The sequence below is a fragment of the Scyliorhinus canicula genome, chromosome 3, assembly GCF_902713615.1.
Source record: "Scyliorhinus canicula chromosome 3, sScyCan1.1, whole genome shotgun sequence".
NCBI classification, from domain to species: Eukaryota; Metazoa; Chordata; class Chondrichthyes; order Carcharhiniformes; family Scyliorhinidae; genus Scyliorhinus; species Scyliorhinus canicula.
Genome location: NC_052148.1, coordinates 141,962,617 through 142,106,795, shown reverse-complemented (window position 1 = coordinate 142,106,795; position 144,179 = coordinate 141,962,617).

The following is a 144,179-nucleotide window of genomic DNA, read 5'->3' as shown; positions in this document are numbered from 1 at the left end:
CAAATTGCCGGAAACACCCCCCCCCCCCAAATGCCGGAACACACCCCCCCCCCCCAAATGCCGGAAACACACCCCCCCCCCCCCCCCAAAAGGCCGGAACACCCCCCCCCCCCCCAAATGCCGGAACACACCACACCCCCCCCCCCACCACAAATGCCGGAACATACACACACACCCCCCCCCCCCCCCCCAAAATGCCGGAACACACACCCCCCCTGTCTCTCTCCTCCTTATCCTCCAAAAAACGCCGGGTCTCACCACTTCCGCAGCTGGAGAAACTGACGCGTATCGCGTCAGACAGCTGCTAGCCCCTCCGGGAACGGAGAATAGCGGCCTTAAAGAAGGCCCCTACGCCGGAGTCATTAACACCGATTTTTCTCGCAGGCAACCCGCGTTACGAAGGGCTACGGAGAATCCCGCCCCTGGTGTTTGTAATTATTGGGCAACCAATGGCCAAAGATTTTGGGTATTTTTCAAAGAATCATTGGTTAATTCAATTGTGTTCCAACGCCAGGTTAAGGCGGGCTGGAATTGACCGCACACTAGCCCAGAGTGTCATAACAATGGGGTGTCAATCAGGTGGGTCACTTTGTCCTGAATGGTGCCGAGAGTTTGGAGGGCTGTTGGTGTAGCACTCGTCCATTATACTTGTGCCTTGCAGATTGTGCACAGACTTTGTAGAGTCAAGAGGTGAGTTACTTGCCACAGAATTCCCAGCCTCTGGCTTGCTCTAGAAGCCACACTACATATCGAAAGTCTAGTTCAGTTTTCTTGACAATACTAAACCCCAAGATGTTGGGCACAATCCAATGGCCATGCTGTGCCCGAAAAACAGTTCCCACAGCGCAGTGTGGCCGATATAAGCCGGGGGACCCACCCAGCTTGCAATATCCAACGCGATCTTGCTAGATGTTGTGATGTAAATCCCGCCCATTGTGGATGGGATAATGTTTTGGCAAATTTGCACACTAAAGAGACAGCTAGTCTCATTTTAAAACGCGCAGATTCCCAAAGTACCTGAGGCTTTGGAATTCACCCCCTTTGCCTCGGAGACCTCGGACAAGTGGTGTTTGGTGCTGGTCTTTACAAATGGGCACCAGACAGAACAACGCTTGTGGGGGTATCCTAAGGGACCATAAGAGCCCAGCTATATGCCCTTTGGGCAGAGTGGTGCCCTGGTGCTTTTGATGCCACCTGGTCAGCTTGGCAGTACTAGCCTGGTACCTTGACAGAACCAACCATGGTGCCAGCCTGGTGCTGCCACTGTTCCCAGGTGGCACTTTCAGCTGGCAGGTGCCCTGCCACAGTGCCAGTTTGGCACTGCCAAGGTGACAAGCTGGCATTTTTTGCAGTCACGCAATCAGGCCAGGGATGCCTTGCGTGGTTGTTCGGGAGGGTCTCCCATAGTGTATTCAGGCTCGGGGGATGACTAATCTCTTGCTACACTGAGGAGATCTGGCGAGCGGAGCCTCGGCCGCGCATCCCCTGCTGAGACCCCTTATACAACGTGAGCCGTATTGTAATGCCATGTGTTTTTTGTTGCCGGGTAACATGCGGCTAAAAATGTGCTCGCTGGTGGCGCAATGGTTAGCACTGCTGCCTCACGGTGCCGAGATCCCAGGTTCGATCCCGGCCCTGGGTCACTGTCTGTGTGGAGTTTGCGCATTCTCGCCGTGTTTGTGTGGGTTTCGCTCCCACAAGATGTGCAGGGTAGGCGGATTGGCCATGCTAAATTGTCCCTTAATTGGAAAAAAATTAATTGGGCACTCTAAATTTATAAACAAAAATATGCTTGCTATGGGACTTTGTTCCCAATTAGTTGAATCGCGCCCGTTAATAGTGAGACATTCAGCAATTGTAATGCCGTTGAATGTCTAGGGAAGATGGTTAGATTCTCCCTTATTGGAGATGGAGATTTCCTGGCATTTTGTGGCATAAATGTTGCTGTTGCTTATCAGTCGAAGCCTGAATGTTATCCATGTCTTGTTACGTAAGAACACGGACTGTTTCAGTATCTGAGGAGTTGTGAATGCTACTACATGAGGACATTTCAGTTGAGTTCAGCTATTCTCACTTGACATCCACTTCAGTGATTTCTAGTAACAATTCCTGGATAGTGATCAGAAATTGGAAGCCTGCTTGTTTGCCCTTTATCCTAGTACCTGGCCAGTAAGGACAATTCAGTGTTCAGAGTTGCCTCAGCATCAATCAACGATCAAATTGAACATATTTTTGAGCTGTGCGGATCAATAATGCATCATTAGGAAAGACCATGAATATAGATGAAAATTAATCCATGTTTCAAAAATGGCATTAGAGGCTTATAGATATTGCAAAATAATAAAGCACTGTATGCACCAACATTTGATGCAAAGTCACAAGAGGTTTACTTTGACGATGAACAAATATTAGAGAGTTGTAATAGAAATCCATTTGCTGAAAAAAATGTCTGAATTCTTTCCATGGAAGGCTACATGCAATATTTAAATCAGAGGTATGCTGTACAACAGTGTTTAAGTATGTCTGATTAATTTAAAAAAACTCATGACATTGAGTCAAAGGAATAAATGGTTAAGAGAAGCATGAAGTCCCAAACTGAGGCAATTCCCTTCAGCTGATTTTGCTATACCATATGTTGAAACACAGCAGGTTTATGCTGAAATAGTAATCAGAAACGCTCCTCACCTTATGGTATAAGCTGACTTGAATCTGCAGGGAGGTGTCCTGATTTTATAGTATCCTTGCTGATGAGTACAAGTTCCGCTTTGCTCTTCAAATTTTGAATTTATTCTGCAGTGCGATAACTTTTGAGTATAATCATTGATTTACTGAGAATTTAACACTTAACATGGGATTCCATTCCACTACCAATATGTGATTTTCAAGTGGGAATCATTGTCTTGACTGCCTTCACACATATGCTGCAGAATAGTTTCCCTAAGTCAGTATTCCATTCCCAGTAAGTCTACCCAAGAAAGAACACATTTTTCAGGTCCAAATATCCCCTGTGACAAAACACGGTTTGTCAAAGATTCAGCGGGATGTTCATCTTTGACTTTCTGTCACTGCATACACAAGCTGGAAATTTCCTCAGGGGTTCTTTTGATTGATTGCTGTAACTTTTGTGGAAGATCATGAGAAACCCTGGATAGATGCATATAGATGCCCAGAGCGTCTGGTCAGTCGAGGCAGCCCACATTGCCCCTCCAGCAAAAATTTCAGCACTCCACCCTTTTTGCACACTTTCAGCCTAGACTTCAAAACTCAGCTGCAACATTGATGGGTCAGTCTACACATCCAAATAGAAGACCAGTATGTGTAGGAACAGACTGGTAAAGAGAGAATATTGCTGTCATATTCAAGAATGCTTTTAATGCTTGCAAGTCTTTCAGTGAGTTTGTGAGCTGATGAGAGAGTGGGAGTGTGGACATTGACCCATCAAAGTGCATTCCAAGCACTAACTGCATTTCAATCACTCTGGTATGTGATTTCACTCCACTTACCTCTCTTTGGTGTGGTCATTGTAAACATTGGGGTTTCACCACTTAGGCCACTGAACCATGAAGGGAGATGAATGAATCAAAACTGCAGATGGTTTGTAGAAGCTGTCAATGACAGACCACTACTAGAAAACTATGAATGGTTTGCAGCTATTGGAAATGTGGGGCCCAGGCACAGGTTACAGCTGCTCTCCTTCCAGCAATGGACATGTGGAGAGTTGTGGTTTAAGTGTTACAGCTGTAATTCTTCTCACTGCCCCTCTCTGGACTGCTCTCTAGCTTCCAGACAGGAGTATAATTCCTGTGTCCCTTTAGGCAGATAGCTCACCTATTGTAGGGATCCCTGTGGGTTGTGGGGGGGGGGGGTTGACCCTGATTACAGGGGTCCCTGTGGGGGTCACTTTGGTCAGGGAGTTTCTGAGGGGTGGTCCCCCATTGCAGGGAACCCGAGGGGCAGTCTTGATTCCAGGGGTTCTTGGGGAGGGTCTCCGTGTTACTGAATCAGTTACCCCCTTGGACCACTGTAAGGCCCACCATGTCAGGCCATGCTAGGTAAAGACCACAAGTGATCCCTGTCATGTGATTCCCAGCTGAGGGGACCGGAAATTCTCACAGGGCTGGAGCATCGGGTGCCAGGCCTGCCAAATGGATGCAAAAGGATCATTCAGATCCATTTGCATTCATTTACATGTTTCCGCTGTCACGCAGTTGTGGACCTTGATCCCTCCACTGGCAAGGGTATCGAAGCATCACGATCAGGTCGGCACCTGGTGTCAATCCTGATTTTGCACTCACACCCGATTCTCTGTCCCATCGGGGAATGTGATCTCGGCGTCACATGATGGAGAATCTAGTCCTGAACATTTAAAATATAGCCCTGAAAATCTTAGACTGTAATTCCGATGATAATGCTGGGATTACATCAGTTATACCCTCTGTTTCTGACTGCACTTGGGTCAGCAGGAGGGATATCATTCATAATGAGTTAAGATATGCATCTCTGGCACTCACCTTCCACAAGTAGTTAGAAAATCCTCTGTGTGACTGCCATGGGCAAGTTAAGGGGGAGACAATTCTTCCATCTTGAGATCACAGTCATCTTCCAATTGTCCCTTATTCCAATCTAATTAATAAACTAAGCTCTTTTACCAGAGTTTGAGAACATAGCCCATTCAAGTGGCCAAAATGCGTGCATCCTAATGCTGGTATGTCTTCTCTCACTCAGTAAAGCATTTACTAGTGCTATCTCAGATCAAAACTGAGCCAACAAAGTGAAACAACTCAACATAGGGAGTTTCCACCACAGGCCTGCCTTTGAAATAACCCCTGTGCATGTTTGAACTTGTAAAGGAGGTACCGTATACTCGCGTAACATGCGACTTTTGAGCACCTAATTTGAAGCCTAAATTTCGGGGGTCGCATGATACGCGAGGTACAAAAATCGCGGGTGTGAAATGCTGGCCAAGATAAGTCACATAGCATCCAGTAGTTAATGAAACTGTTATACAGGTATTTATTTTTGAACATAATGATATATGAAACAGGAAAACATTGGTTATTTAACATTTATTAAAATGTAAAAACATAATTAAAACAAACTAATGCAGGTGAACTAAAAACCTTTGAATTCGCTTTCATTGTCATCGTCATCGTCAAATAAAACTTGGAATTCTTCTTCATCGAGGCAGTCGTCATACTGATCATCTTCCAGGTCTTCAATATTTTCATCCTCTTCTCCTACATCTTCGAATAAAGCATCATCTTCACTTCCATCCAAAGCATTTGCTATTCCACATTTTCTTCTTAACACAAAGTCATGTCTTTTCATGAACCGCGTACACCATCCGGGACTTGCAGTAAACTCACGAATGCCCATGTTTCTAGCTTCTCGTAAAGCATAAAGTCTTATTTTAGATCGTGTTATTATGTAACCATTTGCCCGATTTTCAGACACCCACTTTGAGACTTCATCTTCTAACTGCGGCCAATGACATTTCGACCCGCGATTTGCGCATTTATAGGAAGGACTTGCCATCAATTGTTCTTTTTGCTTTCTCCAGTTTCGGACACAGCTTTCTCCGACACCAAACAGGTTTCCAGCTTTAACATTGTTGCTTTGTTCCGCTTCAGCAACAACTTGCAGTTTCAATTTGGCTGTATATTTCTTCGCTGATCTTGTCTCCATTTTTGCTAAGGGTCGATTGTGTCACCTGTTAGGTACCGTGACTGTTTATTATCGGGTTTAGTTCCGTGATTAGAAACAGCAAAACAGCTGTTTCTCATTCGGCAGTTTTAGGCGGAAAGCTTACCTGAGTGTCAGCTGTCATGTCAAAAAAGTGACTCGCATGATACATGAGGTATACTATAAAAGCATGTTTTTGGGCCGAAAATTTAGGGGTCGCATGATACGCGAGATCGAAGGATACGCGAGTATATACGGTAGATAGTTTCACCAGCTTGAGAGAAAAATCCTGGAATAGGTGCGGTGGACACAATGGAGTAAGAATGACTGAACTCCTGCTATAGTCACTTAGAGTTCAGAGGGCTCAATTTCTGCACCACCACCAAAATGGACCCCATCAGTCTCACGGCAGACACGGAGATATTCATCAGGCGATTGAGGCTCTGGGAATTCTTCCACAGGCCACACAAGGCCACCAGCGAACCCAATGAGTCAACCAATGAACCGGAACAGCAGACCGAAAGATCTGCGGTGCGGCAACCGAAGAGGAAAGAGTTGAATTGGACCCCTCCGGAAGGCCGCTGCCCTAGACTCGACATGTATGCTCAAGCTGTCAGGAGTCGCGTCAGTGCCAGATTCATCAGTCGCATTCACAAGACAGCCCCGAACGTCACCCAAGCACAACGCAATGCCATCCGCGCTCTCAAAACCAACCACAACATCATCATCAAACCAGCAGACAAAGGAGGGGCCACCGACCTACTGAACAGAACGGACTATTGCAAAGAAGTGTACCGACAACTCAACAACCAGGAACACTACAGACAGTTACCCGCAGATCTGACCAAGGAACAGACCCGCCAACTCAACAGACTGATCAAGACCTTGGACCAGACCTTCAGAGCACCCTACGTGCTCTCATCCCACGTAATGCCCGCATTGGAGATCTCTACTGCCTCCCGAAAATACACACGGCCAACACACCAGGCTGTCCTATCGTATCAGTCGATGGGACCCTGTGTGACAACCTCTCTGGCTACATTGAGGGCATCTTGAAACCCATCATACAAGGAACCCCCAGCTTCTGTCACGACACAATGGACTTCCTACAGAAACTCAGCACCCATGGACCAGTTGAACCAGGAACATTCCTCGTCACAATGGACGTCTCGGCACTCTACACCAGCCCCCATGACGACGGCATTGCTGCAACAGCCTCAGTCCTCAACACCGACAACTGCCAATCTCCAGACGCAATTCTGCAACTCATCCGCTTCATTCTAGATCACAACGTCTTCACCTTTGACAACAAGTTCTTCATCCAGATGCATGGAACAAGTTTGAACAAGACCTCATCACTGCACAGGACCTTCAACCGACGTTATACACCAGATACATCGATGAAATTTTTTTTCCTTTGGACCCATGGCGAAGAATCACTGAAACAGCTCCACAATTATATCAATAATTTCCAACCCACCATCAGACTCCCCATGTACTACTCTCCAAAATCGATTGCATTCTTGGACACACTCATCTCCATCAAGGACGGTCACCTCAGCACTTCGCTTTACCGCAAACCCACGGATAACCTCACAATGCTCCACTTCTCCAGCTTCCTCCCTAAACACATTAAAGAAGCCATCCCCGATGGACAAGCCCTCCATATACACAGGATCTGTTCAGGCAAGGAGGAGCGTAACAGACATCTACAGACGCTGAAAGATGCCCTCATACGAACGGGATATGGCGCTCGACTCATCAATCGACAGTTCCAACGCACTACAGCAAACAACCGCACCGACCTCCTCAGAAGACAAACACGGGACACAACCGACAGAGTACCCTTCATCGTCCAGTACTTCCCCGGAGCAGAGAAACTACGACATCTTCTTCGTAGCCTTCAACACATCATCGATGAAGATGGACATATTGCCAAGCTGATCCCCACACCCGCACCACTTGCCTTCAAACAACCGTGCAACCCCAATCAAACCATTGTTTGCAGCAAACTACCCAGCCTTCAGAACAATGACCATGACACCACATAACCCTGCCATGGCAATCTTTGCAAGACATGCCAGATCATCGACATGGGTACCATTACACATGAGAACAGCACCCACCAGGTACGCGGTACATATTCTTGCGACTCGGCTAATGTTGTCGACCTCATATGCTGCAGGAAAGGATGTCCCGATGCATGGTACATTGGCGAGACCATGCAGATGCTGTGACAATGGATGAACGGACATTGTGCGACAATTGCCAGGCAGGAATATTCCCTTCCAGTCGGGGAACAGCAGTCAAGGGCATTCAGCCTCTGATCTCCGGGTAAGCGTTCTCCAAGGTAGCTTTCAGGACGCGCTATAACGCAAAATCGCCGAGCAGAAACTTATAGCAAAGTTCCACACACATGAGTACGGTATCAACTGGGACCTTGGATTCATGTCGCACAACATTCATCCCCCACCATCTGGCCTGGGCTTGTGAAATCCTACCAACTGCCCTGGCTTGAGACAATTCACACATCCTTAACCTGAGGTTACCCCTATCTCTGGATCTGTAAAGACTTAATTACCTGCAAATGCTCGCATTCAAAGCATTGTCTTGCATCTTTGACTTTGTCTGTATCTATGTTTCTGGAACATACCTCTTCATTTACCTGAGGTAGGAGCAGTGCTCCGAAAGCTAGTGTTTGAAACAAACCTGTTGGACTTTAACCTGGTGTTGTAAGACTTCTTACTGTGCCCACCACGCCGGCATCTCCACGTTAAAATTACAAACACATTACACGTTTTTCAAACTTGTTAGGCCATCCAAATTAGCATCAGTTTCAGCTTGTGAAGTTGCAATGAAGCTATTCATAGTGGAGTTGGCTTCCAACAGATTGTAAGGATTAGGTCTCAAGAATGTTCAGGCTCGAGCTGTTAACCTCCAGAATATAAAATGATTGAAATGACACACAACTAAGCAGAGATATTCTGCAGCTAATACTAACTCAAGACAATACTGTTCGAAGTGTTGACTGCAATGATGTGTTGATGACAGGAATTTCCACTCCTGTTGCCTCAATGGACGCGATTCTCCGCAGCCCACAATGGGTCAGAGAATAGTGGGAGGGCCTTCCCGACAATTTTCACGGCCTCCCGCTAATCTCCACCCCCCCCCTCCGGCCGCCCCCCGACACGAATCGCTGCTCACCGTTTATTTACGGCGAACAGCGATTCTCCGCAGGCCGATGGGCCGAATACTGCGGAGTTTACGGCCGTTTTCACGGCCGTGATCACACCTGCTTTCAGCGTTCGTGAAAACGGCCGCAAAGTGCCCGTCCCGGTCAACCATGGCACCGATTGGCACGGCCGCACCACGGCCGTGCCAAGGGTGGCATGGGCCTGTGATCGGTGGGCACCGATCGCGGGCAGCGGGTCCGATACACACGCACTATTTGTTCTTCCGCCTCCACGTAGGATCAGTCCGCGGGGCGGCTGAGGGACATGCGGGGGTTTGACGCATCTGCGTGATGATGTCATCCGCGCATGCGCGGGTTGGAGCCATCCAACCCGTGCATGCGCGGCTGATGTCATCGTGCACGTCAGCCGCCGTGACTCTTGGCGGGTGGAGTTAGCGACTTTCGCTAACTCCGCGTCGCCGTGATTCCCCGGGCCCCGATACTAGCCCCGATACAGGTCCCGGGACGGAGCTCCGAGGCTGGCGTGAAACACGGCCAGTTTCACGCCAGCCTTCACGGCATGCCAGATTTGCGGAGAATCGCGCCCAATATTTTTTTTTTGATTATGAGAAAGAGGAGTGCATTGTCCACCATAATCATCCCAGTATACCTGATGTTCCTTTGGAGTAATTCAGATAAAATATTTTGATCTATTCTATCAATTTGTAAAAGTCTTTTGTTTAACTTTTGCTAATTGGGAATTTATGTTGTTTCTGATATCTTCTCTTGACATGCAAGTGAGGAATTACAATTTAAACCTACCAAAAATATTTTGGCTATATTTATCATTACTTTAATGACAAGAAATTAGTCCTAAAGGCTGCTTTCCTCTCACTGCACAGTCCAGTTCTTTTGGAACTGCTAATGCCTTCTTCATATTTTTACATTTCAAAAGCCTGAAGGATGCATGATAACGGCTGCCCTTTGCCAATGTGAATATATTATCATGCCATTTGTAGTAGTTTAAATTGTTCACGTGATTATCAAATGCTAAACCTATTATCATTTAAATGCAAAATGCACATAAATGTGTACTGTTGATCACATTCTCAAAAATTTACATTTTTATAGGATATTTTCACAAAAGAGCATTGGACAATGAGTAGGAAGCAAGGGAGGGGTTTAGGGCAAGTACGGTCAAAAAGGATTGTTTCAGGAAGGTTTCTGAAAGTAAAAAAGATGTTGCAATGTGAAGAGATGTGAGTTTATGTTTTGACAGTAGAAAATACAAGTTAATCCATCAATTTTACTGAAATAAAACAATTGGGTACATAAAGGGAATGCCTTTCACAAGACGTATATCAGGCCTGGAAAATAAATACTAGATACTGAAGTACTGATTCTGTAAAAATGCTGATGTGTTCAATGGTTTAATTGATCTGTGTTTTATTATGGTAATCGGTTGACTGATCTATGGCAAGGTAGATGGTATTCCAGAAAGATTTGTGAACCCTGTGCTTTGCACATGTGTGGAGATATCTTCTGATTGTGGAGGTATTTTAAAGTATTGCAAATAAACCCATTATCGACTTAAAATTAGTGGCATCTCCGTTTTACTCAGGGTAAATCAGATATATACAATATGCAACAAACTGGCAAATATACAACATGCATCTTGGAATATTTGTCGAACAGAGGAAGCTATTCAGCGTATCATGACTGTGTTGGCTCACTGTAAGATCAACTCTGTGAATCCCACTCCTCGTCTTTTCTGCGTAGGTCACCACTTTTTTTCTCTTCATATCAGAATACAACACCTTTTTGAAAATGATAATTGAATCCACCTCCACTACGGTTTCCAGCATTGCATTCTAAATCCTACCCATTCATTGCATTAAAATATTTTTCCTCATGATTCTTTTGATAACCATCTTAAATTGCTGTCCTCAGATTCTTCATCTTTCTGCCAAAAGGGAAGAGTTTTTCCCTACCTCCTCTGTCTAATCCTTCATGATTTTGAATGCCTCTATCAAATGTCCTGTCATACTTTTCTACTCAAAGCATTGTTGCCTCATAGCACCAGGGACCCGGGTTCAGTTCCGGCCTCGGTGACTGTCTGTGTGGAGTTTACAAGAGGCTGGTTTAGCACAGGGCTAAACAGCTGGCTTTGAAAGCAGACCAAGGCAGGCCAGCAGCACGGTTCAATTCCTGTACCAGCCTCCCCGAACAGGCGCCGGAATGTGGCGACTAGGGGCTTTTCACAGTAACTTCATTTGAAGCCTACTTGTGACAATAAGTGATTTTCATTTCATTTCACATGTTCTCCCCATGTTCAACGGTTAGGTGAGGTTATGGAGGAGTGGGCCAAGGTAAGGGTGTTCTTTCAGAGGGTCAATACAAACTTGATGGGCCGAATAGCCTCCTTCTGCACTGCAGATATTCTGTGTAAACAGATCCAACTTCTGCACTATATCCTCAGAACCAAAACAAATCATCCATAGAACCACAGAATCCCTACTGTGCAGACGGAGGCCATTAGGCCTATCAAGTGTGCACTGATCATCCAAAAGAGCACCCTCACACAGGCCCACTCCCCTACCCTATCCCTGTAACCCCACCTAACCTTTTAACATTAAGAGAAATTTTAGCATGGCCAATCCACCTAACCTGCACATCTTTGGACCGTAGAACACTACAGCGCAGTACGGGCCCTTCTGCCCTCGATGTTGCGCCGACCGTGGGAGGAAGCAGGAGCACCTGGAGTAAACCCATGTACACACGGGGAGAGCATGCAAACTGTACACACACAGTCACCCAAGGCCAGAATTGAATCAGGGTCCCTGGCGCTATGAGGCAACAGTGCTAACCTTTGTGCTACCCTGAAACTGTTCTCGTAAATCCAATCTGCATCCTTTCTAATGCCTTCATGTTCTTCCTAAAGTGTGGTGCCCAGAGTTCTAAATTAGAAATTCCTAAATTAGAAATTTAGTGCCATCTGCAAATTTTGACATTTTGCCCTCCAGGTCATTAGTATATATCGAGATAAACACTGGTCCTAATACAAAGCCCGGGGAACTCCATTATATGCCATCTCCAGTCTGAAGACAAAAAGCTGTTCATCACTGCTGTCAGTTTTCTGTTACTCAGCGTACTTTGTAACTATACTACACTGTCACTTTCGTTCCATGGCAATAACTTTACAGACAAGCCTGATATAATAATAATCTTCATTAGTGTCACAAGTAGGCTTACGTTAACACTGCAATGAAGTTACTTTGAAAATCCCCAAGTTGCCACACTCCAGCGCCTGTTCGGTACACTGAGGGAGAAGTCAGAATGTCCAAATTACCTAACAAGCACATCTTTCGGGACTTGTGGGAGGAAACCGGAGCACCCGGAGGAACCCCTCACACACACACAGGTAGAACATACAAACAACGCACAGAAGTGACTCAAGCTAGTAATTGAACCCAGGTCTCTGAAGCTGTGGAGCAACAGTGCTAACCACTGTGCTACCTTTCCACCGTGTTTTGTGGTACTTTATCCAATGTCTGTTGGAATAAGAGCATTTTTAACACTTTGTTCAAGTTATGTGTATACTGGTGTCCATTGCACACAATTATAGAATATTATGAGAATTATTGGAGATTCCTTCCATGAAAAAATATTGCAGTACAGCCTTGATTTGTAGAATTCCTGTACAAAACAGATACAAGATGATCTCCAAACAAAACATCTTCACTAAATGAAATCCCATCACCTTAAACTCTGCTGTCGTATCAAGGAATCTCCAACCTGGCAACTAGTGTGGCTTGAATACCTGAAATTTATGCATTTAAATTATTACATTTCTCTTTTGCTGCATGTTGCTAGCTTTCATCAATTCAACACATAGCTCCCAAAGTAGCATTTCCAACATAGAATCATAGAACTTACAGTGCGGAAGGAGGCCATTCGGCCCATCGAGTCTGCACTGTCTCTTGAAAGATCACCCTACCCAAGCCCACACCTCCACCCTATCCCCATAACCCAGTAACCCCACCCAACACTAAGGGCAATTTTGAACACTAAGGACAATTTGGCATGGCCAATCCACCTAACCCGCACATCTTTGGACTGTGGGAGGAAACCGGAGTACCCGGAGGAAACCCACGCACACACGGGGAGAACATGCAGACTCCGCACAGACAGTGACCCAAGTCGGGAATCGAACCTGGGACCCTGGAGCTGTGAAGCAATTGTGCGAACCACAATTCTACCGGTTCACTGCTACAGTTGCAATTAAAGATAGCTACATCATTTCATTGAGCATGCAGCTAACTAGATTTTTCATTCTTTCATGGGATGTAGCCATTACTTGCGAGTCCATCATTTATTACGCATCCGTAATTGCCCTTGGGAAGGTAGTACTGACCTATTTCCTTGAACCACCACAGTTGATATGGTGCAGATACACCCACAGCACTGTTAGGAATGGAGCTCCAGGATTTTTGACACAGTGACAGTAGACCATAAGACCATAAGACATAGGAGCAGAATTAAGCCACTCGGCCCATCGAGTCTGCTCCGCCATTCAATCATGGTTGATATTTTCTCACCCCATTCTCCCGCTTTCTCCCCAGCGAAGCAATGGTGATATAATTTCAAGTCAGAATGGTGTTTATCTTGGAGAGGAACTCACAGGTGGTGATGTTCCCATCTGCTGTTTTTGTCCTTCTACGTGGTAGAGGTCCTGGGTTTGGGAGGTGCTGTCAGGGAACTTTGGCAAGTTGCTGCAGTGCACTGTGTAAATGATACACAAGGGTGGGACACCATATTCGTAATTTTTCCAGAGGGAGCAACAGGGTGGGCCTTGCTCTTCCACAAAAGTGTAAGGCATTGTTGATGATGATACCAGAGTGTCAAAACAATCATCCTGTGCCACTGATGAATCAAAACTAATTGAATTTGATCAATAGGCAGCTAGCCAATGATCAAATTTGAATAATATAGGTAACTACAAGAGAGCAGCAGTCATGGTCCTTTCAGCTTGCAACAGTCAATAATGTCAACTCTGAAAGAGTAGGGGAAATGGAATAGTGACCATTGGTCTACCCTCTTCTAGCTTTGAGTGGGCAACTACTAGTCTCCCTCACCTTGGCATTCTTTCTCTGTTTAGAACACTTTTTTTTTCTCCCATTAGCAAAGGACTGAACATCAACGGTATTAGTCCCCTTCTGCCTTGCTTACTGAACATTTACTTTGTCTGGATAATCTCCTTCTGCTCAAAAATATCCATTTTCCTCAGAGCGACCTCCTTGAGTAAAATGTCCACACTCTTTTGATGAAACAAGTAATTCCCTGAGATTCCCCAGCAATTCAGTTCCATCAGTCAACTGCCAAAATAAATGATGCCTCCTCCTCTTAGCGTGCAGCAAACATTTAAAATTGATCATGCTTCGGATTACAAGGTCTTTCCCCTCCCCATGAGGACCGATGGTTTCCTGTACACAGAAGAATTGCGTGGGAAGTTTAAATGGTGATAATTAGAATGTGGAATCCAACAGGATTGCCCTTCCATTCATTCAACATTGGTTTGTTCAGATGCAATAACAGTGCAGACCATTGGCCAATTAGAAATAGGCCCTATAATTTTAAACAAGTTAAATATAGTTCCATCTGGTTCCAGAAAATTAAATTCTAATTTTGGAGCAAATTTGTAGTTATTGATGATGGACAATCAACATTCCCACAGTAGCAAGCCTGTGGATCAAGGTTGAATAATGATTTATTAATTTAGGATTTGCACATTGATTTTAGAGGCACTTGGTTGCACCACACAAAGACAGGCTAATAACTGATTCCACATGCACAAAGGCCAAATGATATCCATTCAAACAACAACTGCAGCACCTGTTCTCCGCCAATAACTGTTCACATGATTTACCCAAACAATCAAAAAATATTTGAGGAAGGATGTCCATAATTCAACTAATGTTTTTTTCCAGAAGCTACCTGACTTTAGCTCCCACTTTAAAGTATATTGCGTTCATCATTTTTATTTAATCTAGGGATCAATGAGATTATTATCACATAATATAGGTGGCCGGGGTTTTCTGGCCCTGCCCACCAGTGGGATTTGCCCACACCATCGAAGTTAATTGATTGGCTTGCTGCATCCACCACGGTGAGACCCACCATTATGGGCATGGAACATCCAGACCTCTGATACCACTTTTGGGTTTCGGGTTGAGGAACAGGTACATAGTTCATATGAATAACACATAACCTCACAACAGGAAATATTGATGAAGTCGCTATTCTGACTGCACTTGCCCACCATCAACAACGCCGACAAATTGTGAGACCTGCTCAGTCATGGACTGCAGGCCTCCTGCAGAGTGGTCCAGGCAGTGGAATTGCTATCCCAATGTGCCAATGGTTTGCTCTAATCATTCCTTGTGCCAGCAGGACTGCCATCAAATTAATTCTGCACCCGTGTTCAGGAGTTGCAAACTGGAGTCAATGGGCTAGACCATCAGTGGTTAACCCTAGTTACTCAGTAGTACTCTTTGATTTGATGTTGATGAGTTGGCAGCCGGCATAATAAATGCATCACAACTGCTGCCAGCATACTGGGCATTGACCTACATGATGTGCCGCCACCCATAGTTACCCACTAGCAGCAGCAGTTGGGTCCATGGTAAAGATGAGATGAGGCGAACACAGAGCAAAGCCTGTGGGCTCCCCTATGCAACAATGCTGTGAGTCTTGTTGCTTGATAGGCAAATGGCCTGGGAGGAGACAGATGCAAAAAAGTGGCAATGCCCTCATTACCCTGATCTGAGATTGCAGTTGTGGATAGAGTAGTTTGTAAATTTTGGTGATAACCTCCTGAGTGAGGCAGACACCTCAAATATTGGTTGATGTCATAATATGCACCCATGCACATCATGGGGTAAAAGCAGGCAGTGACAGTCACCCAGGTGAGCCAATCAACATACAGAACAGAACACAACCAATCACCAGACAGAACACCAGAGGGGGGCTTCCAACTATAAAACACACGAGGCATCAGCACTCCGCCTCTTTCCACTGGTGACAACTGTAGTGACAGTCAGGGTGTACAAATCATTCAACACCTTCTACACATGGATCAGAGCTAGCCTGGTCTAGATAGTTAATGTTAGTTTACTTAGAATAGTAGATAATCAACCCACAGGCAGCTGAGTGCTTCATTACTGAAGTTCAATAAATCTTATATTGAACCAACTCCTACGTTTGGTGTATGCTTGATCATTTAACTGCATCGTGTGCAGTCCATGTTACCCCAGGTGAACAACATGACAGTTTACATTGAGGTTTAAGGAAAGGAATTGGTCCCTGAATACCCTGGGTGGATATGAAAACCCAACATGTTTGCAAATCACATACCCGACCAATATGCGACTTCATGTACCATTTTTCTCTTTTTACACCAGGGTTGGATTCACAGTGCTGTTTGAAAGCTATCCTGGAGTGCATGAGAAGTGTGAGTATGTCCAATTTGGAGGCCCAATTTGGTTCTCCAGCACAATTTCCCAGCTTCCCAAAGTGATTAAATGCTCCCCAAACCTCATCCTTCACCTTATTCAACTCCCTCAACCTACAACCAATTCCCCTGTCACCCCATGCCACCTCTATGATTCCCATTTTTCCACCATGGCCCTCAGATCACCCCTGCCACCAATGCTATTATATCCTTCACATATCCTCCATAGCCACTCAGCCAATATGCACTATGTACAGTTTTCAGATTTCATGCAACATCACTGGAAAACATTAAATTCTTTGGGAGTAGAATGTAGAATAAACCTCTCGCTATCTAATAAAAGCTTCCACACCATTGACAATTGACACATACCTTTCATGTCTCAGTAGGAATCCTCAAAGCTAGTGTACTATTAATGGGCTTCCAAAGCTCCAAACTACCAGACGATAATGGTGTTTGGGAGGAATTCCAATTTTAGTCCCCAAGTTAGAAAGTGGAACGGGGGCGGGGGGGGGGGGGGGGGGGGGGGGGGGGGGGCGGGTATGCATTTTGCACACCAGGCATTCCCAACCCACGAAAAGGCCAAAAGAAATGGGGTGGCATTGGGAATGCAGAGGAAAATTGCATTTCCCCCAAAAAAATCTGTGGCCACCTGAGTACCCACATGTACCTCTGAATCCAGATGGAAATTCGGCCCATTGCCTCCTGCCACATATGGGGAGCTATTTTCGCTCTTCTCATCCTCCCTATTCTAACAGTTTCCCCTGATCCTGATGACTTTTTCTTAATCTCTGTAACAAATTTGATCTTGGCAGGAAGGAATCCTAGTGAAGCTATTTTTGCGAGCAATTGGTTTATCAGCAAAAGGGATCACATCAGTCTGTGTCAACTGCTGAAACTTGAAACAACCATGAAACATGGCAACAGTTGATAACATTGTAGCCATAGTCAAGAGAAATCAACTAGCAAATAACCTGGAAGGTAAAAATGCTGTAAAAAATGCAGCAAGCAAATCTCTGTGGAGCGAAACAGTTTCAGATAATCAGCCAAGCTCTTGATGTGGCTCAGTTTAGAAGCAGCATACATTCATTATTTTTTGAAAACAAAAGGGATATGTTCAAGCTTTGGGCCTGTTTTGAATTACCCAGAAGCTTGGGGAGCCAATAGTTCCTGGTTACTTTCTCCATGGCACTCCTCAGCCAATCAAAGCCAGATTGCCAACCAATTAGCACCCTTTTCCCCCTTTATGGTAAATTGTTGAGAGTGTTTGAAATTTGGCATTCTTGCATTTGTCCTGTGAGGTGAAAAGACAAAAAGATTTAGTAACATGCTTCTCATTTCAGCAATATTCAAGTTCTGTACTTCCAAGAGTCTGTTAACAATAGCGTTAATGCTTCATCACATATGCTGCCTGATCTGCTGAGCATTCCAAGCATTTTCTTTTGAGTGTTCCAGGATCCGGAGTGTTTTGCTTTTGAAATAGCATGTAACTAGTTGATGATCCATTTAAATAGCAGAGAGAAACAGCTCTTCCTGCTGCTTGATATCATGTTCAGCTGTACAAGTTTAAGAGAGGTGTTAGCTGGAACATAGAGCTCCAAAACGGCAGTACTGGCATCATTTCAACATTGCATGCTGATTAACATTATGATCTGCCTGCTCTTCACACTTCTGACGGATATGAAATCTGCATAAGCTAACTCTTTTTCCAATATGTTTGTGAAGTGTGCATCATAAGTGAGCACACACACTATGGGCCTTATTTTAGAACTGTACAGGACGCACAGTTCCCAACATTCTGACATTATGCCAAGCCCAAATTTTGCCTCCTGCATTTACAAACTGAAGGAAACTTATTCCTGTAGCAGTTCAAACTTCAGGAACATGCTTACATAGGAACAGGAGTAGACCATTTAGTCCCTCCAGCCTGTCTGTCATTCAGTGAGATTATAGTCAACCCGCGAACTAACTCCATATGCTCAACCTTGACCCATATCTGTTGATAACTTTGGTCAACAAGAATCGATCAATCTCTCAATCTCAGATTGACTGCCATTTGCAGAAGGAGTTTCTAAACTTCTACCGTCCTTTGCATGCAGAAGTGTTTCTTAATTTCACTACTGAAAGACAGGTCTCTAAACTTTAGGTCACTGACGTCCCCTATTCCAAGACTCAGCTTCCCGTGGAATTTGTTTTCCTTGTACCTACCCTACAAATTCCCTCAATATAATAAACATTTTGATTAAATCAATGTATCTTCTAAATTCTAGGGAACAAATCCTTAATTTGTGAAATCTCACCGCATGATTTATTTTATTCATTTGGATATTCGCTGGCAAGACCAGCGCACATTGCCCACCCCTATTTGCCTGTGTGAAGGTGGTGGTGAGCAACCTTACAGCAAAATATAGATAGATTGGAGAGTTGGGCAGAGAAATGGCAGATGGAGTTCAATCCAGGCAAATGTGAGGTGATGCAATTTGGAAGATCTAACTCAAGAGCGGACTATATGGTCAATGGAAGAGTCCTGGGGTAAATTGATGTACAGAGAGATCTGGGAGTTCAGGTCCATTGTACCCTGAAGGTGGCAACGCAAGTCGATAGAGTGGTCAAGAAGGCATACAGCATGCTTGCCTTCATCGGACGGGGTATTGAGTACAAGAGTCGGCAGGTCATGTTACAGTTGTATAGGGCTTTGGTTAGCCCACATTTGGAATACTGCGTGCAGTTCTGGTCGCCACACTACCAGAAGGATGTGTATGCTTTAGAGAGGGTGAAGAGGAGGTTCACCAGGATGTTGCCTGGTATGGAGGGTGCTAGCTATGAAGAAAGGTTGAGTAGATTAGGATTGTTTTCGTTGGAAAGACGGAGGTTGAGGGGGGACCTGATTGAGGTCTACAAAATTATGAGAGGTATGGACAGGGTGGATAGCAACAAGCTTTTTCCAAGAGTGGGGGTGTCAATTACAAGGGGTCACGATTTCAAGGTGAGAGGGGGAAAGTTTAAGGGAGATGTGCGTGGAATGTTTTTTAGGCAGAGGGTGGTGGGTGCCTGGAACGCTTTGCCAGCGGAGGTGGTAGAGGCGGTCACGATAGCATCATTTAAGATGCATCTGGACAGATATATGAACGGGCGGGGAACAGAGAGAAGTAGATCCTTGGAAAATAGGCAACAGGTTTAGATAAAGGATCTGGATCGGCACAGCCTGGGAGGGCCGAAGGGCCTGTTCCTGTGCTGTAATTTTCTTTGTCTTTTTTCTTTGTTTCTTGAACCCCTGCTATCCATGTGGGATAGGCACACCCACAGTGCTTTTAGGAAGGGGTTTGGTCTAGTAACAGTGAATAAACAGCAATATAGTTCAAAGTAAGGATGCTATCAATCGGGGACTTAATTGAGGCATACAAGATGATCAGAGGATTAGATAGGGTGGACATCGAGAGCCTTTTTCCTCGGATGGTGATGTCCAGCACGAGGGGACATAGCTTTAAATTGAGGGGAGATAGATATTGGACAGATGTCAGAGGTAGGTTCTTTACTCAGAGAGTAGTAAGGGCGTGGAATACCCTGCCTGCAACAGTAGTGGACTCGCCAATGCTAAACACATTCAAATGGTCATTGGATAGGCATATGGACGATAAGGGAATAGTGTAGAGGGACTTTAGAAGGGTTTAACAGGATGGTGCAACATCGTGGGCCGAAGGGCCTGAACTGCGCTGTAATGTTCTATGTTCTATGTTCTATGTTCTATGTGTTTGATCGGGAACTTCCAGGTGGTGGTATTCCCATGCGTCTGCTGCCCTTGGTCCTTCTAGGTGATAAAGATTGATGATTTGGAAGGAGTCTTGGTGGTTTGCGCCTTGCACATTTCTGCCAATGTATGTTGGTGGTGGAGGGAATTCATGTTTGAGGCGGCTGATGGGATGCTGATCAAGGTGGGTGATTTTTACAGGATGGTGTTGAGCTTCTTGTGTTGTTAGAGCAGCTATCATCCAGTCAAGTGAAGATTATTCAATCAGATTCCTGACTTCTGCTTTTTAATTAGTGCATAGGCTTTGGTGAGTCAGGAGGTGAGTTACTCACCACACAATTCTCAGCCTCGTACACGCAGTAGTAGCCACAGTATTTCTGCGACTGGTTCAGTTCAGATTCTGGTCAATAGTAGCCCACAGACATTCAACCATGGTGGATAACCCAACAGCTTTTACTACGTAAGTGGTGTCATAATATACATCTATGTATGTGATGGAGTGCAGACAGGCAGTGATTGACACACAGGATGACCAGTGAGCACACAGAACACAGCAGCCAATCCCAAGACAGGACACGACCACTATTAAGCCAGAGGGCACCAGTTTTCCCGCTCTCTTGGGATCCAGCCTCTGAGACAGTCAGAGCTCGTGAGCAGCAGCTACTACAAACACCATGTGGTCATCAGTTAGTCTGGTCAGGCTATCCTCAGGTCTCCAGTCAAGTCAGCATAGTGTCAACCCACAGTTGAACATGTAATATAGATGTTAAATAAAATCGTGTTGCATCTCATCAAGTGTTGGAAGCCTGTCTCTCTCGACACTGCATCAAATGCAGTCCACATAGACCCAGCTTACTCAACACATCATGGTACCAGATCTGGATGTTCAGAATTGACGGACTCACCTTGAGGTAATCAGCATTGACCAGCGATCAGCCATCCGGTAACATGGACAGCGTCCGCCCTCCTCCGCAGCTCCGCATCGCTGGCAACCTCGGTGCAAACTGGAAGATTTTCAAACAGAAGTTCCAGCTCTATCTTGAAGCATCAGATGCCAGGAAGATCGCACTATTCCTTTCTACAGTCGGTGACCACGCTATCCACATCTACAACTCCCTTACATTCGCTGAAGGTGAAGAGAAGACTAAATTTAAAACAGTTCTGCTGAAGTTCAACAGCCACTGCGACATTGAGGTGAATGAGAGCTTTGAACGGTTCGTTTTCCAGCAGAGGCTTCAGGGTAAGGATGAACCTTTTCAGTCCTTTTTCACCCGTCTCCACATCCTCGCGCAGTCATGTAACTATGACTCAACAACTGATTCCATGAACCGGGATCAAATCGTTTTCAGGGTCCAATCCGATTCCCTTCGCCTGCAGCTCCTGAAAGTTAAGCAGCTCACCCTCACCATCGGCATCAAAACATGCATTCTTCACGAGCATGCTAACAACCGGTACTCCCACATCAGGGTGGCAGAAACGGCAAAGCTAAACCCCCACGAGGCAGAACGGGTGCAGGCCATCAAACAAATGCAGGGCCTGAGTCTTGATGAGAGTGGCCATTCCGCGTGTTTTTCCCGGGCTCCAGCACATGCGCGCCACGACTGAGGCGACGGCGAGACGGACGACCAGCCTGCGCAGGTGCACACATCATTCGACTGCACTGCGCATGTGCGTTGGCGCACGGAACGCGCTGACGTTGGGGTTGTGACGTGTCTGAATTGTGGATCCGCCCATTTAAAGCGGCAATGTCCGGCAAAATCACGACGCTGTCTCCAGTGTCGCAAGCTTGGCCACTACTCAGCCCTTTGCACATCTGCTCCACTGCCCAACATCCAGCGATCCCAGCCACAGCGCAGCAGCGTCCATTTGGTACAGCAGGCTGTGACATACTCCAACACTGACAGCCCACCAAATCCTGACGCTGAGTGCCTCAAATCCCCATTCCGGGTGGGCATCATTACTAAGCACGCGCTGCCTCTCTCAACGATGGTGAAACACCTCCCAATCCTGAGCATTGATTCGGATGACGAGTGGTGCGCTGTCCTCACAGTTAACAAGGCTCGCATACGTTTCAAGCTGGACACCAGCGCTTCAGCGAACCTCATTTCAAAATCTGACCTTGACACCATCCGCGTCAGACCAAGCATTCTTCCACCGGCCTGCCAGCTCCTCGACTACAATGGCAATGCCATTGCTGCCAGTGGCTCATGCCAGCTTGGGATGTCCAATAGGTAATTGAAAGTGATGCTGCGATTTGAAATCGTAGGACCCGACAGAGCTTCCCTGCTCAGTGCTTGGGCCTGCAAACTCCAGAACCTAGTTCAATGAGTCCACATCATGTCATCATCACAGGCAACAGCCTCACCTGATGAAAACTTCCAGGCTCAAGTTGATGACATCATAGCGCAATACCATAGCGTGTTCGAAGGTATGGGCACAGTCCCATACCGATACAGAATCCTGCTGAAACCAAACGCCACCCCTGTGGTTCACTCACCGCGTCGGGTGCCGGCTCCCCTCAAGGACCGCCTCAAGCAGCAGCTGCAAGACCTCCAGGACCAGGGCATCATATCAAAGGTCATTGAACCCACTGACTGGGTAAGCTCCATGGTCTGCATCAAGAAGCCGTCAGGGGAGCTTCGAATCTGTATCGATCCCAAAGATTTAAACCGTAACATCATGAGGGAACATTACCCAATACCAAAAAGAGAAGAGTGAACCAGCGAGATGGCTCATGCCAAATTCTTCACGAAGCTGGACGCCTCCAAGGGGTTCTGGTAAATACAGCTGGATGCATCCAGTCGCAAGCTGTGCACATTCAATACCCTGTTCGATCGCTACTGCTACAACCAAATAACCTTTGGCATCATCTCTGCCTCAGAGGTATTTCACCGCATAATGGAACAAATGATGGAGGGCATCGAGGGTGTGCGAGTGTAAGTCAACGATGTCATAATCTGGTCCACAACTCCTCAAGAACACATCGATCGCCTCAAGCAGGTATTCCACAGGATCTACGAGCATGGCCTATGACTTAACAGAGCCAAATACTCATTCGGTTAATCAGAAATCAAATTCTTTGGCGACCACATTTCGCAGCAAGGTGTGCAGCCGGATGCTGACTCAACGCCATGAGGACCCCAGAGGACAAGAAGGTAGTCCTCCGCTTTCTAGGGATGGTCAACTTCCTTGGGAAGTTCATCCCCAACATGGCGTCACACACCACAGCCCTCCGCCATCTCGTTGGAAAAACGATGTATTTCTAGTGGCTACCCGCTCATGAGAAAGAGTGGCGTGAGCTGAGGGCGAAACTCAGCAAGGCCCCGGTGCTGGCATTTTTCGACCCCGCCAAGGCGAATAAAATCTCCACTGACGCAGGCCAGGATGGTATTGGGGCAGTGCTCCTCCAACAGGATGACTCCTCCTCCTGGGCCCCAGTTGCATATGCCTCTCGAGCCATGACGCCCACTGAGCAATGGTACGCTCAGATAGAGAAGGAATGGTTGGGCCTCCTTACAGGAATCAACAAGTTCCACGATTATGTATATGGCCTCCCCAAATTCACGGTTGAGACGGACCACAGGCCATTGGTTCACATCATCCAAAAAGACCTCAATGACATGACGCCATGGTTTCAACGCATCCTTCTCAAGCTACGCCGCAACGATTTTGACCTGGTTTACACCCCGGGCAAAGAGCTCATTGTTGCAGATGCACTCTCCAGGTCTACAACCACACCGCGTCAGCAGACTGACATTGTCTGTCAAATAGGTGCGCAGGTGCAATCCTGTGCCTCCAACTTCCCGGCCTCTGATGAGAGGGTCATTCAAATTCGTGAGGAGACGGCTAGGGATCCTCTGCTCCAGCGGGTGATGCAGCACCTCACGAATGGTTGGCAGAAGGGACAGTGTCCCCAGTTTTACAATGTCAAGGACGACTCTGATGGTGGTAGACAGCATCCTCATGAACCTTGACAGAATTGTGATCCCACAGAGCATGCGGGATTTGGTGCTCGGCCAAATCCACGCAGACCCGCACCGGCTGGCAGTGTCTCTTCAGTGCCGGCTGGCGTGGTGCCAAAGGCCTTCCACGCCGGCTGGCTGGGCACAAACCACTCCTGAACCGTCCTAGCCCCTGAAGGTGCAGAGGATTCCGCACCTTTGGGGTGGCCCGGCGTCAGAGTGGTTCCTGCCACTCCACTGCGCAGTGTCTGCCAGCCCCGCCAATCCCCAGAGACCCCCGCCCCTAGGTGCATCTGCCCGTACTTTGAGCAGAAAGTTAAATGGTGGAAAAATGGGAGATAACTCATTACTGCACCCGGACTCATATTCTGAACCCTCCTGCTCAATGCTGCACTTTCAATGGCCCTCAAAAAATGGGAATTTCAGGACTTTAAGATGTCACTTTATGTTATCATAAATGGAAGTCATTCCCATCAGCAAGGCATATCAGGGGCGCGATTCTCCACAACGGCCACCCCCCGGGGGGCTAGGAGCGGCATTGTGGGGAACTCGGCCGCCGGGCTTTGACGCTGGCGTCAAGGCGGCGCGCCGACAGTGAGGCGGCCGGCGGCGCCTTAGTGACGTCAGCCACGCATGCGCATGTTGGCCGGCGGCAACCCGCACATGCGCAGTTGCCGTCTTCCCCTCCGCTGCCCCGCAAGACGTGGCGGCTTGATCTTGCGGGGCGGCGGAGGGGAAAGTGTGCGTCTCTTAGAGACGCCGGCCCGACGATTGGTGGGCACCGATCGTGGGCCAGTCCCCTCCCGAGCACGGCCGTGGTGCTCGATCCCCACTCCGTCCCCCTCAGGTCCCAAACTTACCTTTTGCGCGATGTTCACGCCGGCAGCGACCAGGTGTGATTGCCGCTGGCATGAACAGGTCGGAAACGTGAGGCCGCTCGGCCCATCCGGGCCGGAGAATCGCGGGTCGCCGTGAAAAAGGGCGACCCGCGATTCTCCGAGCGGCGGGTCGCAAAACGCGACACGCCATTTTGGGGGGGGTGTGGGAGAATCGCGGGGGTGTGCCAGAGTGGCCCTCCCGCGATTCTCCCACCTGGCCTGGGGAGCGGAGAATCGCGCCCCAGGAATTTGGGCATGCGCTTAGCTGAATTTCCGATACATGTTGTCCCCAAACAAGATCTCCTGCCAGGAACACAGGATCAGAGAATAAAGGCCAGATTTTTACAGAGTTTTCCTTTTACCTCTTTAAAAATGGCGGGTGTAATGTGGATACGAAAGGCCTTCGCCCATTTCTGACATATCTAAGTTGTGCTGGTTGTGAGGGAAACCTGAACGCAGCAGGCCATTAGAACTCAGTGCTGAGTTCAAACAGACCTCATTTGGCTATTGCATGGGCCTGAACCCACTCTGCTTCTGGGTTTAGCAGGCCCAACCCCAAAGTGGAAATCCCGCATTTCGGGTACTTTTTATCCAGATAGGGCCAGTGAGCCTCGGTTTCCAAAATCAAGCTGTTTAGAATCGTATTATGAGTGAAAATAAGCATCACATCCTGTCTTCCTGTTCCTCATTAAGCACAAAAAGGTTCTGAGCTGTTCCCCAACTTATTCTTGGTCTCCCACGTGACTGACCCTTTCCTAAATTATTTGATGTAAGGTACCCAGCATTAATAGAATCGATAGTATCACTGGAAGAGCGGGCTGAACCTGAATTAGCTCTTTGCACATCGTGCTTAAGTACTTTCATTTTATCTCTGCTTCTTGAGTCGAACCATTAGGTGCAACACAGTGAGTGCCCCCTTTGTTCTTTATCTAGTTTTACAGTTTGCCATACATCCTTGCTGTTGTCTGAGACCTCTGCACACATTCTGATTTAATGCTGTTTGCTTTTATCTACTTTCAAAGGATATTGTGCTCAGGCTCTTTCTCACCTCACTCACCTGTGCCTTGTTGTGTGCCTATTAGAGTTACAGGGCTGATTTACAAACGGCTTCTTCAGCTTACAAGCTCATTTGGCTTTGCTGATTTATTCCAGAACAAGTCCATCCATCAAAATCAGAGATTGGATTTCATAAGCCTTTTATTGCACTGAGTTCCTGTGGGCACACGAGAAACTATTGTTTTATTCTTGTCACTATGTACAAAGGCTGCTTTGGTGTTCCCTGTGTTACGAACAAGGTGAGAGAGAGCTTCTAAAGTCCTTCTCCCCTTCTTAATGTCCCACAATCAGTGAATTTTTGAGGGGAAGATATTTGTGTGTTTTAAAAACAAAACTCCTGAGTGTGTGGATGATTTGCATTAACCAGCAGCAGGCTTTTCAAGGGTTGGAGCAAATAAGATAATTGGTTATTTAAGCATTCACCCCAAGATTGAACGCTGGGCATTCACTCACACAATCACAACGCTCAAGGAAAATATAGTTGGAGAGAATCATGCACTGTTATATAACAAAACGAATAGTTCATACTTCATGTGGGGAAGCTTGTTTTGGAAGCGGAGCATTGCATGTCTGATGGGCAGCCACCTTCACACCCAATGCAGTTGAGAGGAATTCAAAAGCTGAAGTCACATGCTGAAATCGTTTGAAGACTTTCCTCAAAGTGATGGATTTTTTTGTAGGTCACAAAGTCAGTTTCCTGTAATCTTGACGGGGGTGAGTTTGCAGCCATGGTGGACCCAAAATGGAACAGGCTCAGAGTCATGACAATGTTACCGCCTTCAGATCTTTCTCAGGCACAGATATTACTGCCCTTTCTGCTTCTCTGCAGAGGCCATTCCTTATTGAAGAAGTCAAAAGGACAAACATGGTTGTTCCGCAATGTGACTCCTCATTACCAAAAGTGGTTTCATTACCAAATATGGTACTGTTCTCAGATCGATCAGCCACACCCTGTTTTCTTGTTCCTGGATTATTATTCCATTGTTCCGAAGAATAGTCCTATTGGACTCGAAATGTTGACTCTGGTCCGATTTTGGGTCCCATTTGCCATGGGTGTAAATAGTGATGGTGCGCAAAATCTTGCAAGAGGTCGAAAACAAAACTCTCACTGGTGAGATCTCACAACACAATCGTCATCCCCCCCCCCCCCCCCCCCCACCACATTGACATAATGTAGTTCATAATCAGGGAGGTTGGGGACCTCATTTAAATACATTGCTGTATCATTAGCGAGCTATCCTATTATATCCTTCTATATCGCACATCTTGATTTCCCCGTCAGCGAGGTTTACAACAGGTGCCCTGACAGTGGCCTGGCACTCCCCCCTGCTGGCACTCCCCCCTGACTATCCCTACATACATCCTGGGGAGGTCCATGTGGGGTGATCTCTGCGTCCATGGGGTGGAGGGGGGGCGTACCCATACCCGTACCCGTGTCTGTGTGTTGGGGGGGGGGGTTCTCTATGTGCGTGGATGGAGGGGGGAGTTCCCTGTGTCCATGGGGGAGTTACCTGTGTTCTTGGGCGGGAGGAGGGTGGGGGGAGGGGGGGGGGGGGGGGGGGGAGTGATCTCAGTGTCCATGATGGGAATCTTTTCATTATCCCCGATCTCTGGAAGGCCGACTTTGCTGGTGGGACGGGCTCTTTCCCAATCTGATGGCATGGGACTTCCTGCCAGCGTTTCATTTCTCAAAGTGCTGGAAGATATGATAGAGAAAGCCAGCAGTGTAGCATATTATATAGCGCAGCTGTTACCAGACTCCTAAACAACCTTCTTATGGACTGACCTCATTAACACTACACCCCTGTGTGCTTCATCTGATGCCGGTGCTTATGTAGTTACATTGTGTTGCCCTATTATGTATTTTCTTTTATTTCCTTTTCTTTTCATGTACTTAATGATCTGTTGAGCTGCTCACAGAAAAATACTTTTCGCTGTAACTCGGTACACGTGACAATAAACCAATCCAATCCAATCCATCGGCACATCAGAGGCGAAGAATCACGGGTGGGCCCGCTAATGATATGCAAACGGTGTTTAAAGTACGCACGGCGTGAAATGCAATGACACCGTTCGCAAGGTGAAGGATCATCTCGATTTGGCATCAAACCGGCGCCTGCCGCAATTTTGGAATCCGGAACTATTCTCCACCCGATTGCACTCCCCGATTTCAGCGTTGGCTAATGGAGGAGCTCACCCTCTGTCTCTCCAGGAAAATTGAGTACAGACTGCAAAATAGGCGACCTGTTAGTATCGTATGTTTAACCTTGGATAATACAGGACCTTGCTGAGTCCAATTTCACATGTGTCCTGATGAAACCAGCAAAGTGTCAAGGAATGTCAAGGAATGTCAGCACCAAGACAATTTATTGGGATACTGGCGGTAGTGGCAGGTATTTTGGCAAGGGGAGTCGACTCATTGGGTCCATATTGGAGATTCGGGTGCCTGGCCTGTGTTGAAAAGTGTAGCTATCTGCTGCTAGCAGCAAGGACTATTGTTGCACTCTGGCAGAGGCGATTGGGGGTATTGGCTTATCTTCTCTTGGGAATCTAAACAATGGTTAATGGTAGGTTATTATTGCAAAGTTCTGCCCATAGACGTATTGGTGGAACATTTTACCGCCATAGCTTATGTCAAGTCCCCCTTTTTCAATTTGGCGTATTATTGTTCAACTTCTGAGATTGCCTTGGAGGCAAAGCCTGCTATTTTATGGGATAGAACCACCCCAATTCCATACGGTGATATATCACAAGTTACAATTGGTTTACCCGGGTCAAAATTAATTGCAAGACTTGTAGATTGTAAAGCTTGCATTACGTGGCGGAAAACATGCTCTTGTTTCTCCTTTCAGTGCCAATGCTGGTGCTTTCTCAATAATGGGTGTAGTGGCACCAATGTCGTGGTTAGGTTGGGGATGAACCTACCTTAATCATTCACCATCCCCAGGAAAGACTTCAGCTCGGCTATGTTACTGGGTGCCATGACCTCATGTATGATTCTAAGATTTGTTTCGAATGGGTGCAGACCTGTGGCATCCATTCTGAACCACAAGTAAGTGAATTCTTTAGCCTGGAAGATGCATTTCTCCCATTTAAGACATGCTCCCGCATCTCAGAATCTTTTTGGTATCTCTCCGAAGCTTGACATATGTTCTTTGTGTGTTTTTCCAGTTACTAGTCCATCATCGAAGTAGACCATCACTTCAGAGTGCCCTGAATCAGTTACTCCATGGTGCACTGAAGTGTAGCTGAGGAAATGCCGAAAGCTGTGGGCAGCACGGCAGCACGGTGGTTAGCACTGTTGCTTCACAGCGCCAGCGTCCCAGGTTCGATTACCGGCTTGGGTCACTGTCTGTGTGGAATCTGCACGTTCTCCCCGTATCTGCGTCGGTTTCCTCCGGGTGCTCCGGTTTCCTCCCACAAGTCCCGAAACACTTGCTGTGCTGTTAGGTGAATTGGTCATTCTGTAGACTCCCTCTGTGTACCCGAACAAGCGCCGGAATGTGGCGACTAGGGGATTTTCACAGTAATTTCATTGCAGTGTTAATGTAAGTCTACTTGTGACAATAAAGATTATTATTAATGTATTCGAATAAGCCTTTATGTGTGTTAATCTGGTGAAACTTTGGGACATTTTCTCTAATTGCAGCTGCAGGTATGCATGACTGAGGTCCAATTTGGAGTATGTAAGGTCTCCCATCAGTTTAGCACAGAGGTCCTCGATTCTGGGAATTGGGTACTTGTCTACCTGGGTTACTTCATTGATGGTCAATTTGTAGTCCTCACATAACCTCACTGATCGGCCTGGCTTCAGTACGGGGACTATGGGACTGCCGACTCGGAAAATTGCACAGAATAATTCCCAGTTCTCCAACTGTTTGAGTTTGGGTTTTATATTTTGATGCAGGGCGAAAGGGACTGGTCTTGCCCTGAAAGATTTGAGTTGAGTCTGGATCAACATAAATTTTTGCCTTCGCTTCCTTTTTCTCACCAAACTCATTGAGGAACACGTCCTCATATCTTCACAGAACAGCATGGAAACACCCCTTGAAGTCTTAAATATCTCCAGCCAGTTTAATTTAATTTACTGTCACCAGCCCATCCCATCAGGCTTGGTCTATACCCCTCTACGATGATCAAAGGCAGCTGGACCTTTTATTCCTTGTCAGACACCGGTGTACTGGTGGATCCCAGAATTTTCAGGGCTCCCCCTGTATAGGTCGACAACTTGACCATCGTACCGCACAAATTTAGGGACTGAATCCCTTCTCGAATGTAGTCAAATATCTACTCCCCCATAACCATGAGCGATTCCCCAATGTCGACCTTCATCTTCAAGAGTCTTCCATTCCCTTGCAGGATCATGTTGATTGAGGCTGGCTTGTTAACTTTGATGATATTTGAGTTTGAGAAGCTGCTCCCGCAGGGAGTCGGACTGGACCCCGAAAACGATCTGATCCCAGATCATGGAATCAGCCGTCGAGTCATAATTACATGACTGCGCTAGGATGCGGAGATGGGTCAAGAAGAACTGAAAAGGTTCATCCTTACCCTGAACCCTCTGCTGGAAGATGTACCGTTCAAAGCTCTCATTCACCTCAACTTCACAGTGGCTGTCGAATTTCAGCAGAACTGTCTTGAACTTTGTCTTGTCTTCGCCATCGGTAAACGTGAGCGAGTTAAAGATGTGTATGGTGTGATTCCCCGCAGCCGACGGGAACAGCACGATCTTCCTGGCATCCGATGCTGCCTCGAGGTTGGAAGCCTCGATATTACATAGAATTTACAGTGCAGAAGGAGGCCATTCGGCCCATCGAGTCTGCACCGGCTCCTGGAAAGAGCACCCTAACCAAGGTTAACACCTCCACCCTATCCCCATAACCCAGTAACCCCACCCAACACTAAGGTCAATTTTGGACACTAAGGGCAATTTATCATGGCCAATCCACCTAACCTGCACATCTTTGGACTGTGGAAGGAAACCGGAACACCCGGAGGAAACCCACGCACACACGGGGAGGATGTGCAGACTCCGCACAGACAGTGACCCAAGCCGGAATCGAACCTGGGACCCTGGAGCTGTGAAGCGATTGTGCTATCCACAATGCTACCATAGACTACAGGAGGAACTTCTGTTTGAAGACTTTCCAGTTGGCGCCGAGATTGCCGGAGATCCGGAGTTGCAGAGGAGGCTGGATCTTTTCCATGCCGTTGGATGGCTGCTTGCTGGTCGTTGCAGATTCACTTGAGGTAGGTTTGTTAGAATTAATAGTTCCCTGGTACCCTGATGTGTTATGTGAGTTGGTTCAACATTGACTGCAACTGGATGCAGTGAGGTTAGAAACAGGCTTCCGACACAGGAGATGGTCCAACTTTGTTTTATTGAACTTGCTGATTGCTGTACATAATCTGCTGTGGGTTGACACTCTATTAATCTAAACTGATAACCTCTGACTGGCTTGACCAGACTAGCTCTCTGTCACATGGAGATGGTGCTCACTGGCTTGTGCACTCTAACTATCTCGGTAGCTGTGTCCTGTGAGAAGTGGGAGAGTCTTAATGCCATGTGTGCTTTATAGAGGTGGTGTCCTGTCTGGTGATTGGTTGTTCTGTGTCGTGTGTGTTCATTGGTTATCCTGTGTGTCAATCACTGCCTATCTGCATCTCATTATATACATGAGTGGATATTATGACATGAAGGAGATGTAAAATAAGCTGCGTGCTCACACTATCAAGGTGACAGTTAATTTGGTACAAAAAAAATCGTGCCTTTTTTTTATTTTCACAGATGCTATGGCCACTAAGTGAGTTTTTTGCAGCAGCAGAACCTCCTGAAAGAATGTAACAGAGGAGGGCACGTCATGGCAGTGCATTACTGTCGCTACAGCAGAGGAGGCTGAAATTCAAACTTTGAAGTTGATGCTGATGGAAATCCAGTGGTAATGTTAAATGTAATAGTGCTTGAAGAAGGAGAGGCCTTGAGGATATGGCTGCTGTGTCGAGAGAGGGCACTCAGAAGCCTTCAGGAGGTGAGAAGCTGCAGTATTGGCAGCAAAATCTCTGTCACCTCCACAGCCACACAGGCAATATACAGCCAAGTATGTGGTTAACCCTTAACCTCATGTATCAGGATCTGTCACTGCGGGGTGAAAGTTGTGAGACCAATTCACAGCTTCAATACCAGCCTTAAATGATATAAAGACAGATGTTCGCCAGCATCCATCTGAGGTCCATACTCACCATATGCAGATTTTTCAGGAACACAACGAGCTTATGAGACAGAATAATGATTTCTTCAAGAAATTCTTTGGAGAATGGAAACATCTACAGCTGCACCTTCTGGTCAGGAACTGCCCAGTGCAGAGAAACCTGCTGCTGGGTATGCATCTGGGACACAGGAGGATACGTCACAGGGATAGGGATGGGGACAATGATGGGGACAGGAGTAGCGTATCAGGCATTAGGTCAGTGTTCTTCAAACTTTTTTTCCGGGGACACATTTTTACCAACCGGCCAACCTTCGGGACCCAACCCGGCCAACCTTCGTGACCCACGCCGGCCGACCTGTGCGACCCACTATTTTCTCTAACCTTGTTTGCTGCTGACAGAAATGGAGGAAATGGTTTTGGGTCCCTTTGACCCTCGTACACGCTCCTCCAATGGAACCTGTTGGATGAAAGGGAAGCCTTCCGGTGTCGGAAAGTATGGAGTCTCCATCTGTCCAAAATTCTGCATTTTTTCCCTGTAAAATTTAATCAAATAAAACCCCCCCGAACTTGTAAAAAAAAAATGAATAAAATAAATGAATTAAAGGAATAAATCCCCCCGAACTTGTAAAACTAAAAGCTGCGACCATTTTTTTAAAAAGCGGCCGCACTGCGCATGTGTACCCAATCATTGGCGCGCATGCGCATAGTTTTGCGCATGCAGTCGATGATCTGTTCGCATGAGCAGTGTGGCCGCTTTTTTTTTACATGCTCGCGGCCGTTCTGAAGGCCGCTTGCAGCCGGCGTTATTAACGGCCGGCTGCTGAGGCTGTTGCACGCAGATTTGCGCGATCGGGAGCGCCGCGACAGACGGCTCCGCGACCCTCCTGACACCCACCCGCGACCCACCCGCAGGTCATGCCCCCGAGTTTGACAATGCCTGCTGTAGAATGCACATGGGGGCATGTCAAAAGTAATAAACTCTGTAGCTCTTTGAAACAGCATTCTGCAAAATGTTACACATGTCACTGATACATGTTGAAAGCACCCAGACGCAAAGAAATCTCGTGTTGCCGTGCGTTTTATCTCCTTTGTGAAGGTAGTGCAGCATTTTGAATTTGGCTTCAGGCCTTCATTGAACATTTCACAGAGGCGTCCCATTGCGTCCTTACTGAAACATATTATCCTGACACACAGCTCCTCTCGCATCATTTCATATCACATCCTCTGCCTGTACACTCTCTGGGTTGGTAATCAATCTTCTTCCTCAGCAAGCGGGCTTGTTGCCTAACTCTCATCTCATGGTCCCTGCTTCTACGTCGAGCCTTCAACATAAGCAGCCCAGTTCCAAACTGCTAGGCAGAAACTAGTATGTGCCAGGGATTGAACATGACTCCAGGTCAAGTTTTCCATCCGCACTGGATTCTGGAATTCTTGTCAGAGAGATAATTCATATCAGCTTACCAGAGGCTTGCATCTGTCATTTTAAACATTAAACTTTTAGAAAGCATTTGAAATAAATGAATTATATAACGAGACTCGTGAAAATAAAAGCAAAACTAATTTTCACATATATCAAATTTACTATTTAAGAAGTTTTTAAAGATAAACATTGCAATCGAGACTAAAAACTGGAACACACCATAAATGCTTTATAAACATATTTTTCACAAAATTACTTTAACGGAAACATAATAGACACTTTTCTGAATTAAATCCATCTAGCTATAAACAAAAACACTTTTAAAGGAATAAACAGCAGAATTGCATGAAAAACCTGTAAAAATATTATAAAATTTCTATCTTACACTTTCTGCACAATACATAAAATCCATTAAACATAAAAATTGTTTTCACCCACCTTAGGAATTGCTCCAAAATGTCTTCTGCCTCTCTTCACTTCTGTTAGACCAAAAATGAAATGTGTAAAAAAAATCATGTAAATACGTATACCTCAGGATATCCAGGCGAAGTTTGTGCTGCCATAACAATTTAAATGGATGGGTATCAACATAACATGATCAGCTGCACAGTAACATATGTCTGGGGAAGAGATTTGAATGCAGCATGCCTTCCCCCCCCCCCCCCCCACCTGCCACACCGTCAGCCCAGTCTCCAGCCCAGCTCATCCCTCACACCCTTCAGACAGAGGACTGAGCCAGTTTGGAATGAAATCTTTGTTGAGATATATACATTGTGCCTTAGCCCCTATCCCTAACCAATATGCTTCACCCATGTTAACTTAACTGGTGTCTACCTTTCTAACCTTACGTGCCCGAACGCTCCTAGTTGGGCCCACAGATGGTGCATCAGAAGTGGAGGTGGCCTGCTGCCTATTCCGGCCTGCGATCTGGGTCCCCTTTGATGGTCATCCTCTGGAGCCGGGCCTGGATGGTCGTCCAGCAACTTCCCTGCGGGAGTCACTGGCACAAGCCCTATCTCCTCCTCACAATGGCCCCTGGGCTACTCCTTAGGACAAGGGCACAGCCAGAGCGAGCTCCAAGGGCTCCCCCGCTACCTGGTGCTGCCAGTTCTGGTGGCCCACGCTCATCGCGATCAAGGTTTCAATGCTCGCAGCCATATAGCACAGGGACTGTGCCACGTCCCTCTGGGACTCTATCATGTCACTCATGGATCAACTCGGATCAGCCTGCACCAGTCAATGCCCTCCACGCCTGCAGCCTTTTGTGAGTGGGCCAAGCTCTGGAGTGCTGCTGCAATGTCCATGCGGCCCTGAGACATGACGGCCTGTAACATGGCCACGTTATCCTATGCACCAGCCACCACCCGCACAGAGTGTCCCAGGCCTTGACATCTTGACCCATTACTGAAACCTCCGCACCCAAGCCCACCATCGCGAATGCCACCCATGCATTGTTGGCCTGGGTCGCACGTGGAGTCGGCACCGCCTCCTGCTTCTGCATGCGGTTGGACTCCTCCAACTGCAGCTGCAGGTGCTGAATGGTTGCTAACAGCCCTTCATGTAGCCCCCAGCTCTGCGCCTGAAACTTCAACATGGATGGGATCACCGTTTCCAGAAATGAGACTCGTCTGGATAACAGCAGTTCCTGGGGCCAGGCCACCCTCTGACCATCCGCTTCCTCAGCAGTTCCTACTTCCACCTGATGTATCGCTGCATCTGTGTGGTATGGATCAGATAGTGCCCTGGGAGCGTATTGAGTAAAATGCTCAACCGAGGTGAGTGTCTGTGGAATGGTGGAGGGTGGCAGTGCCAACAGTGACGAGAACTCGCTATCATCCATGGTGCTCTGGGGGGTTGTGGGGTTGTGGCTCGAGGCACGGGGCATCAGTAGATGCCACCTCATCGCTAGGCGAGTTGTGGATTTGCTGCTGGGGGGGCGATGGTCCCCAGATGGTTCCACCTTGTTTTCAGGTGATCCTGCAAGACAAAAGACAAGACACGTGGTTAGATCATGGGTAGGCGTGGTGTGGAGGGAGGGGAGGTGTGACACACGTGCAATAGGGTCATTGCAATTCATTGGGGGCTCACTTGTATCTCCGATGCCAACCTCCACTTCTGCAAATGCTCACTCTCCAACTCCACTGTGTAAGGGTTCGTTTAGGCCACAGGCGGTTGTCTCGGCTACCACTCTTGGACGTGTGTGTCTCTGTCCTGCAGGCGGTGGTAAACTGTGAAATTGTCACACTGGGACGACTTCGCCGGAGAGAGACAGAGTGGGTCACTGTTTATGGGGCAGCACGGTAGCATGGTGGTTAGCATAAATGCTTCACAGCTCCAGGGTCCCAGGTTCAGTTCCCGGCTGGGTCACTGTCTGTGCGTCCTCCCCGCGTGTGCGTGGGTTTCCTCCGGGTGCTCCGGTTTCCTCCCACAGTCCAAAGATGTGCGGGTTAGGTGGATTGGCCATGCTAAATTTCCCGTAGTGTCCTAAAAGTAAGGTTAAAGGGGAGGGGGGGGGGAGGGGGGGGGGAGGGGGGGGGCGGGCGGGGGGGGGGGGGGGGTTGTTGGGTTACGGGTATAGGGTGGATACGTGGGTTTGAGTAGGGTGATCATTGCTCGGCACAACATCGAGGGCCGAAGGGCCTGTTCTGTACTGTACTGTTCTATGTTCTATGCCTGGCCAGTGAACCCACTTGAGTGAGCGTTTTTGAGGCGCTCAGACCCTTACGGTTCTGGACTTCGGAATTATATTCTGACTCTGTGATTCACCAGGACAAAAAGAGAGACGAGTGGGTGACACAAAAGGCCAAATTGTATTGATTTGATTCAGGAAGGGAAGAAGTCACCCAGACCAGTCAATATGCACAGACACAACCAGCTACTATAATGTGGAAGAGAAAAAAAGGACTATAGCAGCACGATGAATATCTTTAAATTTACACAGATTTACACAATTCCCAACCACTTTATTGCTTGCCCACCAACTAACTGACTTCTCACTCTTCTCTGTGCTCTGTTCTTCTGCCCTGTGCTTCTGCACTGAGTCCAATATTTTAAAAGAAGTGACCGTTGCAAGTTTGGCTGGCTCCTCCTACCGGTCAATTAAATTTGATGGGATTATCTCTGGCTATGGGGTGAGGAATGATTCAGGGTGGCCTTCATGAAGTGCGGGATAAAAGCAAATTACTGTGGGTGCTGGAATCTGAAACAAAAGAGAAAATGCTGGAAAATCTCAGCAGGTCTGGCAGCACGGTATCATGGTGGTTAGCATAAATGCTTCACAGCTCCAGGGTCCCAGGTTCGATTCCCGTCTGGGTCACTGTCTGTGCGGAGTCTGCACGTCCTCTCCGTGTGTGCGTGGGTTTGGTGCTCCGGTTTCCTCCCACAGTCCAAAGATGTGCGGGTTAGGTGGATTGGCCATGCTAAATTGCCCGTAGTGTCCTAAAAAGTAAGGTTAAGGGGGGGGGGGGGGGTTTGTTGGGTTACAGTATAGGGTGGATACGTGGGTTTGAGTGGGGTGATCATTGCTTGGCACAACATCGAGGGCCGAAGGGCCTGTTCGGTGCTGTACTATTCTTTGTTCTATCTGTTGGGAGAGAAAAGAGCTAATGTTCCGATGACTCTTTGTCAAAGCGGTGACTCTTTGTCAGTTTGACAAAGAGTCATCGGACTCGAAACATTAGCTCTTTTCTCTCCCTACAGATGCTGCCAGACCTGCCGAGATTTTCCAGCATTTTCTCTTTTGTTTCATGAGGTGTTAACCATTCTCCCATCAGAATGGTTTGCATGACAAAGGCTGGGACTCGAACCAATTAGAATCTTGTAGATTTCCTGGAGCCGCCAATGTGCTCCCCCATTGTTTTCCAGTTTCGAGCTAGGGCTAATGGGCCCGTTTTGCATAACTATCAGGCTAGTTTTTCCAATCACTCATAGCCCCTTTATCATGCCCCAGGGGGGTTGGAACAGGCTGTGCATTTCCTTATCTGTCTGCAGCCATATGAGCCATGTGGGTTTTTTAAAACATTGACTTTTTAAAATTGCCTGTATTTAATTTCAAATTGGATTGGATTGGATTGGATTTGTTTATTGTCACGTGTACCGAGGTACAGTGAGAAGTATTTTTTCTGCAAGCAGCTCAACAGATCATTCAGTACATGGAAGAAAAGGGAATTAAACAAAATTCAAGAAAATACATGAGAATACATAATAGGGCAACACAAGATATATAATGTAACTACATTAGCATTGGCATTGGTTGCAGCATACAGGGTGTAGTGTTAATGAGGTCAGTCAATAAGAGGGTCATTTAGGAGTCTGGTGACAGTGGGAAAGAAGCTGTTTTTGAGTCTGTTCGTGTGTGTTCTCAGACTTCTGAATCTCCTGCCCGATGGAAGAAGTTGGAAAAGTGAGTAAGCCGGGTGGGAGGGATCCTTGATTATGCTGCCCGCTTTCCCCCGGCAGCGGGAGGTGTAGATAGAGTCCATGAATGGGAGGCAGGTTTGTGTGATGGACTGGGCGGTATTCACGACTCTCTGAAGTTCCTTGCGGTCCTGGGCCGAGCAGTTGCCATACCAGGCTGTGACGCAGCCCGGTAGGATGCTTTCTATAGAGCATCTGTAAAAGTTGGTAAGGGTTAATGTGGACAAGCCGAATTTCCTTAGTTTCCTGAGGAAGTATAGGCGCTGTTGTGCTTTCTTGGTGATAGCGTCGACGTGAGTGGACCAGGACAGAATTTTGGTGATGTGCACCCCTAAAAATTTGAAACTGCTAACCATCTCCACCTCGGCCCCGTTGATGCTGACAGGGGTGTGTACAGTACTTTGCTTCCTGAAGTCGATGACCAGCTCTTTAGTTTTGCTGGCATTGAGGGAGAGATTGTTGCCGTTACACCACTCCACTAGATTCTCTATCTCCCTCCTGTATTCGGACTTGTCGTTATTCGAGATTCGGCCCACTATGGTCGTATCGTCAGTAAACTTGTAGATGGAGTTGGAACCAAGTTTTGCCACGCAGTCGTGTGTGTACAGGGAGTAGAGTAGGGGGATAAGTATGCAGCCTTGCGGGGCACCGGTATTGAGGACTATTGTGGAGGAGGTGTTGGTGTTCATTCTTACTGATTGTGGTCTGTTGGTCAGAAAGTCAAGGATCCAGTTGCAGAGCGGAGAGCCAAGTCCTAGGTTTTGGAGTTTTGATATGAGCTTGGCTGGGATTATGGTGTTGAAGGTGGAGCTGTAGTCAATAAATAGGAATCTGATGTAGGAGTCCTTGTTTTCGAGATGCTCTAGGGATGAGTGTAGGGCCAGGGAAATGGCGTCTGATGTGGACCGGTTGCGACGGTATGCAAATTGAAGTTTGTCAATGCGTTCCGGGTGTATGGAGGTGATGCGCTTCATGATCAGCCTCTTGAAGCACTTCATTACAACTGACGTCAGGGCCACCGGGCGGTAGTCATTGAGGCATGTTGCCTGGTTCTCCTTTGGTACCGGTATGATGGTGGTCTTCTTGAAGCAGGTGGGGACCTCGGAGTGGAGTAGGGATAGGTTAAAGATGCCTCTGCCAGCTGGTATGCGCAGGCTCTGAGTGTACGACCAGGGATCCCGTCCGGGCCCATCGCCTTCCGTGGATTCACTTTCAGGAAGGCCAATCTGACTTCGGAAACTGTGATGGTGGGTATGGGTGAATTATGGGCTGCTGGGGCACTCGACAGCGGATTGTTTGTTACCTGCTCAAACCGGGCATAGAATGCATTAAGTTCATCGGGGAGGGGTGCGCTGCTGCCAGAGATACTGCTCGGCTTCGCTTTGTAGCCCGTTATGTTGTTTAGTCCTTGCCACAACCGCCGAGAGTCTGTCTGTGACTCTAGCTTAGTTTGATATTCTCTCTTGGCATCTCGGATGGCTTTGCGGAGGTCATACCTGGATTTCTTGCATAGGACAGTGTCGTCTGCCTTGAACGCCTCAGATCTGTCCTTCAGTAGGGAGTCAATCTCGCGGTTGAGCCATGGTTTCCGGTTGGGGAACGTACGTACTGCTTTCGTTGGCATGCAGCCGTCCACACATTTGCTGATGAAGTCTATGACGGTGGTGGCATACTCAGTTAGTCGCTGAGTTCTTAAATATGGACAAATCCACTGTCTCTAAGCAGTCACGTAAGAGCTCTTCTGTCTCCTCGGACCAGCACTGCACAACCTTCTTAGCTGGATTCTCCCGCTTAAGTTTCTGCTTGTAAGCCGGGAGAAGGAGCACAGTCTTATAGTCTGATTTCCCAAAGTGCGGTCGGGGGATGGAACGGTAGGCGCCCTTGATTTTTGAGTAGTAGTGGTCAAGATTGTTGTCGCCCCTGGTGGGACAGGAGATGTGCTGGTGGAATTTTGGCAGTACACTCTTGAGGTTGGCTTTGTTGAAGTCTCCAGCCACAATGAACAAGGCCTCCGGGTGTTCTGTTTCATAGTTGTTTATGACTGTGTACAGTTCATCCAGAGCCTTTTTGTAAGCGCCTTTCTATAAAATGTCCATGTTACAGCCCAGTTCTGGTTCAATGTTCCTGAATCATATCAGCATTGGCCAAAGATGGATTTACCTCATCTTACAACTTACCAAGTCCATCACCCTCTGTTTTGCGACAGTGAGAGGCTGCAGGTCTGGCAGCCCCCCTCCAGTCTTCTCCCACTCCCTGCAGTTGTGGGCTGCCTTCACTTGGGGGGACAGATAATGCACATGGTGAGACATTTGGATGAGGGCAGCGCAGGAGGTCTGTGGCCGGTGTGTGCAGGGCAACTGCCCATGGCGGGCAGTATGGATGTTGGCATGTAGTGTGGGGTGGGGTGCGAGTGGCCTGCTGGGGTTCAATCGCCCTTGGGATGGCGGGGGGGGAGGGGGGGTTTGCTACTGGTATGTGAGAACGGGGGTTGCATCCAGAGGCATGGTAATGGTGGTGACTCGCTCTGGCTGGCCTGGGGTGTTTCCCATCCTCACCCTGTGCTGCCTACTGGACCGCCTTTGGGGGGGGGGGGGGGGGGGGGGGGGTTGTGATGGGTGTGGCGAGTGCGACATGGGGCTGGTGCCAGGGGCACTGACTGGTGACTCACTCTCACTGCCCTGAGGAAGTCATGCAGATTCTTCCTACGCTGCTGCCCGGTCCTGGCGGTGAGGCCCATGGAGCTCACGACCTCTGCCACCTGCACCAAGGCCCAGTTGATATTGGTGGGTGGCAGCTTCCTTTCCACCCCGGGGAAAAAGTTGGCCAGCCTTTCCCACATGGCATCCAGCAGTGTCTCCAACTCTGCATCAGCAAATCTCGGTTGTGCCCTTTGGGGTGGCACCTTCACGGTTGCAATGAGAGTCTGTGGGGAATGGAGTTCTTACCTACGGCTGCAGCTTGTCAGGCTCTCAAGTGCCAATCCCAACCCCGGCGAATCACATGCCGGCATGCATTGGAATCACACCAGTTCCACGTGACAGTGCTGGTTCATTAGTCCTGAATGGCTCCTGGACTGACGTCACTATTGGGACCATACAACACCCGGATTCAATCATGGCATCAGCGCACAGTCTCTGAAACAGTGAATCCGCCCTTAGTGTGAGTCATGGGGCAGGATTCTCCAATTGGGAGACTATGGGCGGGATTCTCTGTTGCCCGACATCGATTTCATAATCGGCAATCGGGCGGATAATCCCTTCCCACGGCAAAACTGCGGGCGGCGCCGGTTTTCAAGTGTCCTCCCCTTCTGAAATGGCGTCATCGCGTTGTGCACCACACACTGTTGGATCGCCATTGGCGTGTCATCGGAAGGCCCCCTCCCGATGCTCCGCCCCCGATGGGCCGAGTTCCCGACTGCCCAGTTGGCGTGTGGTCTCAGCGGTCAGGAAGCGGGTATGGTGGCCGAAGACTGTGTCGAGCGTGGCTGCAGTCAGCAGGGAACCATGCTGCTGGCCGGGGGGGCTTCCGCAAGGACTAGAGGGGGGTGGGGGGTGGCCAGGGGCTGTCCTGTGGGGCCGTATTTGACAGGTCGGGTCCGCGCACAGCTGCTGAAAAGTTGAATGGCGCGACAGCTGCAGTTCGTTGCCATGTTATACGCTACAAATGCTGCAGGTCGTCGCCGTGCGCATTCATGGCAATGGACCCGGCCATTCTCCAGCGTTTTTTGTGTGGGAGTCGGGTGTTTTGCGTGGCTGCTAGCCCCTCAGCAGTCCCAGAATCAGAGAGCATTCGGCGCAATTTTGGCATCGTAAAATGCCACAGTTCCCATGCCAGCATTGGCACTGAGCCGCAGAAATGGAAAATCCAGCCCTAAAGGGTGGATTCTCTGCCCCCCCCCCACCGCCAGTGACAGAGATCCCAATGCAGTGGAGAATTACGCATTGGCCACAAAACGTGATTGGCACCGATTCCAATGTTCCGGCCCCCTGCCGGCAACAGTGAGCTATATGCTCCTCACCGTCAGGAGGCTGCAGATGGGTCATTTAATGGGCTGGATGCCCAATTCTCCAGGCCTCCATGGTACATTGTCCCTCTGGGCCAGGATCCAAGTGGACGTGGATTTGTGCAAGTATTTTTAATCATGGCCCTCAATCTGGGCCTCATGGTGGGTCAAGGGGATAAGCATGTAATGTAGTTACCCCAAAGTCAATTGGAGGACACCCCCCCCCCACAATGCAAATCCTGCGCACCCCATCAAATTCCCTCATCAAACTCCCCAATCAACTCCTTCCATCAGAGACCCATAAGACCCATACATCAGAGTCCCACCATATCAGAGGCCCATTCATTTTTGAGGCCCTCCATATCAGAGACCCCCCATATCAGAGTTCCCCATATCAGAGATCACCCATATCAGAGAAACTCCATATCAGAGAACCACCATCGGTGACCTCCTCTCCCCCACCCCAGAGGCCCGCATCAGAGACTCCCCTTTTCAGAGGCCCGTACCTGGACTTTTAACAGTAGTCAAGGCAGAAACAATAAAAACTCACTGTTTTTCACTAACCTGTCCCTTGCACCTTCTGCCTCAGATAGAAGTGTAGAAACCAACAGCTATTACTTCACAAGGCTTTAAACCCCTTCAGATCTTTTGATCTACTAGGCTGTGAAATAGTTTTTAGTAGGCTGCAATTGACAGGGTAATAGATTCCAGTCAGCCAGGTGTCTGGATTACTTATTTTAATTTTCCTTCATGCTTGGATGCACCTCAAGTACCCTGCTGTGAAGCTAACCACAATTCTTATAAGCATCTAGGAGATAAGTGTTTCACATTATCTTTTTCTGAGCATAAATCTCTTAAGTGCTTTTAATATAGGGATGCCCTGTGAATATAAACAACTTGCTATTATTGACTGATTGCCACCACATATATGGGGGGTTCTCTGATCTGGGGGTTCTCTGATAGCGGGGGCTATCTGATACGGGGGATCTGATGGGTGGGATCTGATTGGTGGGATCTGTAGCGTGAGTCTAATGAGTGGGTTTAATGGATGGAACTAGTGGAGGACTCCAATGGAGGGTCTGATATGGAAGTCTGTTGAGGGATCTGATGAGATGGGCTGATGGGGCGTCTCATGGGTCTTTGGGATGGGCAGAATTTGCATTGTGCGGGGAAGGGGGGGCTCCTCTGATGGTCTCTGGGTGGGGAGGGCACCTACATTACATACTTACCTCCTTGACCGTGAGGTGTCAGGGCCATGCTTAAAACATTTGTACCAATCTACGCCTGCATGGAACCTGGCCAAAAGCGCCAGAGCGTCATGGGTGCATGGAAAATCGGGCTTCCAGCCCGTGAATTGGATGCAAACGGGTTCAAATGTCTCAGTTGCATCCTCCTGGTTTAGCTCACTGGGCTAAATCGCTGGCTTTTAAAGCAGACCAAGCAGGCCAGCAGCACGGTTCGATTCCCGTACCAGCCTCCCCGGACAGGCGCCGGAATGTGGCGACTAGGGGTTTTTCACAGTAACTTCATTGAAGCCTACTCATGACAATAAGCGATTTTCATTCATTTCATTTCCTGCTGGCGAAGGGCATGTAGCTCACTGCTCGTGAAGTTGGGGGACTGGAACATCGGAACCTTTCTGCCTGACGTGCAATTCTTTGCCGCATTGGGAAGTCCACTACCCACAGTGGGTGGCAGAGAATTCACCTCATGATTAATAATAATAATCTTTTTAATGTCACATGTAGGCTTACATTAACACTGCAATGAAGTTACTGTGAAAATCCCCTAGTCGCCATACTTCGGTGCCTGTTCGGGTACAATTCTGAATTCTCCCTCTGTGTACCCAAACAGGAGGTGGAATGTGGTGACTAGAGGCTTTTCACAGTTACTACATTGCATTGTTAATGTAATCCTACTTGTGACAATAAAGATTATTATTATTATTACTCAGGGAGAATTCAGAATGTCCAATTCAATTAACAGCACGTCTTTCGGGACTTGTGGGAGGAAACCGGGGCACCTGGAGGAAACCCATGCAGACACGGGGAGAATGTGCAGACTCCACGCAGACAGTAACCCAAGCTGGGAATTGAACCCGGGTCTCTGCCGCTGTGAAGCAACAGTGCTAACCACTGTCCTACTGTGCCACCCATAATTCTAATGATCAGAATTAGAAGATTAAAATTAGGTTTGCCATTGGTGCACAACACTTCTTTGTTCAGATTGTTTTTTTTACAATATGAAACAAACACTGAGTACAAAAGCAAAGAAGTTGTGCACCATTGTAAATCACTGGTTTGAGCTCAGCTGGATCATTGTGTCCAATCTTGGTCAGCATACTTTAGTAAGTGTCAAGGCCTTAGGGACGGTGCAGAGGGCATTAACTAGATACCATATCAATGAAAAATATCAATTATGTGGAGAGATTAGGGAAGCTGTGACTTTTCTTCTTCGAGCTGAGGTTAGGGGGAGATTTAACAGAAGCATTCAAAATCATAAATTAGACAGACTACACAGCACAAAAACAGCCAGATTAGTCTGTGTTGGTGTTTGGACTCTATACAAGGCACCTTCCATTCAACCCTCTCAACCATTCGACAGATCTTCCTTTTCCCATTTCTATAAGTATTCATTATCTAGTCACCTTGTGAAAGCACCAAAGCCATTTGCATCAATCACTTCCTGTGGTTTGAGTTCCACATTCTCACCACATTCTGGGTGAACAGAATTCATCTTATTTTCCCCATTAGGTTCATTAGTAACTGTCTTGTATTTATGACCCCTAACTAAATGCAGTGGTGAAAACTTCACAAACTGCGCAGCTCAAAATCCTCTGAGCGTCAGGTTGCCTCCACCCCTGACATAAGTAGACGTTAAGGATCACCAGGATATCCACTGCTTTGACTCCGAATGGGGGGGGGTGGGGGCCTGAGTCATGAAGGGGAAAGCTTTGGTCGCAGCATGCCCAGCTAGCCACAAACACTGATGGAGATCGATATCTGCTTTTTCAATGTCTGCCTTGGGGGGCCCCCTTTAGATAGAGAACATCTTCCTGCGCAACTCCTTTCCAAGGACCCGGGTGCTGTACCAAGGATCCTTGCAACAGTCTCTATGCATCCTGATAAAGCATTTCCTGCTCAAAGCCTCGTCTTCAGTCACCAGCGTCTGCTTCAACCAGAAGCACAATCCTTGAAGAGGTGCAGGCTAATTTTAAGTAATTCAGGTTAGATTTAAGTGATTCTCGTTCCTCAGCATCTTGGACAATGCTGCTGAGGTACACAGCCACTCAACAGCGCATTCAGCACTGTGCTCCACACCACAATCATTATAATTAGCAAGTAGCACCAAGATAGCATGCTGCCTGCAACTGAATCAATCGGTGCAGAGCGATAATGCACCATGATCCCAGCACCCATTTTCAGGGCCAATCAAGTTTTAACCCTTTGTGATTCTACTTAATTCACCGTTGAGGTGGATGGACATGGGAGATGGCAGTGGGAGGGCAAGGGGGTTGCTCAACACATATGCTAACTAGGAATAGAGCATTTCATTAACAATGGAACTTTAAAATGGATCGAAAATTATCAGTTGTGTGCAGCCATGCTAGGTCTGAGCTTAGACAGTTAATATCAGTTACATTAGAGCTACAAGCTACAGACCCCAAGGCCCTGCATATATATACAATTAGTTAGAAGTTAATTATTTCTTACACTGTGTTTTTGATTACACTATGATCAAAGAGAAAGTACTGAAGAAAACCAGGGTGGTAAAAGATTGATTATAGTCTCATTCGACAATGTAATCATTTCCTTCTGTGCTTTCTCAGCATGAATTGTTTCCAAAGAGAATAAATTGACATCAGATAGCAGTACAGTGGGAATAAAATCTAACATTCTTCAGCTGTAGGATGTATAATGTCTCACATTTCTTTCATTTGGAAGGTATTGTATCTTGCCATGTTATCTGTCTTGCTTTGGCTATCTCAGTGTGATGAAAACAATCAGTGTTGTAATTCAATCTTACGAGTAAACACAACTACTGCAACAGAGTCTTATTCATCTGTGTGATACAGCATTCAGCCTCTGATTTCCTTCCTTTAATTCAATTTGTTGCAAAATTGTTCACAAATTATAAAAGAAACTTGAAGTGGCACCATTCCGATTCTCTTTATTCCTTATGCTTCCCCCACACCTTTCGCGTGTTGTCATGTGTTTCACAATGGCATTTTAATTGGAAATTAAAATCTTAGGTTTTTTGCTAATAAACTAATAATTGGCCGTTTATGATCCCATTAAACCTTTGTCAGGCTGAATGAAACAGTCATTTGTTCACAAGAAAAATATCAGCAATACACAAGTGTTGCCTGATTATTTAAGAGTTCCTGCAATTATCTATCCAAGGTTGGTCTATTTTGGAATTGCACTTTCACTTTCACCTCAATGTAATATTTGATTAGGATTTGTTACAAATATACACAAGTTATTCTCAGGCATGAAGACCAATAAGAAATGTCTCCACACAATACAATGATATACCAGTTTAACACCCATGTAAACAGTGGCGCAGTGGTTAGCAGTGCTGCCTCACAGCTCCAGAGTCCCAGGTTCAATTCTGGCTTCGGGTGACTGGATTTACATAGAACATAGAACAGTACAGCACAGAACAGGCCCTTCGGCCCTCAATGTTGTGCCGAGCCATGATCACCCTACTCAAACCCACGTATCCACCCTATACCCGTAACCCAACAACCCCCCCCTTAACCTTACTTTTATTAGGACACTACGGGCAATTTAGCATGGCCAATCCACCTAACCCGCACATCTTTGGACTGTGGGAGGAAACCGGAGCACCCGGAGGAAACCCACGCACACAGGGGGAGGACGTGCAGACTCCACACAGACAGTGACCCAACCGGGAATCTGTGGAATTTGTGGAGTTTGCACTTTCTCCCCATGGCTACGTGGGTTTCCTCCTGGTGCTCCGATTTCCTGCTGCAGTCCAAAGTTGTGCAGGTTAGATGGATTGGCCAAGCTAAATTGCCCCTTAGTGCCTAAAAGGTTAGGTGAGGTTACTGGGTTACTGGGATAGGGTGGAGGCGTAGGCTTAAGTTGGGTTTTCCTGCCAAGGGCCGATGCAGACTCGATGGGCCAAATGGCCTCCTTCTGTACTGTAAATTCTATGATTCTATGAAAATTTGTACATTCAGATATTTGTATAATAGTAACTTGTCTGCCTTTGTACATGCTATATTTTATTAAAGGTTGTGCTTTGGAGAAATTAAATGTTGTTCTCTTTCAAATCTTCAAAACTAATTCTGAGTATTTTAAAATTCTCCTAATATGCTCGAGCCAGTCTAACTGACTTCAAATTGTATTGGGTCTGCCTTGTAATTATTAGTTAATTTGGTGAAGTTTGACGCAATGGAGGTAATTTTCACTTTTAGCAGTGGCAGATAACTATTGGCAGAATTGGTCATCCAAGATACACCTTACCCACCTGCCTAAAGAGGAAATTACCCTTACTTTTGGAGACAAATAAGCCTGAATGAATTCAACTGGGAAAAAAATTGGCCAATATCCTCCAAGCAAACTTAAATTTACAAGCAGGCAATGAACGGATGGAGGTTTTATCAATAACATGAAAGCTTCTGATCAAAGCTATATTTTAATTTCTTATTTTAGCATCTGTGGGCATATAAATTGTGTAGTCAGTGCACTGGATGACTGGCTTCTGAAATGCTGTCTGCTGCTTCTGATTACTCAAAATGTTCACACATTGTGAAAATTCAGGCCGGCAATTCCTCATACAACCCAAAGGCTGCCCATGAGAATCATCGTGCACTGAAAGATTCCATCAGCTGCTCAGTTGTAGATAACACTAAGCTGACACCTTCTAATTATAAAGTGATTCGTTTTGCAACATGAAAGGAATGACCCTTTATTGCCCAAAACATCTGCATTTTTAGCCCATCTTCGATTAACATTGGGCGAACAACTGTTCAGATATTTCACTTTTTTTGTTCAATGTGCTCTGTCAATTGAGTTATTTGCTTTTGATTCAGGGTGGGAGATCCTAGATATTCCCAGTTTTTTGATGTATGTCTAGTGTCTTATCCTGTGGTGTTATCTTTTTAGACAGCATATGTTACATTTCCTCTCCAGAAAACTCCCATGAATTTTTATTCCAACCACTTCAATTGCATTCCACTATCACTTGGCTTTGACACTTCAATCAAATCCACATCCTTCTGAGCCAACCACGGAAAAAGGTCTGCACGAAAATATGAGGGGATATCCTAAATTGATTGCTTTGTACATTTGGCTGCTTCCAGCATATTTTAATTGCAGGAACTTGTTCCATTTAAATTAGAATTGAAACCAGAAAAATTCATTGCCACTCCAGAAAGAAACAAGCCATTTATTTTTAATGAACAGCAATGTCAAGTGTCATAATATACACATCAGTATATGATGGTGCAGAGATACACACTGACTGACACACTGCAAGACCAATCAACACACACAACACAGCAGCCAATCACCAGTTAGGGCACGGTTACTACAAAGCCAGAGGGCACTAGTTTTCCCGTTCATTCGGGATGCAGCCTCTGAGACAGACTGAGCCCGCAATCAGTAGCACAAACATCCACCATGTGCTAGCAGTATAGGCTGGTCAGGTTAGGCATAGGTCTTCAGTCAATCTAACATAGCATCGACCCACAGTGCAAGTATGTTTAAAAGCTTAGTGAAATAAAATAGAGTTGTACTATTACAAGTGTTGGTAGCCTGTCTATGTTGCTGCTAAGGTAAACGCAGTCTCCACAGATCCAGAGTACCCAACACATCATCAAGGATTGCAGATATTAATGAACAAGCTACAGAATGGAAATGTTGTCTCTTCGAGAGTGGCTGCATTGGTTCAGTGGTAGAACTTTTATATTGGAGTCCAGAGGTTGAGAGTTCAAGTCCCAATCCAGAGATTAAAGCACATAATCTGAATTGAATTGTCAAAAAGAAATTGGACATTTGGAGAGACGATAATTATCTATTTGTGGATGATGATAAAAAGGCAGATGTACTAATAACTACCTTGCAGCCATCTTTGCTAAAGGCAAATGGGGGCCAACTGGGATTGCCCTGAAATTTGAACATTATCCCATGCTTTATTGAAACGAAAAGGCAGCACACGAACTTCAGGTTGCCTCCACATTTTCATAATTGGGGTATGAAGCCCAGCACAAAATATTCTGCTGAGCGACTTAATGCTCAGCAGGGAGCCCAAGCTTATGTTCAACTCAAAGCTAGCCTGCTCTTCTTGAAATTGACCCATGGGACCCTTGACACCTCTCCTAGCTCTGTTAAAATATCAACAGTTGCAGGTATATGGCCCATTGAACCTGTGCTACCCTTAGATATGATCATGACTTCGACTCCACTTCCTACCTGCTCCCCCTATGCCTTCATTGTCTGAGAGACCTTGATTCTCACCAAACCCATTGCGCACGGCGCGGAGATGGCACAACAGGTGAATTGCGCGCGAGCCCCAAATTGGGCTCTGCGCCAGGCTGATCACGAGTCACCCGACTGGCTCCGTCAAGTGAGGTCTGGCTATTTAATTGAGCCCAATGGGACTCACTGGTCATGCCTGGACCAGGCATAATGGCATCTGAGGGAGATTCACAGGCCATCAGAGACCCCAGGTGGGGTCCACAGGGCAGGGTGGCACCCGGCACTCCCCTGGTATCTGGGCACCTTGGCACTGCCAGGGTGCCAGAATGTGAAGCTGACAGTGCCAATGTGTCCGGGTGCCAGGTTGTAACTGCCAGGGGTCAGGTCCAGTACAAGTGGGGTGAGAGGGGTGGCTAAGGTTGGAGGGGGTGGGGAGGGTTCAGTAAAGTGGGGGTGGGCAATGGTGCCCCAACCTGTGAGGAGCCTTTACAGCTTCAGCTCGCCAGTGGGAAATCACTCTAAGTATGGCCTCGGTGGAGAGAAACTCCCTGAGGTCAAAAGAAAATGGCAAAGTTCTGTTGGATAGCGAGGTGTTCCTCAGTGCTGCAGTCACCGAGAAACGCCCTGCTGAATGCACCCGACAGCGGACTTGAACTTCAATCTGCTGAATCACACCCCAGATATTTGTCCATATCAGCCTTAAATACATTCAATGTTGGCGCATCCATATCCCTCAAATTCCAATGATTTGCAGCCATTTGGGTGAAGAAAAGTCTCCTCATCTCAGCCCAAACGATCAGTCCCTCATCCTGACAATGGAGGGTAAATTTTCCTGTCCTGCCCGCCATGGGAATCCTTGCAGGTGGAACAGAAAATTTGACAGACCATTGAAAGGCCCATTGACCGTGGGCAGGAATTTCTTCCCAATGGCGGGCGAGACCTAAAAATTCCACCCGGTGTCCCCTTGTTCCAGGTTCCCCACTAGCCGGAAATGTCTCAGTGTTGAGCCTGTCAAGCCCTCTGAAGGATTTTGAATGATTCAATGAGATCACCTCCAATTTATCAAAACTTTATAGGTCCAACTTACTCAGCCTCTCACCACAGCACATTCGCCTTATCCCGAGGACCAATCTTTACAGTACTGCCTCCAAAGTAAGTATTTCTTTCCTTGAATATTGAAATGAAAATTCACACAATACTCCAGGTGTGGTCTCACCAAAGCCCTGTATAATTGTTGCAAGACTTCTTTATTCTGGTACCCTTTTTTCCTTAGAGAAAAGAAGGTTTGATAGAGGTATTCAAAATCATGAGGGGCCTGGACAGAGTGAATCGGGAAAGATTCATCTAATTGGTGGAATGATCAAGAATGAGAGAGCGCAGGTATAAGGCAATTAGCAAAAGAAGCAACAAAGACATGAGATGACTCAGACTCCTCCTCATCACAGGACGTTAATCACTATTATATCCTTCTCTGCCAGGACCTTCGCTCTCTGGATCACCAGGTTGTGTAATGCAGACCACAACCATGTGTAACACATGAGTAGATAGACATTGCAGCACTCCACCTTAACCATCCAGGCATCCGGTCTCTCATTTTGAGCAGAGCGGTCTGTTCAGTGATGGCCCTGATAGAAGCATAGTTTTCGTTGCACTGCTTCTCAGGTTCTGTGCGAGGATATCTGACTGGGGCAATTAGTTATCCCTTAAGAGGATATCCCTTGTCTGCCAAATGCCTGTCATTCAAAATTTCTAATGTGCAGAACAACCTTGGCATCTGGGAGTGTCTACGTATGGACAAATTGTGTCTGTTCCCAGGACACCATGCACACATCTGCATGATCTTTTGCCTATAGTCACAGAGAAAATGCATGTTGATCGAATGGAAGCCTTTTCTGTTCATAAAAGGCCTCTGTTTGGCCTGATGGTGCTTCAATTGCATGACCCCTTGCACTTCTGGAAAACAGCAATGACAGCAATGCCTCTGGCTCTGCCTACGTTATTGGTGTCTGCACTGAATGATAAGAATTCATGAGCATGGCTGATCATCAAGTTCAATACCCTGATCCCACCCTCCCCCATATGCCTTGATCCCTTTGGCTCTAAAAGCTTTATCTAATTCCTTCTTGAAATTACATGTTTTGGCCTCAACTACTTTCATGCGGTAGTTCCACAGATTTCACAGATTTACCACTCTCTGGGTGAAGAGATTTCTCCTCACCTCAAAAAGATTTACCCCTTATCCTCAAATTATGGCTCCTGGTTCTGGACTTCCTCACCTTCGGGAACATTCTTTCTGAATCTACCCTGTCTAATCCTGTTAGAAATTTAAAAATTTCTATGAGATCACCTAGCCCTCTTCTAAACTCCAATGAATATAATCCTAACCGATTTCAACATTTCTCATATGACAGTCCCACCATCCCGTGAATCAGCCTGGTAAAAAGTACTCCCTGCCCCCACCCCCACCACATGGAGCCTTATCCTATATATCGTTTCCTGGGGGCGTAGCCAGAGGCGGAGTCCCCCAGGGTTCCAAGCATCTTAAAGGGGCAAGGTATTAAAGGTCAGGTACCGTTTACAGCAGTTATTAATACCGTTCATCACATTCACCCCCTGTTTAAAAAAACACATAATCCATCGGGGGTGAAGTGGAGTTATAAGTTCAGTCTTTGTGGTGGTCTGATAGTCCGTGCTGACTTTCGCTGCTCAGGTGGTGGCGCCGTGGATGCGGTCGGTTCCGATGGTGGTATATCCGGGAGCACGGTTGACTGAGCCTTTGCCCACCTTGGAGGGGGGGAGGTATCAGGGGTGATTAGGGTGATCGGTGCCGGCGCCGGCTGGGGGGCAGGGGGCGCTATGGGGGGGGGAGCTGTCGGAGTCGGTGGTTGGTGCGGGGCAGGAAGCGTCGGTATAAGGGGGGGGGGGGGCGGTGGGGGAAAACGTCGGGGTCAGTGGGAGAGTCGGTGGGGTCGGTGGGAGACCCAGCGGGTGCCAGGTCTCGCAGGGAGACCGTATCCTGCCTGCCGTCGGGGTGCTCAAAGTAGGCGTATTGAGGGTTTGCGTGCAACAGGTGGACCCTCTCGACTATTGGATCCATTTTATGGCTCCTCACGTGTCTCCGGAGTAGGACTGGACCCGGAGTCGTCAGCCAGGGTGGAAGCGAGACCCCAGAGATGGACTTCCTGGGGAAGACAAACAAACGATTGTGAGGGGTCTCATTCGTGGCCGTACAGAAGAGCGACCAAATGGAGTGCAGGGCATCAGGTAGGACCTCCTGCCAGCAGGCAATTGGGAGACTCCTTGACCGTAGGGCTAGGAGGACAGCCTTCCAAACTGTCGCGTTCTCCCTCTCCACTTGCCCGTTTCCCCGCGGGTTATAGCTCGTCGTTCTGCTCGAGGCAATGCCCTTGCTGAGCAGGTAACGACGCAGCTCATCGCTCATGAGCGATGTACCCCAGTCGCTGTGGATATAAGCGGGGAAACCAAACAGTGTGTAGATGCTGCGTAGTGCCTTGATCACGGAGGCCGAGGTCATATCGGGGCAGGGGACAGCAAAAGGGAAGTGGGGATCTCATCGATAACGGTGAGGAAATAGATGTTGCGGTTGGTTGACGGCAGAGGCCCTTTGAAGTCCACACTTAGTCACTCAAAGGGCCCAGAGGCCTTTATCATGCGGGCCTTGTCTGGTCGATAGAATTGCGGTTTGCATTCCGCACAGATCTGACATGCCTTAGTCATGGCCTTGACCTCCCCTGTGGAGTAGGGTAGGTTGCGGGACTTGATGAAGTGGGCAAGCCGGGTGACCCCCGGGTGGCAGAGGTCATCATGGATGGATCTCAGGCGGTTCAATTGCGCGTTGGCGCATGTGCCGCGGGGCAGGGCATCTGGGGACTCGTTGAGCTTCCCCGGACGATATTTAATATCGTACGTGTAGGTGGAGAGTTCTATTCTCCACCTCAGAATTTTGTCATTCTTTATTTTGCCCCGTTGTGCGTTATCAAACATAAAGGCGACCGACCGTTGGTCGGTGACGAGGGTGAACCGGCTAGGTAGTGCCTCAAGTGCCGCACGGCCTCCAGAATGGCTGGTGCCTCCTTCTTGACTGCAGAGTGCTGAAATTCCGAGGCGTTGAGGGTTCGGGAGAAGAACGCTACTGGTCTGCCTGCCTAGTTGAGGGTAGCAGCCAGGGCGACGTCTGATGCATCGCTTTCTACTTGGAAGGGGATGGCTTCGTCCACCGCGTGCATGGCGGCCTTGATGATGTCGGCCTTGGTACGGCTGAAAGCCGACTGGGCCTCAGCCGTCAGGGGAAAAAATGTGGTCATAATGAGTGGCCGGGCTTTGTCTGCATATCTGGGGACCCACTGTGGGTAATAGGAGAAAAGCCCCAAGCACCGTTTGAGTGCCTTGAGCCTATGGGGAAGGGTAAGTTCCTTAAGGGGACGCATGAGGTCGGGGTCTGGGCCTAGGACCCCATTGTCCAAGGATGGCTAGCCGGGATGTGTGAAACACGCATTTCTCTTTGTTGTACGTGAGGTTGAGGGCCCGGGCAGTCTGGAGGAACCTCCTCAGGTTTGCGTCGTGGTCCTGCTGATCATGGCTACAGATGGTGACATTGTCCAAGTACGGGAAGGTGGCCCGTAAGCCGTACTGGTCCACCATATGATCCATTGCCCTCTGGAAAACGGAGACTCCGTTTGTGACACCAAAAGGGACCCTGAGGAAGTGAAACAGCCGACCGGCTGCTTCGAAAGCCGTGTAGGGGCGGTCCTTTGGGCGGATAGGGAGTTGATGATAGGCCGATTTAAGGTCGACCGTGGAGAATACCCGATACTGGGCGATTTGGGTCACCATTTCTGCTATGCGGGCAAGTGGGTAAGCATCGAGTTGCGTAAAGCGGTTTATGGTCTGGCTATAATCCACGACTATTCGCTGCTTTTCCCTGGAGCGGACTACCAATACTTGAGCCCTCCAAGGGCTGTTGCTGGCCTCTATGACCCCCTCTTTTAGTAGCCGCTGAACCTCTGACTTGATAAAAGTCATGTCTTGGGTACTGTACCGGCGACTCTTGGTGGAGACGGGCTTACAGTCGGGAGTGAGGTTCGCGAAGAGGTTGGGTGGCGCAACTTTGAGTGTCGCCAGGCTGCAGACCGTGAGTGGGGGCAGGGGCCCGCCGAACTTCAGTGTCAGGCTCCGGTGGCTGCACTGAAAGTCCAGACCGAGCAGCAGGGGGACGCAGAGGCGAGGGAGGATAAAGAGTTTAAAACCGGTGTATTCAGCGCCTTGAATTGCGAGGTCAGCGACACAATACCCCGTGATTTGTTCGGAGTGGGACCCCGAAGCGAGGGCGATAGTTTGGGAGGCGGGGTGGGTGCGCAGGGAGCAGCGCCTTACCGTGTCTGGATGGATAAAGCTCTCCGTGCTCCCGGAGCCGAATAGTCAGTGAGTGTCATGGCCGTTGACTTGAACCCGCATCATCGCGTTCCGCAGGTGCTTTGGCCGCGATTGATCGAGTGTGATCGCTCCTAGTTGCGGGCCGTCAGAGTCGAACTCAAAAAATGGCCGCCCGGAGTCACAAGATGGCCGTCGCCGCCGGTCACACATGTTGGGTTTCCAAGATGGCCGCCGCCAAGATGGCTGCTCCCATGACTCACATGAGGTCGATGACGCGTCGGAAGTGGGCCGCAGCGCGGCCACGTTGAGGGGTCTGTGAGACCGGGAGCTTGATGTCTGGGCCTGGTGAGGATTTTGTTTGTGGCCTTTGGGCCCAGCCAGGCAGACTTTAGCGAAGTGCCCTTTCTTCCCGCAGTCGTTGCAGATCACGGAGCGGACTGGGCAACGCTGACGTGGGTGATGGCCTTGCCCACAGAAATAGCAGAAATGGGGAACCCCCGGAGTGAGCAGATTGCCGCGCGGCGCAGTCCTTTAGCGTGGCCGAGTCTGGAAGGGACCGAGAGGGGTTCGCAAGGTCCGCGGAGTACATACGGAGGTTACGGTGGGCCGTTTCGAGAAAAGAGGCAAGCGTTACCGTGCCCTGGAGATCCTTTGCCCCGTTTTCTAGGAGCCGCTGCCAGATGTACGAGGACCTGATACCGGATACAAGGGCATCGCTATTATGCAAGTTCCTGTGGTCTTCTGCCGTCACTGCTTTGTGGTTACAGTTCCTCGCGAGCGCAGTGAGTCTTTCCACGAACTCGTCCAGCGTTTCCCCGGTTGAGAGCAAATGTCTGGTGTGTACCTCGTTAGTAGGTTTTATGAAGCGTTTCTTCAATATTTAGACCGCCGCTTCATAGGTCGTAGCGGTTTCGATCACGGCGGAGAGTCGGTGGCTCACCCGGCCATATAGTAAACACAGCTTGCGAGTGCTGTCGACATCAGTCATTGAGGAGTCCAGATAGTCCTCGAAACACAGGAGCCAATATTTAAAAATTTCCGGGGCTTCCGGCAACCTGGCGTCCAGGTTGAGTTTCTCCGGTTTTAGAGTGCTGTCCATCTTGATGTGTCTGTAGATTAAATTGAGGCACCCTCAATTACGACGCGAGAGCGAGGTCGGTAATCAAAAGGCTTTAATGTACAGAGTACTGAACAGCATCCGAGGGAAGTGTGCTCACCACATGGAGCCTTATCCTATATACCGTTTCCTGGGGGCGTAGCCAGAGGCGGAGTCCCCCAGGGTTCCAAGCATCTTAAAGGGGCAAGGTATTAAAGGTCAGGTACCGTTTACAGCAGTTATTAATACCGTTCATCACACCCAGTTTCCATGAGAATGGTGCATCTGCTTCATGTTGCCTTGTGCACTCAGCCAAAACACTCAGCAATTCCACGCTTGATCACATCACACCCTTCCATAAAGGTCCATCTTCAAACTGGTTACATACTCACCTTGCAGATTGTAACAGGTCATTGAGCTTCTTATGACACTGAAACCATGTCCCTTTCCAACCCAAATGGCTTCTGACAGCCTCTGTAACCTACATCCAGGCTGCATTGTTCTGGCGGGGTGGCCCCCTCTTGGATTGAATTGGATTGGATTTGTTTCTTGTCACGTATACCGAGGTACAGTAAAAAGTATTGTTCTGCATACAGTCCAGACAGATCATCCATACATGAAAACAAACATAGGCCATACATAATATAAATACATAGACATAGGCATAGGGCAGTGTTTTTCAAACTTTCTTTCCTGGGAGCCGCTTTTACCAACCGCGGACCTTCGGGATCCATACCGGCCGACGTTTGCAAGACATGCCAGCTGACGTTCGCGACCCATGCCGGCCGACCTTCGCGACATATCATTATTGCTTATCTTTAATGTGGCAGGTGGGCCTGTTTGGTCCTCACGATATCTCTTGCTTCGTTATTCAATGTTACATTTCAGCTAAGGACTTCAGCTTTCGATTTAATTTCTTGCTGCATGCTTTGAAAAAAATCAAGCGGTTACTCCTCGTACTTGCCATGCTTAATCTTCGAATGCCTTTGAAGATTTGAGGATTTTAAACTTCATTTGTCAGCACTTCACTGCATATAACACACATGGGCTTTGCATCCTGAGTTGCATTGGCACAATTAGCGCCATACCTTAATAAATCATCTTTACATTGCTTTGTTCCCGATTTCAGTTTCTTCTTAATTGTTTGTTCACCAGAGGCCATGGAGCTTGGGTTACAGCTCACACCAGCACTGCCTTGTCGTACCGTGGACTCTCCTGAAAAAGCTCTCTCCAGCAGATTTAGTTGTGAGATCCTGTTCTGTTTGTATCTCTGGCCCTCTCTAGCTTATTATAAAATGACCCATCTTCAGTTTTTCACACAGTGCTGTTGCCTGCTTACTGGCAGCTACAAAATGGAGTAGTCTCACCTCTATGATGTGGCACCCAAAGCATTGATGTGCCACGTGGATGACCTTCTCTCTGTCGCTGCCTCTAGTGGGAAGACCGGTTGCGGCCGGCATTCTTTTTTTTAACTTTAAAAGTTTATTTCTAATACCTAATTTTTCCAAATTTATGACTTTTTACTGCGAAAAATTAAATTAACTTCAGTTGAACATTTGCAGCCTCACATTTGGACACAAACTTTGTTTTAAATATATTCCATTTCTTTAGAAATGTAACCAATTATAAAAAAAGTATGATCTTGTTTTTACTTTACAAACTGCGACTTTAGAGGAGATGAAGTAACTGGTCAAACACACACAATGTCACACTATTTCTAACTGGTTCCACTGCATTGCACTATCCAACCATCCAACTCACCTCCTGCTCCATTCTCACCAAAAGCTCTGACTTTGTGGTTTCCAGAGTGTCGACACAAAATGATGTTTGTGTCGACAAAAGTGATGGCTGTAGGTTTCTTCCAGTGTTCAGACCTATTGACTGACCTCGGTTAATCAGTATTCCGAGAAACCTGGCCTGGTTTCCTCTCTCTGTACCCACCCCAGTCACAGACCACTTCCCGACCAGTACTTACCATCGTGGAAGTGCAAACGGATGTTGTGCTGGCAGTTGAACGGATTGATCAAATAGCTGCAGGCTGCATACTACCAATCAGTCGCGGGGGTCGAGCCAAGCAGCGCGCAAATGACGAGCACCAGAGCGGAGCTCCAAGCTGGGGCCGCCACTGTTAGCATTGCGTCCACGTGGGCGTCCTTCAACCCATCCTTCGCACCCCCCTCATCACTCTGCGCGCGGTGACCAGCACACAGCCTAGCCTCGCGCTGCCCGCCCCCTCAAACACCGCAACCAATCGGGGACTGCAGTTGGGAACTTCCTCTCGTGATCGGGAATGCCACAACTGAATGCTCCACTACCCTCCCGACACCCACCTGCAACCCACCTGCGGGTCGTGACCCTGAGTTTGAAAACCCCTGGCATAGGGTATAGTGCTCTCAGTAGAGAAGATGTGTGAAGTGCTCAGATCAGTCCATAAGAGATTCATTTCGGAGGCTGGTAACAGCAGGGAAGAAGCTGTTTTTGAACCAATTAGTGCGTGTTCTCAGACTTTTGTGTCTCCTGCCCAATAGAAGAAGTTGGAAGAGAGAATTACCCGGGTGGGGAGGGGTCTTTGATTATGCTGCCCGCTTTTCCAAGGCAGTGGGAGGTGTGGACAGAGTCAATAGATGGGAGGCGAGTTCACCTGATGGACTGGGCTGTGTTCACGACTCTGTAGTTTCTTATGGTCTTGGGCCGAGCAGTTGCCACACCAGGCTGTGATGCAGCCTGATACAATACTTTCAAAATTGGTAAGAGTCAATATGGACATGCAAAATTTCCTTAGTTTCCTGAGTAAGTATAGGTGCTGCTGTGCTTTCTTGGTCAAAGCTGGGTGGACCAGGACAGATTTCTGTCAGCTGACACGAGCACCTCCTGCCGATCACTCACAGCCCGGAAGAAGATTCTCAGGGAACCATGATCGAACTGTGGGGTCATCTTTGAACTGGGCCTATCCATCTGCCCTCCCTCCAATTATTTTTTGTAGATGTCAACTTTGAAATTTGGGGGGCAGCATGGTGGCACAGTGGTTAGCATTGCTGCCTCACGGCGCCGAGGTCCCAGGTTCAATCCCGGCTCTGGGTCATTGTCCTTCGTGGAGTTTTCACATTCTCCCCTTGTTTGTGTGGGTTTCGCCCCCACAACCCAAAGATGTGCAGGCTAGATGAATTGGCAATGCTCAATTGCCCCTTAATTGGAAAAAATGAATTGGGTACTCTAAATTTATTTTTAAAAACTTTGACATTTGAGAAGCTGCAGAAAGAGCAGGTTGAGTTTCCTCCTCTGTGAAGAGACAGAGTTAAAGTGTTAAAATATGAGTCTTTTTCTGAACATTCCTTATTCAGAAAGCAAATGGAACAAATATCCTCAGTTGTTATTTCATCCCTTGCCAGTGTCCTGAATGAGAAATTCATGGCACAATGGGTCACAACGAAATACTCTTTCCTCTTGCTTCTTCAATACTTCAATAGCATTCAAAACAGTCTTCTGACACTGCACTTATTCCTGAATACCTCAATTTCTCCTGCAGCTGCCACCATCCTGTGACAGGGTGCCTTGAAATAAGTGGCTGTGACTGACTTCAGTTTCACAATTTGACCCCTTTCCTGCCAGGCTTCCTTCCCATAGGTCCCATTGGGCACCCTGCCTACGCTCTCTCATCTCGCTCTTCGGCTTTGCGCCAGGTAGCAGCTAATTGGCCACAGCATGTTTTATTCAGCGTGCATAAGAGGTGAGGGAAGGAGTCTGCAGAGCGTGCACTTACAGCTTGGCTGCCCACACCCCTGTCCAAAAGCATAAAATTAACCCTCATGTTGGCTTGCTCTAATCACACAGTCCTTTTCTATGTGCAAAGTCAAGACTTCCTTAATAATAGCTGCCAGCTCTTTCCCCGTGCCCAATATCAGACTACAAAGTTTGTAGTTCCCTGTTTTCTCTCCCTATCCTTTCTTGAAACAGCTGGAATGCACTTCATCTTTGGGAGGTCAAAATGAATCTAAATGAAGCATTTCTGTTTTATCTAATTTTGAAAGATGTTTGTCTAATTTTATCTATCCGTTATATTTTGAAATGTCTTTCTCAGTAGAAGCTGACGTGTTATTGTTGTGAGAAAAACATTGGGCTGCATTCTCCACCTCACGAGACCGGGAACGCAAATCGTGATTGGGCGGAGAATCGGGCATCATGCCTGATCGGAATCTGTGCTGGCGCTGATTCTGGGCCATGCTCCAGTCCTTCCCTGGTGGCGATAACAAGGTTTGTGCCCTGTGCCGGAGGGGCCATGCAAAACCGATATTTGCATGCATTTAAATGTGATTGGCAGGTTGCACACGGTATGCTCCACCCTTCCACGATGCTCTGCCCCTCTCAGGTGAAAGTCACATGTGCTCGAATTAGTGCAATTATGTACAGATGTGGTCCTGGGCACCATGGCTCCTGAGGGCGAACGAGAAGATAAGCAAACTTTTCAAACATCTTCAAAATTGTTGTACTTATGAGGGGTGGCCCGGGGGAGAAGCAGAGAGTGATTTAGTGACAGGGCCATGGATTTGGGTTGTCCCCTCGGGATCAGGTTAACCTGTATTTTAAACGCACTCCTTTGGTGCAAGTTAAAGGTCCCTGGCTACCCATATGAAATCTCTCAGACCCCAGCTGACCCATCAATGGGATGGGCGTGGCCAATTTCAATCAATGGCACACAGGTGCTGTCACTCCTCAGTGCACTCATCAGAAGTGCAGCCCCATTTATATACATTAGTGTGCCCTGACCCCTACCTATAACTTATGTGTTGCACCTGTGCCAACTTAACTGGTGTCTAACTTCCTTATATTACGTGGCTTACCGCTCCTTCTAGGTGTAACCCTAGATAGCACATCAGATGTGGGCGCAGCCAGTTGCGTATCACGCCCTCTGACCCGAGATGCCTTTGGCGGCTGTCCTCTGGAATGTCTGCACCTGGATGTGCCCGGCTGGCTTTTGGGTCTCACAGGGGATGAAGTGCCACCCTGTCCTGCCCACTGCACATGAGATGTGCCAGTGTCAGGTGGGAGAGATTCAGAAGTGCTGTGGTGTTCCAGCACCTCCCCTCTGGGAGGCACCGGCATAAGCCCCATCATTTCCTCCTCATTCGGAGTGCTCAATGATCCCCGGATTACTCCATGGGTTGGAGGTGAGGTCGGAGTGAGCGCTGGAAGCTCCACTGTCACTCTGAACTTCCAGTCCTGGAGGCCCGCCCTTGTCTGAACCAGGGTCAGGATGCCCTCAAACATGGAGCTCTGAGACTGGGACATGTTCCTCAGCAAGTGAGTCATGTCCCTCACTGCCTCATTCATGTCCGTTTGGCACTGTACAATGTCCCTCTGAGATTGGCTATTTCCCTCTGCACCTCTGACATGTCCCATGTCAGTCAGTGCCTGGGCAATGCTCTTGATGCCATCAGCCATGACCGTTTCTAAATGGGTCAAACTCTGGAGTGCCGCAGCAATGTCCATGTGGGCCCGGGACATGTCTGCCGGTGACTGGGCTCCCCTGTCCTGAGCCTCAACCATCGACCGCACAGATTTCCCCAAGCCCTGGATGTCTTGACCCATGACTCTGACCTCTTGCCTCAAGGCTTCCACTGTAGACGCCACCCGTTTAGTTTGGCCTGGGTACCACGCATTGTTGGCACCATCTCCTGCAATTAAAGGTGGTTGTGCTCTTCTAGCTGCATCTGTAGGCGCTGGAAAGTTGCTGACACCCCCTCCTGCAGATCCTGACTCTGTATCTGCATCTCCAACACTGATGGGATCATACTTTTCAGAAACGCGATACCTGTCTGGTCTACAGCTGTTCCCAAGGATCGGGCAGTCCTCCGACTGTTCGCTCCCTCGGGAGACCCTGCCTTCGTCTGATGTGCTGCAGCATGTGTGATGTGCGCACCAGGATCTCCATCACTAAAATGCCCTACCGAGGTGATAGTCTCTGCGATGGTGGAGAGTGCAGGTGACAGCAGTGACAGAAGTCAGTGTTGTCCCCGGACTGGTCCTTCATGTATGCTGGGATCTGGCTAGGGGCAAGCTACCTCAGACAGGCTGGCATGGTCTGATGGTGATCCTACAAGACAAAAGACAAGACACATGGTGAGATCTTGAGAAGGTGTTGCCTGTGGGGGAGGGGTGACTCGTTTGCTATCGGCACATCATTTTGCATTGGGAGCTCGCTTGGATGCCGCCTGCCAACCTCTGCTTTGGAGATAGTCCGCTCCTCTACTTCTTTGGCTAGCTCCATCACCTCCTGCTCCGTGGGGGTCTAAACTCTTAGGTATGCAATGCCCCAATTGGTTTTCTCACACTCCCTCGATTATGGACCTCCTTGTCCAAGGGGGTACATAAAGGACATAGTGAGACACATGGAGGCAAGTTCTATGGGGAGGTTTGCAGCTGGTGGCATGCATGCAAGGCGCCTGGCCAAAGAGGACAATATAGGTGTTGGGACATTCTGTAGGATGGGTTGTAAGGGAGATGCAGGCAGATGTGGTGCTGTTGACCTCTTGGATATTCGGGACTCATGTGAGGGGTGAGAGACAGGAAGGATGCCAGGGGCACAGAGGTGGTGACTCACCTAAGGTTACCTGAGGAGGTCATTCACCTTCTTCAGACATTATCAGCACTCTCCACCACTCCATCTCCTCCAAGGCTCAGTTTAGGGCAATGGACTTGAGCCTTATGCCCATCCTGCGGAAGAGGATGCCCCAACTATCCACTACCGTGTCCACCATCCACCTTAGTGAAATGTGGTGTTGGTCTTTACTGAGCCATCTTCTTGGCTAGAATGAGAGTGTGTGCGGAGTGGACTGCTTATAAGCAACTCCAGCTTGTTAGGCTCTCCAGCACCAATTCTGCCCCCAGCATATTAGACGGCGACAGGAATGAGAATTGCTGTAGATTTACATGGGCAGACTGCTGGTCCATTAGCATGTCCTGAATCGCTCGCTGAATAGAGCCCCAAACGGGAATGCAAACTGCATGCAATTCAGTCCCGCCAGCAACAATGGGCAGGGACCTCTGTCGGCTGATTGGGCGTAGAATTGTTTTTGACGCCAAAAACCTGGTGGGCACCGGTTTCACACCAAATTGCAATTATCTGGTGACTTGACTGCAGCGTCAATAAGTTCCAATCCATACGTACAGTAAATACCACTGGCATACCATTTGGACCTGACCTGGTATTCTCCAGTGCGTCCGGGATTCTCTGCCTCGACCGGGGTGAATTCCTGACCCGCTGCAAACAATGGATATTGGAATACAACCAGCAATGGTGCCATTCCTCCTCAGCCTTCCTCATGATCTGCATGAGCTTGGAGGGTCAAAGGGCCTGTTCCTGTCAGCGCCTGTCATTCGAGGACCTGCCAGACCCGGCATGCTGTCGGGGAATTTGGCTGACTAGGGGAACAGTGTGACATATGTGCCAGATCATGAGGCACCTGGCACTGCAGGGGAATGGGGGAGAAAAACCAATGGCTGTCAAGATGACAGTTGCCATGAAGCTCTATGCCAAGGGGTCCTTCCAGGCCCTGACTGGAGACTTGTCCGGGATCTCACAGAGCTCAGTGCACAGGTGCAACCGCACCTTCATGGATGCCCCATATGCCCAGTCGGCACAGTACATCCATTTAAATGTGGACCGAGCCCAGCAGGATGCCCGGGCAGCAGGGTATGCCGTCATCGGCGACATGTCCCATGTACAGGAGGTGATCGACAGGATGCATGTCACCCTACGAGCAACTCGCAGATGACACAAACTGAAGGGGGTCCACTCAATGAACGTGCAGTTGGTGTGTGACCTCAAGATGCGCATCATGCATGTCCACACTTGATACCTGAGCAGTGTGCACGACGATTCCTGGTCTTTTCGAGACGCTCCTCCCCCCAGTTGGGAGGTTGGCTCCGGGGCGACAAGGGTTACCCACTGCGGTCGTGGATGATGACATCTATCCAAAGGCCATGCCGTGAACAGGGTTGTGATCGAGTGATGCTTAAACATGATGAAAATGGGGTTTTGGTACCTGGACAGCTCTGGACGGGCCGTCCAGTATAACACTAGGGAGGCTCGCCTGCATCATGGTGACCCGCTGCATCCTCCACAACATCACGCAGCAGAGAGGTGACATGCTAGAGGAGGAGGACAAATGCCAGTCCTCGACCAATAAGGAGGATGCCAGGGAGGGTGAGGATGGGCAGTACACGAGGCCCAGGCAGGCACGGGAGGCCGTCTGACTTGCACGCCACGGTCATCACACATGGGACGCTTTGATAGCCTCCAGATTCACAGATTAGGGTGGGAGTGAAGTGGCCAGGGGCATGGTCATCCCCACTCCCAACCCCATCCACCTGGCCGACCAATCCCCCCCCCCCCCTGCCGCCTGCAACCCGTTCCATGATACAAACTTGCTGCACTGCGGGGGTGGCGGTAACAACGTGTCTGCCCCATGGGATGGAGAATGATGACAACCCGCTTTGTGATGAACTCTTAGGCTCAGCATCATTTGACAACGTCTGACTCCTGCCCATGGTAACATTTCCCACCGTCCATCTGGGTGATCCCTGCATGCGGGTTTGCCATTCCATTGCGCCTACCCATCGATTACCTGGGGTGGCGGAGGTGGGGTGGGTGGGGGAGGGTGGGAATAGGGGGACACTGGGATGGTGAGTGCTGGATGAACTGCGGTCCCTAAGCCAAGCCCACCCCCAAAGTCTACCAATTCCCCCCCCGCCCCCCCAAACAGCGCCCCCCCTCTGCAGCCGGCCTAGACCACCCACCCCTCACACCCATCTAGGTGATCCACCTAGACGTAGCATTAGGACCCGTAAGGCCAGAAAGTTAGTCACCAGTTATATTGGCACAAGTGCAGGGCATAGTTTAGTCATAGGGGCTAGGGCATTAATCTGTATGTCTGTTGTCACATTAAGCACCAGTTCACAATGCTCTGGCAGATTGGTGTGAGGGGTGGGTTGGTCAGGGCTGCCCAGAGAGGGGGTGTGTGGGGACGGGGTGGAATAGGCGGACGTTGTTTGTGACTTGTGCTTCCCACCATCCACTGCCACACTGGACCGTCCCCACCATCGCCACCCCAGGGATCGGAAGGGACCATGTGATGGAATGGCCAGCTTGCATGAATGGATCACCCAGGTGGACGGTGGAAAGTGCTACCATGGGCAAGAGCCAGATGTTGTTAAACGATGTGGAGCACCAGAGCTCTTATCAGAGCAGGTTGTCATCATCCCCCATCCCATGGACCAGACCCAGTGTTACTGCCAACACAGGGACCGCACCCCCACAGTACAGCAGGTTTGTATCATGGAGGGATTCACAGGCGAGTGGGTAGCTGGGGGAGGGGCGGGTTGGGATGGGATGGTGGGCTGCGGTGTCCATGCCCCTTGCCAATTCCCCCCACCTCAGTCTGTGAACCCGGAAGCAATCAGAGCAACCTTCTTCTTCTCCTCGGCCTTTTGGGCAGCCAACTCTCTATCCTGAGAGGCTGCCTCCTGTTCCCCTGGGGCACACTCCACTGCTGCACCCTCCACTGCTGCAGCTTCCTCCTCCTCGAGCAGCTCCTGCTCGTACAGCCATAGGGCATCCCCCAGGGCTGCAGCGACCAGCAGGAAGGTAACCATTGCTGGTTGAATTCTAATATCCATTGTTTACATGGGATGAAAGGATGACATATTGTCATGGTATGTATCCCCGTGCCCAACAAGGTCCAATGGGCTACATGGTGGCCCTGGTTGGCATTGTGAAACCGGCCCACTCATGTTGCCCCCACCCCCCCCCCCCATCCCCGCACCCCTAGACCCTGCAGTGCCCAACACCCTGGTGGTCTCTGGACCTAGTGCTCATCCCTGATGCCAGGGGTACCATCGGCTGTCACTGCTCTTGCCAGCGGTACGCTCCACGGCTCTCGCCCGGCGCCCCATGGAGGGGCCACAGTGGGGGTTGCCCTTGAGTGGTGCACCTGCTGCTTCCCCACCGGCAGTGGCGGCCGGGTTGGGGGGGGGGGGGGGGGGGTGGGATATGGTGACAGAGAATTGCAATTTGATGTTAAATCCATGTCTGCTAAGTTTCAAGTTGATTTTGGCGTCGGAAACGATTCTAATCACCCAATCGCATTTCTCGATTCGGCCGAAGGAGAATTCCACCCCATATCTATCTTCCTCCATGTGAAGCAATTCTCCAGCGAGTGGAGAGGTTCCCCTTTGATTTCCATTGACCTAAAATTTCCTGGATAACACATTGGGTGAAATGCAGTTTCATCAGTGCACAAAGCGATCCAAATTTGGATTTATTCCTCAGCCTTGTGTGTCTTAATCTTAGAATTGTCTTAATTAGGTCAATTTTGACTCATCTCATAAAATGTGACTACTCAACACTTTGAAGTGAAAGGGCATAACCTCATTCAACTCTCAACCGTGCGTTTAAGAGTGGAGATCAATCTAGGGCAGAATAAGCTGAAGGAAGTTATTTCGGATCTTTCAAACAGCAAAAATCAGAGGTGTTAAACAGGTTCATGATTTAAAGATACATGTAACAGGAGAGAATAATTAATTATCTGTTTCATTCCTTTAAGATAGCTAATATATTGGGCAGGGTTCGCCATAGCTGGGATCCTCTGCTTTGCCGGCAGCGCGCTCACGCCCACAGATTTCCCAATGGCGTGGGGATGGCCACAATGGGAGTCTCCATTTGCCAGCTGCCTGGATGGAGGTTGCTGCTGCCAGCGGAGGGGCACGCCGCACCAGAAAACGGGTGCAGTGAGATGGAGAAACCCGCCCATTCCTTTACAGAACAGAAAAATCAAACAGATTATTTGGGTCTCATAGTTGATTCCTGATTTTTATGCATCCTAGTCATCCATGTTTCAAGTTGATAGTCAACTGTTACCAGGCCATAATTTCCAGGGCAGCGACCTTACGCGGCAATCATCTTCAGCTGCTTCATTAATGGCTTTCGCTCTCTCAAATGTTCAGAAAAAGGGATGTTCACTATGATTGCTCAATATTCAGAGCCATTTGCAAATCCTCAGATAACGAAGTAGTCTCTGACCACATGCTGAAATCCTGGATAACATTCAGACTTGGACTGATAAGTGGCAATTAACATTCATGCCACACAAGTGCCCGGTAATGACCATCTCCAACAAGCAAGAATCTAACCATCTTGTCCTAATTGTCAATCGAATTATCATTGCAGAATCCTTGACCATCAACATTCTGTCGGTTACCATTGACCAGAAACAGAACTGGACCGGCCACATAAATACAGTGGTGACAAGAGCATATCAGACACTGGGACACCTTCCAGTACAAAGCAATTCACTGGTTGGCACCCCACCTTCCACCTTAAACATATGCTTCCTCCACCACAAGCACGTAGTGGCAGCAATGTGTACCATCTAAAATGTGCACTGCACCAATTCACCAAGGCTCATACAACAGTAACTTCCTTGCCTACTGTTTAGAAGAAAAAAAGGGGAAACAGGTATATGGGGACACCACCAGCTGCAAGCTCCCCTCCAAGTCACACACCATCCTGACTTGAAAATACATTGCTGTTTCTTCATCAACACTGGAACAAAGACCTGGAAATCCCTCACTCACAGAACTCTGGTTGTCCTTACACCATACTGACTGCCATGTTTTGAGAAAATAGCTCGCCAGCACCTTCTCAAGGACAATTAAAAAGGTTAAATAAAAACTGGCCTTGCCAGGAACAACCACAAAGCATGAAAAAATAAAAAAACCTAATCATCCAGATTGCCAAGTGTGAGGAAAAGTAGACAGATACTAATGCAATGCATTAGCCGCCAGATTGGAGAGAAGTGGCTGAGTTGGGCCTCGGATTGATATGTGCTAACACGGACATAATAACCATTCTCCCAAAGCATGGATTGTTATCATGATTTACTGGCAGTTGGCATGTATACATCTATCATTGCACCAATTATTTTTCAACTTAGTGCCATTTTGTACAGACTCTTCCTTAATAAGGACTGGATTAGATCATCCAATCTCTCAGGATTTAGATCAATACAGCAACAGACAAGTGGCATCAAATTCCACAATTTTAAGGCCAGTCCAAAATTAAATTAATTTCACACAGTCAATAAATTTCTCATATTAATGCAATGTCAAGGCCCAAACTGTCTCCCAAATGAAGCAGTAGGAGGCTACCTATTCTTGGGCAAATAGGAGCATTAATTCTCTTGAGCCTGTCGTACTATTCAATTAGATCATGGCAGATCGGTATCGTAACTTCTGTTTAAGGTTCTAACTTCATACCTTTGTGTGACAAAAGTCTATCAATCTCAGTTTTGAAATGTTTCAATTGCAGCTTTTAAAAGCTTTTGGGGAAGAATTTCTGATTTCCATTACCCTTTGTGCGAAGAAGGAGTACCTGACATCACTCCTTAACAGCCGAGCTCGAATGTGAAGATTTCAACTTTTTGTTCTGGATACGCGTACCAGAAGCAATATTTTCCTTCAAACTAGTCTAGCAAATCCTTTAAGCATCCAAAACACCAAATTAGATCACCCCTTAACCTTCTATATTGTTGAGGTGGAGATGCCGGCATTGGACTGGGGTGAGCACAGTAAGGAATCTTACAACACCAGGTTAAAGTCCAACAGGCTTGTTTGGAATCACTAGCTTTCAGAGTGCAGCTCCTTCATCAGGTGGCTCACCTGGTGTTGTAATACTTCTTACTGTTCTATATTGTTGGCATCCTTCCATCTACAAGAGATGATGGGCACGCAACAAACAATCCATTTAAATGGAGTTACCTTCATTTGGTGCACTTTTGCTAATGGCTAAGAAGGCCAATCCTTGAGAGGCAGGTTCTACCACAAGTTGCCAAATGACGTTGTGGGTGGTTGACCGGGAGTTTCCAGACCCACTCGCCCCAGGACCGGATATTCCCAACTGAGGTCAATTGATCATTTGTTTGTCTATCAATTTCTACGTTGCACCTGCAATGGTGGAACGATTTAGGCTGTTGTTTTTGGTGTTGGCACGACTGTTACCCAGCAGCTGAAGACATTGGTCATCATGCCAGCCCACAGGAACTATGCCATTACCCTCTTTTACCAGCCCGTGACTCCCAGATGTGAGAATGAATGTTTAGGGCCTTCATGTCACATTGCAAGCATCCTTGAAGTGGAGTCTTGAATGCCCCACTGATCACCTGGCTGTGGCTATCTCATCAATATAGAAAGCCCTTGGGTATAAGGTCACCTTTATTTAATAGTAACACACGTGGGAGCTCTGTCTTTGAAAGAACTGCCACATTGTGATCTTTGTCCTGCTAGGATACATCCATAATGTGCCATATTCAGCAAAGACGGAACTTATTGAGCTTCTTTTCTTGGCACTTTTATTTCTCTTTATTCTTTCATGGGGTGTCACTGGTAAAGTCTGCATTTATTGTCCATTCCCAATTGTCCTTGAATCGAACATTTCATCGGATAGTCAAAAGTCAACCATGTTGTTGTAGGTCCGGAGTCACATGTAGGCCAGGCTGGGTAAGGGTGGCAGATTTCCCATCCCTAAAGGGTCATAATGAGCCAGATGGATCTTTACAGCCATCTATGGTAGCTTCACGGTCACCATTACTGATACTGGCTTTATATTCCAGATTTATTAACTGAATTTAAATTCCACCAGCTGCCTGGAGCCGCTGGAATACCACCATGCCACCATCTTCCACTAAAGGCCACCCATGTTTCACAGCCATATAGCTACACGCGGAGAACACAGGGTTTATCGACTGTCAGCTTGATCCTAAGGCCCAGTTTGGTGTTATTTGGTGCATTTTCTGAGTCGGCCAAAGGTGTAGTTGTTTTCACTATGTGTGTATTGAGCTCCGCAGAGGGTTGTTATTTATCGTCATCCAGACGGGTTTCTTGATGCTAGGTATATTTCAGGGAGAAAAAGTTACAGGCTTGAGATAGATAGTTCATTCGTCGTTTCAACTGAGGTTCTGAGGTTCTGATCAGGACGCGATGTGTGTTTTTCTTGGCTTTCAGTCTTGATAGATTGTAGAGCTTGTTGTCTGACCTAGTATACAAGGAGACTCCTCCTGTATCATCAAGGAAGGTGAAGATCAAGAACATGTCAATGAAGGCACCAAACAGAATGGGCAGTCAATTCTGTTTCACTCCATTCTGAAACTCTCATTGAGTTAGCAAATCATACACTGCACGGCATGTTGTCATGGAAGGAACAAATGAGCTTGAGGAGATTTGGTGCTGAGACCAAGAATGATCCCTGCACCAGAAATTGCAGGCTCAAGGCCTAATTGATATCAAGTTAAATTACACCGGCAAGCTGTGGACATCGGCCAGACATTTCAAGGTCACTCTAAGTGGATAAAGTAGATATTCAAAGGCTACAATGTCTAAAAAGATACACTACTCTAGGGCAGCCATGCAGTAAACTTGCAATAAGCTGGGGTCAGAAAAAGTAAGTGTTGAAATGGCCTGTCTGTTATTGTAGCTTTGTCTCAGGAGTCTTTCATTTCTTACTCTGGGAAGGACCTTGGTGGTAGCAATGTTTTTTCATTCAAAATACCTTTATTTACAATGTTATCAGGACATAGCTACGGCTACTTTCTGAGATGCTTCTAACTCATCTTCGCTCAGTCAATATCAGCACCATAGCAAAATTCCTTATATGCACATACCTAGCAGCTATCATTAGAGTTAATCCTTTGCTTTATCACCTTCAGAGTCACTGACAGTGCCTGTGATGGACTTGGGCTGCAGCTGAGATTGTGTCAGTAGCACAAAATTGCCACTGTCAATGCCGAGAGATTTCCTCAAACATGTACACAGAAGTAAACCTGGACCAGAAGTTATTGTTTATTAGGTAATGTCACATGGAAAACATTGTCCTCTGGTACAACCTCACCTTCCTACTGCTTGGCATCCATCCATTGACCTTTTTGCTCCTCCTGAAAACATAGAAATAGTTAGATTTTCATTGGAAAGTCTATTATCTATACTTCTAGGGCCTACAGAAAATAGTAGAGAGTTTGATGCAAACATAGATGGGCCGCCATATCTGGTATAAATATCAGAAAATACACAGGGACATCCATATTGTGGTGTCCTATGACTGACATAAACCTCTTATACCATTAAAGGCACAGTAAGAAGTCTTACAACACCAGGTTAAAGTCCAACAGGTTTGTTTCAAACACGAGCTTTCGGAGCACGGCTCCTTCTTCAGGTGAATGGCTGATACTGATACCCATTCACCTGAAGAAGGAGCTGTGCTCCGAAAGCTCGTGTTTGAAACAAACCTGTTGGACTTTAACCTGGTGTTGTAAGACTTCTTACTGTGCTCACCCCAGTCCAACGCCGGCATCTCCACATCATGGCTACCATTAAAGGCATCTTCAGTAAATGCATGTGACATGCTTTATGAGAGAAAACTATGCCTGCAACCATTCCCACTCTGCGCATATCAATGGGTGTGAGATTAGTATGTTTAGTATAACATAGATATTGGTCTAACTATTTAACTCATAGATTACTTTAGGGATATAAACAGGAAACATGTTTTCTTCAGATAATCTCAACCACAGCAGTGAGCTTAAAGGTATATTTAAAGAAAGAAAATTATTGCTGAAAAACACAAACGATGACCTAGACTTTGTGAATCTCGTGCCATAGTCATGCTGTAGCTATGAAACTCACCATTTTGTTGGTGCAAATGTTCCAGGAAATTATGGCATGGACGATCTATACCATTACTCACATTTCCTGTGACTTTTGCACTACTCCACCATCATCCTGAGCTAAACATTGTTCCACACTCACAAAACTTTATGGTGATTGCAAATTTGCTACATTTAAATCAATGATCATGTTGCTGCTACTTAGAATGGAAAAATAATGTCATTGGTGGTCATGCAGCAGTGGGATTTAAATGCTTATTCGACATGATTGCTTCTGATGCTTCATTACCCACATTTAGAGCACACAAGATTAATCTGAAACAAATTCTCAGACCTATTACCTGAAATTGAACAGAGGCACCAATTCCATAACATAAACCTAGGCCAAGATTTTTACCACAATGGGGTGCGCCTCTAGAACATAGAACAGTACAGCACAGAACAGGCCCTTCGGCCCTCAATGTTGTGCCAAGCCATGATCACCCTACTCAAACCCACGTATCCACCCTATACCCGTAACCCAACAACCCTCCCTTACCTTACTTTTATTAGGACACTATGGGCAATTTAGCATGGCCAATCCACCTAACCCGCACATCTTTGGACTGTGGGAGGAAACCGGAGCACCCGGAGGAAACCCACGCACACAGGGGGAGGATGTGCAGACTCCACACAGACAGTGACCCAGCCGGGAATCGAACCTGGGTCCCTGGAGCTGTGAAGCATTTATGCTAACCACCATGCTACCCTGCTGCCCCTGTTGTGGCAGAAGTGACTGAAAATCATACGTTCTGTCCCTTCTCATTTTCACGTTTAGTGCATGCTGTGTTTATGGAGGCAGCCAGCCATTTAAATCATCAACTCTCTCCATTGAAGTAAGATTTTGGAAGGCCAGGAGTGTGAAACCTGGATTATACCAGACAAGAGCAGGTCTGAACTTTTTGATTCATTTGAATATCCAAGGTACCCTCTGGATATGGTCCAAGGACATCTATGAGGAAGGTAAGATGCCCATTGGTCTAGGTCAGTTGATGTTTGGGGTAGGTCGGGTGCCTTTTTGAATTGATAAACGTCAAGATAAATGTGCATAAAAAGTACAAAAACATATCAGTGTCAAACTCATCAGAACTGTCAAGTGCACTGTCTAAATGAACTGTCAAATTGTCAAATGGGCCTCAGGGACCTGTCAAAAATGTCAGAAGCACCAGTCAAATGGATCTGCCAAAGGGACATGTCAAGATTATCAGTAGCGTTTGTCAAAGGGAACTGTTATGCTGTCAGCTATTTAAAGGTCGTGTCCTTTAAATCTTCTTTAAAAATGTCTGGACTATTAGAAAAATGACTACTTGCTATTTCACTCTGTCTGTTCACATGAGCCTGAGGGCTTCCATTATTGGAATCATGCTACATTACTGATTTCACAAACATTCATTATCACAGTCGAGTGTCTGCCACTTGAACGTTTGGTTGTCAGCTACAAGTAGTTATAGACTCTTTCAATGGGACTACAAATTCCAATGCTTTTTGGCACAGGAGACCGTGCATTTGAATTAAATATTTGTTGTTATAAGGCTTTATTTAGTTGATTGAATGTAAATGCAATAAATGGGTTTTTGTGAAATAGGGGGCTGGAATCTCCGCCCCGCTGCGCCAGTTTTCTACCTCGACCCACCGGCGGGATTCTTCGTTATGCCGGCAGGTCAATGGGATTTCCCATTGTAGGGCATCCCCACGGTGTCGGGAAACCCCCGGGTGCCGGCAAAACAGAAAATCCTGCCCCCCATGTTTTTATTCAATATAGTGAAGTCTGCAATAGACATTTCAAATTTTATTTTGCAGAACTTTATTTTATCTCGTCTTTGCAAGGGACCCGATATCTAGCCATAGTGGATATAGGATGCGTGTGTGGGGGGGGGGGCATGGGTTAGCACAGATGCTATGAAGGGTCAATGATGGAGAGGTATAGGTTGGCATAGAGGCTACAAAGGTTATGGTGTTTGGCGGAGGGGCATAGATTGACATAAAGGGGCCATAGGATCTGGATAGAGGAGCGTAGCAACCCATGTAATGTACAAGAGGTTATGGGGTGGCTGGAAGGCCATAGGGTGGTATGGGATGGAGTATGAGGAACGTGTGGATGTAAGGGACGAGGAATGAAGAGATGTTTCATGAATTAATCTTTATGTTTAAACTTTGGATGTAGTGTGAGAGCCCCGGGGTGACCTCCTGCCCAGCTTGCCTCCGCACCCGGCCTCCTCCTCAGTTATTCGCAAGTCGCCCGATCTGTAATCCAGCCCTACCACTATCACCCTATCCTCCCCTCCTCCACTTAGACCAAAAATCTAACATCTGGGCAGCTATTTTTCAAACTGGATTCATGGAACTAAGGATTCTGTTGCGTCTGTGCACCCAACCCAGGAGCATAAATCTGGGCCCTATGGTCTCAGTTCAGCACAATTCTCTCAAAAATGGTAATGCCAGTGAAAAAAACTGTTGGATTTAAAAAAAATATAAATTGAGAGTACCCAATTCATTTTTTCTAATTAAGGGACAATTTAGAGTGGCCAATCCACCTAACCTGCACATCTTTGGGTTGTGGGGGCAAAACCCACGGAAACACAGGGAGAATGTGAAAACTCCACACAGCCAGTGGCCAAGAGCCGAGATCGAACCTGGGGCCTTGGTGCCATGAGGCAGCAATGCTAACCACTGCACCATCGTGCTGCCCTGATTCTATTATGCCTTAAAGATTTTACCTTAAAGAGCTAAACAAAACTAATTCTACAACTGGTAAGCATCTTTACAAACGTGTTTTTAATAACTAATAACTGATCAAGGATTATGGATATTCAATGGTAAACAAAATTATTTGCATAAGCATAACAGCATGATCAATACATCTACACAAGATGCATCATTTCGTACTCACCATGTAGCTCATTGCCATGTACTCAAAACAGTTCTCCAAATTCTGGCTCAAACAGGGGCATGGGAAGACACTTAACTGTGTTCACTGTACAAATATCACCATTGCGACAAATTCCTGGTCATTGTTATTGTAGCGAGATGAAGCAAAAATGTCATCAACATAAACGAACACTTCAAGAATTATTTTTTTAAAATATGTTTTTATTGAAAATGTTCAGTTATAACTAACACAACATCAAGCATCCCAGAAAACAAATACGACATGGTAGTTTCGCAAAATAAACACACAACCTATCATGTAAATCCCATCCAAAGAAAGACTAAAATAAACTACTCTCAATGGTTATAACTAGCCCCCACCCACCCTTTCAACAGCTGATGGTGACTAACTCTTTAAAGTAGGAAATGAATGATTGCCACCTCAGGCAGAACTCCTCCAACAACCCCTTAATGGTGTACCTGACCTTTTCTGGATATAAAAATTCCATGTGGTCACCCAACCAGGCCGAGGCACTGGGCAGAAGGGAAGATCTCCATCCCAGTAGAACTCACCTCCAAGCTACCGAGGCAAAGGCAAGAACATCTGCAGCCCCGGCGAATCCGACATCCCATAAATGGCCACAAACAGTCAGTGTTAAGAATCGCTGACATGGTGCTGAAGAAGGAGATCCAAAAGCTACCCATCCTTGGACACGACCAGAACATGAGAGCATCGCTCATACCTGTCCTCCACTCTCGCGAAGACTCCACTCATCCTAGTCTTAGTTAGCTGAGCCCTATGTACCACCTTGAGCTGAATCAGGTTGAGCCGCTGCCCAGAAGGAAGTGGAGTTCACCCTATGCAGGGCCTCACATGCTAATCCAAAATTAGTCCCCGGTCCCTCTCCCACTTTGCCCTTATCTACTCCAGTGAAACAGCTTCCATTGACATGAGCTGCCAATAAATATCTGAAATTATCCTTCCCCAGACCCTGCTGGCAATAGAATTCTCCCCAGCATGGAAGGTTGCGACACTGAGGGAAATGTAGGACAAGCCTCCGGACAAAATTAAGTAACTGAAAATAGCGGAATAAGTGTGCCCGTGACAGTTGAAATATCGCTGAAAGCTCCTCCAAACTGGCAAACCGTCCCTCCTTGAACAGGTTTCCAAAATACTCAAGGTCCTTTCCTCCCAGCGCAGGCAGCAGGGTAGCATAGTGGTTAGCACAGTTGCTTCACAGCTCCAGGGTCACTGTCTGTGCAGAGTCTGCACGTTCTCCCCGTGTCTGCGTGGGTTTCCTCCGGGTGCTCCGGTTTCCTCCCACAGCCCAAAGATATGCAGGTTCGGTGGATTGGCCATGCTAAATTGCCTTTAGTGTCCAAAAGGGTTAAGTGGGGGTTAATGGGTTACGGGAATAGGGTAGATATGTGCAGTTGAGTAGGGTGCTCTTTGTAAGTGCCGGTGCAGACTCAAAGGGCCGAATGGCCTCCATCTGCACTGTAAATTCTATGATTCTATAATTCTATCATCCCCCCACGACTGAAAAGTTACATCCAAACCCAATGGCACAAACAAATGGTTGCCGCAGATAGGGGCCAACAATGACATGGCACTCAAATGTCTTGCTGTCTAAACTGCTTCCAAATCCTTAAAGCAGAGATTACCACCGGGTTCGAAGAATACCTTTCTGGGGAGAATGGAGGCAAAACCGTTATCAAAGCCCCTAAACTCGAGCCCCCCACACACACCCGCCTCCATTCGCCCCTTAGTGGAATCTGACCTCCCCCCCAACCATCTCAGCACCTTCTCAACATTGGCTGCCCAATAATAAGCAAGCAAATTGGGTAACACCAGGCCCCCGGGCTGATGTTCTCTCTGAAGGACTACCCAACCAATTCCTGGTGACTTACCCGCCCAAATAATAGAGGTGATTAACTTGTTAATCTTGGAAAAGAAAGACTTAGCAAGGAAAACAGGAAGATATTGAAACAGAAACTAAAACCTTGAGAGAATGTTCATCTTAACAGTCTGGACTTTGCCCACCAAGGACAGCGGAAAGTTATCCCACATCTGTAAATCAGACCTCATCCTACTCAGCAGACTTGTATAGTTTAAACTATGAAATCATGGGCCATTTGGATACCAAGATACCAGACACTACCTCTGACAAGACATAAAGACAAGACCCCCAGGTTGGCTCCCCTCCCCCACCAGCCTTACCTCCCTCAGTACTATGGTCAAAGGGTCTATTGCTAGTGAAAATAGGAGCGGTGACAAAGGATTTCCCTGCCTCGTATCCCTGCTCAATAGAAAGTACTCTGAACTCAACGCATTATTGCGTACACTGGCCATAGGGCCTCTAAACACCCAAAGGGGTGGTTTTGCAGGAGACTCACTTGTGGGGAAGAGATCAGTCCAGACTGCGGAGGGGGTGGGTGGGATTTATGTTTCACTCGAATTCTAATGGAAGGACTCGCGGTGCGGAAATTGTGGTTAATAAACGGGTCCCCTTGTCAGTCACCAATCTGGTGGCGGATCTTAATGAAAGACATGTGGTGGTCAGTGGGTCTCTGGCAGATACATTGGAGAAACTGGTAAATGTCTGTGCCCCAAACTGGGACGATTTGGCATTTATTAAGAATCTGTTGGCTTCCATTCCCGATCTAGATACACACAGCTGATTCTGGGAGGGGACTTTAATTGTGTCATGGACCCTAAAGTACACCAGTCCAGGCCTAAATCGTTGGCCCAATCAAGAGTGCCGAAGGCGCTTCTGGCCTTTATAGAGAAAAAGAGGGGGACGTTTTGTGGCGATTTCTGCACCCAAGAGTTAAGGAGTTTTGTTCTTTTCCCATGTACATAAGGTCGATTCCAGGATTGACTTCTTTCTACTGGGTATGCCCCTGCTCCCGTGGGTTAAAAGGGTGGAATATTCAGAATAGTGATCTCTGATCATGGTCTACACTTTGTGAACTTGGTGCTGGAGGTGGATCCCATTCAACGTTCGCCGGGACGGTTAAATGTGCCATTTCTAGCGGAGAAGGGTCTTTGAGACTGCATGTCTGTGACCATCGAGGAATATATGAGGTTTAGCAGGAATGACTCAGTCTTGCCTTCCACATTGTGGGAGGCCCTTCAGCTTGTCAGGTTGTAAGAAGGGAGGTAATCTCCTGTCAGGCACATTTAGATAGGACTGTAAGGCCGGAACGGCAGCGATGGGTTTTCCTTCCCGGTGGTGGAGAGAGAGAGGGAGGAGTTGGAAGCCCCAATAAGCCTTCAGGATGTGCTGAAGAACATTGGGCTGATGCAAACAGGCAAGGCCCCAGGCTCAAATGGGTATTCCGTCAAATTTTGTAAGAGGTTTGCGGACCAGTTGGTGCCATTGATAATAGACCTGTTCATGATCCTTTGGCTTGGGGTTCATTACCCAATACACTTTTGCACGCCTCTATCTCCCTCAACTTGAAAAAGGATAAGAATCCCATGGAATGTGGATCATAAAGGCTCATCTCTATTTTGAATGTGGATGTCAAGCTTCTGGTCAAGGTGCTGGCACTGCAATTGGAGACCTGTGTCCCAGAAGTAATTGCAGAAGACCAGACAGGCCTTGTTAAGGGGTGGCAGTTGTCGGCTAATGTATGGAGTGCTGAATATTGTCTTCTCCCACTCTCCAGCCCCCGAACCATAGCTGATTATATCTATGGATGCTGAGAAAGCGTTCGACAGGGTGGAATGAGAGTATCTTTTTGAGGTGCTTGGGAGATTGAGATTTGGGCAGAAGTTCACTTTATGGGTTTGGCTATTGTTTGGAACCACTTCAAGAATGATTGAAAATACCTTTGAAGTTCTTTGCTATTTCATTAAACAGAAGAAACAAATATTAATTTAGTGTTTTGTGTAACTCTGGTATGTTTATCTTACCATGCTTTGAAACCACCTATCACTGATTGTATTTGTGATAGAAGTTTCTTCTTCCAGACATACAATAAATTCGAAGTAGAGGATATTGGATTTCACCTCATTTTAATTCAATATATTTTATGAGGTACTTGAGATTATGATGCTATGTGTGCAATCAGGTATTATTAATTTTTTGCATGGTCCATGGAGCAAGGTCTGGTCTAATAGATTGTACATTGCATTCAAACGTTGTGAAACATCCTTATTCCCTTGGCAAGATTTATAACCATCCCTTAATTTATGTAAATTTTCCAAACTGATGCGCTTTCATGAACTGAACCTGTCTGTGGCTTACAGTTACAATTTAATGATATAACCCACACTATGCGGATCAAAATCTGACGAGCACTAATTTGCATCAAATTTGAGATTTAAAGTGGGAAATTAATATAGGTATTTTTAAAGTCACAATTCTGTATTTCACCTGCTTATGGGGGGTGGGGGTACAGAGTTATCTTCCTGACAAGCTGAATTTGGACTGTGAATCTGAATATCATAAAACTTATTGCTATAGACTTGTGCTAAATATAATACACACTGAACTGCCTTTACTGCAACTCTGCATATGCTTAACATTGCCATTGTTATGTCACTTTACTACATCCACTGCTAAAGATACATATAGATTGTTAATTAAGTTGCTGGATATCAATGTTTACATCACTGTATTTAGAACAAGAATAATCACCTTTTGTTGGTTCACAGGTGTAAATATATCTGTTCAAATCTTCTCAGATTTACCCATCTCCTTTATATTCCAGCCAAGCGATGTTTAAATGAGGTTTTCCAATGTGTTGATGCTGAAACATTGAGATGATACCATTTGGTACATCATGTTTGTGGAAGACTTTTGAAATTTCAATTTCAATAAACTGAGAATAGCAGTCTCTGAAGAGAGATAATTTTGAAACATCATTTAAAGATTGGAATGAATAGTGTCATTATGTATACGAAGTTGACATTTTTTTTAGAGTGAGATTAGATGCCAGTATATTTGTTCTTTTCATGCCGCCGAATGGGAACGGAGATGGTTATCCTAGGCTATGTGTAAAATAGTCTACACACAAGCTGTCTCTGGTCAGACACTGCAATGTTCCTTAAATCAACATCTGCTAAGTACCATTACTTACTCATTTTGAATTCTTCATTTTTTTTCCCATCCACCATCCCTGCATGAGATTGCCCTTCCGGGAATCATTTGCAAGTCACTGTCCATTTAGATCTAGTTCAATAACTACCTTAGTACCATTTTCTATAGGATCTTTTTCAACTGATACAAAGGGATGACTTTTATATCCTCAGTTAGATTTGAATGCATATCTTAGAAGAGAAAAAAAAGTATGTTGACCTACTTAGTCCCTTCAATCAAATTCTAATTTGCCAAATTATTCACACATAATTATACATAGTAATTCCCGCACTGTAGGTCTTTCCAGATCTAATGCTGCATTCTGGCTAAAGAAGTTGACCAAAAGCATATTAACAGGAATGTGTTTTATTGAGAAACCCAGGTGAAGGGATATAGCCAACAGTGCAGGCCATTACAAGGTTGACTGTTGTAAACGAGAAGACAAATCAAGATGTCAAAAATAAAAAAGATAGTGGGCGGGATTCTCCCATGTCGCGCCGGCTGGGAGAATCGCAATTCGCGCTGATTTTTTGTGCGACGCCTGTCCGAATCCATTCCGCCATTCTCCCAACCGGCGCGAACGGCGTCATCGAGGTCGGCGCCGCGCCTGCTGGCAAATCGTCCAAGGCACTAAGTACGGCGATTCTCCGGGACCCCCGCTATTCAGCGGCCCGGGTCACGCCGTCACCATTCACCCCTGCTAAATTAACTTGTCAGCCAGCAGGAGTACGGTGGTGAGCGGCCGGCATTCCCAGAGTTTTGGCATCCACGGTCGGAGTTGGCGGGGGGGGGGGGGTGGGGGTTTTGGGGAAGGTTGCCGCTATGGTCGGGGCGGGGGGAAGGATGCCACCGTGCCCGTGAAGCGGGGGAGGGGGGGGGCAGGGGGAAGGGGAAGGCTGAGGGATGCAGCCAGGCCTCTGAGGGGGGCGGGGGGGGAGAGGGGGGAAGTATGCAGTCAGGCCCGTGGGTGGGGAGGGGGGAGGGGAAGGATGCAGTCAGGCCCGTGGGGGGCGGGGGGGGAGGGGGGGGGGGGGAGGAGGAGGGGAGGAGAAGGGAAAGGAGGAGGTGGTTGGGGAAGGAAGCAGTCATGGCCGTGGTGGGGGTTGGGCAGGGTTATCTACAGGAGCGACATGCGTGTTTGCAGCGAGACCAGGCAACCGGGACACACATGTATCCCATGGCACCTGGCTGTCGAGGTGTCCAAGATCCATCGTTAGCCATGTTGTTTCTACCCCCCTCACTTGCAGATCGTCATGCCAGCTATGTTTGCCGCCATGGCAGGAGCCGTGGCACATATGTGCCACCTCAAGGCGCACCTGGCACCACGTGGAATGGGGGGAGGACATGCTATCCCGGTGACCGTCAATTTCTTCGCAACAGGTTCTTTCCAGGCGCCGAGCGGTCACCTGTTCGGGATCTCACAGGCATCGGTGCACCGGTGCATCTGAGCCATGACCGACGCCCTGTATGCCATCGCCGACAGGTACATACAGTTTCCGGAGGACCACGTACACCAGGATGCCCGGGCAGCGGGATTCGCCACCGTGGCCGCGATACCTATGGTCCAGGGTGCGACTGATAGGGGGCACGTCACCATGCGGCCACCCTCAGAGAACAGGGAAGTTTTCAGGAACAGAAAGGGGACCTTAATGTCATGGGCATTAAGTCTACGTTTGTTCGCTTGCGGCTATTGGAAGGGGCTACGCTCCATCTTGCAGAGACTGTTCCCTGAAAGTGGCCTCCTGTAATATGGAGGCCTTCACCTCCGACCACGCGGCACGCTCGTGGCATCGTGGGCCCCACCAGTTGTCACTCGAGAACACCGCAAATCTGTGCCACACGGCAGCCAGCCATCTCCGGCGGGCCCAAATATTATTTTTCTGCCCGGCGCGGAGCACGACCTGTAACGGGTGTTTCCATTTGTCAGGCCCGGTCGGTTGCCGCTGTTTCCAGGCCCGGCATTGCTACGCCTCCCACGTGTGATCCAGGGGCGCCGCCATCTTCTCCACCCCAAGCCACATGCACCCCGTGGGCGCCGCCATCTTTGGCACCAATTTGGACCGCGCCTCAGGACCCCTGCTCGTCGGGCCGTTCGTTGCCCGCTGATACCTTCACCACCGCTGATCTGCCCGGGACCTCCCAGCATCTTCCGCAGCTCACCTCCATCTCCCTGGAACAGTCTCGGCCCTGCAACCTCGCAACCACTACGACGACGGTAAAGATCAACGGGCACGAGATGACCTGCCTCTTTGACTCCGGGAGCACAGAGAGTTTCATCCACACTGCTACAGTAAGGCGCAGCTCCCTCCCAGTACACCCTGTCACCCAGAAAATCTCCCTGGCTTCCGGATCCCATTCTGTGGAAATCCGGCGGCACTATGTTGTGATCCTCACCGTTCAGGGAGTAGAGTTCAGCAACTTCAAACACTATGTCCTCCCCCATCTCTGCGCTGCCCTGTTACTAGGTCTTGAATTTCAATGCCACCTCCAAAGCCTTACTTTGAAATTCGGCGGACCCCTGCCTGCCCTCACCGTCTGCAGCCTCACGACCCTTAAGGTTGATCCACCTTCAATGTTTGCAAACCTCACCCCATACTGCAAGCTCGTCGCCATTAGGAGCAGACAGTACACTGCGCAGGACAGGGCCTTTATCAAGTCGGAAGTCCAACGGCTTCTGCGGGAAGGGATCATTGAGGCCAGTAACAGCCCCTTAAGAGCTCAAGTAGTGGAAGTGAAGACTGGGGAGAAGCACGGGATGGCCATTGACGACAGTCAGACCATCAACTGGTATACGCAGCTCGATGCGTACACCCTCCCACGCATATCTGACATGGTCAATCAGATTGTGCAGTATCGAGTCTTCTCCACAGTAGTCTTGAAGTCCGCCTACCACCAGCTCCCCATCTGCCCGGAGGACAGCCAATACACTGCATTCGAAGCAGATGGCCGCCTCTATCATTTCCTTAGAGTTCCCTTCGGCGCCACCAATGGGGTCTCGGTCTTCCAGCGAGAGGTGGACTGAATGGTTGGCCATTATGGGCTGCGGGCCACCTTCCCGTAAGTAGATAATGTCACCATCTGCAGCCACGATCAGCAGGGCCACGACACAAACCTCCAGAAATTCCACCATACCGCCAAACACTTTAACCTCACCGCCAATAAGGAGAAATGCGCGTTCCGCACCAACCGCTTAGCCATCCTTGGCTACGTAGTGGAAAATGGAGTCCTCGGTCCCGACCCCGTCCGCATGCGCCCCCTCCTGGAACTCCCTCTCCCGCACTGCCCCAAGGCCCTGAAATGATGCCTGAGGTTTTTCTCATATTACGCCCAGTGGGTCCCTAATTATGCAGACAAGGCCTGCCCACTCATCAAGTCCACAGTTTTTCTCCTGACAGCTGAGGCCCGCCAGACCTTCAACCACATCAAGGTGGACATCGCCAAAGCCACGATGCATGCAGTCACGAGACCCTTCCCTTTCAGGTGGAGAGCAATGATTCTTAAGTAGCTCTGGCCGCCACCCTCGTCCAGGTGGGCAGACCCATGGCTTTCTTTTCCCGCACCCTCCATGCCTCCGAAATTCGCACTCCTCTGTTGAAAAGGAGGGCCCAAGCCGTTGTGGAAGCTGTGCGACATTGAAGGCATTACCTGACCAGCAGGAGATTCACTCTCCTCACTGACCAACAGTCGGTTGCCTTCATGTTTAACAATACGCAGCGGGGCAAGATCAAAAAGGACAGATCTTGATGTGGAGGAACGAGCTCTCCACCTATAACTATGAGATCTTGTATCGCCCGGGAAGCTCAATGAGCCCCCTGATGCCCTATCACGCGGGTACATGTGCCAGCGCACAAGTGGACCGACTCCGGGCTCTCCACAATGACCTTTGTCACTCGGGGGTCACCTGGTTCTTCCATTTTGTCAAGGCCCGCAAACTGCCCTACTCCATTGATGAGGTCAAGACCGTAACCAGAGACTGGCAAGTCTGCGCAGAGTGCAAACCGCACTTCTACCAGCCCAGATAGAACGCATCTAGTGAAGTCCCCCAACCCTTTGAGCGGCTCAGCATGGACATCAAAGGCCCCCTCCCCTCCACCGATCGCAACGTGTACTTCCTCAATGTAATTGATGAGTACTCCCGGTTCCCTTTGCCATCCTCTGCCCCGACATGACTTCTGCCACGATCATCAAAGCCCTGCACAGCATCTTCACTCTGTTCGGTTTCCCCACCTACATCCACAGCGATTGGGATCCTCCTTCATGAGTGATGAGCTGCGTCAGTTCCTGCTCAGCAAGGGCATCGCCTCGAAAGGATGACCAGATACAACCCCGGGGAAATGGGCAGGTGGACAGGGAGAACGGGACGGTTGGAAGGCCGTCCTGCTGGCCCTTCGGTCTAGACATCTTCCGGTCCTCCCGCTGGCAGGAGGTCCTCCCGACACGCTCCACTCCATCCGGTCGCTCCCTGTGCACCGCTACTAATGAGACCCCTCACATACGTGTGTTTGCCTTCCCTAGGAGGTCCAGCTCCGGGGTTTCGCTCCCAACATGGCTGACAGTTCCTGGACCTGTCCTCCTCCGGAAGCATGTGCGGAGCCATAAGTCGGATCCCTTGGTTAGAAAATTCCACCTCCTACATGAAAACCCGCAGTACGCCTACGTGGCATACCCCGCGGGCGACAGGACACAATCTCCTTCCGGGGCCTGGCACCCGCTGGGGTCCCCACCCACCAACACCCGATCTGATACCGCTCCCGCCCCCCTCTGGTTGCCTCATTCACCCCTGCGCCTCCCACCCTCCCACCAGTGAACCTCACCGCAGCCCCCACCTCAGCAGGATCCATCCCCTCACTGGATCCACTAAGAGGTGATGAAGAAGAGGACAACACGCTCCCGGAGTCGCAGGTGACCACGTCGGCGCCCACATCATGACCAGGACTGTGGTGATCGCAGCGGAGGGTCAAAGCCCCCGACAGACTCAATCTGTAATGTTTTCTTCACCCCTGCCAGACTCTTTTTTAAACAGGGGGTGAATGTGGTAAACACCACTGTTAACACATTGCATGTATTACGGTAATGCCCATGTATTACAGGTACCACAGTAAATCCCTAACTACTGCCTCCTCCCAGCAGGCGGCGTATAAAAGTGTGTGCTCTCCTGCGCTGCTCCCATTCTGGTTCCATCTGCAGGAGGCACAACATCTTGTGGAATAAAGCCTCGATCGTTTCAACATAATCATCTCGTGGTAATTGACGGTACATCACTGGTGCCATTGTACATCCCCGCAATACTTAAGGGACCCCCCCCCCCGCCCCTCCCCCCCCCCCCCCCCCCCCAGCTGAGCGCTGGTTGCTGGGCGACAGGGCATTGCGGTCGTGGCTGATGACACCTATACGGAGGCCACAGACCAACGCGGAGAACCCACTAGACGGAGGCCCATGCAGCAACCACGGAGTTGTGGAAAGGTGCTTCGACCTCGTTGAAGATGTGACTCAGGGGCTGGACCGCTCTGGAGGTGCACTGCAGTGCCATTCTGAGAGGGTCGGCTGCATATTTGTTTGTCTGCTGTGTGCTACACACATTGCCCAGCAGAGGGGTGATGTCCTGGAGGAGGAGGCACAGGGGGAGCCTGATTACGGTGACGTGTCTGCATATGAGGAGGTGTAGATGGGGAGAGGGGGGGGCACAGGCATGACCTGGGGGCTGCATATGGTTGGGAGGCTGCACAACGCCACTGGCTTGACAGCAACCATGCGAGGCGTTGATCACCACACCGTTTCACGAACTAGGGGGAGGGCAACGCTGAGCATGGCACTTGCCCCACCGTTCCGCCCAAACACACCACCCAGCACCCCCCCTACCTCCCACACCATCCGACAACCCTAGCACCCACACCACCACTGCCACAGCAACTTACACCTGCGGCACAATGGGATGGTATCACCAGGGCTGGCCCAAGGTACCGGCAACTCGGGCAGTCGCACGGGGCGCCATGTGCTAGGGGGCGCCAGAGACTCGGGTCCCGCGCATGCGCAGTTGGGCCGGTGCCAACCAGCGCATGCCCGGTGGCCGCCCTCCCCAGGGCGGCCCCCTCCGCCCCCCCTCCGGCCGCCCCCCCCCTCCGTCCTCCCCTCCGTCCGCCCCCCCTCCGTCTGCCCCCCTCGGACCCGCCCCGCCCTCGCCCCCCCCTCGCCCTCGCCCCCCCTCGCCCTCGCCCTTGCCCCCGCCCCCCTTGCCCCCCCCCCCCCCCCCCGCCCCCCCCTCCCCCCCCCTCGCCCTCGCCCCCCCTCGCCCTCGCCCCCCCTTGCCCTCGCCCCCCCTGGCCCTCGCCCCCCTGGCCCTCGCCCCCCTCGCCCTCGCCCCCCCTGGCCCTCGCCCCCCCCTCGCCCTCGCCCCCCTCGCACTCGCCCCCCCTCGCCCTCGCCCCCTCCCTCGCCCTCGCCCCCCCCTGCCTCGGCCCCGCCCCCCCGCCTCAGCCCCCCCCGCCTCGGCCCCGCCCCCCCCCGCCTCGGCCTTCCCCTCGCCTCGGCCCGCCCCCCCCCGCCTCGGCACCCCCGCCTTGGCCCCGCACCCCCCCGCCTCGGACCCCCCCCCGCCTCGGCTCCCCCCTGCCTCGCCCCCCCCCCGCCTCGGCCCCCCCCCTGCCTCGCCCCCCCCGCCCCCCCCCCCCCCTCGCGCCCCCCCCCCCCCCCCCCCCCCCCCCCCCCAAGGGCCTGAAGTTCAGGTTGCCCGGGGCGCCAGCAACCCTAGGGCCGGCGCTGGGCATCACACAGTTGCTTGTGTAAGCGGGTGTGATCAGTGCCATGTTGAGTGTTGACAACCCACTCTGCGGTGAGCTGTGAGCTCTGGATCGTCAGACAATGTCTGACTCATGGCCATAGCTAAACCCTCCACCTCGGTGGTCCCTGTATGCGTTACGGACACTCCATCACATGCCCATGTGGGGTAGCTGGCGTCAGTGTGCCAAGGACGATGAGATTTGGGGGGTGGGGGTGCGAACACACACCCAGCAATCACCGTTGTAGCGAACTTCAACCCCAGCGCCACTCGGTCCCTCTCACGGCCCCTCAGGCACTGGACATAGCACAGAGGTATCTAGGTTTTGAGTAGCAGTGACTTTATTCGTGACATTCACAGACAAGTGCCCAACCCCGAGAACTAAGCTGTGCCCTGCACCCGTGCCAACTTACTACATGTCTAACTTCTTTGCCTTACGGGCACTACCACTATGTCTCAGTGGTTCCCTAGATGGTACAGCAGGAGTGGAGGCAGACTACTGAGACACCTGCCCTGCGACGTGGCTCCCCGTCGGCAAGCGTTTCCTGGGTCGGCCCGGCTTCGATGGGCCAGGCTTCTCGGCGGGCATGCTGGGTTGCGTGGTGCCACATTGTCCTGCCCACTGCCCGCCAGATGCACCAGGGATGGTACATGGGGAGTTCGAGTGTTCCGGGACCTCCCTTGCTGGTGTTACAAGGACAGGCCCCAGAACCTCCTCCTCCCTCGGGGAGCCCGGTGCCCCCCGGGCCTCACTATGGGACGGTGGTGCGAGCAGAGACAAGCACTGTAACACCACCGATACTTGACGCTGCCAGTCCTGGAGGCCAGCTGAGGCATCGACCAGGGTCTGAACGTTTGCAGCGACGCAGCTCAGGGCGTGCTAAATCCCTATCAGGGACTGTGCAAACTCCCGTTGTGGTTGTACGATGCCATCCAGCACATGCGCAAGGCAGCTGATGCTCTCAGCGATGGCCTGCTGAGACTGGGCCAGACCCCAGAGCGCGGGGGCAATGTCCAGTTGGCTCTGGCACATGGCTGCCTGTGGGAGGGCAGCTCTCTCCTGGGCCACGGATGATGGCTGCACATGAAACCCCACGCCTTGCAGAACCTGACCCTTGGCCGAAACCGTTGACCCCATTGCCTCCACCGCGGACGCCACCCGTGCGGTGTCGACCTAGGTGGCAGCCATGACCGGCACCACTCCCTGCTCCTGGACATGGATAGACGCCTCCAACTGCGTCTGCAGATGCTGGAAGACGGCCAACATCCCGTTGTCCACTCCCTGGCTTTCCAAAGACATTGGGTCTGTGGGTGGGTCTGGTACGTCAGGAACCCGGGAACCATCTGTGCGGCAGCTGGGTGCTGGGCCTGGCCTGTCCTCCGACCGCCCAGCCCCTCGGCTGCTCCTACCTCCACCTGCTGTACCAATTCGGCTGTGTGGTGCGCACCAGTCAGTGACCCAGAAGCCTCATCACTAAAATGGCCAACCGAGGTGAGTGTATCTGCGATGGTGGATGTTGTGGGTGACAGCAGCGACACAAACTCGAGGTCCTCATCTGTCCCCAGGTCTGGGGTCTTCTGGGTCGATCCTTGGACCTATGCACATAGTCCGCGGCCCATGTTAGGTGCCGTGTCTGGTCTGTCCATCGTCTGTCTGGCCGTCCTCTCTCCGTCATTATCCTGGCCCGCAGCCCTCTCCTCATCTGTCTCACGGCCAGCAGTGTCCTGACTGTCCGTCCTGTGTTCGTCAGTGTCGTCTCTGTCTGTCTTCCTTCCCCTCTCTGCCGTGCACCCTGTGGGCGGATGAACTTGGAGCTGGATGGTGGGGGCTTGTCCGAGACATCCCTGGACTATCGGCTCCTGGGAGAACACAATAAGGCATGTATTGTTAGATACGCGGAGTCGGGTGTGATGGAGTGGAGGGGGCAGTGTGAGAGAGTGGAGTGTGAGGGGGGGTTAGGGGGCGAGGGGTATGTGTCAAGGAGTGGGTTGAGAGGGGGGTTTGGGGGCACTGGTAGGGGGTGCAGTGTAAGAGTGGTGGGGAGGTGACGGTTTGCGGGCATGTAGACAGGCAGGGGAGTCGCACTTGGTCCTGCGCCTCTGATCTGGCATGGCTACCTCCCGGGTGGCAGCTCCCCCAGCGAGGTCCAGAGCCCTCTGCTCATGGACGGTGAGGAGTGCAGCACAGGTGATCCCCCTCCGGTTCTTGTTCGCTCACGGTGGTTGTGAGTTGTCTTGTCCTGCAAGGGGGGGGGGGGGGGGTGGGGGGGGTGGAGGGGGGGGCGTGGAGGAAGCATCAAAGTCAGTATCAAGACATGCAGATGTTGGCAACATTATGAATGGGTGGGGGACACTGGGCACCATGCCATTGCAGCTCTCAAGGGGGGGTGTTGCCCATATGGGTCGGGTGCAATGGGTGCCCCCCCTCCCCTGTGTGGTGGGGGGGAGGGAGGGGTGGGGTGTGTCCCGAGGGAACACTCGGGGTACTTACTCTGGCAGCCCTCATGAGGTCGTGGAGCTTCTTCCGGCACTTGTCTCCAGAGCGGGGGGTGTGCCCCACAGCGCTAACCGCGGTGCCCACTTCATGCCAGCCGCGCTTCACAGTGCTGGCCGGATGCCAGTGCCCACATCTTGGGCACACGATGGCCCTGGCTCTTCTACAGCGTCCAGCAGCGCCTCGAGGTCACTGTCCCGGAACCTGGGAGCGGCACAGCGTGGCTCAGCCAACTTGATCCTTCGGGGCCAGTGTGCGGATTGCGCACTTTAAATTATGCGGCGCGGCGTCAGCCGGGGGTTGCGTGGTGACGCTGCTGCTCTGGCGCTATGCCAGCGCATTTCCCGCTGCTGGCCCCTTTTCGGGGCTTGAATCGATCGTGCCATGGCCATTTCGCTCTGTCGTGAAATGTGGTGGCGTTCAGGACGGCGCGGACACTCTGCCTCAATATCGGGAATCCCGTTGCGTGAATTCGGGAAAGCTGAAACAGAAATATATATTTATTAACCTGTTACATGAAGCTGGATTTTCATCTCAGAGGATTTCCAGCCTGGCACACCTGCCTTGGGATAAGGTGTCCCGAATTGCAGAATATTTGTTCAGGGTTGTGAGAGAGGCAGGCCCACCATGCCTGGGCACATATCACAGGGGAGGTGGGCTGTTCAAAAGGCCTGTCTCGGTTCTCTGGGTGTTCATCATAGTTTTATTTTAATTATTTCTCTAATTATGCCTCAAAGTGAGGATGATGCTTTCCTTGGAGTACCATGGCAAGAGCTTGCACATGGTGTCCTTTAATATAGGGAGGATACTGTGATGCAGCTACACACAGTTCTGCTTGACGAGGAAGCTCTTCCACTCTTACCACATGCCATAGACATGTTGGAAGGAGTCATGGGTTGGCAATCAACCTGTTGGCCATATTATGAATGCACTTTTTATGACCACCAAGCTCTGGGGTGGGACTTGAACATGGTAAAAGGCGAAAGATTTATATGATCTGAAGAGAAACCAGAGTGTACTGACTTGAACATGGTAGGGTAGTGACACTACCTACTGAACCACAAGTCCTCCTTGTTTTGCTGAGTAGTAAACTCTCAAGCTGCACTCCTCACACTCATCATTCCCCTCCAACACCTCACACCTTACCATGCCAACTCATGCCAACCCACATCATCAACACGGACCTCAGACCCTTCATGCCACCTATTACCCCCCCAACACACAGTCCAATGGCTTTTTCTAGACCTTCTTCCAACATAGTGCCTAATTTTATCAATTCACAATCTCCCACTCTTCCACAATGGCACATTATCATCATACCAACTAAGTGCTGACCCCATTATCCCCTTGTCCTCCATTGGACGAGAGGCTAATTTAGTGGCAATTCATGACAAACCTATGTCTCCCCAGACATCATTAGATGCCTTTATCTCCCGAGAGAAATTAATCAGATGTTTACCATGGGCGGGCATCAGGAGCCATGCTGTGATTAAATAAAATAGAGTTTGAAGAATTCATTCAAAACTTCACTATATATGTACAATATACACTCAATATATACAAAACACTCAAGCTTATTCAATAAACTCAGTAAGTACATAATACACTATAAAAGAAATATTTGCATTCAGAAGACCACATGAAAGACAGGAAATCTTTTAATAACTATTTGGAACTGTCAATCATATTGTGAGCGTACAACCCCTCCCCAGCCCCTCCCTCACCCCCAATCATAACAAAGTTGTTGAGGCAGTCAAGCAGTAATAATGCTACAATGATAGTTGTTTGGGTTATGTCAGCAAACATCTACTGAAACAGCTAAAATAAGGCCATAAGACCAGAACATAGGAGCACAATTAGGCCATTCGGCCCATCGAGTCTGCTCCACCATTCAATCAAGGCTGATATTTTCTCACCCCCATTCTCCTGCCTTCTCCCCATAACCCCTGATCCCCTTATTAATCAAGAACGTATCTATCTCTGTCTTAAAGACACTCAGTGATTTGGCCTCCACAGCCTACTGTGGCAAACGAGTTCCACAGATTCACCACTCTCTGACTGAAGAAATTCCTCCCCATCTTTGTTTTAAAGGATTGCTCCTTTAGTCTGAGATGGTGTTCTCTGGTTCTAGTTTTTCCTACAATTGGAAACATCCTCTCCATGTCCACTCTATCCAGGCCTCGCAGTATCCTGGAAGTTTCAATAAGATCCCCCTTCATCCTTCTAAACTCCAATGAGTACAAACCCAGAGTCCTCAACCGTTCCTCATATGACAAGTTCTTATTCCAGTGACCATTCTTGTGAACCTTCTCTGGACCCTTTCCAAGGCCAGAACATCCTTCCTTAGATATGGGGCCCAAAACTGCTCACAGTACTTCAAATGGGGTCTGACCAGAGCCTTATACAGCTTCAGAAGTGCAACCTTGGTCTTGTATTCTAGCCCTCTTGACATGAATGCTAAAATTGCATTTGCCTTCTTAACTGGTGACTGAACCTGCACTTTAACCTCAAGAGAATCTTGAACAGGAACTCCCAAGTCCCTTTGTGCTTCTGATTCCCTAAGCATTTCCCCACTCAGAAAATAGTTTATGCCTAAATTCCTCCTTCCAAAGTGCATAACCTCACACTTCTCCACATTGCATTTAATTTGCCACTAGATAGCTTGTCCAAATCCTTCTGCAGCCCCCTTGCTTCCTCAATACTACCTGATCCTCTACAGATCTTTGTATCATCTGCATACTTAACAACAGTGCCTTCAGTTCTTTCTTCCAGATCATTAAGGTATATTGTGAAAAGTTGTGGTCCCAGCATAGACCACTGAGGCACATCACTAGTCACCGGATGTCATCCTGAAAAATACCCCTTTATCCCCATTCTCTGCCTTCTGCCAGCCAGCCAATTCTCTATCCATGCCAGGATCTTACCCTTAACACCATGGGCTCTTAACTTATTTCACAGTCTCCTATGCGGCACCTTGCCAAAGACTTCCGGAAATCTAAATAAATCACGTCCCCTGGTTCTCCTTGTCTAACTTCCTTGTTACCTCCTCAAAGAATTCTAACAGATTTGTCAGACATGACCTCCCTTTGACAAAGCCGTGCTGACTCAGTCCTATTTTACCATGCACTTCCAAGTACTTTGCGACCTCATATTTAATAACAGACTCTAAAATCTTACCAATAACCGAAGTCTGGCAAACTGGCCTATAATTCCCCGTCTTCTGCCTCCCTTCTTAAACAGCGGTGTTACATTCATGTTTTTTTCTTCAGAGGTACAGGCAGGATTTGTTTTCAAGATTTAAAAGGCAGGGTGTTTAAAGATCTTGACAGGTTTACAGTTCTACATAGACTTTACCCATTCTCCACTGGCATTTATGTCTCTTCCATCAGGTCATGGATGTTGAGACCTTTCCTGGAGCAAAATTTGAAGCTGCTTGCCTGTTCACTGAGTTTAAATGGGCCAGCTGATTCACAGTTCACATCTGTACACTTCACCCTGTAGATGAAAATGAGGTCTGCTAGAAAGACGGATGGAACATCTGGATCTCATCCATTACTTTTAAAAGTCTCCACAATTTTACAAAAATCCAGCCTGTTAACACTGTTGTCCTAGCCATAGATACAGCCTAACCTTTTGTATACATCTAGAATGTTATACTTTATCATAAAGCTATGGGTCGTGGTGAAGTGATGTCTAATTTTAGTTTTAAAGGCTCCAAGGTAGTGGAAGAAGTCAGAGAAAGATGGAAAGTTCTATGACTGAGGTATTGTAGAAAAGCGAGTTTTCTACGGAGTTTTTACTTGAACACAGTAACGGTGTGCTGATGTTGCTGCTTGTAGTTAGTCTTACCAAGAGTTCTGCTGTAATGATGTTCACTGATGCTGTTTTGCAGCATTCTCACACATCTGATGCAGCTCATTTGCAACCACTCTGTGATTTTCTTCATCCAGGTTCAGCTAGGTCAACGCCTCTTCCTTCTACCCTCCACTTTTCCTCCTATTAGAGATCGCTCTATCGTTTCAGCTCTTATCAAATGGCCCAGATACTGACATTTTCTTTTCTGGGTCTCACTTTGTTGACTTCTTCTGATTCTTTCAGTTTAAAGCACTTTTTCATTTGTCTTATGATCTGTGTATGGAATTTTTAGCACACATTTTTAGCATTCACATTTCAAAGATCTCTGCTTTCTTCCACAGATCTTTATTTAATGTACAGGTTTTTTAGTTACACAGGAATATGAATAGATAGCACCTTCTTATGAGTTTTTTCCTTGTTACAGGCTTGAGTTTTCTTGTTGTTAACACATTCTTCATTTCATCAAAGTACTTTTGGTTATATCTATCATCTTCTAAATTCAGTATCACATCTACCATCTTCTGTTATCATTTGTCCTAAACAGACAATCTACTTGCTCTGATTATCATGGTTTTGTCTTTTTGATGTTCATGCTCAATCCATATCCTAAACTTTGTGACTTTAATTGAGACAAAATATTTTGTAGTGCCTACTCTGATTCGAAGGTGCACTGTGCTGTCAGTGTTCACCAAGTTAGCTATAATTTTGCCTCCATTTTTTAAATCTGGGAGTTACTCTAATTCTCTGGATATTTGCTCCCTATACAGATTGAATTATTTGGGAACAGTAGACAATCTTGTCATACTCCTCTCTTCTTTGGAAACGTGTCTGACCGTCCACCTTTTCATCTGAGCGAGATAAATCTTTAGTGTCAGTGTTGCATTTCATCAGCACATCTATTAGCTTTTGGTGATAAACACGATTGAATATATTTTCATGGTCTACGGGTGGGATTTTCTGGCCATTTCCGCTGTGGGTTCTTCCAGTTCCCCTGAAGGTGACCCCCAATGCAGCTTCTCTGGCGGCATGGTGGTCAGCCATTGAAATCAGCAGGACTGGTATCTGCTGCTGGTAGTCAATGGTGAGCCAACTCCACTGCTGGAAAACCCACTGGAGGGGATCGGAAAATATAAGTTTACGGGTAGGATTATCTGGTTCCACAGCCGCACCAATTCCCAGCACAATAATCTTTATTAGTGTCACAAGTAGGCTTACATTAACACTGCAATGAAGTTACTGTGAAAATCCCCTCATTGCCACACTCTAGTGCCTGTCTGGGCACACTGAGGGAGAATTCAGAATGTCCAGTTCACCTAATAAGCACATCTTCCGGGACTTGTGGGAGGAAACCAGACCATCCGGAGGAAACCCACACAGCACGGGGAGAACGTGCAGACTCCGCACTACCATGACCGAAGCAGGGAATCGAACCCAGGTCCCTGTGCTACTGTGCTGCCAACCAAGGACAAGACTGGAAAATCTTGACCAGTTAAGCATATCACAGAATCATAGAATTGTTACAGCGTTGAAGGAGGCCTTTTGGCCCATTGTGTCTGCACCAGCTCTCCAAATGAGTGCCATGGCTCACTGCCATTCCCTGCCTTTTCCCTGTACCTCTGCATATTGTTTCTATTCAAATAATTATTCAATCACACTCTTGCATGCATCAATTGAACCAACAACCATGATACTTCCAATTCAAGACCCGAACTACTTGCTATGTGAAAATGTTTTCTTCACACACATTTGGTTCTTTTGAAAATCACTTTAAATCTATGCTCTCTCATTCTTGGTAATTTTAACAATGGGAGCAATAGTCTCCCCATCATTGAGGATGGGGAGCGTCCTCCTCCAGCTATTTTAATTGCCACCGCTATTCAACACTGGGTGTGGCTGGACTGCAGACCTTAAATCTGATGCATTGGTTGTGGGATTGCTTAGCTCTGCCTAAAGCATGCTGCTTCTGTGTTTAACGTGCAAATAGTTCTGTCCTCTCCTAAACTCTTCATTGAATCAGGTTTGATCTGCTGGCTTAATGGCAATGATGTGTTGAACTATGGAGAGCATACTGAGTCATGAGGTTACAGATTGTGGTTCTGAATACAATTCTGCTGCTGTTGATGGCCCACAGCATCTTATGGATGCCGGGTTTTGAGTTGCTAGATCACTTCAGTTGTTCATGTCATATTCACGGATGGTGTGACAACCAGATCAGAAGCTTTTCCTTCAATTTTAGTCATGAACACTCTTTCTGAGATTGGCCAGTAATCTTGAACTGATATCTTTACATGGACTCTTATGGCTCTCACCTCCTGAGAAGAAAAGCACATGACCTGGGTGGCATGGTAGCACAGTGGTTAGCACTGTTGCTTCACAGCGCCAACGTCCCAGGTTCAAGTCCCACTTGGGTCACTGTGCGGAATCTGCACGATCTCCCCGGGTGCTCTGATTTCCTCCCACAAGTCCCGAAAGATGTGCTGTTAGGTGAATTGGACATTCTGAATTCTCCCTCTATGTACCTGATCAGGTGCTGGAGTGTGGAGACTAGGCGCTTTTCACAGTAACTTCATTGCAGTGTTAATGTAAGCCTACTTGTGACAATAATAAAGACTATTATGATTATTACTCCTTTCCACTTGGCCAGATTCTAACCCACTTACTTCTGCAAGTCCTAGCAACTCAATACAGTGTTTATCCATTACCTGAACGCAATTTTCAAGCTTTCCTGCCTTACAAAATCCTTGTATTCCGTGATCCTATTCTCAAATAGCTTTCTCTTCCATTAAGTATAAAAGACTCAGAAATTGTGAGTTAGGTCGACGTTGGCATAAATTTGTTGTTTCTTTGTTGGGAAGGGCTTCCCCTCCCTATCACTACAACAGAGTTGGCTGCAGGGGCCCAACCTCTTCAGTATCTCCTATTCTTCGACTGTGACTTTCCAGGTCTAACTATAGGGCTTGTGCCATGTGTGGTTCCAGTCTCTTCCTAGGCTTGTCCACATTGCCTTCCTGAGATATCGGAACTGCGCCCTTGGGTGTGTCGCACTTCGCTGATCTCCATTAGTTGTTCTACTAATTGGAGTGATCTTCTGTAGGGATAGCCCCCATAGCTGCATTTTCTGGGAAGCACTTGAGAACATAGGGGAAGATTTACCAAAAACACTGTCGTGAGGAAAACACCTGCTAGCTTGAGTTAATGGATTCCAGCAGAGCTATAAAAATAAACAAATTTGAATCTCCTTTTTGAAATGGCCTCGACCTGTCAACCAGAAAGCTTTTAGCAGGAAATGGGACATGAAATTCAATGTAAACAATGTTGATCAAAGCTTTCAGCCTTTTAACCATACACACAGACTTCTCTCCTTTCAAGGACAATGGAATTGAATGTGTGAAAACTACTTTAAAGTTTACCACTACTTTAAAGAGATTACTTTTACCATAATCAATACATGGTTAGCATAAATGCTTCACAGCTCCAGGGTCCCAGGTTCGATTCCCGCTGGGTCACTGTCCGTGCGGAGTCTGCACGTCCTCCCCGTGTGTGTGTGGGTTTCCTCCGGGTGCTCCGGTTTCCTCCCACAGTCCAAAGATGTGCGGGTTAGGTGGATTGGCCATGCTAAATTCCCCGTAGTGTCCTAAAAAGTAAGGTTAAGGGGGGGGGGGGGGGGGGTTGTTGGGGGGAAGGGTGGATACGTGGGTTTGAGTAGGGTGATCATGGCTCGGCACAACATCGAGGGCCGAAGGGCCTGTTCTGTGCTGTACTGTTCTATGTTCTATGTTCTATCCTTAAACTTGGCATACTACAACTTTTTAAAGGGTTCAAGGGTACAGATGAGAATTTTTAAACTTTATTATGAGATGTTGAGTGACTGTTTAAATAGTATAGGGGGTACATATGGGAAAACGTCCACTTTATTATGAGAAAACGTTATGTTTTACATACTGACTGATTATTTAAAGGGTTTAAAGGTTGCAGATGGCACCAAACAAGCCCCATCTCAGGAAGGACCCTCAACTTCAGACCCCCAGCACAAGCTCCCCTGACCTCCACCTCTCATGACGAATGCCTCTCGTCACCCTGGTGGCAATTATTGGGAGGGTGCCTACCACCTTGCTACCCCTTGGCTTGCAAGCCGTCAGGTTCACGTTCCTAAATATTTGCACCAATTCATGCCAACAAGACTCTCGGTTGGGTGGGGTTGGAGCATCCCAGCTGGCTAGTGAGTTAGGTGTCCTGCCTGTCAATGAGATGTCAAATAGATCTAATGAAATATGTACATGGTCCCATCAGGTCAGGATTGAAAGCTCGATGGGGATGTCAGAAAAACGTGCTGTGGAGATGCACAATGGGTCTGCCATCTGGCGCAAATCCCGATTTCGGCCTCACCGGGTTTCTGTGGGCCATGACGAATCCTGCATCTAGTGGGTGGCCCCGGAGAACCCTGGTCAAATGTTTCAAAGGACATAAGTTATAGGGTGTCTATAAAATCCAAAAAGGCTCTAATGACAGGGGCAAAATGGGAGGAAAAGTTTGGAATTTACAGGTGGAAAGGAGATTGTCTATCATATGACATAAGTCCCTTGTCTCCTGGAAGCATTCATTGTTTGAAAAAGATTTTTTTCATCTCATGTTTGCTTCTTTTCCAAAACACTTTACATCTCTGCCATCTTATTCTTGATCCATTTACCAGTGGGAACAGTTTCTCCCTATCTATTCTGTCCAGCCCCCTCATGATTTGAACACCTCTATCTAACGTCCCTAATCTTCTTCTCTCCAAGGAGAATTTCTGTCCAGCCCCCTCCTAGTTTGGAATTTACAGGTGGAAAGAAGATTGTCTATCATAATAAGTCACCTTGTCTCATGCACCTTTTAAAATTTTTACCCTTTATTTTGTATTGCCCCTCCATGTTACTCCTACCAAAATGCAGGACCTCACACTTCTTCTCATTGAACTTCATCTGACACCTATCTCCCCAGTTCAGCAACCTGTCTCTGTCCTTTTGAAGTTCACTGTTCTCTTCACAGTTTACAATACTTCCAAGTTTTGTGTCATCCGCAAACTATGAAATTGTCTGCTGCACACCAAGATCTAGATCATTTATACAGATCAGGAAAAGCAAGAGTCCTAATACAGACCCCTGGAGAACCCCACTACAAACCTTCCTCCAGCCTGAAAAATATTCATTCCCATTACTCTCCACTTCCTATTATTCAAATTTTGCATCCAAGTTACTATTGTCCCTGTCCTCTCATGGGCTATAACTTTTCTCAAAGTCTGTTGTGTGGCACTTTATTGAAAGCCTTCTGAAAGTCCGTACATCATATCAACAGCATGCGCCTCTTGACCCTTTTTATTAGCTCCTCAAAAGACTCCAGCATGTTATTTAAACATGATTTCCCCTTTAGAAATCTATGCTGGCTCTTCCTAATCAACCCACATTTTTCCATGTGACTCCTAATCCTATCCAAATAATTGAATAGCTCCAGCAATGTCTTCTCTTTCAGAAATACTCAGTTTGGTTTCACCAATGACTATTTTCCATGTAGGTGCACCCAGAGTGCTATTAAGGGGGTATACCTGAATTTTGACAGTGTGACAGTGAAGGAATGGTGATATAGCTCCAAGTCAGGATGGAAATAATAATCTTTATTGTCACAAGTAGGCTTACATTAACACTGCAATGAAGTTACTGTGAAAAGCCCCTAGTCGCCACATTCTGGCACCTGTTTGGGTTCACTGAGGGAGAATTCAGAATGTCCAAATTACTTAACATCATGGGCGCGATTCTCCCAAAACGGAGAAATCGTAAGACCAGGTCTGTTTGCCGTTCGTAAAAACAGCGTAAAGGGCTGGGACTTCGGCCCATCGAACAGCTGTGAATCGCTGCCGGCCGTAAAAAAACGGCGGCGGCGATTCGTGTCGGGAGTTGGGCGGGGGGGGGGGGGGGGGGGAGAATAGCGGGAGGGCGGGAAAAATGTCGGGAAGGCCCTCCCGCTATTCTCCGACCCGTCGTGGGGGTCGGAGAATTTCGCCCCATGTCTTTCGGGACATGTGGGAGGAAACCGGAACAACCGGAGGAAACCCAGGCAGACAAAGGGAGAAAGTGCAGACTCCTCAGAGACAGTGACCCAAGCTGGGAATCGAACCTGGGACCCTGGAGCTGTGAAGCAACAATGCTAACTACTGTGCTACCATGCTGTCCTAAGTGACTCAGAAAGAAATGTGCAGATGTTGACCTCCCTCTGGTGGAAGTCACAGAGTTGGAAGGTGCTGTAGAGGAAACCATCACAAGTAGCTGCAGCGCATCCTGTATATGGTGCACACCACAGCAAGTGTTCTGCTCTGAGGGCTAAGTGAATGTTTACTTTGATGGATGAAGCACTGATCCAGCAGGCTGTTTTGTCCTGACTATTGTCGAGCTTCTTTAGTGATGTTGAAGCTGCATTCTGCAGACAAGAGGAAAATGTTCCATCATACTCCTGACATGTTCCTTGTAGATGGAGGAAATAATATGGGGAGACAGGAGATCAGTACTTATCACAGAAAGCCCAGCCTCTGACTTGGACTTGTAATCACAGTATTTATGGCTGTTTGATTAATGTTCTTGGTCAATTGTGAAAAGATGATGGTGGTAGGGAATCCAACAATTGCGATACCATTGAGTGTAAATGGAACTTGGCTACATTCTCTCTTGCTGGAGAATGCCAATGTGAAGAATGTCTGAACTGCTCTTGGCACCTTCACACAATTCCAATGCTGACCACATATGGAATCACAAGCTATTAACCATATCTTGCAACCCTGTATCATTGTGCCACCTGTTTCAGATTCCTGTTAATTAGCAGCTATAGTGATGTTTTCACATAACCGCATTCACAATAGATACATGTGTGTCCACAGATGTCACAGCAGTCTGAATTTTATGTTTAACCCTGGCATCTGAAATTTCTGGTGCTTGGAATATGACAATTGGTTTCATTTTTGGAGCTGTACAGGAAAGGTGTTGACTATGGCCAGTAACAGCACATATTGTGTTCCAATTTACAATGGCTTAATAATTACGCTGACTTTGGAAGCCAATTGTAGCAGTTTTCATCTTGAATACATTGTTTTAGAGTTCCTAAAATTCTAAGTTTAATTTTGCAAAATTCAGAACTACTTTTCTGTTATTTCCGATATGTTAATTGGGTTTATTCAAAAGAACAGATGGTAATTGTGCTGCATTGTAAAACCTTTTGAAGTGCTACCTTGTTTCCAATGGAAGGTTCATTTGAAGATTAAAGGATATTCACTGTGGCTGTTTTATTTTATAGAGCTATTCAAAATAATGAGGGTCTAGACAGAGCAGACTGGGCAAAATGTTCCCATTGCTCGTCAAAAGAATTGCCCATTGAATTAACCCTTAGCAATGTCAACTGCCCATGATCTACAGTCAAGGAATGGGATGAGTGCGCAGAGTCTAGGGTCAATGCTGGGCTGAATGAGCTCCAGGAGCACTGTGCTCGTCTATCAGTTAGACCCAATGAATGCCATTCAGGATCCATTAGCCCCAATACAGACATCACCATCCAGATGACCTTGGCCAATTGTGGTGAGCAAGCATATAGCTTGCTCCAGTGTTAGAGAGTGTAAGTGAGGGGAGAACCAGACTGGATGCTAAATGCAAGTCTACATGCCGGGAGCATAGGCTGGGGCCAATCCTGCTCATAGAATGATAATAGAACACCTATACTGCAGAAAGAGGCCATTTACCCATCGAGTCTCATGTTATGGATGTGGAAAGGCACCTGAGGTGTGAGTAAGCGTGGTCACCGGCTAGGTAAGGGACTGGCTGTTTCCAGGTACAGAAGGCCAATGGATCAGGGGAGGTAATGATGGTCAGCATCTGTGACACCAACTTGGTTCTCTCATCACTCACAGGAATCCAATCGACATTGGGGAGCTGGCCATCCTACTTATAACTGCGCTGGAGGAGTGCAGGCTCCAGCAGCAACATGCGGTAGTACTCAGGGATGATCCTGCAGGTCAAGACCAGGGGGCCTCAGGACAGGCTCAGGGCTGATGCCTGCACCAACCATGCAGGGAGCACAAAGTCAGAGAAGGAGAACCAAAGGTCTAACAGGACTCATGTGTTCTTTAAGGAGCTAGAACATAGAACATAGAACAGTACAGCACAGAACAGGCCCTTCGGCCCTCGATGTTGTGCCGAGCAATGATCACCCTACTTAAACCCACGTAACCCGTATACCCGTAACCCAACAATCCCCCCATTAACCTTACACTACGGGCAATTTAGCATGGCCAATCCCCTAACCCGCACATCTTTGGACTGTGGGAGGAAACCGGAGCACCCGGAGGAAACTCACACACGGGGAGGACGTGCAGACTCCACACAGACAGTGACCCAGCCGGGAATCGAACCTGGGACCCTGGAGCTGTGAAGCATTGATGCTAACCACCATGCTACCGTGAGGCCCCTTCTCTGTTCTCTGTAGAGACTCCAGATGGCTGTGTTGCTTGCCTAGTGCCAAGGTTCAGGGCACCAACTCATAGCTGGAGTGAAAATTGCAGTGGGAGGGGAGAGGATCCAGTTGTCAGGGTCCATGTAGTTACCAACAACATCGTAGAAACAAGCTCTGCATAGGGAGTGTGAGGAGCTAGACACAAAATTAAAAAGCAGAATTTCAGGTCATAATCTCTGGATTATTGACTAATTTTCAAATTGGCATATGATACATAAAATTAAAGATATGAATAAGTGAAAGATGGCCACTGTACATGTGTGGCCGTTTCCTGACTGGTATAAATGTGAAGACCTAAGGGCTTCCGTGAACTATATTCCATTTCTTCAAACTCCCGATCTCCAACATTGTAGTTGAGGTAAGTTACTTGAGGTTTGTCATCAGCAGAACATTCCTATTGTTCAATTCTATCCCTCTCAAAATAAAGCTTAGTGCTTGCCTTGCTTATTTATGACCTTGTTAACCTGTAACACAACTTTCAGTGATTGATGTATTAGTATCTATTTGTATCCTTCACTCCACTAGACTTGCCACTTCAAGTAACCTCACTATCTTTCAAACGAAAATGTATAACTTCATGAATTGAACTTGATTTGCCAATTATTTTCCAATTCTGCCCATTTTTATGTCCTAATTTTTTACTATCCCCACCTAATTTGGTGCTTACGCAAATTTAGAATTGTGGTTTTATTCCAAAGCTGTACCAGCTTGGATTTATCAAAAGAGCGAGCAAACCCCCGTAACAAGACCACAAGAAACTGACTTTTTGACCGACAGAAAGGCCATCACTTTGAAAATCCTGCATAAAGGCTTCAGCTGACAAATTCACTTAAATTGCACTTCAGATGAGAAGAAAACCTTCCATCATCCAAAGCAAGACAACCCCTGAATTATTCCCAGTTTTATAACTAGTAGAATTGCACTATTCTCTCCAACTGTAGCTTCCTTGAGTGTGCTTGAGTGTGTGATTAGTGAGTGGGCGCCATAGCATTAGATTTTAGGGTGAATGCAGAATTATTAATCACCTTTCTTTGTTTAAATCCACAAAACATCTTGAAGCTTGTCATTCAAATCATCCACACACCCAAGCTTAAAAAACACATATGCATTGCCCTCTCAAAATCCACTGACAGCAGAGTTGGGAAGGGACAGGGGTTTCAGTTGTATCTCTTACCCTGTCCATAACAGCATACTTTCACCTCCATAAGCTCTGTCCCAACTCCATCCTTCAGAAACAATCATTTTCGTGCCTTTGCTGAATCCATGTTAGATTACTCTGTTGTGTCTGACTGGCCTTGCACCCTCTCAAATAAAGTATTGTTGCATGTATCCGATGCCCATTTGATGATGCCCAGCTCCAACCTAGTAGACTGGCATTGATGCTTGGCTTCTCAATAACTCATACTTAAAGTTCATATCATTCTGATTAAATTTCTCAATTGTCTCACTTCTCTTTAACCTCCTTCAGCCTTACAAATACTCTCTGAATTCTCTGTTCCTTTTATTCCAACCCCTCAAATCACCACTAAAGCTGTTCTTTCAGACAATGAGATCCCACTCTCTTGAATTTTTCGCTTAAATCCTCTCCACTTCAATTTTCCTTGAAGGACCATGAAGGACATTAGTGAACCAGATAGATTTTTATGACAATTAGCAATGGTTTCATGGTCATCATTAGACTTTTAATTCCAGATTATTATTGAATTCAAATTTCACCAGGATTTCAACCTGGGACCCTAGAACATTACCCTGGGTCTCTAGATTACTAGTCCAGTGACAATACCACTACGCCACCGCCTCATCTTGATGAGAGATCCATGACATTTGCTTTGGGTGACATCTATCACTTGGTTTCAGAGCGTGTGGTGTCTGACCACAGGTCACCTATTAGTTTACATGGAATGCATGCTTACTGTGAACATTAGAGTATGAGATAAATGTTGTAACTTGTGTTATACTTATAAATCTGTACATATCTGTAAAGGTATAGGTGAGGTGAAGGAGTAGTGTAGTATAGTTAATCTTTTCTTGTTTAATAAATGCTTCATTATTTTATTAAAAGTTAATCAGCAGACTTGAGCGATGTTGTTTAGTAGCCACTCTCCATGTTTCTGAACAAAAGTAAGAAGTTCGAATCAATCAGGTCAGGTTCCACCCTGGGATCTGACTTGTCCAATAGTAACATCAGCTGGGATCGTAACAACACTGAATAAAATTTGTATTTTAATAGATATGGGCCTGACATTGCCTTCTGTTTAATGGAGAGATATGTGGTCAGAAGCAGCTTAAGGTCAATTAGGACGTCAATCGTCTGCTTCAGCTTGAGACAGCAGCCATTCATGGGGTTGGAGTCGGTGTCAAAAACACTAAGTTTAAGGGGCTTGAAGAAAATGGTTTTGGTCTTCATAATGTTTAGTTGTAAGAAGTTATGGTTCATCACAAACCAAAAGTTGAACAAGAAATGAACTTGTTTTGAAGCTTAATCATTTATTGTGTAAATATGCTGCCTCACAGCGCCAGAGACCTGGGTTCAATTCCAGCCTTGAGTGACTGTGTGGAGTTTGCACATTCTCCCCGTATCTAAGTATCAGGTGCTCTGGTTTCCTCCCACAGTTCAAAGCTGTGCAGGTTAGGTGAATTGGCCATGCTAATTTACCCCTTAGTATTCAAAGGTGAGGTGGGGTTACTGAGTTACAGGATAGGGCAGGGGTGTGGGCCTGAGTGGGGTACTCTTTCGGAGGATCGGTGCAGACATGATGGGCTGAATGGCCTCCTTCTGCAATGTAGCGATTCTATGAAAACAGGGCAGCCAATTTTTATAGAGTGAAATTCTACATCAGTGAAGAGATAAATGACTTTGCTTATGCTGGTCGCATTCGTAAAGGTGTAACTGTTTGCCAGGAGACCAGGGAATATCTCTTGCCTTCTTCAAAAAATGCCATGGGATCTTTTGCATACAGAATCTCTGTTAATGTGTCACTTGAAATATGCCATCGCCAGAAATGTAGCACTCCTTCACTGTGGCACTGAAATATAAGCCTAGATTATGTGCTCAAGTCCTGGAGCAGACTTTGAGCCCTAATTTTCTGCCTCAGCGGCAAGAGTGCTATCATTAAAACAGATTAACACAACATTGCATGGATATTAAATAATAATCCCTCTAAAATGGGCATTCATAATGTATGACTGGACAGTGAAGCCCTGAGCTCTGAGGGATTGCGGCAAGTCCCTGCAAGGCAAACCACATGAATACACATTTCCAACTATCTATGCCATTTTCCCAGTGTTTCATTAATGTACCGTTAAAATTACTGTAGAAATTAGCAAGGGTTTGATATGACTTCTCAACTGTGAAAATTAAGTCCAATGTGATCCTCAACTGAGATAAACTTGCTTAAAAAAGTAAACATACTTTTATATGCGACAGCAGAATGTTGCAGCATGCAATTTGGCAGGGCCCAATTTAAATAACAGTTGCGTTTTGTCTACTTTTGAGAAGAATTTCTGCTGGTAATTAATTCAAAAGGTTTTGGCCTTGCAGGACCAATCCTTGAATTCCTGTAATTGGGAAAAAGTACCACTGCAAAACCAAGGTCATGCTAATGGAAACAGAGTAAGTTTTAAGGAGATTGATCTGATGGAAAACATTGTTACTGCTGTTAAAATGGGACCTGGTAGCACTGCCCTTTCACCTCAGGTGCTTTGATCTGAATGTGAACCAAACTGAGAGAATAAAAGCCCCCTCTTAGTTACGTGATCAGAATTTGAACAGTTTGGCACTCATTCCTAATTGGGGACAGTTCCAACAAATCTAAACTGTGCAGGTTTGCAACTTAAAGAGTCACTTGAAACTTTGTATTCCAGGCAGGGTTCTTTGCCTGTTGAGGGTTGCATATCAGCAGCTCCGTTCCTGAGACTAAGTGTTGACGCTGGGACCGGACTCATGGACTTCCATGACAACAAACCTGGCACCGCAACTGGACCTATTCAGCGACTGTTAATGGGCTAGTGCCGGCACCACGAGGATCACAATTGATTCCAAGGAGAAACGGTGCAGTATTCACCAGGTCAGTAATTGACACTTGGGAGGCTGACAAGCTTCAGCCGCATATATACACTTCACTCCTCACACATACTCATCCCAGCCAACAAGTTGGCACTGGTTGCACTGGAGCATGCCGCTGATGGGTCGGTTGGGACCAGAGGGAACGTAGTGGGGTGGACTGGGGGGAGACCTATATGACCTGTGTCTCGAAGTTCACAGTGGGTAGTCAGCGGCGTGCACAGCGGCATGGTTGACTTGCCGACCACGGCAATGGTGTTCTGTGCCCATCTACCCCAACCCCGCAACCCACCTCCTTGCCACCAACCCCCCCCCCCCCCCACCCCGCTACACCCCCCAGTGTTGGCACAAGCCCCCTGGCCAGCAGCATAACTATCAGCAAACTATGGCGATACTGGATACTTTCCATTCTCCCTCTCTCTCCCTCAGCAGTCACGGCGCATGTTTCACAATTTTAAAAAGCATAAGTGAATCTCGCCATCGGGAATCTGCCTGTGGAGGTGGAGAATTGCAGAGGCCCCTGAGACTACCAGGTCAGGTCCGCTAATGATATGCCAACGATGTTTACTGTATGTGCGTTCCGGACCGCATTGATGCCGCTGTTGAGGCACCAGAGAATTGCATTTTGGCGTGAAACCGGTGCCCACCACAATTTCAGTGTCGAAATCGATTCTCCGCCCAAACATGTTTCCCGATTCCGAGCTGAGCCGATGGAGCATCCTGTCCCAGAAATTTGGAAGTATACTCTGTGATTTTATGACCAACGTGAAGGTCAGAATTTCTGAAACATACTCTTAGTAGAATTCAGGAAAATAACCCTTAAATTCATATCAAAGTTCCTTTCTCAATTGAAGATGTTTAAATTTGCCAGTAACTGAATGGGAGATCACAAGTATTTTCTGGATTTATGCCGAAAATATAAATTATATTCACCACAGAAAGTTCGGGCTAGCATTTCATCATGTAAGGGCACTTTTATGTTAATTTATGTTCCTGCAGTGCCAATCTACTTCAGAGGGCCAGAAAGCTTGAAACTCATGCCTGCAGGTAGTGAACTGTGCAAAATGTTTATTTAAGGTTTTTATTTTTATATTTTCTTCCTTCCCCTTTCTGACTCATGTTCCCTGTTTCTTTATCTTTCTGTTCTCTATTTATTTCTCATTTTGCTTCAAACTTGACTCCAACTCAACCTATTTCATTTTGCACCTTTTATTCTGATTCCTTTGTTCACAATCAGTGCAACCCATTCTTTAAGGAGATGGGTTGTTGGTCCTACTGCTCATCAAAATCCCAGATGCCCTTTTTATCTTGCTATCATTTCATAGATTCAGCAATTTGCAGTGCAAAATTAATTAGTGCTGGAGCGTAAGGAGAAAAATCCAACTCAGGATAGTAATTGCAGGATGCCCATGTCCAGCTAGTTCTGGATGCTATGATGTTCTCATATCTATTACCTGCACTTATCATCTGTTTCATATTTTCTACTTTACATTTTATCTTGGGAAAATATTGTAAGTTATTGTAGGTTAACTGTGTTGTTTATGTTTCAAGTTAATTGAAAAATAATGGGTGTTAGAGGCCAGTGGTTTCTGGTCCTTGTGCACCTGTTGTGCTTCACTGGGAACAAATCTAGTAACTGGAAACATTTCCCTAATGAGGACTTTATAGCTGTAATTAAATCAGATTTACATAGTTTGTTCACTCTTTGTATCCAAGAATACATATTGGGAATTCAGGTTCACACCCCCACAATTTTCCATTAATTAATTGATGGAAATATATGGACACCTAATTGCCTAGTTATGTGATACACATTACCAGCAGGTGAAAATCCACTCTGGACCACAAACTAGGAAAATGACCCCTTCGGTGTTCTCAGTTTATACAGTGGATAAAAAGCACAAATACTATCATAAAATGTTCTAAAATAAAATAAAGCAAAAAAAAAGAAAGTGACAAGTTATTGTCCATGCAAGAATAGAAAAATATAACAGAAGAAATAGAAGTGAGAGTCAGCCATTTTGTCCCTCGTGCCTGCTCTATCATTCAATAAGGTCAGGGTTTATCTGATTGTGGGCCTTTACTCCACTTACCTGCCTGCACCCCTCCCCACCCCTCATAACACTTCTGTCTCATATACTGGTTTTGTGGCTTAACTTATCAGAGAGACTAGTCTTACTCTGGTGGTTACTTCAAACTGGTTTACTAACATTATGACCAGGATTTCCTGTTCTCCTCAAATAGATTTTTAGAGGGGGTGTAGGGGGTGTAGGGGGTGGGACATAAAATTGAAGGAACTGGATATCTTCCGGTCCAATTATTGTCCACTTAAGGGCTGTGTCCTGCCAATTTAAAATTTTAGGCTGGAGGGGGATTTATCTGGAATGGGAGAAGCCCAAAAATAAATGGTTGAGATCTTGATCTCATGGGGAAGGTGGAGGGGGGAACCTGTCCTCCAGTAGCAGAGATTTGCACAAATATGTAGCTGCACTCCCTCTTCTGTTCACTGCAGTGTTGTCACTGCAGGGATTGAAGAGCTGCTGGCAAATCTGATTGACTAACAGCTCTAAGGCCACATTTCCTCCCAAGTGAGGGGTGGAAGTCCCACCTGCAGCCACTTCATATTCCTTCAAATATGAAATGGCTGCGGTACACTCAGAGTCAGTGGGGATGTGTTCCTCACTGACTCTTCTGATGGCAAGAAGGGAGATCCTGCCATCCAAAAACATCACCATGGAATGCTTCTCCTGCTCTTATGTGGGTAGCTGGAAACAGTTAGTGTCCATGACCAACATGTGTGCAAGACGTGTGTCCAGCTGCAGCTCCTGGAAGTTCAAATCACTCCTCAGCCTCCTGCCCCTCACCTCAAACTTGTGTCTCCTCGTAACTGAGCATTCAACTAAGGGTAACAGCTGCTCCCTATCCACCCTGTCCATGCCCCTTATAATCTTGTACACCTCAATCAGGTCACCTCTCAGTCATCTCTACTCCAGCGAAAACAACACAAGCCTATCCAACATCTCTTCATAACATAAATGTTCCATCCTTGGCAACATCCTGGTGAATTGCATCTGGACCCCCTCCTGTGCAATCACATCCTTCCTCTAATGTGGTGACCAGAATTGCACACAGTACTCCAGCAGTGACCTTACCAAAGTTCTATACAACTCCAACATGACCTCCCTGCTTTTGTAATCTATGCCTAGATTGATGAAGGTGTTGCTCGTTATGCTTTCCCTTAATCTGCTCTGTTTTAATTACCTTTGCTCAAGAGTCGCCAGGTATCTTTCTGATACCACCACAGGGTTCAAAGCCGAATACTGATCAATGACTCGATACACCAGTTAGTAAGTTTGAAATCAATACACATTTATTTACACACACAGTCAATTATTACTCATGCATAAACTCTACTCGCTAAACTACAACTACTAAAGCCTATACTTAGCTTCGAGTGGCCCACTCAGTCAGAGGAACAATGGCCGTTGTCCGGTTCTGATACTGCTGGCTTCAAACTGGTGTAGAATAGTATCTAGGAGCGTCTATCTCGTAGCGTGCGTTGACCTTAGACTTACTTGGCTGGTGCTTGGCGGCCTCTCGTCGCTGAGAGCCAAATGCCAAGGTGAAGGTGATGAAGAGGAGTAAGAGATCTTCCAAGAGAGCGAACTGAACTTGGGGACTCTGTTTTATAGCCCCCAGGGGTTTTGCACCCTTCTGGGCGGACCCCGGACTTGGTCCCAATTAATTGGACCATGTCCCAATCGTTCGTATTGATTTTCTCCAATAACGGTGTTGTTGGGCAGGCCCTATGTAACCGTTGGCCTGCCTTTGTTTTAGCTTCCACTGGCGCCGGGAAGTCTGTCTTAGCACCGATTGTTTCAATGTTTCTTTTTGTCTCCAGAGATAGCTCATTACTATGCTAATGGCTAGTAGTTTCAGTTCTGTCTGGGTTCTGCAAGTCCTAATCCACAGAAAACCTTGCACCTGCTTGTTTTCTAGTGCTGTCCATTTTTCCCTGCTCTCTTTGCGAGTGTCCATTTTGGAATCAGGACGTGGCCACCCCAGGTGGCTACACTGGCAAGTGTCCCATATGCCTTTTTCACCACCCTATTAACCTGCCCATCTGCCTTCAGAGATCTGTGGACAAATATGCCAAGGACCCTTTGTTCCTCGGAACTTCCCAATGTCAGGTCACTCATTGAATAATTCCTTGTACAATTACTCCTTCCAAAGTGTATCACCTCACACTTTTCAGGGTTAAAATGCATCTGCAACATATCTTCCCATTTGACCACCCTGTCCACATCTTCCTGTAACCCAAGGCATTCAACCTCACTGTCAACGGCCAGTCTTTATGTCATCTGCAAACTTACTGATCCTACCCCCCACACAGTCATTATGTTGTTTATATAAATGACAAATGTTAGGGGACCCAGCACAGATCCCTGTGGTATGCCACTGGACACTGGCTTCCAGACACTAAAGCTGCCATCTGTCATCACCCTCTGTCTCTTGCACCTAGCCAATTTTGAATCCACCTTATCAAGTTACCCCGTATCCCATGTGCATTTCCCTTCTTTCTAAGTTTCCCATGTGGACCTTGTCAAAGGCTTTTCTGAAATCCATGTAAACTACATCAACTGCACTGCCCTCATCTACACACCTGGTCACCTCCTCAAAACGTACAATCAAATTTATTCGGCATTATCTCCCTCTGACAAAATCATGCTGACTCTGCCTGCTCAAACCTTGCCTCTCCAAGTGGAAGTATATTCCCTCCGACAGAATTTTCTCCAACAGTTTTCCGACCACTGAAGTGAGACTCAATGGTCTGTAATTTCCTGGCTTGTCTGTACAACCTTCCTTAAATAGTGGAACCATATTAGCTGATCTCCAGTCCTCTGGCACCTCCCCCGTGGCAAGAAAGGAATAACAAATTTGGGTCAGAGGCCCTGCAATCTCCTCCCTTGCTTCCCACAGCATCCTGGGACACAATTTATGTGGACCTGGATATTTGTCCACTTTTAGCCTGCAAACACCTCCAATACCTTGTCACTCCCTCTGAAAATATGCTCAAGACCTTCACAGTCTCTCTCCCAGAGTTCCATATCTACATCCTCGTTCTCTTGGGTGAAGGCAGTTATGAAGGGCGGCATTCTCCGATAATGAGGCTAAGTGCTGACGGCGTTGTGAATGCCGGAGCATTTTACGACGGCGATATCTGGCTGCTCAGAGCAGCGATCCTGCACCGCACAGAGGTCCAGCACGGCACTGGAGCACTTCACGCAGCTCCAGCTGCCGATACGGGTGTCAGCACGGCCGGCGCGGGTCTGTGCATTTGTGTGCGTTGCCTTCTCCGCACTGGCCCCCCAGGCAACATGGTGGAGCCCTCCAGGGGCCTGGTGCGGAGGAACATAGGACCCCCCCCCCCGGGAGTAGCCTGCCCGCCGATCAGCAGGCCCCAATTGCGGGCCTGACCACTGTGGAGCCCTCCCCCTGGAATCGGATCCCCCCCTCCCTCGCACCAGGATGGCCCCCGCAGCCAAAACACCATAGTCCCGCCAGGTAGGACCGCACATGAACGACGCCGGCGGGACTCAGCCGAACTCGGCGAGCATTTGGCCCGTCAAGCGAGGAGAATCGCTGGGGTGGGCCGTGTTGAGCGGCCCCCAACTGGCGCCGCGGAAACCGCGCCGGCGCCATTGCCGCCGATTCTCCGGTTACCGGAGAATCGGCGGCCTGGCCTCGGAGCGACGTTGTGGGATTTGCGCCTCCCCCGGCAATTCTTCGACCCGGCGTTGGGTCGGAGAATCCCGCCCGAAGTATTTGTTCAACACCCTACTAATATTCTCTAGCTCCACCCACAGATTTCCCCCTTGGTCCCAAATGGGTCCTACTCTTTCACTGGTTATCCTCTTCCCATTGATATACTTATATAATGGCTTGCAGGTTTTTCAAACTTTTACCAGACTGAGCTTTCTCATATCCTCTCTTTGCTCTCCTAATTACTTTCTTATGCTCCATCCTGCACTTTCTGTACTCCACTAATGCTTCCTGTTAGGATACTGTTGTAAAACCTTTGTTCTATGTTTTCTTTTAATTTCCTAGCTGCTTTTAATCTAAAATCGTCTTACTAGCTGCTGCAAAACTAGGACTTTTTTGGTTAAGCTATTGACTTTGGACAAACCAAAACACCCCTGGTTGAATGGATTAACCGGGACTTCCGCTTTGGGTTTTGTGGCACAGCCCATGATGCCAGTTTGATAAACTTGGCAAACAGCTAATTAGTGAATCTGAAATTCTGAACCATCTCCTGTTGTTGTTTGTGATTGGTGGAGCCATTCAGAATCTTCTGGAAAAAAGGTGGACCATGCGAAGAACTGCATTTTGTGCTGAGTTAGATGAGAGGATATTTGGCAGCTGGAAGGCACATTCTCTCTTTGTTCTCTCTCTCTCTTTCTTCCAGGTGATTTAAAAAACTCCCAGCCAGAACTGTGAATGCATCCTATTTAAAGACAGACAGCAGTCGGAACTGTGAAGGGACCTTCTAGTGTGAAAGGTTACAAGTAGTTTCTCACCAGGGGCGAAATTCTCCGATCGCCTGGGGCCGCCGAAAATCCCACCACCCGGGAAGTGGCGGCGGCAGGAATCTCGGCACTCCGATTGGAGAGGCCCCTGCGGCGATTCTCCGGCCCAGATGGGCTGAGGTCCCGGCGCTGGGAGGCCTCTCCCGCCGCCGAGGTTTAAACCACCTCTGGAACGGCGGGATCAGCGGCGCGAGTCGGCCCCGGGGTCCTGGGGGGGGATCGAACCCTGGGGGGGGTGCCCCCACGGTGGCCTGGCCCGCGATCGGGGCCCCCCGCTCAGACTTCTGGCCAGTGCCCTGGGTGCACTATTTTCCTCCGCGGCCGCCACGGCCTTCGCCATGGCGGAAACGGAAGAGAACCCCACATCGCGCATGCGCCGGCAGTGACGTCAGCGGCCAGCTGCTGCTGATGTCACTGCCGGCGCATGTGTCGACCGGCGAAAGCCTTTCGGCCAGTCCCGCTGCTGGGGGCGCCGGTTTTTTGTGCCAGTCTTCTGGTGCAAACCGCTCCGACGCGGGGCTGGCCCCCAAAGGTGGGGAGAATTCCCCACCTTTGGGGAAGCCTGACCCCTGAGTGGTTGGCGCTACTCCCCTACGCTGGCACCCTCCGTCACACCGGGTAGGGGAGAATCCCGCCCCAGATTTGTAATACAATAATCCTCTTTCTGAATGGTTGGGAAGAACCCAAACTGAGAACTCTCTTTAACATACAGCCAATGTTTCTGCACAGAGATTAGGCAAAGAGAAAATTCCTGCTCAGCCATAAAACTTCAGTAATATCTCAGGATGACGGTGGCTCCATCTGGTGGCCGGAGGTCAGAATTGAACCAACCTGAATCTCTTGTATGAACCAATTCCTCAAGGAGGAGCATTTGGAAAAGACCGGCACCTACAGAGGCCACAACACAGAAGTGAACATTAATCCCAAACCTTTTCCTTCTTTTCCCGTTATTCTGACCCTTTGCCTATCTCTTCACTATGTGCCTATTTTATGTATGTGTCTATGCAGCAGTGAGATGAGGTTTTGGGAATAGGTAGGCTAGTAGACCATAGTTCCAATTATTTATAAGACCATAAGACATAGAATTAGGCCACTCGGCCCATCGAGTCTGCTCCGCCATTCAATCATGGCTGATATTTTCTCATCCCCATTGTTCTGCCTCCTCCCCATAACCCCTGATCCTCTTATTAATCAAGAACCTATCTATCTCTGTCTTAAAGACACTCAATGATTTGGCCTCCACAGCTTTCTGCGGTAAAGAGTTCAACAGATTCACCACCCTCTGGCTGAAGAAATTCCTCCTCATCTTAGTTTTAAAGGATCGTCCCTTTAGTCTGAGATGGTGTCCTGCGGTTCCAGTTTTTCCCACAAGTGGAAACATCCTCTCCATGTCCACTCTATTCAGGCCTTGCAATATCTTGTAAGTTTCAATAAGATACCCCCTCATCCTTCTAAATTCCAACGAGTACAGACCCAGAGTCCTCAACCGTTCTCCATGTGAAAAGTTCTTCATTCCAGGGATCATTCGTGTGAACCTCCTCTGGACCTTTTCCGAGGCCAGTACATCCTTCCTTAGATGCGGGGCCCAAAACTGCTCACAATACTCCAAACCAAATGGGGTCTAACCAGAGCCTGACACAGCCTCAGAAGTATATCCATGGTCCTGTATTCTAGCCCTCTTGACATGAATACTAACATTGCATTTGCCTTCTCAACTGCCGACTGAACCTGCATATTAACCTGAAGAGAATCGTGAACGACTCCCTAGTCCCTTTGTGCTTCTGATTTCCTGAGCATTTCCCCATTTCCCCATATGTTCATCTTTTACTCTTGTTACAAATAAACACGGGCAGCACGGTAGCATGGTGGTTAGCATAAATGCTTCACAGCTCCAGGGTCCCAGGTTCAATTCCCGGCTGGGTCACTGTTTGTGTGGAGTCTGCACGTCCTCCCCGTGTGTGCGTGGGTTTCCTCCGGGTGCTCCGGTTTCCTCCCACAGTCCAAAGATGTGCGGGTTAGGTGGATTGGCCATGCTAAATTGCCCGTAGTGTCCTAATAGTAAGGTTAAGGGGGGGAGTTGTTGGGTTACGGGTATAGGGTGGAAATGTGGGTTTGAGTAGAGTGATCATTGCTCGGCACAACATCGAGGGCTGAAGGGCCTGTTCTGTGCTGTACTGTTCTATCTATCTATCTATAAACAGTTTGTTAATATATTACTTATAAATCATGGGCAGGATTCTCTTTCCCGCTGCACCAGTATTCTGGTGCAGCGCAGCCCTGTCAGCAGAGGGATTCTCCATCCCTCCAGCTGGCCAATGGGGTTTCCAATTATGAGCAGCAATGGCGTTGGGATATCGAGGGCGTGGGTGCACTGGCGACGCAACGGAGACTCCCAACAGTGGATAATCCAGCTCCTCGTGTCTGTAACTCATTGGAGCAGTCAGAAGTTAAAGGTCTCAGGAAAATATGAATGATTCATTACTTCACTTATGTTGGGACTCTGTGGTCTGTTGGGCTGGAACTGACCACACACTCGCCCAGGGTATCGTAACGCTCCATTGATTTGCTCTCCTTGTATTTGTTGAAAGCCTTTCTTTTAGTTCTCATCGTATCCTGAATATCTCTGGTCATCCATGGGTCTCTGGGCTTGTTACTCCTTCCTATTACTCAAGAGGGAATATGTTGGGCCTGTACCCTCTCCATTTCCTTTTTGAACACCCCCACTACTCTTCTGTAGATTTTCCCACAGTAACTCTTTTCAGTCGACCTTGGCCAGATCCTTCCTATTTCACTGACTTCCGCTCTCCTCCAATCCAATATCTTTTTTAGTAACATGTCTAATTTTTTATCCATAACAATATTGTACCATGTTGTGCTCACTATCTCCAAAATGCTCCCCCACCAACACATCAACCACCTGTCCCGCTCTGGTTCAATGTAAACCATCCAGCTTGTACAGGTCCTATCTTCCCTAGAAAGGGTCCCAGTGGTCCAGGAATCTTAAACCTTCCCCTCCTGCACCAACCCTTCAGCCACACATTAATCTGCACTATTCTCCTATTTATGGACTTGCTAGCACGTGCCACCGGGAGTAATTCAGAGATTACAACCCGAAAGGTCCTGCTTTTTAGTCTACTGCCTAACTCCCTGACTTCTTGATGCAAGACCTCATCTCCCTTTCTACCTATGTCATTGATGCCAACATGTACCATGACCTCTGACTTATCACCCTGCCTCTTCAGGATGCCCTGCAGCTGTTCAGTGACATCCCAGACCCTGGTACCAGGGAGGCAACACACCATCCTGGAGTCGTATTGGCAGCTACAGTAGCGCCCATCTGTAGAATTCCTTATTACCATTGTTATTCCTCTCTTTCCTGCCTCCTTTCAGATGGCTACTTGTGGCGCCAGAAGCTTGGCTCTGTCCGCACTCGCTGGAGGAACCAGCCTCATCAGTCTCCAACCTGCAATACCGATTTGCGAGCAAGATCCCTGAACTACCTGCTGCGTAGAGGCAGGTTGCCTGACATCATTTAAAAAGAAACTGGATGAGCACTTGGTGTTTCATAACATTCAACACTATGGGCCAAGTGCTGAAAATGTGATTAGGTTGGTCGGTCAGGTATTTTTTCACATGTCGGTGCACACTTGATGGATCAAAGGGCCTCTCCTGCACTGACTGATTCTATGAATCTGTGATTACGGCCTGCTGCTAATTGGGACATAAACTTCAGCGCTGCTGAATTGGAAGGGCAATGAACCTTTTCAAAGAAAGACTGATCCAAGAGAGAAGACGGAAGGACATCATGGCTTGAACTCTCCTGAACCTTTTTTCAATAAATTTAGAGTACCCAATTATTTTATTCCAATTAAGAGGCAATTTTGCATGGCTAATCCACCTACCCTTTCTATTTTCTAGGTTGTGGGGGTGAGACCCATGCAGGGAGAATGTGCAAACTCCACACGTACACGCTCTCTTGAGTCATTAGGCCACATTTCAGGAATTATCTGCTGCCTCAAAACACACTGGAAACAGACCTGAAAGGACAAATGATTTACAACTCCAATGATGAATTCCACCGCCGTATCATTTACTGCTGCATTGAGAATGAAGAAGGTACTGAAAACCTGACATTCAAAAAAATTTGGATGACAACAGAAAGAATGAGAAAATCATTCCCAATATTACAAGAAATGAAGAAGAGATGATTTCCCGATGACATTTCTTGGACAATGTTCATTTTCTGTTGGCAATACTAATATTAACCCTCACCCTATCCCTAACCCGTAACACTTTCCTCAGTATGAGGCCACCCCATCATGGGCAATGGGAAGAATATTTTAGGATAAGAAGATAAGGCGACATCATTTTCAACAATGGGATGAATCTCTAAGATGACATGAAGACAAACATCCTGCGGAATTCTGAAGCTGTAGAAGCTCTAAAGATTCAGCAACAGCGCCTGTGCAGACCGACAGCTTTAGTGGGAAGAAGATTTTCAAACGAGTCTGGAATGTGGGTATCAATTTACTTTCCCCTTAGAAAACAAACCCTACCTACTCACTGGTGGTGTGACCCTCTGTGGAATCAAATTCTCCCTGTACAACTGTTCATATTCAACCAGCGATGCACAAGGCATTGCATCGATGGGTTCAGTGGGACATTGACCTGCTCTGTCACAGTAAACACAGTTGCACCTCAAAGAAAACAACAGTTACTTCCTTTGACTCAGCTGCAGATTGGAATAGCATACCAACCTCTAGTACCTCATCTTCTAGCAATTCTCTCAGCGCTTCAATGAATTTTTTCTCATTATCTTCTTCTGGAATGAGCCAAACCAGGGACAAAGGTATTTTTAATTATTAATTTACGGGATGTGGGCTTAACTTACTGCCAAAATTTATTGCCCATCCCTAGTTCCTCTTCAGATGTAGTGGTGAGCTGCCTTCTTAAACCGTAGCAGTTTATGATCTGTAGGTACATCCACAGTGCTATGAGGAAGGGAGGAGTTCCTGGATTTTGACCCAGCGACAGTGAAGGAAAGGTGATCTATTTCCAAGTTAAGATTGTGAATGATTGGAGCTGAACCCGAGGTGGCGGTGTTCCCTGGTATCTTGTCTTTTTAGATGGTAGTGGTCATAGGTTTGAAAGATGCTACCTAAGGAACCTTGGTGAGTTCCTGCATCTTGCAGATGGTACACATGGCTGTCACTGTTCATCGGAGATGGATGGAGTGAAGCTTGTGGAAGAGGGATGCTTTGTCCTGGATTGTGTCAAGCTTCTTTTGTGTTGTTGGAGGTGCACTCAACCAGACAAGTGGAGAGTTTTCCATCACACTTCTGACTTGTGCCTGGTAGATGGTGAACAGGCTTTGGGGAGTCAGGAGGTGAGTTTTTCACCACATTCCTGGTCTTTAACCTGTTCTGATAGCCATAGTATTTATATGGCTAGTCCAATTCAATTCTTAGCCAATAGTAACCCCCAGGATGTTACGAACCTTCTTGCAGATGCCACAGTGCCTTCTGTATCCACCTTTTCTGGCCCCACCTTGAAAAGAACTGAGAGATGCACATTATTGATACCCACCCAGGGTCGTATATCTGTGTTGGAGAATAAACCTCACCTGCTGCAGCAAGATGAAAATCTACTGGTTCTACAAATGACTTCAGAAATTCTTGCATGAAAGATTGTCCAATTGGAAGTCTTCATCCACTTATACCCTAATACCCAGTGGTACACCAACATCTCCACTCAATAAAGGACACACATTGATTGCGAACAACATAGAAGGAATCAAGATCTGCCACTATTTGTAATGAACCAAGATAATTAGCTGATCATTTACTGGAAGCCTTGTGCCAGCTGGACCTTACAATTTATTACTTGATGGATGGAGGGGTATTGATTGATGCCAGCCCAGATGATTAGCTAGTATTGTAACACTGGTTCCAGTGTTAATTTTAAAGTCAGTATTAAAGCCTTTAACTTCCACTGTAACTGACCAATAGTCTTGCTTGAGACCTTTTACCCATGCCCCCCAGAAACTCTGTAATTTTGGCTCCATTATTATTTGCAATTTCTTGAATGGCATGTTTTTGACCTCTTTTCTACCTCTATTAAATTTGTTGAACTTACAGAAGCACTTAAAATGTCCAGTCTCCCAGTCCTGGAAACACTCAGCATGCTCTGCTGGGAAATCTTTGTACCTGCCCTGTTTCAAGATGGCTGCTATGGGTTTTCTAACGTTTTGCAAGTTTTTGAGTGAGTGAGTCCACCGTCTTTGGACCTATCCAGCTAACAGAGTCATCTCGAGCCTCAGTGACGTGATGGATTATAGCCCAATTCATCTCCCAGTATTGAACTATTTGATCCAGAGTGTGGTTGTCTAAGGTCTGTAAACATTTTAGAGCTTTTGATCAGAGATGCCAACAACAATGTGGTCACAAATAAGTTCATTTTTTCTGTGCACCGTATCCACAAAAGTTAGCTCGGTATATCTTTCTAGCGTCAGCAAATTTGGCTACAGTACACTCAGACCCATCAACCATGTCATGGAAGTAGATTGCAAATAGTTGAGGCCCCAGCATTGTTTCCTGTGGCACCCCCACAGTATAGTTTATTAACCTGAAAATAATCCATTTATCCCAGCCCTCTTTCCTGTTTGTTAGCAGATACTCCATCCATGCTAACATATCACATGAGCTCTGGTCTTGTGCAGTAATCTTTTATGTGGCATCTTATGGAATGCCTTTTTTGGAAATCCAAATATATTACACCTACAGGTCTCCCTTTAACCACCCTGCTTGTTAAACCCACAAGGAAGTTCAATAATTTTGTCAAATATGATTTTCCTTTAAAAAAAAAACTGTGTTGACTCTCCCTGATTGTATTAAGATTTTCTAACTGTCCTTGCTCCTTAATTAAGGAGTACAAAGCCTAGCCCAGGTAATGATGTTTGCATAATTAGAAGAAAACATTTAATGTGTCTCTCTGTCAGCTTTTCTGCCAATATAATGATGAGGTATAGGTGCAGCCTCCTGATGTTATGAACTGTTAATGCTAGAAGCACATTTGGGAACTGAGAGTGTTGATTTTCTAACTGTTTAAACTGATGGTTAAAATTATCCATGCATACCTCAAGTAGGTGAAGCTCTGTATCAGCAGCACATTATCTGATAGACATCTATATTAGGTCAACCCTTTTAAAAAATCTTTTTATTGGCTTTTCTCATATTTATAAACAATTGTTACTTATATACATTACATTTTTCTTGCCCGCACTAATTTGCTTTATTTTACAAAGAGGTTTGTTTTGTCTTTCATGTGACTAACTGTATGTACATTTTGCTGCCCTCTGGATCGATCTATGATATCCCCCCCTCCCCCCCCCCCCCCCCCCCCACCATTGGTTTCCGCACCCTTCGTCTTCTCTTGTCTACTCAGCCAACGTATCTGTACAATGCAGATTATGGTTAAAAATGAGTGATCTTCAAAATAATTAATTTTATTTTTTTTCACCTTAAGTTATTCATTCTCCTTTATATAACATAGAATATAGAACAGTACAGCACAGTACAGGCCCTTCAGCCCACGATGTTTTGCCGACCATTTGTCCTAATCTAAGATCAACTTAACCTACACCCCTTCGATTTACTGCAGTCTATGTGCCTGTCTAAGAGTCGCTTAAATATCCCTCATGACTCTGACTCTGCCATCTCTGCTGGCAATGCATTCCACACACCCAACACTTTCTGTGTAAAGAACCTACCTCTGACATCTCCCCTATACCTTCCTTCAATCACCTTAAAATTAACCTACGTAAGCTTCCTTCTTCCTCTTGACCAGAAGCTCCACTTCTCTTGTCATCCAAGGCTCCTTCATCTCACCATTCCTTCCTCGTCTCAGTGGGACAAAACTACCCAGCACTCACAGTAAGTGCTCCTTAAAGAACCCCCACATTACTGTTGTGCATTTCCCCAAGAACAATTGTTCCCACTTTATGCTCCTCAGCTCCTGTCTAATAGCAGTATAATTTCCCCTCCCGCAATTAAATAGCTTCCTATACTGTTTGTTCCTATCCCTCTCCATGGCTATTGTAAAGGGCAAGGAGTTGTGGTCACTGTCTCCGAAATGCTCTCCCACAGAGACATCTGACACCTGGCCTGGTTCGTTGCCGAGCACCAAGTCCAATATGGCCTCCCCCCTAGTCGGACTATCTACATATTGAGTCAGGAATCCTTTCTGTACACACCTGATAAAATCTGCTCCATCTAAACCATTTCCACTAAGGATTTTCCAGTCAATATTAGGGACATTGAAGTCACCCATGACAACAACTCTGTTACTTCTGCACTTTTCCAAGATCTGCCGCCCAATCTGTTCCTTTGTCTCTCTGCTGCTATTGGGGGGTCTATAGAAAACTCCCAATAAAGTGACTGCTCCTTTCTTGTTTCCGACTTCCACCCATACTGTCTCCTCAACTACCTCCTTTTCTGCAGCTGTGGTGCACTCCCTAATTAACAGTGCCACTCCCACTCCTTTTTTACCTCCCTCCCTATTCTTCTGAAAACATCTAAACATTTATATAAGCTACCAACAGGTGCTGATTTAACAGCTCCCTTTATTTATGTTACTAATATTTAATTTACTGCTGCAGCAGTTAGTGTTGTATGTTTACTGCATGGCATGTCACCAAGGTGTTCTGTTGCTAAGCCAACTGAGAGAACATTTATTTCCTCAGTAAATACTTTTGCATCAGGTATTGAACAACAGCTAATTTGAAATATGTTGCAAGGTACAAGTTCAAACTAATGACATAAACTGAGAATAAAACTCAAATTATTTAGCATGCACAGTTATAATATCTTCAAAATGTGCTAATAGCCTGAAGTGCACATTTCCAAACAAATGTACCTGTGTTAAAGGAGGTAACAATATTTTTCTAGGGATTTTCGCCTCTTCTATTACCGATATGGTCGAAAGTCGGGTGGAAATTCAGGGCTGAATTTTCGTCTGCGAGTGTGGCAGTGGCTGTCAGGAGAATTCCCAACTTAGCCTGCCCACATCAGGAGAAAGTGCCCACTGAGGCAGGAACTTCATTGACAGTGGGGGCAGGCTGGAATCAGGCGAGCCAACCCAGGAACAAGTTTGAAAGCAACCGCTGGGGCTGCTGGGTCAGAGGTGGGTCATTGCAAATGCCTGCCCCAGTGCAATGGGACTTTCTAACAAGTTGAAATAAAAATAGAAAAGTCCTCCTGCCCGCACAACTTCCCTTTCACACACTGCCCATGCCCCATCAGACCTCTCCATGCCATCTTGGGCTCTCAACCAAGCATACATAATGGCATGTGGGCATCACTGTCAAGATCAGCATTGTTGCCCATGAACTGGGTGGTTTCCAGGTAATTTCAGAGGGCAGTGAAGCGTCAATCACATTGCTGTGGAGTCATATGTAAGCCAGACCAGGTAAGGATGGTAGATTTCCTCACCTAAATTACAAGAGTGAACCAGATTGGTTTTTAATGGCTTTGAATGATAGTTTCATGGTCAGCATTAATGAGGCTAGATCTAATTTCCAGACTTTATTAATTGAATTTGAAATCTACAAACTGCTGTGATGGAATTTGAACCTGAGCCTTGACAGGATAAGCCTGGGCATTACTCGTGCAATGACGTTACCGCTACTCCACTGTCTCCCCTCAATTATTTTATTTTTTGATGTATAACATCTTTCAAATGTGCCTCGCAGTGTCTGTGACCCCACAAAAAGGAACTCAATTTGAGAAATCTTGTAAGTAGCAGCACAATCTGTGGAAATTCATCATCCTTATTATTTCAAACTAAAGGCATGTGATTGGATTCTCCTTTCCTGAGACTAAGTGTTGACGGCCCATCCAGGCCTGGTCGCTCCAGAAGACAGCCACCACAGACTGTCTGAAGATCCACCGAGGGGTAGCGCTAGAACCTGTAAGGCCAGAATTGTAGATACCAGTTAAATTGGCACGGGCGCGGTGCACAGTTTAGTGATAGGTGCTCGGGCACAAATCTGATTTATGTTTCCACATTAAACAGCTTTGCACAATATTACTACCTGCTTCAGTGCTGTCAGAAGGGTGTGGGAGGTGTCCTGGTCTGGCTTCAGACAGGGCGCAGGGAAGGGGGCAAAATGGGTGGATGTTGGGATTGGGCTTGCCACAGGGACCGCAGTTCACCACTCCAGTGTTCCACCCCCCCACAACCGTCCCCACCTCCACCACCCCAGGGATTCGATAGGACTGTGTGATGGAATGGCCAGCACGCATGCAGGGCGGTGGTAGGTGCTACAGTGGGCAGGAGTCAGACATTGTCATACGATGTGGAAAACCAGAGTTCATCGCAGAATGTGTTGTCATCATCCTACATCGCATGGATCTTACCTGCTGTTACTGCCAACCCAGGGCCCGCACACTATAGTGAGGCAGGAAGGTATCACAGAGGGGGTGCAGGCGGGAGTGGTTGGGGGTGGGGGGGATGTGGGAATGGGTTGCGGTATCCGTGCCCTTGGCCAATCCCTCACCCCCCCCCCCCCCCCCCCCCCCCCAATCAGTGAACTTGGAGGTGATCAGAGCATACCGTGCGTTTTGACTCTGGTGCATATGCTGTTCAGGCTCCCGTGCCTGCCCAAGCACCATGTCTTTCTCATCCATGCTTGCCTCCACATTGTCCTCATCAGACGAGGACTGATGTTCATCTTCCTTCTCCAGCGCGTCACCTCTCTGCTGCGTGATGTTCTGGAGGGCACAGCAGGCAACGACAATGTGTGCAACCCTCCCAGTTCTTTACTGGAAGCCCCCCCCAGAGAGGTCTAGGTACCTGAACCGCATCTTTAGGATGCCAAAGCACCGATTAATCATGCCCATGATTGTGACACGGGCGTTGTTGAAATGGGCCTCCATGTCGGTCTATGCCACTGGATAGGCCTCATCAGCCACGACCGCAGCAGCAATCCCTGTCACCCAGGAGCCAACCGCTCCAGATGAGGGAGGGGGTACCTCAAAGGGGCCAGGAACCGTCAAGTGTGCCAGGATGAAGGTGTTTTGCGCACTGCCTGGGTATCAGGCACAGACATGCATGATACACAGCTGATGGTCCACACCAGTTGTATGTTCATTGAGTGGAACCTTTTTCGGTTTGTGTAGAATGGCCTGTCATCTGCAGGTGCTCAGAGTGCGATATACATCCCATCGATCACCCCCTTGACCCGGGGCATCTCAGCAATGGCGGCGATCCCCGCTGCCTGGTCATCTTGGTGGGCTTGATCCACATGGAGCTCGATGTATTGTGCTGACTGGGCATAAAGGGCCTCCATGACAGTTCATGCACCTGTGTACTGAGTTCTGTGAGATCCCGGACAGGACCCTACTTGGTGCCTGGAAGGAGCTTGTGGCATACAGGTTCAGGGCGGTCGTCACCTTGATGGCCACTGGGAGTGGGTGTCCTCTCCTATTACCCTGCAGTGCCAGGTGCACCATGATCTTGAAGATATGTCGCACTGTCTCCCTTTGAAGGCATCCCCGGTCCAGCAAGTCCTCGAATGACAGGTGGCACCATTATACACGAGGCCTCATGTAGTGCCTCCATTGCACCTCTTCGGCTTGTTGGGTGGCCAGCTCTCAATTCTGGGCAGCGGCCTGCTGTTCCTCTGGGGTAGGGTCCGCTGATACAGCTTCTTCCTCCTCGAGTAGCTCCAGTTCGTACAGCTGTACTGCTTCTCCTAAGGCTACAGCAACTAGGAGGAAGGCCACTATTGCTGGTTGTATTCTGGTATCCAATGCCTGCAGGGGGCAAAAGGCCGGCATGGTAGCATGGTGCGTGGTGGCCCCTGTTGGCAGAACCTGCACCCACATGTCCCCCCTCCACCTACCCGTTCCCACTTCCATTGTCCTGGCACCCGTCCATGCTGCGGGGTACCATCAGCTGGCACTGCCCTTGCCAGTGGTATGCTCTGTGGCCCTGTCCAGTGCCACCCTCTACAGGCTGATGTGGGTGTTGCCCTTGTGCGGGCCTCATGATGCCCTGCTGTTAGGTGGCGAGCTGTAGGAGGAGGAGTTTGCATGGCGGGGTGTGGATATTGAGATGTTGGCCTCACAGTGCTCTATCTGTCAAGAGCACCAGAAGCTCCCCACAGCAGCACCCGACACCCTTGGAAGTGGCTGGTGTGCCCTTGAGCTTGGCAATTTTGCCGGTCCATTCTTGGGTTTGATGGTTCTCATCCTGGTAGACGCCCACTTAAAGTGACTGAAGGTCCACAAAATGGCATCAATCACTTCACAGGTGACCATCGAGTTGATGACCATTGCTGGGACAACAATTTATTTTGCCACCCATCGAATCCCTCAGGTACACGTGACCGATAATGGGGCCTCTTTCACAAGTGAAGAGTTTGCCACTTTTTTGAAGAGCAACGGGATTCACCACATCCGCGCCATCCCATACCATCCGGCATTGAGTGGTTTAGCAGAGAGGGCCATGCAGTCAGTTAAATGGGGGCTCAAGAAACAGACATTCTCGAACCAAGTTCGGGTCCGGGGACAACTTATGAAATGGCACATGGATCACATTCGCTCACGGAGGTTGAGCCCTCATGAAGTGCTTCGAAAGAAGCATGTATGATCCTCCAGCTCCATTGCCAAACCAGCCTGCTGTGACGCCACCAGTCTCTCTCGACACCAAAATGCCTGACATTATCTTCTGACTTCGAAATGGAAATGCAGACCTTGGCGGTTTTGGACGCTGACTTTGTAGTTCAGCCGCCTCCTGATGATCATCCAACACGACATTCCTGCCACATATGGTGTGACTAATCCAGCACATCAGTTCCATGATGTGTTGCTGGAGCCAAAGAAACTCCAAAGTCCCCCTCCTGCTCTTCCTTCTTCGCCTCATCAACCATTGAGGCGACCTTCGGACTTTTGCGAGGAGGAATTAAATATGCCGCGGTACCTACGGGGTGGGAATGTTTGTCTTCCCCGTCCTCCTTTCGGAATACATTGTTTATATATTGTTTGCGTGAATAACACTTTATTCTTAATTTACTCACTGTGGTCTCTTCATGCCCTTATTATGGTCTGTGATAATGATTAAATGCCACCGATAGAAATACTGGTGGAATTTCTTCACTGTGTATATGACAGCAAAGCTTTCCTTTTTGCTCTGGGTATAGTGGCATTCTGCATCTTCCAAGGATCTGAAAGTGTATGTGATGAGATAGCACCATCCTGATGCCATATGGAGAGGCATCACAGGTGACAATGAGTGTCCAGGTCAGAGCATAGTGGGCCAGCAGTTGGCAGGATAACAGCTGTGTGGTAGTATGACTAGAGGTACTACGGTACCTGGGAGTGTGAGCTGCTATTGGTGGAGAAGGCTTGCTGCCCATTGACCCAAGTGTTGCTTTCCCATTGGTCGAGATGAAGGTAGCTCCGCCCACGAGGCAGAGTATAAGTTTCCCAGCAGCCATCGTTCTTTCTGTACTCAAGCTGCTGGGTACACTTCTTGTAGATTAAAGCCTTCGATTTGGACTACTCCTTCGTTTCTGTGCTTATTGATCGCGCATCAAGCTGTCTCTTCACTCCTGTGAATTCCTCCTCCTGTCGAACTCCTCAATCCCACTTCCAGGTCTTATTCACCAAGACATGAAGAGGCCAGCAGGGTGGCCAGTTTGGAATAAACTTTCGGTAAAAATTTACGAGTCTCAGAAATTATCTAGATTCTGTGGCATTTTGTGGAATCAGGGCCACTGTCATGTCCTGAAGTTTTTCCTCCACAGGATCCAAGCTATCTTCATCCACCCAATAAGTCAAGTGTGTTACAGCCTTTGCTTGGAAGACACACTTGCCTTTCTTCAGGCGGACGCCTGGTTGGGAAAAGCACCTGAGGAGCCCCTCCAGATTGTCCATGTGTTCCCTTTCAGTGGTCTTTATGATGAGTACATCATTTAGATAACTTTAGGTAACTCTTGGAGGCTGCCATCCATATTAACCTCTGAAAAATTGCACAGGGGGTAAAGACCCCAAAGGAAAAGCAAGTGTATTCAAATTCTCTTCAAGTTCTCTTAAATTAAACGTCGACTCCACCCTCATTTTCCTGTGTGCCCATATTCCTCACACAAGCTGATGCCTCAATGTCTTGGAATGGGATGGCCCAAAGCCACAATGCTCAGCCAGCTGCTGGAGACAAATCAAGAAATCCATAACTGACTCCCCTGGATTTTGCACAGCAGTATTGAAATGGTTACGTTGCATGATTACAGATGGTTTTGGGTCATAATGCGGCATTCACCTGAAAGCAGGCACTGAATAGAGAGCAGGAGTGAGTCTGGCATGCGTTGTGAAATAAGAATAAACAGTTGCATAGATTTGCAAATGGACAGGAGGCTTGGTGAGTCACTGTAGTCCATCTTGTAGGTGGTACACATTGCAAACATGGTGCACAAGTAGTGGAGAGAATGAATATTTAAGCTGGTGGCTGAGGTGCTAATCAAGTGAGTTGCTCTGTCCTGGATGATGTCAAGCTTCTTAACTGTTGCTGAAGCATCATTCATCCAGGCAAGTGGAGGATATTTCATCACACTTCTGACCTGTGTGCAGGAGATGGTGGACTATCTTTGTGGAGTCAGGAGGTGATATACTTGCCACTGAATTCTAAGCCACTAATCGGCTCTTGTAGCTGCAGTATTTTCTGGTATTCTGAAAAATATTCACTGCACACAATTCGAGAGCTGCAGTTCGGTCCTCAGACAGAATGTTACTCGCTGTCATGAGTTGTTTGCCAGTCTCCAATCTTCGCTGAAAACTGCGCTGAAAGGTTCTCTTGCATTTCACTTCCACTGGAGCATTCATGGCACTGCCCAATCAATGTTCTGTGTACTGATTGTAAAGCAAAACAATAAAGTGAGAGAAAAGTTATTGTTAGCCAAAGATCACATAAATGAGGCCAAATCTTCTGGTCTCCGGATTGTCGGAGTTTTAGAAGTCAATAAGCTGAGGAAGGAAGGGAGATGGGTAATGTTTTTGAGGTGCAAATCGGCAGCCAAATGGATCTGTGGTCGGAAAGTCATCTCAGGGTTAAATAGATGCCAAGATTGCAAATGGTCTGTTTTTAATTCAGATAGTGGCAGGGAGAAGGATGGAGTCAGTGCTTTGGGAACACAATTTACAATTCGTGGGCGGGGTTTAGTGGCTATGTTAGCTGTGACGCAAACCCCTTCATGGCCTCTAAATCCCGCGAGAGGCTAAAAACGGGACTTGGGCAGCCGAGATTTCCAATTGTGATTGTCCGAGGCCGTCTCCAATGACACAATCAGGTTCAGGCCGAGGAAAGATGTGAGTAGCTGTCCAGGAGGCTGAGGTGTTGTGCCATGACAGCAATGCGAATTCGGAATGGTGCAGCCTGAGTGAGACGGGTGACTATCAGTTTCCCCTCTCCCTAAGGCATAAAGCAATTGTGCCCTCTAACATTCCTGGGACCCATGCTCGTCAAAAGAATTGCCCATTGAATTAACCCTTAGCAATGTCAACTGCCCATGATCTTACAGTCAAGGAATGGTATGAGTGCGCAGAGTCTAGGGCTCAATGCTAGGCTGAATGAGCTCCAGGAGCACTGTGCTCATCTATCAGTTAGACCCAATGAATGCCATTCAGGATCCATTAGCCACCAATACAGACATCACCATCCAGATGACCTTGGCCAATTGTGGTGAGCAAGCATATAGCTTGCTCCAGTGTTAGAGAGAGAGTGTAAGTGAGGGGAGAACCAGACTGGATGCTAAATGCAAGTCTACATGCCGGGAGCATAGGCTGGGGCCAATCCTGCTTATAGAATGATAATAGAACACCTATACTGCAGAAAGAGGCCATTTTACCCATCGAGTCTCATGTTATGGAAGTGGAAAGGCACCTGAGGTGTGAGTAAGCGGTGGTCACCGGCTAAGGTAAGGGACTGGCTATTTCCAGGTACAGAAGGCCAATGGATCAGGGGAGGTAATGATGGTCATCATCTGTGACACCAACCTGGTTCTCTCTCTCATCACTCACAGGAATCCAATCAACATTGGGATGGAGCTGGCCATCCTACTTATAACTGCGCTGGAGGAGTGCAGGCTCCAGCAGCAACATGCGGTAGTACTCAGGGATGATCCTGCAGGTCAAGACCAAGGGCCTCAGGACAGGCTCAGGGGCTGATGCCTGCACCAACCATGCAGGGAGCACAAAGTCAGAGAAGGAGAACCAAAGGTCTAACAGGACTCATGGTTCTTTAAGGAGCTGTTTGACAACATGTGCTGTAGATGACTTCACCTCATGAGGGATACTGTGCAGTAACTGTGCCACATTCTTGCAGACTTGGTGCCACGTGGCAGCAAAGGACACCTGCTCCCTGTGACCATGAAGGTCATGGCAGCTCTCAACTTCTATGCAACAGGATCCTTCTACGGCCACATGGGTGACCTGTGTAGAATATCGCAGGCATCCACCCATAAGTGCATCTATGAGGTTACAGATGCACTTTCTGCTGGTGCTCTGGACTTCATACATTTTGACCTGGACCAAGCCTGGCAGGACAAAAGGGCTATGAGCTTTGGAAACATAGTTGGTCCACCAAAGGTGCGTGGGGGAGATCAACTGCACCACTGTCACTTTCCATGGCCCGTAGTATCACGGAGTCCCCTTCATAAACCAGAAGGGTTCAATGTGCAGCTGTTGTGTGACCACCAGATGCAATTCATGTACATGTGTGCTGTTTTTCAGGAAGCGCTCATGGTAGTTCCATTCCCAGCCTATCGCCGATCCTTGGCATTTTGAGGGATAGCCCAGGCTGCAGAGATAGCTCATTGGGGACAAGAGATATCCCATCAGGTCTTCGCTGATGATGCCATTGCGGAGGCCAGGTACAGTACTGACCACAGTGCCGCCCGATCTGTAAACGAGTGATGCATGGGCCTCGAAAAGACACGGTTCCTCCAGCTTGACAGGTCCAGTGGGACGTTCCAATACAGCCCTCAGAGGGTTTCCTGCATTGTTATGGTCTGCTGTGCCCTACACAATTTAGCTCTGCCATGACCTTCCTGAGGACAAATTCAAGGAACAACATTTGCCCTCAGATGAGCAGGACATTCAAGAGGGAGTTGCGGAAGAGGCCACTGAGGATCTGGATGATGGAAGCCAGGTGGGGGCAAGGGTATGCATGGGCAGCAGGATTAGACATGCCCTCTTTGCCTCCAGCTTTGAGAAGGAGGTCTAGCCAACAGTCAGAACCCCCAGCCCTCCCCAGGACATTGTGAGCCCTCTGAGACCAGGCAATGCAAGCAGCTGAGATCTTACTCAGTAGGGTGCTGGGGCTGGAGAGTCTTTGAGTCCCTGCTGCCCAGTCAATGCAGGAGGGTGATGACGACTTGCTGTGAGGAGAGCTGTGTGATACTCCTCAGCTACTGCTTGTGTCTGACTCCTGTTAGTCTGCTATCAGCATGCTGACCACCTGGGTCATGTCTGAGTTAGGTTCTGCCCTACATTCCTTTTGTTGGTGGCACAGTGGTTAGCACTGCTGCCTCATGGCACCAGGGACTCAGGTTCAATTCCTGACTTGGGTGACAGTCTGTGTGGAGTGTATACATTCTCCCTGTGTCTGTGTGGGTTTCCTCCGGGTGCTCCGGTTTCCTGAGGATGTGCAAGTCAGGTGGATTGGACATTGTGGGTAGTGTCCAAAAGGTTAGGTGGTGTTATGGGATTACAGGGATAGGGCAAGGGAGTGGGCCTTGATAGTATACTCGTTCAGAGGGTCGATGTAGACTCAATGGGCCGACTGGCTTCTTTCTGCACTGTAGGGATTCTGTCTAGAGGGGGATTAAGGGCAAGGATCTTGGCTTTACTGAATCATAACTGAGTCCTATCACTGTGAATGAAACATTCCTACTGAGAGGGGCTAACCATCTGGCAGACATTGAGCCAGTGAGAACAACAGGGTCCCGCTGGGGAGAAATACAGGTAGGAGGGTTAAAGAATGTGAGGTGTTAAGTTGGTGAAGAGCAATAATATTTAAGTGACATGTTCATATTTAAAAAGTGAGAATGCCCCCCAACTGTGCCTAATTTCCCCCGCGACCAAGCAATGCCCCTACAATTCCTTACACTTGCGTACCCTTCCACTGTTTTTCTTTCTTTAGTCGTTTATGGGATGTGGGCATCGCTAACCAGGCCAGCATTTTGTGGCCATCCCTGAGGGCATTTAAGAGTCAACCACATTGCTGTGGGTCTGGAGTCACATGTAGGCCAGACCAGGTCAGGATGATAGATTTCCTTCCCTAAAGGACAGGAGTGAACCAGATTTTTTTTAATGACAACCAACAGTGGTTTCATGGTCATCATTAGACTTGCAATTCCAGATTTTTCATTGAATTCAAATTCCACCATCTGCCCTGGCTGGATTCAAACCCAGGTCCCCAGAGCATTATCCTGGGTATCTGAATTACAATTCCAGCAACAATACCACTACGTCACAGGCTCTCCCAGGTGTGTTTTCAGAATGCACATCAGAGGGGAAGGCAGCCTGCTGCTTTCCATGTTCTGCTGCCTGAGATGCCCTTGACGAATGCCATCTGGAGGGTCCGGACCTGTAGGACACTGGCCTACCTACGGGTGACACTGGTATTGTTGAAATATCCTACTCTAGTTGCGCCGATCTCAGGAGGGAGGGAGGGTTCAGATTGATTAGGAACTCACAGGGTCTCCTGGGTGGTAAGCCCTGGGATCTGCTCCAGCAGATCTACCTCCCTCTGGGTGTTCATGTGCCCTTGGGTATTCCATAGATGGGGTAGCAGCTGGAGTGAGTTCCAGAAGCCTCAACATCACCTGCCAGTCCTGGAGCTCCGCCATTGTCTGAACCATGCAGTTGAAGCCCTCAGCCATGATCTTCAGCATTTGAGCCATGCTTTGCAATTCTCCGGTCATGGATCTGACTGCTTGCCCCAAGTTTTCCACTTCGGACGCTACCCTTGCAGTGTTGGCTTGGGCACCACACATTCCCAGAACCATCTCCTGTGACAGAAGGCTGTGAGACTCCTTCATTCGGCCTTTTAGTCACAGGAGTGTCACTGACACCCCCTCCTAGTATTCCCGGCTCTGCTTTTGCATCTCAATCACCTGAAGGACGAATGTGTCCAGAGGTACAGCACCTGACTGTCTGATCCCTGGGAGGATCCTGCCTTCATCTGATGTTGATCAGAAGCTGTATGGTGCTCACCAGATAGTGACCAAAAGCCTGCCTGCTGAGGCCACCCACCGAGGTGTGTGTCGCCGCACTGTGGATGGTATGGGTGATAGCTCTGTTGTTTAATTGGTGGTCTCCACCAACATCTCCTCCTAGGTTGTGTCATGAGTGGCGATGCAACACAGCTGTTAGGTGGGTCAGGCTCTTCTGGTGATGTTTCTACCAGGCAAGGAAAATAGTATTAGTATATGGCCTGGTCAAGGGTTTGGACTAGACAGAACTCATTTGAGTTTCGTCATCTGGATGAAGGTGCAGTGGCTTCTCACTTTTCGCTTACTCGCCGACCTCAGCCCAGGCACACTCTTACTCCTTCCCTGCAAGCTCCATGGCTCTCTCCTTCTAAGGATCTAAGGATCCTCAGCTCAGGCTTTCCACTGCCCATTATCTCTAGCTCGCAGTAGTTGTGGGCGAGCTTCTCCTGCAGGAAAACAAATGGGGATGATTTGAGCTGGCTACCTGGCAAGTCAGATGTTGATGATACCTGACATACGTGGACACACTGCATAAGCAGGGAGGGGTTCTGATGAAGAGTACCATGGGGGTTTGAAGAAACGTCTGGGAGGTCGGATACTAGGGCCCTGCTTAAGTGGCAGCAAGTGGGATTGAGGTGACAATCTGAGAATGATGGTGAAGTGGAGTGCACAGAGGAGACAGGGAGAAATATTGGCAGAACAGAGTAGGTCGTTCATCTTTTTTCAGCATTGCACACCCATCCTTTTGGTCAGACTGCTGGCACTAACAAATGCTGTGACCATCTCACAGGTGAGATTGCTGACCTTGCTCGAGGGTCTCCTGCCAGCTCGAGGGTATATCGTTGCTTACCTCTCCTCCATAGCATCCAGCATATGGATGAGAGCCCCCTCCGTGAATTGAAGAACTGGTTTCCTCACTGCCATCCTCCTGGCTTGAATGAGAGCAAGTGCTGTGGAGGTGTTTAAATGTAGCCCCCCCCACTTAATCTGAAGTGTTCAGATGACCCCCCCTGGGCCGGCGAATCAGATGCTCATGCCTGAGGCAAAGCATTCTTCATGTGTGGGAAAAACGTCTTCCAAGTGCCTGAAAATCGCAGTCCAGATCGGGCTGCCAGAGCAGACGGAAAAATGAAAGAATGTGAGGTAATGCATTTTCCGGACAAATGTGAGGTAATGCATTTTGGAAGGTCAAATGCAGGTAGGGAATATACAGTGGATGGTAGAACCCTCAAGAGTATTGACAGTCAGAAAGATCTAGGTGTACATGTTCACAGGCCACTGAAAGCGGCAACAGAGGTGGAGAAGGCAGTCAGGAAGGCATAAGGCATGCTCGCCTTCATTGGCCGGGGCATTGACTTTAAAAATTGGCAAGTCATGCTGCAGCTGTATAGAACCTTAGTTAGGTTACACTTGGAATATAGTGTTCAATTCTGGTCGCCACACTACCAGAAGGATGTGGAGGCTTTAGAGAGGGTGGAGAAGAAATTTACCAAGATGTTGCCTGGTATGGAAGGCATTAGCTATGAGGAGCGGTTGAATAAACTCGGATTGTTCTCACTGGAATGACAGAGGTTGAAGGGCGACCTGATAGAGGTCTACAAAATTATGAGGGGCATAGACAGTGTGGATAGTCAGTGGCTTTTCCCCAGGGTAGAGGGGTCAATTACTCGATTACTCGGGGGCATAGGTTTAAGGTGCGAGCGGCAAGGTTTTGAGGAGATGTACAAGGCAAGTTTTTTACACAGAGGGTAGTGGGTGCCTGGAACTCGCTGCCGGAGGAGGTGGTGGAAGCAGGGACGATAGTGACATTTAAGGGGCATCTTGACATATACATGAATAGGATGGGAATAGAGGGATACGGACCCACAAGTGTAGAAGATTTTAGTTTCGACGGGCAGCATGTTCGGCACAGGCTTGGAGGGCCGAAGGGCCTGTTCCTGTGCTGTACTTTTCTTTGTTCTTTGTAATTTTTTCGGAAGGTTCCGTCTTTTCTAAAAGGGAAAGACTCCAAACTTTGCAATGAATGATGGGGGATTTCCGTAAATGTATGTGTGTTAAGTGCATTCACCTGTGCCTGTAAGTGAGGCATTTTTTATTGAATGTATCGTGCAATATTTTGAAACTTTTCTTGCAAAACCACACTTGTGGCTGTTTGGATTTCTATTGGACAACATTCATGGCAAAACTGTTCCACAGTTGAATTTTGGACATTCATGTTCAGTGGATTTTATAGCTCATACTTGCAAACACTGAAATGTTGTTGTTGAGGCTCATTATTTGTATTTCACTGCAGAGGTTTACAATACTGCCTTGTCAAAAAACTAATTGTGACATTTTAAATGCTTCTATTGTCCTCACATATCCTGACAGAGTGAAACAAGCTTGTTATACAGGACAATTATTTGATGATGCAGGAAGAGACAGATGTTTTGCCTCGCTATCTACCATTTGTAACTAAACAACATGTATTGCAAAAATATCTTTGTCCCTCAGTGTCTAAAATAGTACCTGTAAAGTTGAAAAAGAATTTTTAAAAACCAGATTCATTTAATCTAAAGAGAGTCAATCTGACAGTGATAACATTTTCTTGGAGTCTAATCCAAATCTTGCCACCTGGATATAGTTCTCATAGTGACACCATTTATGGAATGTTCCTCCTTGCCTATGCAGAAATACTACAGAGAGTTGCTATTACAACACTCACGGAGGTCACAGGGGAAGGACTATCAGGTTCCCCATGACCTCAGCAGAGTATGAACTTCCCCATTAAAGAGGTGGGGTTTCCCCTTACCAAGGGAAGCCTGTTTGGCATCAAAACTCCGGCCTAAATGTAGATCAGAGTGGGAGAACCCTTCGGGGAGTGGAGAAGAGTAGGTGTGTATTTCATTAAAACTTGTTTTCCCTCCAAACATCTGTTTCCTTCTGGTCACTCTGCTTTGATCTAACAATGGCGATGAGGATAAAGTGGAGCTGCCAACGGTGCCAATTTCTACGAATGTGGGCCACTTTTCAAAGGCCTCAGGAGACATGCCACAGTTTGGCAACCTGGAACCTTTCAATGCAGATACGGATGCCTGGGGTCAATTTGTGAAGTTGATGCAATATTTTTTCTGAATAAATGGAATTTCTGGAAACGAACGGCAAATGGGCATCTCTTCACAGCTTATGGAGGTGCCACATACAGCATTATCAAAAGCCTCACTTAACCCGACCTGCCAAATACATGGTCTTTCGCCACCTTGGTAGCATTAGTAGTACTTCAACCCCAAGCTGCCCACAATAATCCATCGTTTTCATTTCCACATTGCTCCCCAAATTCAAGGCGAGTCCATAACCAAATTTCTGGCCCGCTTGAGGAAACATGTGGAATTTAACGAGTTTAGTGCAACATTGACCAAAGCATTGCAAGATATAACTTGGGTGAAGATGTTGACATCAGCCAGCAGTTGAACTGCATCGCAGAGCCAAAGTGCCACCAATCCACATCCTAAATGTCCAGCCTTTCCAAATGGAATTGGATACTAGGACAGCAGTCTCCATAAACAGCTGCCGCATGTTTGACCAGATCATCTCAGGGTGTCGGATGCTGGCATTATGGGACACCAACACCCGGCTGGCCGTGTAAACAGGGGAACCATTAGCCATTCCCGGTACCTCGGTGGTCACCAACGAATATGGGCAGCAGTCAACCAGTTTGCCCCTCGTGGTGGTGCGTGGACGTGGCCCGAGCTTGTTGGGGGGGGGGGGGGGGGGGGGGGGGGGTGGTTGAAACATCTCCATCTCAACTGGCAGCGGGTTTGCCACATGTGCACAGATAGATCAGAAGGCATGTTGGCAAAATTCCGGGAGGTTTACCAGGGTGATTTGGACACTATCAAAGTAGCCGTGACCAAGATTTGCATCGACCTATCAGCACAGCCACGCTATTTCCATGCCCAGCCAGCTCCGTATGCTTTGTGATCGAAGGTGGAGCAAGTGGGCATCATCTGCCCTGTGCAATTCATGGATTGGGCAGCCCCGGCCATACCCATATTGAAGACTGATGACTCCATGGGTGGCTATAAAATGACATTCATAGAACAAAACGTAGAACATAGAATATACAGTGCAGAGGTAGGCCATTCGGCCCATTGAGTCTGCACCGACCCATTTAAGCCCTCACTTCCACCCTATCCCTGTAACCCAATAACTCTTCCTAACCTTTTTGGTCACTAAGGGCAATTTATCATGGCCAATCCACCTAACCTGCACGTCTTTGGACTGTGGGAAGAAATCAGAGGACCCGGAGGAAACCCAGGCAGACACGGAGAGAACGCGCAGACTCCGCATAGACAGTGACCCAGGGGGAATTGAACCTGAGTCCCAGGCACTGTGAAGCCACAGTGCTATCCACGTGTGCTACCGTGCTGCCGTTTTGTATCCAGTTTGGACCGTTACCCCAACCCACATAGAGAGAATCGCTATGCGAAACTCAGTAGCATTCACACTTTCACAAAATGGGATATGAGCAATGCTTACCTCCAACTGATCTTGTAACTGGGATCTAGGAAGTTTGTCACAGTGAACACACACCACGGGCTGAATAAATACACCCGTTTACCCTGCTTGATTTCGGAATGATTGTAACATATTTTTTCAGATACCTTGATGCTTTTGGAATGTCCAGAGGGATCAGACCAGGAATGGCTCCAATTGGACCTATTGGAGGAGGTTTTGAGTAGAATTATTAGGGATGTTCAAGTAGCAACCATTCATTCTCCACCCATCGTTCACAGAGTTAGCTGACATGAGGAGAACATATGTAAGATCCTGCCATCTCTCACCGCTTGCCAAAATTTCCCAACCTCCTCTCCACAGAACAAGAATCCAGTGGTGACATTGGAAACAAACTCTAGCAGTTTGTTTTTGCCTTCCCCCCAGAGAGTAATGCCTATAGGAAATGGACTGCCATTAAAAGTGAATAAGGCTCTCTGAATGCTACTTCGACATGCAGGCTCAGCCGTAACCAAGTTTGATCATCAGGCTAGGTTGACATAACTGAGCTCATAAAGTTGGACAGTAAATTGACATTCTTTGCTCTGAGAAGTAATGCCAATGTGGCATTCCACCTATTATTCAACTGAGAAGTGTTTGAAGATGTTATATGAGGAGGCAATCAGACTCAGTTCTGGGTAAATGGTGTGGCAGTGTTTACTGTTTCAGCTCACACAGAAAGGAACAATGTCGCGGTGAGCTACAGAATAGATGTCATTGTCAAGGGAGCTGGGGAGGTGTTGTGGAAATTGTGTTTGTGGAGGAAGGCTGTGCAGCAGAAACAAAGGCATTTTGGTTCATTCGTTTTAAAGCCTATTAAAGAACAAAATCAGTGGTTCTCACCAGATGTGCTTCTATGTAGATTGTTATTTATGAAATCAACCCCTTAATGGCTAAAAATAACAAACCTTAGTGTTTTAATTGATTTACAATGTCTATATGCAACAAGAAAAATTAGTTATATTTATAGTGTCTTTAATGAGTGTTTTCAAACAATATTTTTATTTTTTATTTTTTAAAATAAATTTAGTATACCCAATTCATTTTATCCAATTAAGGGGCAATTTAACGTGTTCAATCCACCTACCTTGCACATCTTTGTGTTGTGGGGGCGAAACCCACGCAAACACGAGGAGAATGTGCAAATTCCACACGGACAGTGACCCAGAGCCGGGATCGAAAATGGGACCTCGGCGCCGTGAGACTGCAGTGCTACCACTGCGCCACCGTGCTGCCCATTGTAGCCATTTAAGATGGCCACCTGCAAAGGACCATGGGAATTATGGCCAACCCAGGACTCAGACAGATATCTAAATCACAGGTAACCAGACCTGATCAAAACCCCCGCTTGTTTGCATTTTAATGACCCGTTTTCCCAGGACACTAGAACTCCAATCAAGCAACTGGTACAGCCACAGACTGATTGGTGCCACTCCCCTTACTCAGAAAGCACAACTGCCAAGATCAATGACCGCTAAGGACCCGCCCAGCAACCAAGGCACCCGCCCCTTTATTGGCCAAAATCAAAGACAGAGCCCTGTTGAACTATTGGGTCCAAGGTTAAGGACCGCCCCAAAGAGCGTGAAATCCCAGAGGGATAAAAGAGGACACAGTCATGTGTTCTGTCTCTTTTTGATCCGGCCTGTGCCAACCCAATTGTAGCAGGAACAGCCAGCCAAGTTCAAGACCAACGATCGCTACATGACGGATGAGCCCAGCAGAGACAGATCCACTTTCTTCAAACCAGCCAAGGGAAATCCAGATAAAGGCCTTATCCATTTGCACAGTGCCGGTCGCCCTGAAGTTAAGTATAGGTTATTGTAGCTGATAGGTGTAGTTTAACTCTTAGTAGTTATTGTGTTTGCATGTTGAGATAACTCTTTTGTGTATGTAAATAAACCATCTTTTGAACTAACTAACTGGTTGTGTGGTCATTTGATCAATATAAAGGAAGGCTTGTGGTTCACTAAGATAAATAGAAATACCCACAGTATTGGTGATGCTGTTGTGACCGATACAGAGCAACATTATTGGCATCACTGGATGGGAAAAATATCAACACCATAAAACAATATTTGACATCAAATTCCATAACAAGTACTGGAGAGAGATGAAGGACATTGTCTCAAGAAGGATAGTTAGAAAGAGGGAGAGTTCAAGAAGATAATTCCAGAGTTCAAAGCTTAGGCAGCTAAAGATGTGGTAACTGTTGGTGGAGCAATTAAAATCGGGGATGCTCAAGAGGCTAAAACCTGAGGAGTGAAGATGTCTCAGTGGGTTACTGGAGAAGATTGTGAAGTTAGAAAGGGGTGAGGCTGGAAAAGGATTTAAAAACAAGGATGAGAAATTAACAATTGGGTCACTGCTTAAGCAGCAGCTAATGTCGGTCAGTGAGGACAGGGATAATGGGAGAACAGAACTTGATAATTGTTCAAACATGGACAACAGAGTTTTGGATTATAAGGGCAAAGGTAAACAGTAAACTACAGACAGCGACAGAAAGCAAGAAACTACAGACGGAGACAGAAAGCAGAAAACTACAGACGTAGACAGAAAGCAGGAAACCACAAGTTAACATCTGGTCTAAGGAAAATTTTGGAAGGTATTATTGAGACATTATAGCAGGGTACTTGGAAAAATTTGCAGTAATCAGGTAAAGTCTGGTTTTGTGAAAGAAAAATCATGTTTAATCAATTTATTCGAGTTCTTTGAAGATGGGGCAACCCGCTGGCACATTGGGTAGCACTGCTGCCTCACAGTGCCAGGGACCTGGATTCAATTCCAACCTTGCGTCACTGTCTGTGTGGAGTTTGCACTTTCTCCCCGTGTCTGCATGGACTTCCTCCAGGTGCTCCTCCCACAGTCCGAAGATGTGCAGTTTAGGTGGATTGGCCATGCTAAATTGCCCCTTAGTGTCCAAAAAAAAAGAAGTGTCGGTTAGGTTAAGGGGTTATTGAGACAGGGCGGGGGACTGAGCTTGGGTGGAATGCTCTTTCGTAGGGTCGTTGCAGACTCAATGATCTGAATGGTCTCCTTCTGCATTGTCGGCATTCTATGATTTTATAAGCAACATGTTCTGCGGATAAAGAGAAACTGATGGCATGATCAGGTGCCACATCAAAGGTGTAGAGGGTAACATGTAGACATGGATAGAGGACTGGCTAGCTAACAGAAACAGAGAGTAGGCATAAGTTAAACTTTTTTCTGGTTGATAGATTTTCTTTTCACTCATGGGATGTGGGCATCAATAACTGAGCCCACATTTATCGCCCATCCCTAACTGCCCTGAACTGTGTGGCTTGATAGGCTATATCAGAGGGCATTTAACACCTAACCACATTTCTATAAATCTGGAGTCACATGTAGGCCAGACCAGGTAAGAATGGCATATTTACTTCACTAAAGATGGGTTTTATGACACCGGCATTAATTTCATGGTCAACATTAGACTTTTAATTCCATATTTTTATTGAAATCAAATTTCACCATCTGCCATGGTGGGTTTTGAACCCAGATCCCCAGAGCATTTCCATGGATCTTTGAATTACTAGCCCAATGACAATGCTACTCCGCCATTGTCTCCCAATATTGTAATAGGTGGTGTGCTGCAGGAATCCGTACAGGGGCCTCAACTTTTCACAATTCATATAAACAATTGTAGCCATCTCAGACGGCCACCTGCTAAGGACCATGGGAATTGTGGCCAACCCAGGATTCAGATAGACTCAGAGCTTGTGTGTGTATTTGCAACCCAGATAGCTAGATGTGATCGAAACCCCCGGCCATTTGCATTCTAATGGCCCATTTCCCAGAACAAAAGAACTGTACTCAGGTAACCGATACAGATACAGACTAATCGGCGCCACTCCCTTTACTCAGGGAGCCCAAACAGTCAAAGTCAATGACCGCTAAGGACAAGCCCCTTTATTGGCCAAAATCGAAGGTAGTGATCGAAGCCTGTCGAATTATTGGGTCCAAGTTAAGGACCGCCCCAAAGAGCACTAAATCCCAGAAGGATAAGAAGAGACACAGCCATGTGCTCGGTCTCTCTTGGATCCGGACTATGCCAACCCAAGTGCAGCATAACGACCAGACAGCCAAGTTCAAGACCATTGATCGCTACCAGACAGATGAGCTCAGCAGAAACAGAGCCACTTCTTCCACCCAGCCACACAAGATCCAGCCAAAGGCCTTGTCCATCTGCATAGAACCAGTTGCCCTGAAGTTAAGTATAGGTTATTGTAGTTTTTAGGTGTAGTTTAACTTGTCGTGATTTGTGTTGCATGTCGAAGTAATCCTTGTGTGTAAATAAACCATCTTTGAACTTGAACTGAATAACTGGTTGTGTGGTCCTTTGAGCGATATCTGGTAAAGCCTTGTGGTGGTATAATTTGATACCTGGCGACTCGAAAGAGCATCAATATTAATTGGCAACATTATTTGGTGACTCCGGTGCCGATTGGCAACACAACTTAGATGAAGGGACAAAATGTATGGTTGTTGAATTTGCTGCTGACAAAAAGCTGTTTTGGATAGTAGATGGGGTTCAAAAAAACAGAGCAGCCATGATCATATTGAATGGCGGAGCAGGTTTGAGGGGCCAATTGGACCATTTCTGCTCCTATTTCATATCTTCGTACATGAGGAGGACACAAAAAGGCTACAAATGGACACAGATAGGTTAAGTGAGTGGGCAAAGAGCTGGAAAATGGAGTATAATGTGAGAAAGTGGAAAATTGTCCATTTTGGCTGGAAAAACAAAAAAGAATCACATTATTTACATAGTGAGAGATTGCAGAGCTCTGAGATACAGAGGGAACTGGAAGTCCAAGTGCATGAATTACAACTAGCTATTATGCAGCATATAATTCGAAAAACAAATAGAATATTTGCATTTTTTCGAAGAAAATTGAATTAAAAATTAAGAAAGTTATGCTTCAGTTATACAGAGTATTAGTGATCCATATATGGAGTACAATATGCCGTTTTGGTCTCCTTATTTAGGGACAGATTTGAAGCAGTTCAACAAAGCAGTTCGAAGCTTGGGTCGCTGTCTGTGCGGAGTCTGCACATCCTCCCCGTGTGTGCGTGGGTTTCCTCCGGGTGCTCCGGTTTCCTCCCACAGTCCAAAGATGTGCGGGTTAGGTGGATTGGCCATGATAAATTGCCCTTAGTGTCCAAAATTGCCCTTAGTGTGGGGTGGGGTTACTGGGTTATGGGGATAGGGTGGAGGTATTGACCTTGGGTAGGGTGCTCTTTCCGGGAGCCGGTGCAGACTCGATGGGCTGAATGGCCTCCTTCTGCACTGTAAATTCTATGATAAAGTGCTACTGTTTAAAAATAAAGGTTCATTTAGGACAGGGACGATGACAATTTTTGTTTCTGAGAGGGTTGTTAGGCTTTGCGACATTGTTCCTCAAAAGGTGTTGGAAGCCGTTCCTTGAATATTTTTAAGGCAGTGGTAGATTAATTCTTGATAAGCAACGGGGTGCAAGGTTATTGAGTGTAGGTGAACGGATGGAGTTGAAGTTACAATCAGATCAGCCATGATCTCATTGAATGGCAGAGCAGGCTCGAAAGGCTAAATGACTACCTCTGCTCCTAATTCACATGTTTGTATTCTCAAATTAAAGAATGGTAGAAACTACAAGGCTAATCAAGAGTACAGTGGAATATTTAAGGCAAGAGGGAACAAAAGCATGAATGAAGGCTTCAACTGTAGATCACCTATTGCACTGGGGGTATTGGGTGATTAATGGGACTATAGATAGACAATCTTGGTATAAGAGCAGATGTGTTGTTGAATATTCATCTCAGGGTCAAATGAGACACCAAGGGCGGAAGTTGACCGCTTTTCCCACCGGCAGCATCTTCTGTCCCATCAGTATTAAACGATTTTAAACGGCTTGCTACATTTTCTTGCCCCGGCCCTGCAAAATTCTACTCAAAGATCGGAAACAGTCTGGTTCAGCCTGGGACAGTTGCCAGCAAGAAGAATGGAGTTGGTTGTTAGGGAGAAGTGTTTATCTTGCGGACTGGAAGCAAAGGCTTTTCCCAATATCTAGTTGGACTAGATTTCTGCTCATCCAGAAGTGGATGTCAGACCAGCAATCTGACAATGTAGAGATAGTGGGTGAGGTTGACCTGGATATTGTCCATGGATATATGGAAACAGATGCTGTGATTTTGGACGATGCCACTGAGGTGAAGAATGTCGGTATGAAAGAGGAAGGGGACAAGGATTGATCCTTGGAGGAAAGCAGGGGTACAGGATCAGGAAAAAGGAGCTTGTTCCAGGCGATTCTGTGGCTACACTGGGTCGATGAGAATCAGGTGGAGTCACAGCCAGCTGGATGAAGGTGGTAAGGAATTAGAGGAGAGTTGGGTGGTGTCAGCTGTGTGAAAAGCTGATAACAGATTGAGAAAGACAAGAAGGAATAGCTTACAATTGTCATAGGGACGTGGGATTTCATTTGTGACAATGGCTTGTACAGAAACCTGATTAGAGGGATTCAAACATGAAGATCCAGACAACATGTATTTAGGAGGCAATATACATCCAGGAATGTGGAGATGAAAGGGAGGTTGGAGAAGGATGATAGTTTTCAAGAATGGTGAAGTCAAAAGTTGTTGTTTTTTGGGAGAGGGGTGATGATGGCAGAATTGGGGGAGATTAACCAGATTAGAATCTGCCTGTTCTGTTTCATACCTTTTAAAGTAACTGAGATAGTCAAGCGAGTACTATTCTGTACCTTCACACACAAATGGATCGAATCAAGGATCTTAGTTAAGAAAGAGACAGCCTGAAGCCATCCTCAGCGATTACCAGTTTCTAACTTCCAGTTGTTTGATTGAAAATGACGAACCAACAAGAATTTGAAAACAATTTCAGATTCCTATTTTACGTAGCATGGAAGTTAAAATGCAGAACAAATGGATACGCAAAAATTGAAGTTAGCCTCATGTAAATGGCTGCGGTGAATTGCTATTGATTATTTTTTCCTTTGGAGACTATCAACTGATAGAATCTCTGGGGATGTTCATTAGAAAATATCAAAGTAGCCTGCTCTAACTGGGCTATGCATGTCTCAATCTAGACTCATCTAACTGAAATTGAAATTCCAATATGGTTTTAGTACATTTATGTTACATTTTTCAGAGAACAGATGATGTTACAAATGATAGTGAAAGACAGACCCAATTTTGTCGCACAATGTTGAAGTGCTCCAGAAAAAGGATAACATTTTATACTTTTGAGCCAATGTTTTAAATTGTAGCTGACAAAATGTCATCCTTGCCAATATATAAAAGCAAAATTAATCTAATTCTGCAGATCTAAGTTGGTTAAAAAATTCTTGTTTGAATCGATCAAAAACTCCTCAACGTTAATCCACCTTAACCAAAACGATGGGTACTGCTCAGTCTAGAAAACAAAATCTGTCTCTCTCTTCCCTCTTGTTCCTATCTTTTCTCCCTTCTGTTTTATCTTTCTCACTCTCTCCTTTTGAGGTCTTCCTCTTTCTCACTTTTTTTCTTCATGTTTTTTATATAACTTTATTTTCCCCCCTCCTATTCTCCATTGCTATCCACCTTCTTTTGACCGTCTCTTCCTTCCCCTATCGCATTCTCCTGTTTCCATTGCCATTTCTTCTGCTTTCCCTTCCTCTCTTTGTTCCCTTTTCCATAATTCTAGTTCTATAATATTCTTAGACACCCCCTTTCTCCAAAGCTTTTGACCTCATAGGTGCACTGCAGTGAAGCCAATTTCTGCTCAAGTACTGAAACCTGGAGCCTAAACTGCAACTAGTGACATTTCCAGCACAAATGGTTCTCCAGGACACGTAATCCAAGAGTCCCCACATAGCATGAAATGTGCACTTCAGAGGTCTGCCATTACTCGAGGTGAAGTCGCCATAGTCCCGGATGACCAAAGGCTGCTTTCCCCTTTGAGGGGGAGAGCTGGCTGGTGTTGATTTAACCTGAGGATCACCACACCTCAGGCGAGGGGCAAAGTGGAGAAGGCCTTCATGATTAACCTCAGCCAGGAATTGAACCCACGTTGCTGGCTTCGCTCTGCATCACGAACCAGCTGTCTTGCCAACTGAGCTAAACCGCCCATTACTGTATTTATTAGATAATAAACCTTGTTGCTGCCATAAATCTTAATCTGCTAATAAACCCTACCACTACTAATAATAACCCTAACTGCTATTAATAAACCTTTCCAATATCAATAAACCCTGTTAGGGTAAGAAGCCTCACCAGTAGTAATAAATGTTCCAATAATCATAAACTTTACCAATTATAATAATGTTATCAATAGTAATAAATCTTACTTAAAAATAAAAAGTAATGCTTACCAGCTTGTTACTTGG